Source organism: Armigeres subalbatus, chromosome 3 (assembly GCF_024139115.2).
Source record: "Armigeres subalbatus isolate Guangzhou_Male chromosome 3, GZ_Asu_2, whole genome shotgun sequence".
Lineage (NCBI taxonomy): Eukaryota > Metazoa > Arthropoda > Insecta > Diptera > Culicidae > Armigeres > Armigeres subalbatus.
The window spans coordinates 99,872,518-100,016,696 of NC_085141.1; the positions used below are offsets into that span (position 1 = coordinate 99,872,518).

General features: G+C 41.6%; 5 protein-coding genes across 7 annotated transcripts; 3 read left to right on the top strand and 2 right to left on the bottom strand.

The window, feature by feature from the left end:
• The first annotated feature begins 20,199 nt into the window (after positions 1–20,199).
• LOC134223950 (protein winged eye) lies at positions 20,200–97,483 on the top strand. The gene is made up of 13 exons (XM_062703175.1): positions 20,200–20,325; positions 28,469–28,824; positions 38,657–38,981; positions 39,870–40,043; positions 41,163–41,369; positions 71,782–71,898; positions 72,497–72,699; positions 72,762–75,719; positions 75,781–76,003; positions 76,218–76,816; positions 76,876–77,061; positions 95,332–95,493; positions 95,567–97,483. The coding sequence occupies exons 3-13, from the start codon at positions 38,804–38,806 to the stop codon at positions 95,813–95,815; spliced, it is 5,256 nt and encodes a 1,751-aa protein (XP_062559159.1). The 5' UTR covers positions 20,200–20,325; positions 28,469–28,824; positions 38,657–38,803; the 3' UTR covers positions 95,816–97,483.
• Positions 97,484–106,857: 9,374 nt separating this feature from the next.
• Positions 106,858–112,349, top strand: LOC134220258 (uncharacterized protein K02A2.6-like). Of its 3 annotated transcripts, none has more exons than XR_009981820.1 (3): positions 106,858–107,310; positions 107,519–107,680; positions 111,769–112,349. XR_009981820.1 is itself a non-coding variant. In XM_062699260.1 (3 exons), the coding sequence occupies exons 2-3, from the start codon at positions 108,167–108,169 to the stop codon at positions 111,822–111,824; spliced, it is 684 nt and encodes a 227-aa protein (XP_062555244.1). In that variant the 5' UTR covers positions 106,858–107,310; positions 107,519–108,166; the 3' UTR covers positions 111,825–112,349. The 3 variants fall into 3 exon arrangements, 2 of the variants coding, with proteins under 2 accessions (XP_062555244.1, XP_062555243.1); XM_062699260.1 differs by having other exon boundaries at positions 107,519–108,794; XM_062699259.1 differs by lacking the exon at positions 111,769–112,349 and having other exon boundaries at positions 107,519–110,562.
• A 4,195-nt stretch (positions 112,350–116,544) lies between these two features.
• Positions 116,545–117,442, bottom strand: LOC134225212 (proteasome assembly chaperone 2). Its single transcript, XM_062705086.1, has one exon. It carries the CDS (start codon positions 117,300–117,302, stop codon positions 116,574–116,576), a length of 729 nt encoding a protein of 242 aa, XP_062561070.1. The 5' UTR covers positions 117,303–117,442; the 3' UTR covers positions 116,545–116,573.
• Positions 117,443–117,636: 194 nt separating this feature from the next.
• On the top strand, positions 117,637–134,210 carry LOC134225209 (conserved oligomeric Golgi complex subunit 2). The gene is made up of 3 exons (XM_062705084.1): positions 117,637–117,872; positions 117,933–119,671; positions 133,423–134,210. The coding sequence occupies exons 1-3, from the start codon at positions 117,795–117,797 to the stop codon at positions 133,721–133,723; spliced, it is 2,118 nt and encodes a 705-aa protein (XP_062561068.1). The 5' UTR covers positions 117,637–117,794; the 3' UTR covers positions 133,724–134,210.
• Positions 134,134–135,361, bottom strand: LOC134225210 (dnaJ homolog subfamily C member 17). The gene is made up of 2 exons (XM_062705085.1): positions 135,134–135,361; positions 134,134–135,070 (listed from the first exon to the last, which is right to left on the bottom strand). The coding sequence occupies exons 1-2, from the start codon at positions 135,209–135,211 to the stop codon at positions 134,246–134,248; spliced, it is 903 nt and encodes a 300-aa protein (XP_062561069.1). The 5' UTR covers positions 135,212–135,361; the 3' UTR covers positions 134,134–134,245.
• Between the last annotated feature and the right edge of the window lie 8,818 nt (positions 135,362–144,179).

Sequence of the window (144,179 nt, forward strand, 5' to 3'; positions counted from 1 at the left end):
ATACCCCCAGAGAGAGATAGAGGAGGCCACGCACGGTACGACGTCATTAAAATGCTATTCAGTCGATTGGTGGCGGTTTGTGGACGGCCGGCCCGAACCGGATCGGATCGGGTTCACTGTTTTCGGGTTGCAGGGAAGAAGCAATAAATTTGTACATCAAATTGTAGTTATATATTCAGGAAATTTGTCTCCTCATCACGTCGAGGCGTCCGTGTGTGTTGGACAATTTCCATCACGGTAAACACGGTGCGGCAGCAGTACAAGTGGGGTGACGATCCTCCCTGCCAACTCCCATGACTGGTCGCTTTACCAACTTTTCCCATTAGATGAAATACTTTAAAGCAGTCAGTGTTTCCCGTTTCACGTACTCGGGACGGGGTGGGGTGGTGAGGTTTCAAATTTTCGTACGGGGTTTTCGCCATAAAAGGGGGCAGGGCGTCGCTTAATTAGGTCATTAACTCCCGGGCCGGGTGCGATTGTATCGATCCAGGGCCAGGAAATATGAGCTAAATCAGCACACGTGTCGCCTTATCCGGTGGAGTGGATTGGTGCTCGTGTCTGGCGCGGGCAATCCAGGAAGCGATAGGAATCGAGTTGAATTTTAAAACTTTGGTAATTGATTATTTAGACTTTTATGGTGGTAATTTCCTAGACTCGAGACTAATTAGGTTTATCTTGAAATTAAATACATTTAGATTCTGTTTCAATTAACCTTGTGAGCAAAGATGTTGGGTTGCCGATCTGGAGGTGGCGAGTTCGACTCTCGCTTCGGTTTAGGATGTTTTCGGGTGAGAAACATTCTCGCCTCCCTGGGCATAGTGTATCCATTGTACATGCCACACAGGATGTATATTCATTTGGCCGAATGCCCTTGGCAATATAGCACGTAAGGCTGAAAGGATTATTAGGCCGAAAAACAGTTTGGCTGAAAATGTCATCTGGCCGAACAGAACACACGGTTGACCGAACTACTCATTTGTCCAAAAAAAGCGTTCGACCGAACAGGGCATTTGGCCAAACAAGTCATATACGAAAATGAGATATGAAAGATGAGAAGCGAGTAGTAAGAAATACGAGCCGAGAAATGAGAATGAAGAATAACCAAAGAAATATGGAAGAAGGAAGAACGAAGCAGAAGTATGGAAGAAGGAAGAACGAAAGAAGAAGAAGGGATAGGAAAAGGAAGGAAGAAAAGTAGAAAGAAGGATAAAGGAAGAATGAAGATGGAAGAAGGAAAATGAAAGAGGAACGAAGGAATAAAGAAAAAGGATCACAAAGAATGAAGATGGAAGAAGGAATAAGGAAAAAGAAAGAAGGCGGAAGAAGAGGAAGCATAAAGAAGAGCAAAAATGAAGAGCAATAAGGATGATTTTTTCACTTTTCAATACTCATCTCTCTTTTCTCGCTTCTTATTTCTCACTTTTCATTTCCTATTTCTCACTTCTCATTTCTCACTTTTTATTGCTCAGTTCTCTGTTCCAGTTCTTAGTTCTCAGTTCTCTGTTCTCAGTTTTCAGTTTGCAGTCCTTGACATTTCTCACATCTCACATGTTTCTTCTCACTTTTCATTTCTTTTTTTCACTTGAGAAGTAAAAAAAAGTGAAAAGTAAAAGACGGCTTCCGGGTCTCTTGAAACGAGGCTTCCGGGCCATTTGAAAGGTGGCTTCCGGGCCTCTTGAAAGGAGGCTTCCGACATGTCTCACATCTCACATATTTCTTCTCACTTTTCATTTCTTTTTTTCACTTGAGAAGTAAAAAAAAGTGAAAAGTAAAAGACGGCTTCCGGGTCTCTTGAAACGAGGCTTCCGGGCCATTTGAAAGGTGGCTTCCGGGCCTCTTGAAAGGAGGCTTCCGGGCCTTTTGAAAGGAGGCTTCCGGGCCATTTGAAAGGTGGCTTCCAGGCCTCTTGAAAGGAGGCTTCCGGGCCTTTTGAAAGGAGGCTTCCGGGCCATTTAAAAGGAGGCTTCCGGGTCATTTGAAAGGTGGCTTCCGGGCCTTTTGAAAGAAGGCTTCCGGGCCTTTTGAAAGGAGGCTTCCGAGCCTCTTGAAAGGAGGCTTCCGAGCCTCTTGGAAGAAGGCTTCCGAGCCTCTTGGAAGAAGGCTTTCGAGCCTCTTGGAAGAAGGCTTCCGAGCCTCTTGGAAGAAGGCTTCCGAGCCACTTGGAAGGAGGCTTCTGAGTGAGCCTCTTGAAAGGAGGCTTCCGAGCCTCTTGAAAGGAGGCTTCCGAGCCTCTTGAAAGGAGGCTTCTGAGCCTCTTGAAAGGAGGCTTCCGAGCCTCTTGAAAGGAGGCTTCCGGGCCTCTTGAAAGGAGGCTTCCGGGCCTCTTGAAAGGAGGCTTCCGGGCCTCTTGAAAGGAGGCTTCCGGGCCTCTTGAAAGGAGGCTTCCGGGCCTCTTGAAAGGAGGCTTCCGGGCCTCTTGAAAGGAGGCTTCCGGGCCTCTTGAAAGGAGGCTTCCGGGCCTCTTGAAAGGAGGCTTCCTGGCCTCTTGAAAGGAGGCTTCCGGGCCTCTTGAAAGGAGGCTTCTGAGCCTCTTGGAAGGAGGCTTCCGGGCCTCTTGGAAGGAGGCTTCTGGCCTCTTGAAAGGAGGCTCTGGGCCTCTTGAAAGGAGGCTTCCTGGCCTCTTGAAAGGAGGCTTCCGGCCTCTTGAAAGGAGGCTTCCTGGCCTCTTGAAAGGAGGCTTCCGGGCCTCTTGAAAGGAGGCTTCTGGGCCTCTTGAAAGGAGGCTTCTGGCCTCTTGAAAGGAGGCTTCCGGGCCTCTTGAAAGGAGGCTTCCGGGCCTCTTGAAAGGAGGCTTCTGGCCTCTTGAAAGGAGGAGGCTTCCTGAGCCTCTTGAAAGAGGCTCTGAGCCTCTTGAAAGGAGGCTTCCGGGCCTCTTGAAAGGAGGCTTCCGGGCCTCTTGAAAGGAGGCTTCCGGGCCTCTTGGAAGGAGGCTTCCGGGCCTCTTGGAAGGAGGCTTCCGGGCCTCTTGGAAGGAGGCTTCCGGGCCTCTTGGAAGGAGGCTTCCGGACCTCTTGAAAGGAGGCTTCCGGACCTCTTGAAAGGAGGCTTCCGGGCCTCTTGAAAGGAGGCTTCCGGGCCTCTTGAAAGGAGGCTTTCGGGCCTCTTGAAAGGAGGCTTCCGGGCCTCTTGAAAGAAGGCTTCCGGGCCTCTTGAAAGGAGGCTTCCGGGCCTCTTGAAAGGAGGCTTCCGGGCCTCTTGAAAGGATGCTTCCGGGCCTCTTAAAAACGACGTCCAACCCTTGTGAAAAGAGGCTTCGGAGCCTGTTGAAAGCAGGCTTCCGAACCTCTTGAAAGAGGCTCCCGAGCCTCTTGAAAGTAGGCTTCCAAGCTTCTTGAAAGAAGGCTTCCAATACTCTTGAAAGGTGCTACCGAATCTTTTGACAGGAAAAAGCAACAGGTTGCAACTGAGCTGTTTGAAAAAAAAAGCCTTCATGTCTCTCAAATGGCAGCTTCCTGACCTTTAGACTCAAGATTTTAGTTCAGGAACATATTCTTATCATATTATTCAACTTTTTTTACGATCAGGTTGATTACACTGATTTTTTTTAAATTTGTTCATTCTTGTCTTTTTGATCTGTTGTCCACAGCCCTTCATACACTGAGCGGAATCTAAATAAAATACTCACTGACTGATATTCATTCGGAAATTGACAGTGCTCAGGCGAATTTGAATATGTTACGAAGTGAGGGTGACAAACAAGGCCGATGGGTCTCACGAAAAACAGCAAACGGCAATTTCGGCCAAATAGCCCTCCCTGCCAAACGTCAATTTCGGCCAAATGGCATTTTCGACCAAACAACTTTCGGACAGATGGGCTTCAGCCTACTGGTTTGATCGGTCGAACAACTTTTGGTCTAGACAAACGTTTCCCTGACCTTATGTTTCCCCGGGGTTCGTGCCGAGTACGACCGGCATTGGCCTTCTGTGAACGCCAAATAACAAAGCAAATGCCTCAGCTCATAGACAACCACAACATTGCTTTTTCTCATAAATCAATAATCCGGAATCATATCTAAAACAACTATTCACTTATTAATTCCATCCTTCCACACGGAATGCTTTGTTCTTGCCATTCTCTTGGGGATGAGCGAAAAAACTTGTTGGTTTAATGCAAAATACCGATTCCAGCCATGACCGGAGCTTCACTCTCCTCACTTTACCAGCCTACATATTTACGGCTCTGTAGATAAAGATGCTATCTGTAAAATTTATATCAACAACCACCTCAAGGGCTCAACCTCAGTCGAGATGCTTCAAGACCATTCGAAACCACAATTGTTTGAGATTCATAACCCCCTCGCGCCGCTCGTGTCGGCTGCTGTCCAACTTAAGGATGGCGGTTGCTGTTATCCTTCCATTCCACTTCAGTCCGTATTGTTCCTCTTTCCTCCGCCATCGGTGTCATCCGCATCAGCAGATCAGATCCGAATCGGGGAACGAACAAGAAACAAGTTGTCACACTCACCTATCGTCGCTGAGGAAACGTGCCGGTCAACGTCCGGGTTCCATTTCCCCACACCACCGTCTTATTAAATATCTGAAGACTGTTACTAGCCTATAAGTCGAAGATTGCAAAATAGAAAAAAATGCAACCCGTTCTAAATTTGTAGATTCACACTCAACTTTATTTGGATAATGTCCAGAAAAGGCCAATCTTCTCAACGCGTTATCTTCGCCATAAAATATAGAAGGTTTATTGTTCCCGTTCAGAACGACGCAATCTTCCATTCCTTACGGAAATACTGCCGATATGGGATAAGATAAACAAAGCATTTCGGCCAAACCACCCCTTGTTCGAGCCAGGTTGAGGGGAAAGGGGCATAGAGCCAGAACGAAGACGAATTACAAAGACAAATATACGGAAAGGTAGACAGACATTCATTTCTTGGAAAGGAAAGCTTCAGGACCTATCAAGAAGATCCGGGGCGTTGCGTTCGGTTGTACACGTCTGTCAGAGCTATGGATGACCGGCTCGTATCATTTTCAATTTTATTACACTGTTGTGAGTGTAAACAAAGTCCCTACAGCAGAAACGGGGACCACTTGTAAAGATTTCCATTTCCCTCCACTCTGACGGAATGGTATTCATAATGAACCGGGATTCCCGAGTACCGAGATGTGGGCCGCAAGATAAACAGAATCATGCACTGTGAAAAAATATGTTTTGGTATTTTTCCTTTTTTACTTATTTACGAAAAAAAATCTACCTAATTCTGAGTTATTTTTGCAGTACTTTACTACCCTTGTTGAATAAATGTATACTTGACATAACATTCACATAGAAAAGTTGAAACTGCTATCTTTTTCATGCGTGTGTGATAATGCTGGATTCTTTACATAACCGAGAAAACCGATCCACATTCTGCGTAATATGAGGGTGAGGTAAACAAGAATGCACCCTCATGACTGAAAGAACAAAAAAAAGTCCAATCTTCATTCAGCTCGTATTTGAAGAGGAAGAAAGGCCTGGTGAAATGCATGTCTGATGGTTGCCATAATCACTCGAGAGCTCTCGCTAAAGGGATCAAATTTAATTGGAAAATAACTTTGGCCATAAAGGTCTTTGAGTCCGGCAGAGTCTTAATGAATACGTGTCGTTAGAAATGGTGGATGCGATGTGACAGCTACGACCAACCGGTCTCATAAAAGAAGAACGAAATTTGACACCATCAGCGGATTGCAATATCTATAGAAGAAAATTGCGGGATCGTTAAACACGGCTTTGAAGAACTGGGACTAACAGTTGATTTGTTTGATTATAGAGCATTTAATTATTATTCTATTTCCTCGTAACTCCAGCTTTTAAATTAAATATAGAAATTGATTGAATTTCTTTCTGACTATTTTTTTCGATGAAAACCTCAAACCTTGCAAAAAGCAGTCGCTTTCTGCATAAAACATCAGAAAAATAGAACAAAAGAACCAACAGCATGAAAACCTAAGCTATTTATTACACGAATTCCTCGAAATTCGCTCGTGTGGAAAAATGTGTTCAAGTTTGCAAACAGCAGAAATATGTAAAAGGCCCCACAACCCAAAACAGACCCGTTCTCCAGACGACACTCAGCAACAAATTGACATTGACCACCGACTGACTGGTACTGACATAGGAAAAAAAATAAACTCAAACCTCGCATTCTCCTCTAAACAAAAACCACACAATCACACTCGGTGGACCTGAACGAGATTGCTAATAATGTTCGCTTTACCGCCACATCGCGCGCCTCGCCGCCTCTGTCCGGCTCCGGTTGACCCATTTCCAAACGGGTTCCAGAGTAGCAAAACCCTCCTATACCTTTGCGCTCGGCATAACCTCTTCAACTTCGAATTCGCTCGTTGGTCTGCCAACAACGCCAACGTCTTATCTCCATCTCCGGGCGGCCTCCTCCTGCTTGTTGAGTCGGTTATTTTGCTTTTTGCCCACTTCAGCGTTTTTTCGCTGCCGCTAGATCGTGCCCCTCTCGTACCTACCTTTGATTCGAAAATGTTTAGTCTTTTTCCCCGTCGCCTCCTTCAATAGGAAGCATTTGAGGCTTTGATTTTTATTATTTATATTTTGATTTTTCAATCATGAGAATACTTTTTCGACGACGAATCAGTTCTGTTATTTGAAACAAAAAGCCAAAAACTAATCACAAAAACTGTAACCCATTAAGTTGCTTAAAATAACATTATTTTACATTTTAAATAATTTTATATAATTAAATATAATAATTAAAATAAAATAATTTTGAATAATCTTATAAATGATTTTCTATCATTGATTATGTTTATTCTCTGTTTCTTCCACAGTGACGGAATCGTTGTTCGCAGCAGGCGGGTATAACACACCCCCGGCTAGCTCGCCCTTCCTGTCCTGTTCCCCACTGGAACTGGTCACCAAAAATTTTCACAGTACCGGCGCTGCAGTCACCTTTAGTCAAGTAAGTATTCCCGCTAACTAGGGTTTATCAAATTAAACACAATGGTGAGTTCGATCTCCACGCGGTTTTGGTTATTCGCGCAGACGTTACAAACCACCTCATTATTTGATCATCTATGAGCAAAGATTGTTAGGAGAGCAAATAATCTACTTCAAGGATTGTAGCAATGTTTTCTTCTTTATTACAACACTAGAGCACGGAAAAAGTAGGAAAAGTGAACTGAGAATAGAGAACTTCTTCCTTCTTCCTCCGCTCCTCTTCCTTATTCTTTCTTTCTTCTTATTTCTTCCTTCTTCTTTCTTCCTTCTTTTTGCGTTCTTTCTTTTTTTCCTTCCTCCATCTTCTTTTTCCTTCTTCCTTCTTCCCTCTCCTCTTTTCCTTATTCTTTCTTCCTTATTTCTTCTTCCTTCTTCTTTCTTCCTTCTTCCTTCTTCTTTATTCCTTCTTCTTTCTTCCTTCTTTCTTCTTCCTTCTTCATTCGTCTTTCTTCCTTCTTCTTTCGTTCTTTCTTCTTCTTCTTCTGTATTTCTTCGTCCTTCGTCTTTCTTCCTTCTTCTTCCTTTTTCGTTCTTCTTCTTTTTTTTTTCTTCCTTCTTGCTTCTTCCTTCTTCCTTTTTCGCTCTTCTTTCTTCCCTTTTCATAATTTCATCTTGATTCTTTCTTTCTCTCTTCACACACATCATAAGGAAACGTATTTCAACTATTCGGCCAAATGACCCTACCCGAGTAGCACACTTATCATATACCAGTCTCTGTGACTTATATGCGACCAAATCCAATCACATTGGAGTTGCTGCAACAAAATCGATCGGAATTGTGCTACTAGGGTAAACCACTCAGACAAATCTTTACCGACATTTCACAGATCATTTGAAATCGTTATCTCCAACGACGTACGTGGCGGTTTTCTGATGATTTAATTTTTCGCAACCTCTTAAGTAAATTCTTGGGTAGGGGAAAAATCACAAAAAACTTTTCATTGGTTTGTTTTTGATGTGATGAATATACGAGCTGTATGTAGTCCAGGAGCAATAACCCTATAAAACCCAGTTCATCGTTGCTCTATAGAAAGGGGTCAATAATCTCTTCTAGACTCAACCAAGAAAGTTGTAGGCCAGTATCCAATTGTTGCGGTGATTCAAGTGCTTCTCGGAAACAAGCAAAGTCCAAAGCTCTTTTGGTTGTATGCTGGGGTCCCTATTTACGTCGTTTTTTTTATACGCGGGTCGTATTTTATGCGGTTCTCGGGATTAACGCGGATTTTTCGAAAAAGGTTGTTTTCATGCGATTTTTCTAAAGATAGATAGCTTGAGTCGTTTTTAACATGGTTTTAATGATTCACGCTTTTTTTTATCTACGCAGTTTTTTGCGCGTTTTTTACGCAGTTTATATCCCCCGCGTAAAACGGACTCCAGTGTATTGTGGTTCAGATCGCATCTGGTAAAACATAGATTCCATGTTTTTTTTAAAGAAGTAAGGAAATAATCCTGGTTTGATTGAATATATGACAAAAGACAAAAAGTTTAAAGGACAAAAGGTCGAATAGACATATCGTCGAAAGGGACAAAAGTTCAAGAGGAGGAAAATTACGAAAGGGACAACACGTGGGAAAGGACAAAAGGTAAAATAAGAAGGAACAAGGAAGAATAAAGAAGGAAAAAGACAAGGAAGGATTGTTCATGAAGAAGGAAAAAATGGAATGAGGAAAAAGAAAGAAGAAAAAGAAAATATAAAAAGAGTAGGAGAGATGGATGAAAAACGAAGGAAGAAGAAAAGAGATAGAAGAAACAGCAAACAAGAATGAGAGAAAAGAAATCCTTTTCGACTTTTTATCCCTTTTGATCTTTTGTGCATTTCGACGTTTTGTCCCTAACCCGGCTTGACCGATCTATTCTTGCTAATTTGGGCAGATAATTGGCGTGAGAAGGCGTGGGAAGGAGCTTCTCCAGTGCAGGCCTGGTAGCGAGTCACTTTTTAGTGACTTGGTCTCTATTTCAAGTCTAGTCACTCCAAAGTCAATATTTGCATCCAAAAGTCACTTAGGTCACTATTTTTTGGAAGATGGTCACTAAAGTCACTATTGTTGCACAGCCTGCTGTAAATAAGTTCAACATGAAAATGATTCGTACCTACTTTTATTATTAATCAAATCAAATATAAATCTGGTACCAATATATAAATTTGAAGTAAAATGCTAAAAAAACGCCTAGTGTACACCTCCGAAAATAATTATAAAGCAGTTGCTGATTTTCATACAAAATGGTCATGTTTGAGAATCACAATTTCTAGCGATTAGATTGAGGACCTGTTTTGGCATCCCAGCCTGATTTTTTTTTTGTATGCATGTATACTTAAATAATTATAAAATCACCACTTTTATATGAAGCTCCATACAAGTGGAGTGGCTTTATAATTATTTCCTACTAAACGTGCCTTCTCAGTAAACATACATACAAAAACACTCATTTATTAAAAAATTAGTCAGGCTGTGATGCCAAAAATGTTCCCAATCTAATCGCTAGAAATCGAGATTTCAATCCTAAAATAAGACTATTTTGTATAAAAATCAGCGAATGTTTATAATTATTTCCGGGGGCGTATAATGTGAAAATCGTCCGACTACTTTCCATTCAGGTCAACCATGGTCTTGCTCTTCACGAATGGGGCTTTTTAAATGCAAATTGCAGACCTCGAGTACAGAGTACAGAATTGAGGAGTATTTAAACCAGTTTTGTTTTTTGCCTTGAGCATGAGCATTAGACTGGCCCAGATTACTATGGGGAGAAAAAAATGTTGTCGAATTCCAAGGGGCACCCCCCAGAATTGTGTCTTTGGGTGAGAAAATCAATCTCTGAAAATTTCAGCTCAATCGCTTGTTGCATAAGCTGGCGCATTTGATTTGAAGTTTGTATGGGGATTTCAGCCAAAATGTATAGGAAAATACACCTCCATCACTCATTCGATCTGGAAATTGGTTCTGATTGCTCGATTGACCTCAGAATTGCAAAAACGGCAGTTGGTATGCTACAGAACAATTTCACAGAACATTGCATGATGATTAAATGAACTTTTATATAATTTTCGGTTGATTTATTAGGAGCTGATTTGTGTATTTTTGGGTTTTTTGATCGAATCGCATCAGCCGAAACCTATGTAAAAGTTCATTTAATCATTCAATATTCTGTGAAATTGTTCTATAGCATACCAACTGCCGTTTTTGCAATTCTGAGGTCAATCGAGCAATCAGAAATAATTTCCAGATCGAATGAGTGACGGAGGTGTATTTTTCTATACATTTTGGCTGAAATCCCCATACAAACTTCAAATCAAATGCGCCAGCTTATGCAACAAGCAATTGAGCTGAAATTTTCAGAGATTGATTTTCTCACCCAAAGACACAATCCTGGGGGGTGCCCCGTGGAATTAGACAACTTTTTGTTTCCTGGGCCAGTCTAATGAGCATGAGCATGAGCATGAGCATGAGATGACCGTACAATTCGTAGTTGCTACTCCGTGATTGACCAGAACTAGCGGAATTGCACAGAGAACCAACAGATGGGTCTTGGGATTAACAACCCGGCCTCAATGTGCACGTTCCCAAAGCTAAACTTTCACAGGGTCAATTGTGGCGCCGGCGACGTCCTTACGGTCATCGAGGAAGGGAAGGAATGTTTGTATAACAATCGTTGTTTTAGAGACCGACGAATCGTCTGCATCTCTACGATTGTTACAGGAAGGAGTATTGTAAGTAGGGAGAGGAAGTGTCATTACTTAGATCAGGATTCACCTTGGTAAGTGATGTAATCCAAGCAACTAGCATGTTTATGTTGATGCGAGAACAAAGTATAGATCAGTTACGACGTATTTTGTCATTGTTCACCCAACGTAAGGGCAGACAATCAATTGCTCCGGTAGAGCTATTGTTAATTTATCTTTCAACTGTCCGCGATAATCAGCTAGTGTGATTGTTTTATATTCATCTAACGCGAGGAACAATAATCAATATCTTAGCGATAGACTTTGTTTATTTGTACTTTGGGCTGACCGCCTACGGTGATTATTAATTACATCTTTGTGTTCCAACGAGATTTCAAACTATCATTCGTTCGTGGCGAGTGATTATTTATTAGTGATTCCGTTAAACTGCTGCGATGTTTTTCAGGTACTCGATAGTTATTTTCTCAACTCGAATGCTAACAATCAATCTTTCACAGAAAGCTATTGTCTATGCCTATTCTGAACTAGTCGATTTCTATTCAACAATATAAAGGTAATAATTACGACGATATTACATTCCAAAACTGTTTAGTTCATTGTTACGTCAATATTTTAAAAACATACAACCAATCAGCGGACGGCAGATTTTAACACAGTTCTGCACAAAAATCCGTACAAAACCCCGGCATACACAAATCTAGAAGACTCCAATACAAACGTCGCACCAAAATCTTACATCTCAATACAATACAGTTGTTTTTAGTGTATTTTTGGTTGTTAAATACTGTCGATAGTAGTATCAAAACCAGGGTAGAAATATTTCACAGTCAATGCAGTGAAAAACATGGATCTCAGATAAGAAAATTATTTTGAGCTTTTTAGTGGAATGTCTTCACTTGTCATAAGACGACTTTATACAATCCCATTGAATTCCACCAAATCCTAGAAATCTGGATTTCCCGGAAATCAGAGTGACCTGATCGGTCCATCCCCATAAAAACTTGATAGAAGAAGAAGTTTTAAATCGAGACCAAAATTATGTAGATCGGTTGAAAATTGTCTGAGATATAAGCATTTTAGTTTTGTGGGTACCCGAATACCCTTCCGGCCTGTAAAGGGTGTTTTTTGCCGGCCACACAACGGTTAATTTTACAAATATGACCGATTTAAGTTTAATGTTGATTAGGTACGTTATATCACGAAAAATTTGACGGAAGCAGAACGGAAAAAATGAATGTAATGCAATGCATCCAATAATCCAAATAAGGAGCAATTTCTGGATATCGGCCCAGCCCAGGATATTAAAGCTATAATTGGAAGATCTCACCAAATTCACGATGTTCCACTCTTTCTTGGTAATGGTTGCCGAGCAAGGTTCTGCCAAGGTTTTGCCGAAATGCCTCGTATTTTTTCAGCACATATCATTCAAGTTGCGGACAAACAGAAGAACACTTGTTGACACTAACGATTTGTGAAAGGGCCGAAGAGTGTCCGTCATCGCACACTTGAAATCTAGCGATTTTATGTGTAAAAAAAACTTCACTTAAGTCGAATCACGTTAAACTATCACTATCACCGGCCGAAAGGAAAAAATAGGAACAAAAAATTAGACAGCTAACGAATTCGAGTGATGTCTGTGTGTGTGTGCGCAAAAAGTCTAGCTCATTTTTCAGGCACTTATCCTTAACCGATTTGCTCGCAGCAAGTTGCATTCGACGCAGAATCTTGGCTCATTGTTTCATTGTTTTTGTGATGTCTGTTTGTGTGTATGTACGTATGTGTGTGTATGTGTGTATGTGTACAAAATTTTGTAGACACACTTTTTTGAACTTAGCATTGGCCGAATCACTCGCAACAAAATATGTTGATTTTTCTCAAATTGGCCAGATTGGACTATGGGATCAGAAGTTATGGCCAAAATACTATTTTATATGCGCAAAACACGCTAAAAAGCACTCACTCATATTTTTTGGTATTTTTTTGCACGAAGAAGGCACCAACACCGCTAGGTGGATTAATCAGGGTTTTTGTTTAAAAAAACCGCTATATACACTCCCGGCCAAAAGTTTGGATTCACCCACGGCTTCGTGGCCGTGTGGTTGGCGACGTCAATCGTCTAGACGCATGTGCTATGGAGTGTGGGTTCGATTCCCGCCCCGGTAAGGAAGAAACTTTTCGTGATCGAAAAATTCTCCACTGGTCCACTGGGTGTTATGTGTCCGTTGTCTAATGCTAGGTGTTAAGTGTTCAGTCTGTACGACCTCTGGTCGAAGACGGTGTTCCTGTCTTTTAAAAATATTGGCAAAAGTTTTTGGCCGTATTTTTGCCATCTTACATCGGATTTCGGGTATTGTTAGCTTAGTACAAAGAATCGTAGGTCTTTTAAACTTACAATTTTCATTTTTTATGTTCTAAAATATTATATTAAGATACACATTTTTCTTAAATTTATGTAGTAATAAAATGTTGATTTTTCTCAAAATTGAGCCCACAAAATTTCGAAATAAAAAGTGGAACGGAGCCTAATTTTAATCATCTCATCGAAAAAATCTTGTTTTATTTTTAAAAATCAAAATCAATATTCAAGTGCATGGTATGCATCGGCCAAAAGTTTGGGTTCACCGTTTTTTCAGTTTAAATTTAGGCAAAATATACATTGAAGAAAGTTAGTTTCCAAACAAAACGTCAAGAACTGTACTCCAGACAATATTTGGCGAAAATTCGCTCACTCCGGAGAGTGAACCCAAACTTATGACCGATGCATACCATGTACTTGAATAAACATTTTAAAATTTAAAAATAAAACAAGATTTTTCCTCCGAAATTTCATCAATGCATCTGAGTAATTCTCGCTGAAACCGGGCCACTATTTGCACGAGGTTCTTAAAAATGCCTAAATTTACATTCTTTCGAAAGCTTTCGGCGAGTATATTAAGGATCCGAGTTAAATTCATCAGAAATATGAACCCCTCGTTAGTTATACACGAAATCATTTTTATGGACCCCTCGATTTTTATCAATTCTTGACTCACCAAAACTGTCATGACACCAACATTTCTCAACCGATCATAGAGATCAGCATATCGTTGGAAAGAGGAAGAGTGTATCCTCAATTTGCAATAATAAAAATACAAGCAGCCATATTGAATTTGGCCGCCATCTTGGATTTCTTTTTGAAAACCATTTTTCCGCCAAGTTCGCAACCACCGATTTTGAATATTAATACATCGATGAAAAGCTTAGCTTATATTGTGCATTCTGTCCGAAAATCTCAGGTGTATGTTTTGCCTTTCTCGTACACTAAGTGTACGTAAAGGCTATAATATTGCTTCAAAAACAAAATTTTGATAGGAGGCCCGGAGGGCCGATTTTTATATACCGATCGACTCAGCTCGACGAATTGAGGTGATGTCTGTATGTGTGTATGTATGTATGTGTGTGTGTATGTGTGTATGTGTACAAATTTTGTAGACACACTTTTTGGAACTTAGCATTATCCGATTTACTCGCAACAAGTTGCATTCGACGGGGAATGCGGTCCCATTGTTTGCTATTGAAAATTGGCTCGATCGGACATTGCATTTCGGAATTATTGAAAAATCATTGTTTTTTCCCAAGGGTCCCCCCTTGGAAAAAAAAATCCAAAACCGAAATTTTTTTTCCGAAAATGATGGCAATACATTTTAACTAATGCAAAAACATGCAAAATGATCGAAAAAAAGTGATCTATTCTCCTAAAGAGCTTTTTTGACCTTTTTAATGTGATTCTTTCAATATATTTTATAATGCACGAGAAAGGCATCATCACTGCTAGGTGGATTAATCTGGTTTTTTTTCTATCAAAAGTAATGTATGATTTCCCAAATTATTTTTTGAAGGGCCATCTGACCAACGAATATTATTTTTTATGGTTAAAATGGTAATACGACGTCAGTTCCTTGATTTCATACACTATTCTAAGACAAATATGTTTCAAAAATCAAAAGCATATCTACAAAAGTATTTTATTTCAAGGGCTCAAAAGTTGTGAGCGTAACGGAGCCGTATTTAAGTTATTGTATTAAATAATTCAAGAATTTTTGTATTGGTAAATCGTACATAACTTTTGATAAAAGAAACATACACCTGAGATTTTCGGACACAATGCACAATATAAGCTAAGCTTTCCATCGATGTATTAATATTCAAAATCGGTGGTTGCGAACTTAGCGGAAAAATGGTTTTTGAAAAGAAATCCAAGATGGCGGCCAAATTCAATATGCTGCTTGTATTTTTATTATTGCAAATTGAGGATACCCTCTTCCTCTTTCCAACGATATGCTGATCTCTATGATCGGTTGAGAAATGTTGGAGTCATGACAGTTTTGGTTAGTCAAGAATTGATAAAAATCGAGGGGTCCATAAAAATTATTTCGTGTATAACTAACGAGGGGCTCATATTTCTGATGAATTTAACTCGGATCCTTAATATACTCGCCGAAAGCTTTCGAAAGAATATAAATTTAGGCATTTTTAAGAACCTCGTGCAAATAGTGGCCCGGTTTCAGGGAGAATTACTCATCTAAAAGATGACTCATACTATGCTAAAAATAATCGTTACAGATGCGTACTCGAAAACTATGAATATGGGACTGATATGCGATCATAGGCAGTACAGGCTTCTTTAAAAAAGTCAGATAGTGACAGGATGCCGCTCACTTTTACTAACACGGGTGTTCGCTTAATTCTATTTTACTGTTATTGCGACTGTTATTACTAAAAATACATAGCTTTGGGAGTTCAAATAAGTCTCTGTCTAGGAATCAATTAAATTGTTTTGCAGTTTCACGGAAAACTTCGAGCTTATATTAAACACAATGCTGTAGAACTTGCTTCAAAATCGTTGTTGAAATTATAAACTTGTAACTCACTTCTTGTTTCCGTGACACCGGGTAGATAGGTAGATAAAATCCCCTTACTGCTATGCCGCGTCGCGTGAGCGCAAACCCCACTCCGACTCTGGGAGTAAAGCAATTCATCCCACTCCGACAAAAAAAAGGAGAACGCCGAAAAGAGGACCGGGTAGAGATTTCCTCCCGATAGGAAAAGATACCTGGAAGGCGCTATTTTTGCTGGGGACATGGTTATTAGCAAGGAATGTAAAATAACAACATTGCCAATGACAACGACATTATCCTCTCTTGTAAATGTTGGGACAAACTCAACTCGCAATAAGCGTTTGTCCCAAACTGCAACAGAATAGGACAATTATCGCCTGCCACGCATTTTGAGAAGCAGTCGGTTTCCGATGATGTTTTTGGTTAAATTAGTATCAGTTATCATAGATTAGACATAAACTTAACCATCTGTTGACATGATTTGCGTTTTACTTCTAAAATAAACAAGTTATTGCAGTTTGAAAAGTTCACAACAATTACCTCTCCATGTTTGTTGCAAATAAAATGGAACGCAACAATGTCTTTATCCTCTGCAGATGGGGACAAAGAGTTATCGCTAGTCTCTTTTGTCGCTTGCTTTTGCATTTTTCAGCGACATTTACATTCCTTGGTTATTAGGCAAGCCAGGAATGCCCCTGAGGTGAGTCCTCAAAATAGTTATGGGATATTTTGGGTCATGCAAACTGTCCTTGAGTTCTACAGCAGCAAGAAAACCCTTTTCCGTCACTCAAAATTCCGAAATGTATTCTACGTAATAAATTAAATTATACACCTACAAGGAGACCAATTGACAGAATTTCAGAATAAGCGATCAACAGTTGTGGCAGTAGCTTTTATCGTTACTACATTAGATCTCCTGGAAGTCTAGAGATATCCAAACTGTCCTTGAGATCAAATCTTTAACTAATAGCAATAACAATTTGAATGACCCAGAATAACTAAAATATTCTTCGATGTCTATTGAATCTATTGTTCCAGGAGATGTAAATGGAATGATTGAATACGTAACAAAATCGATTGCAGCTTCTAAACTCAAGAACAGTTTGGATGACCCAGAATATCCCGGAACTATCCAGCGGTATTTTTTACCTTTCAAGAAAAACGCTACCTTGACAGCTAAGAATTTCAAGATCTTAGCCCAGTTTGGCGATAAAATACTCATAGTTCAAGTATCAAAACTTTGCGAGACGAAAAATGCTACTACTACAACTGAGTTCTGATCTCAGGACCAGTGTTGTAAAATGTCATTTGCATTCGTCTGCATATTTTTCCCAGAACTTTTTTCAGGCGATAGCTATCAACTCCTGAGGTATGGCGAACTTATAGCGCTTAAATGTACCTACAACTTTGTCCAACAAGACATTGCTGTAAATATGTAATCTGAGGCGTGGGAGGCAAAATGTCATTCAAATGACATTATGTCAAATGACACGTGACATTTTGGAGAGTTTTGACTTTCCAGCCGCAGATGTTATATTTAGAGTAATGTACCCTTGGACAAAAATATAGCCCTACTCAAGCGTTATTAGTACATCTAAAATTATGAAGAAAATTTGGCTTCTGAAGGAAGTTATGAACAAATTAGTCAAATGACATGCAGATGACATTTTACAAGCCTGCTCAGGACAGTTTGGATGACTTAAAATATATGAAAAAATCAATTTATAGTAGGTCAATAACATCCTGTAGATGTATGGGTTATGATTTGAGACGTATCGAAACTATGAAAACGATACAGCAACTCTCGAACTCAAGAATAGTTTGGATGAGCCAGGATTTTCAAAAATTATCTTACGATGTCTGTTGACGATATAATGCACATGGTTGAATATCGGCGCCGGTCCCCGTTCGTAGAAGCCGATCTCCTTGCACAATGAGAGCGATCCGGTATCCTCCGGATATCACGGAAGCGTCTCGGGGCGTTTCTTCTGCATATGGCTGGTAGAGAGGAGAAGTCCGGATGCGCAGATACTTATTGAATACTAGGGAAATGATGTTGACGAGTTATCTGCGTGCTGGGCATTTAAGTTCTAATCCATGAATCAGCCGGCTATCGATCATCGCATCTTCGATTTGGTCCTATGCGATTTTGAAAGGGTTTTATTTAGATTAATCACTGACCCGCAACCGGGGACCTCAAGGATTTGTATAAGATTCCGGTAGGGAATGAGTTGATCATTTAACTGGCGGCTGGAGCCAGAAAGATGGTGTTGTCTATTGCTTATATACCGCAGACATATTTGCCGGCTGACATATTAAAGCGAACAGAAGAGACCCAACAATAGACGGTGCCAAATACTGCTTGGGTTCAAATTTGTGTTCTGACCGGAGTATCTCCGTCGATTACAAACAAAGTGTTGTCAGCGAAAACAACAATAAAAATTACTTTTGTGGGATCATTAAAGACCCCATTCATGGTGACTAAAAATAGGATCACCGCCGTAACCTTGTGGGATCCCAATTTCCGAACGCAGAGTTGCCGATTGAAAAGACCGGATGGAGAGAAAGTTGTAGATGAATGCTAGAATATTCCTAGAGAATCCTCAATTCAGCAACTGTGAACGGGGGGTTCAAATACGATAAAACGACTTCGAAATATCCAATGAGACTATGTCGACGTTCTTCCCTTTATCGACGGCATTCTGGATAACGGCCCCTTAACTAGCATATGCTTGAAATCCGAATCTTCCGTCATTCGCCAACTTCTGTCGAATATGCCTGTTGACAGGCGTCTTTCTACTACCTTGAAGGCGCAGTAGGTAAAGGGATGGGTATGAAGCTGAAGAGATCCCGGTCTGGAACCAGCTCGTCGCTAGTTTTTCGGTATCAGGTTAACTATTAGGAGTTGGGAGTTCAGGTCCCTGTTGGCTGCGGTGACATCAGTGGAAGTAGCAGAATGTCCCTTGAAATAAGTGGTGGAGCCATGTTTAAGAACGACCAGATCTCTTTTCTCAAAGGCTTCGAGAAAGGCAACGCCGCGAGGATCAATCCTAGAACCACCATACAGGATGATGTGCGTTCAAGTTTTGGAGGAAAAGAAGATGGGACGAGGAACTACTGACGATATTAATCTGGACTGGACTAGGGCATTTTCGGGTTGGAAAGTTTCTCGACTTCCCAGGGGCCTAATAGTTTCCATCGTGTTAGTCTCATGCTATACGAATACAAAAATGGTAACTTGGCTTAGAATCCTCGCAATTAATAACTGTGGAAGAGCTGAATGACACCTCACCGATACTGCCTGAAAAATGTTTAAATTAAAGTTCCAAATTCAACAATTTTGCTGTGAATACTGGAGAATTCTTGTTACTGGTAACTCTTTCAACGTAGACAAACCTCGAAGATATCGATGACCCCCATCGGGGACGCCTACTCGCTCCACTTAACTCAACTTCATTAAAGCTTGAGATTGCATATTGTGAAATATCGCTTCCTTCCTTCGAACATCAATCCCACCGAAAGGCACCCCTCGACTTCGGCACCACCAACCCAACCAACGGAAGCACCAAAACCTATCATTAATCACCTGTTCGTGAAAAGGTAGCTCCTCTCTCGCTGCTGCTGGTCCGCGCCGCACCACAATCGCAATAAGAAACGATGACGGACTGGAATGGGCTGAGAGCAGCAGCAGCAGCATAAAAGCCAAACTCCTGGCGATTATTGATGAGCTGAAAAGTTCGCATCACCCCTGCTGAGGCTGCCTTTTCCCGGGGATATTGGGACTGGTCGTTAGCATCGATCAATCGATTTCAGCAAAAGTGTGTTCGCGCGCCCCCTTTAGAACTAGAATCGATTGCGAGGACATGTGTGCTGTACGGGGACTGCAGTTCGACTTGCGAACCATCACAAATCTAGCGCACTGAAAGACGAAACATCAGTCTTTGTTTATTTAGGAATATCGTCCGTCGTGCTACCAACCAGCCAGCCCAGCGTGAGGTCTGTTCACGGAGTCCCGAAGACTTGTGGAACGAAGGCAAAAGTCAGCTTCTTCGCCAAAGACGAACGAAGATTCCTCGCAGGTGATTAAAAATAGATTATCCCTCCTCGGAGCTCATCGGATGGATGCGAAGAGATAGACGAAGAGAGCGAACATTAATCTTACTTTTTGCGCACTTTGCCGTAACCTTCGGGAGAAAAAAAGTTTAAGGTTATGTGGCCGAAAAAAACAACAACAGAACGGAGAATTACTTCGAATCCGAAGTCAAAACGAGTTGGAAGGAAACTAAATAATAAATTACAGCACAGTAGCGTAAATAATGCATACACCAATTTTCTAGCCAGTTTGACTTGAATACATTAGCGCCGCACTTGGAGGCTTTTCGACTCTCCCAATATGTAATGCGAAAACTTATAGGAGAGATGACTTTTGTATCGAAGCGCGCGCGCGCACATCCATCATTGATCACCGCTGCTGTACTGAACAACATGACTCATGACTTCATTTTTCTCTCGTTCGGTACAAACGAAAATGATAATTGTTCGCCAATTGCACATCATGCTAAATAGCGTCTAATAGTATTGTAATTGTCCGCTCTCCGCGCGCGCACGCCGCGCCCCCATCGTTCGTGATTGCCCAAAATTAATGAGCGCTCGTTTCTCGCTTTCCGGTTCTCAACTTTCAGGCCAACAGCAGCATATTCGTGCAGTCGCAGACGGACTTTATCAATGGAACCACGGCGGTTGCCAAAAAGACGGAAACCTGCATCGGCAGGTGGGAGCACGGCACACTAGAGCCGCTCCAGATACAGGTGAGTGCTTTCCAAATTGTGGTTCTGTTTGTTCTGTTTTTCTGCGATCCGATTTTGTTTATTTTTCTAAGCGTATGAAAGACAGCATCTTCCCAATAGCTTGCACTATTTTTTATTTTTTTGAGAGATCTTCACATGAGTTAGTTATATTCACAGTTTAAAAACAAGATAAAACATTGGAAATTTTGCTTTAAATGCACGCAAATATAATGTTAAAGTAATATTTGAAATACTCCACAAAGTAGTTTTTATTATAAGTTAACTGTAAATCGAAATTTCCTATGTGTGTGTACAAGCAAAGTTTCCACTGATTATTTATAATATAAGATACAGTGTTGTTAAATGTCATCTCCATGTCACTAATTTGTCCAAAACTTTTTTCAATAGCCTAATTATCTTCCAAATTTTAACGCTTAGGTGTACATTTTTTCTAATAGTACATTGCTTTTAATGTAAAAACTGAGACTAGATAGTGCAATCTTTCCCAAACGGCATTTGAATGACGTTTTGCCTCTCACGCCATACCACATGAATTAATATCTAACTTCGGTAAAAACAGTTCTCGAAAAATTATAAAAATGGAAGCAAATGACATTTTACAACACTGTCTATAAGTGTGTTAGATGCTATGATAAACCTGCGGAAGCATTAACAGAAAAGTTTTAGTGCTTAATTTGATGGCGTTAAAATAACATGTTTGAAGCTAGATGAAAAGTTAATTTGAACAGCGTCATTCGATAAATAACGCTATCAACCTTGATGTCGTTTTTAATTATTTTGTACCAATGTCCCATGAAAATAAAAAAAATCTTAGGGTAAAACGTCCTATCGTTGTGGTATGTCCTTATGTTGCGGTAGTGTTAAAATAGTCCATTCTGGATATAATAGCATTAAAAACAAATGGATACGCTAAAACTAATCGAATTAACGACTAGAACAGCTTTTTGTTTGAAAAAATTCCGTTCAAATTATGAAAAATAAACATTTTTCATTAAAAAATTGAATCCTTTGAGCCTATTATTGCGGTACTGCTAAGGTCCTATTGTTGTGGTATCGATTTCCAAAAGAATTGCATGCAATACCGCAACAATAGGACTGACTTTGAAAAAATGTCGCAACGATAGGCAACTGCGCCCTATTATTGCGGTAGTTTGTTTTTATTGTGATAAAAACAAAACAACATAAGTTTTGCACAATTGACGTAATATTTACGAAACTATAGTTAACGAGCAACCTATTCGACTACTGCAATGGGAACAAAGACCAACAGGTAATTATTAAAAAAAATTAAATCAATTTTGTTTTGACACGGTGCTTAACCCCTCCATAATAGGTCGTTTTACCCTACAATACAGAAGCTCTATTTTCTGAAGGTAGTTGATATGAAATTTTCATGAATGTTTTGAGAATCGTCACAAACAAACCAATCAATTTTCCCTAAATTGAGTAGACATTGGATTTTTTTCCAATGAGAATAAAAATATTCTGTGAATAAAATACAAAACTTCTCCAAAACTCGATAAATGGAGTTTCCTTTGTCACGGCTTAAGGGATGAGAATTTTAGTTTTTTTAACAAAACTGGTAAGAGTTAGCGACATTTTGTAAAAAAAATCAGATTTTTTACTCTTACCAGTTCTGTAAAATTGAAAAGCCAAAATTTGGACAAAAATTACCGTTCGTTTTGTAATCAGTAGTGTTCAGGGGGGCCTCCTTAGCCGTGCGGTAAGACGCGCGGCTACAAAGCAAGACCATGCTGAGGGTGGCTGGGTTCGATTCCCGGTGCCGGTCTAGGCAATTTTCGGATTGGAAATTGTCTCGACTTCCCTGGGCATTATTAGGTATCATCGTGTTAGCCTCATGATATACGAATGCAAAAATGGTAACTTGGCTAAGAAACCTCGCAGTTAATAACTGTGGAAGTGCTTAATGAACACTAAGCTGCGAGGCGGCTCTGTCCCAGTGTGGGGATGTAATGCCAATAAGAAGAAGAAGAAGTGTTCAGGTTCTTTATCTCATAGCTCTCTTATTTATCCTAAGAAATATCGAGAAATGGGAAGGAATATCATTTGTTTCATGGTTTTGTGATTTTTGTCAGCAGTGAGTATGTAAGCACGTATGTTGTCAAAAAGAACACGACGAAGTTGATTTCCATCGCACTGTTACAAATTCATCTCATCTGAGAACAGAAACATAAAGCTTTGTTTTCAGATAAGATGATCTTGTTATCAGTGAGCATGACCATGAGCATGATTGACCGCCCACTTTCACAGAGAACAGAAAGATGAAGTTTGGAACTAACATCATATTCAATGTGTAAGAATCAAAAATAAGCAATACCAGCGCCGGCCATGTCCGAATGCAGGGCAGTTAAGAAATAGTTAGGAGAATTTTGACATGATACTCGCTTTGATAGATGCCGACGCACTTCCACGAAAAATCACTGGGATATTGGATATATGGGGTAGGAAGTGTGGCAGGGTTCGTTTTGGTAAACGGTATAGCGTATAGTTTGATTAATTCGATTAACCGGCAAATCGTTCTGCTTTTTGAAGAAAACACGACCTGACTCGATAAAAATATTTACTTTCTGATTAATTTACTCACCCGCACAATGGCAGAACAAAATTACGATGACCGGCCGATCGTTCTGCTTACTGAAGAAAACACGACCAGACGCGATACAAATTTTCACTTTCTGAATAATTCACTCACCCACACAAAGCAGAACAAAATTTCACGACCGGACGCGATACAAATCTTTACTTTCTGATTAATTCCTTCACCCTCACCCACATAAAGCAGAAAAAACTTTGATGGCCGGCCGATCGTTCTGCTTATTAAAGATAATACGACCGGACTCGATAAAAAATTATTTTGCTCAACCTCAAAGTAGGCCGATCGTTCTGCTTACTGGAGAAAACACGACCAGACGCGATACAAATTTTCACTTTCTAATTCATTTACTTACCCATACAATGCAGAACAAAATTTCGATGACCGGCTGATCGTTCTGCTTACTGAAAAAAACACGGCCGGACGCGATACAATTTTTCACTTTCTGATTAATTTACTCACCCACACAAAGCAGAAAAAACTTTGATGGCCGGCCGATCGTTCTGCTTATTAAAGAAAATACGACCGGACTCGATAAAAAATTTAACTTTCTGATTATTTGCTAAACCTCAAAGTAGGCCGATCGTTCTGCTTACTGAAGAAAACACGACCAGACGCGATACAAATTTTCACTTTCTAATTCATTTACTCACCCACACAAAGCAGAACAAAATTTCAATGACCGGCCGATCGTTCTGCTTACTGAAGAAAACACGACCGGACGCGTCAAAAATTTTCACTTTCTGTTTAATTTACTCACCAACACTAAACAGAACAAAATTTCGATGACCGGCCGATCGTTCTGCTTACTGAAGAAAACACGACCGCACTCGATACAATTTTTTACTTTCTCCAGATGAGATGAATTTGTTATCGGTTCGATAAAAAGTAAAACAATTCCCCTATACAAAGAAAACATTTCACTGGGGAAGTTGATGTTTTGGTGAGTTCTGGAGAAAATTAAAAAGCTCACACTGAAGTCGATCTAGAGTGCGGCGCTGAAATCAACTCAACAGTTGACAGTTCAATAAAAAAACGGCCAAGATCGGGTACGTCTTGTAAATATTTCGAATTGGAATATTTTCCGGGCTGGTGATCAAAGACAGCCAAGCTAAATTTACGATGTTTTGTTTATATTTACATATTTTTGACATTTCCACATTTAATTCAACTTGAATAAAAAACAATGAAGTGAGTGATTTTAACAAATAGTGCATAACCACATCCTCCCACATCCTGGCAACTACCCAGTGCAGCGCTCCAGCCTTTGCCGTATTTAAATAGTTCCTCTGGTAGTTGGTAAACACCAGGGGCTTTGTCGTTTTCCAGTTGGCCAATCTCCTACGGAATTTCCGGGAGATTTGAAGCTGGAAAACGTATATCCAAAACATGTGCTCCCAGACTCGTCACCAGAGTCTTCGTAATGCTGCCGCCACCTCTGCGTGAAGCGTGTCTGAAAGACTGCTGGAAATGGTTGTTGTTTGGAAAATCATAAAGCGCGTCAGGAAGACCGCTGGAAAAAGGTTTGTGGTTCAGAAAAATAACGAAGCTTGTCTGGAAGACCACTGGAAAATGATTTGTGGTTTAGAAAATCAAAAAGCGTGTCTGGAAGACCGCTGGAAAATGGTTTGTGGTTTGGAAAAACACGAAGCGTGTTCGGAAGACCGCTGAAAAATTGATTGTGGTTCAGAAAATAACGAAGCGTGTGTGTAAGACCGCTGGAAATGGTTTGTGGTTTGGAAAATCATAAAGCGCGTCTGGAAGACCGCTGGAAAATGGTTTGTGATTTGGAAAAAAAAACACGATGACTGGAAATTGTTTGTTGTCATGAAGGGCGTCTGAAAGACCGCTGGAAAATGGTTTGTGATTTGGAAAAAACACGAAGCGTGTCTGGTTTATGATTTGAAAAAAAAACACGAAGCGCGTCTGGAAGACCTCTGGAAATGGTTTGTTGTTTGAAAAATCATAAAGGGCGTTTGGAAGACCTATGGAAAATGGTTTGTGGTTTGGAAAACCATAAAGAGCGTCTGGAAGACCGCTGGAAAACGGTTTGTGATTTGGAAAATCACGAAGCGTGTCTGGAAAACCGCTGTAAAATTTATTGTGATTCTGAAAATAACGAAGTGTGTGTGGAAGACCTCTGGAAATGGTTTGTGATTTGGAAAAACACGAAGCGTGTCTGGTTTGTGATTTGAAAAAAAAAATACGAATCGTATCTGGAAGACCGCGGAAAATGGTTTTGAAGTCTGGAAAATCATAAAGCGCGTCTGGATGAACGCTGGAAAATTGGTAGGAAACCCACAAGGCGCGTCTGGAAGGCCGCTGGAAAACGATTTGTGATTTGTAAAATCACGAAGCGTGTCTGGAAGACCGCTGGAAAATTGATTGTGGTGCAGAAAATAACAAAGCGTGTGTGGAAGACCGCTGGCAATGGTTTGTGGCTTGCAAAACCATAAAGAGGGTCTGGAAGCCCGCTGGAAAATGGTTTGTGGTTTGGAAAAAACACGTAGCATGTCTGGAAAACAGCTGGAAATGGTTTGTTGTTTGGAAAATAATAAATCGCGTCTGAAAGACAGCTAGAAAATGGTTTGTGATTTGGGCAAAAAAACACAAAGCGTGTTCGGAAGACCTATGGAAAATGGTTTGTTGTTTGAAAAACCATAGCTGTCTGGAAGACCGCTGGAAAATTGGTTGGAAACCCACAAGGCGCGTCTAAAAGGTCGCTGGAAAACGGTTTGTGATATGGAAAATCACAAAGCGTGTCTGGGAGACCGCTAGAAATTTATTAGGGTTCAGAAAATAACGAAGCGTGTGTGGAAGACGGCTGGAAATAGTTTATGGTTTGGAACATCATAAAGCGCGTCTAGTAGATATCTGGAAAATGGTTTGTGATTTGGAAAAAAACGAAGCGTGTCTGGAAGACCGATGGAAAATGGTTTGTTGTTTGGAAAATCATAAAGAGCGTCTGGAAGACCGCTGGAAAATGGTTTGTGGGTTGAAAACCTTAAAGCACGGCTGGAAGACCGCTGGAAAATGGTTTGTTGTTTGGAAAATCATAAAGAGCGTCTAAAAGGCCGCTGGAAAATGGTTTGTTGTTTGGAAAATCATAAAGCGCGTCTGGAAGACCGCTGGAAAATGTGTGACCTCAAATGGTCGGAGCGAATTATGATGACAGCAGCTCTCCGTGGATGCGTGAATGCAAGCCTCGTTTGCTTTTCGTAATTGCTGTGTACCTTTCACCAAACTCTAGTATTGAGTTATCCGTTGCTCATGCGAATACTTTACCTTGTTCTGCGTCGTATCAGCAGATGGTCATTTGGTCTGCCTTACAAACATCAGTCAGTCATCGAGATTCAGATATCCATTTATCTACAACATACATGGAAAAACTGATTATGGTCACTCCTGACGGAATCCAAGTTTTAAAGTGCTCGCGTTTTCGGGGGCACACCACTCGATTCGGAAGCAACGCACAACTGTCATTTTTATTTTTTCACGCATGCTGCGACGCAGCAAAACTAAATCAACAAAAATGACAGTTGTGCGTTGCTTCTTTATCGAGTGGTGTGCCCCCGAAAACGCGAGCACTTTGAAACTTGGATTCCGTCAGGAGTGACCTTATAGTAATTCAGTGGAGTAAGAAAGTTCAATCAGCTGCGGAAGAAACGAATACGCCTGAGCAAACGAACACGAATCTACAGAATTAACTAAAGATTAGGTACCGATGGGGAAATACCCTCCATTCTATTATTATTTTTTGGCTCAAGCTCAAAAGCCAAAGATATCAATGATATTTTGCCAATTACTTCATCGTAGTCGGCGTTGGAACATTTCGTTGAATGTCATTTAGTCGAATGACGTTTTTTCATATGACATTTCGTCGAGAGGAAGTTTAGTCGAGATATTTGTTCGAATGGACATATAACCGAAAGTAAAGTGCAGCATAGGTTTTTTTTATTCACATAAATTCTACCAAATCTCTTTTAGATCTAGTGTCATTCAACGAAACTTCATTCGACTAGAAATCACAAAAATAAGAAACAAATCAAATTGCTTTCCATTGCTTTGCTGTTGATGGGATGAATAGCGAAGCCATGAGATGAATTCCAGGAGCAGTTCCCCTAGATATTAAAATTTCCACTTTATGTCTTACTCTTTTTTGTAAAGGCTATAATCACTCTAAAAACGAATCTTTGATAGGTGACCTATAGTCCCAAAGTGTTATGTACCAGCGACGACTTGATTTGATGTCTGTCTGTATGTGTGTATTAGAATGCAATTACTGAATCTATGAAGGAAAATGTTGATTAAGTCATTTCAGATTTGAATAACATTCGAATATTTGTCAAAAATCAAAGTAACGTATCTTCATGAAAATGGATAATTGAATAATCGATATAGAGATATAGAAAGTAATTTTTTTTAGAATCCTAAGAGACTGAGATATCGACACAGGAGAAATTTAGAGATGTGGAATATCGACATGTTATACGACTGTAATTAAAAATCAATTCTCGATTGTGCTACTCATCGTTGCACAATATTATCAATTATTTGTATCGGAAACTAAATTAAATTGCGCCATTCAAATCACCCACCGAAGCTTCAAACAAGTTACGCAGGTTTATCCAGCAATACACACACAGTACCACAATAGATTTTAAACCCAGGGGAAAATATGATGCATCACTCCAAATTATCCAACGCTCCGAAAGTTCGGAACAGTCTGAATAGAGCTGTCAAAATTATTCTTTTCGATCCAAATTACCACTTGAGTTTGCTCTTCTGTTCGCACCAAAGAAAAAGATTGGTCTAATCCGTTATGATGCAGTGACTTTTAATGACAATGATGAGGTATAATTATTCGATTACATGTTGACGGGCGCATCACAATTTCGTCTTGGAACAACAAAGATTCACTCACATTTACAACACACACACACCAGACCTGAAAGCGGGATGAAGAGATGAAGAATGAGTACATGAATAAGAAAACGAATAGCGAGTGTGCTCCATTGAGTGATGAGTTTTTCATTCCACGTTCTTTCATACGGCACGTCTCTTTCACTTTTTACACATTTCCTCCAACCCCTTTCAATTTCCTATTGCATTCGTAGAGTTACATTCAGTGCTTCTCTTTGCCTCCAGTAATAACGTGTGGACGATAATTTTCTTATCATTATTGTGTTATTTTCACTCAGGTACCTCCCGTACCATCCGTAACTAATTTAACCATAAAGACCGAAAACATTAGTTCCGGCAGTCAGATTACTTACAATAGCAATAATCTTAACAATCATAACAATACTAGCAATAAATCAGACGGATTAGATCAGCGTCGTTTTTGTTATCAACAACTTCAACATCAACACTATGTTCAGCAAGAACAACATCAACAGCAACTCCCAGTACAAAACAACAACCATCATCATCAAAGACAACAATCACTTATAACTAGTAATTCTGCTCGTACCGCACTTCTGCGACTGTCGGAACAACAACGTGAACGCGACCAATCGTTGGCACTAGGCATCAACGATAACGATTCGAGTACGCTTGACCTGGTGGTAACGCCGACGACTGCAACCAAGACGGTTACCACGGCGACGGTAGCACCGTCCTGTCTGTCTTCACCGTCGTTCGCGCTGTGCACCATCAATCAACAGCAGCAGCAGCAGCAACGCACCACCACCGCTCAGCAGCAGCGTTCTTCTGATTGCAGTGTCATTGTAACGGCACGCAGCAATCGACAGCATCAACACTACGTACATCGGCCAACGCCGCCACCGCCGCCGCCACCGCACAATACCGGCGCGGCCTGGACTTCTTCCACGGTTGAATCCAACAGAAGCAGCTCTCTCGACGCGGCATGCTCGGTTATTCACGTAAGTGTTCGTACACACATACACGCACAAACACACTTGCAACCGTATCGTAGCAACCTGCTCTTCAATTGTTGCTTTCTGTATCATACACCGTTTCCAACTTCATTGACTAAAAGCAATCATATTATTAAAAATGTACGTTTATGTCGCCCATTCCGCCGCCGCCGGTCGCGACGGCAACGCGAACGCGCCCCCCGAGCTCAATGCAAATGTCATTCGGCCGCGGCTTTATCTTTTATCATCCATTTATCGCTGATGGGGCGCAGTCAGTGGCCCGGGCATGCATTAATACGGCGACATCGAATCGGGAGTCGGGCGCCACCATGTGACATAACTTCCGCGCGGCGCGAGGCGAAAAGAACGAAAATGTGACACTTGAATCGAACTCGGACTTGTTGTTGGCTTTGGCTGATCGAAGCAATCGCGTTTGTGCGCCGCCCGCCCGTCCGCGTCGTTTGTGGTGGTGCCTCCGTACTCCGTGCGTTGTCTTGGCGAACCGTGGGATCAAAATCGCTGGATTTAATTGTTGCAGCTGGATTCTGGCGGTCGGTTTTGGTTCCACGTTTTAGCCGCGTAGAAGACATTTGTTGTGCTTTTTTATATTTTCGGTCGCTAATCCGCGTGCGCAGTGCCTCTTTGCTGATGCGTTGTTCGTTGCTTGGAGTGTTTGTGTGTATTAACCAAGCAATAAGTTAAGATTAATAGTTGTCTAAGTTTCGTTTTATTTATTTATAATATTTATTTGAGTGCTTATTATTAAGTTGATTAGATTAATCTAGTTTTATGTCATTCATTTGATCAACGAATGGTAATTGTTCTTTTAACATCTAATACAGATAGGTCAAACGTTTTGCCTTGCAGTGATGTCGTGTTCACTAGAAATGGAATCTCCTCATATTAAATTACACTGATTAACATTTGGGCAACCAAATTTTGATGATATTTCTGCTCTAACTCGTTCAATTTTTGACCGATTTGCTTGAAATTTTAAGACATAAACCAGAAATTATCATAGTTTTAGAGAATTAATTGATTGGACATGGCGGTTCAGCGCTTCCGGATTTCTACGGAATCTCAGGGGGTCTGTCGGGTGGTCATTTAAGACATTGATGACTTTTTTGCTTGCTATTCTTACCAACATCGACTTTTCATAACCGTATCGTGGAGATAACTTATTTGTGGTGCCTCAGAACATATTTGATGGTCAGCTTTGGACACGCTGGAAAATGTTCCACTCCTGGCCACTTCCGGAAAAATCTGGAACATGAAGGAAGTTACTCTGCAGTTCGCTTTATAATATCCAACATATTGCATCCAACGTCACCAAAGCTATTAATTGTATACCCACTTCGAATTTCCAAAATCAGATCGAAAAAAAAACAATAATCATACGTTTGCCTCTGAAATAATTTTGAACCAGTTTTGGGTACCTGGTACCGGTTCTAGCTGGGGACATATTCATATCAGGATACGTTCAATCCATCCCGATCTATAAAGAGATTTTTTAGGATAAACATAAAAAGGAACAATCGTTTGGCGAAAAGCTATTTGGCTGAATAACACGATAGGTCGAAAGTAATCTCGCCGAATTCCATTTTGCTGAATTGAACGACTTTTAGGCTAAAATCTAGTTGGCCGACTATTTCGATCGGCAAAATAAGAGCTTTGGCCGAAGACGCCATTTAGCCAATAAAGTCGTTTGGCAGTAAGAGAGGTTTGCGTAACAAATCATTCGGCCGAAAATGTCGTTTGGTCGGAAATGACTTCAGGCCAAACGGGTCATTCGGCCCAAAATTTCGTTTCGCTGAACAAGTCATGTTACACCCTCTGGGTGCAAGAAAACGATCTCAAGTGGGTTGGTGAACGAACTCAACTAAAAATATATTTTCTTGAATAAAAACATAAAAAAATAAAATACTATAAACATACAATCTAGTTTTCTTCCTTAACAAACCTTTTCCTGCTCTTTGTCTTCAGACTAGCGGACGATTCTAAACAAACAAATAATTTAGTTACAAATCTAAATACGAATAAACTTTCGAGGATCAAACTTACGGTAAACAACGGTAGCACAATTCTCAAAGACGATGACTCAATTGAGAGACAAACAAGGCGATGAACCGTGCCGTAATAATTGTATAGCAAAATTCTAACAATTCTCAATCATACAATTACGGACATTATCATTCAACATGAAGGATTCAACTTTGTAGCAAATCTCATCAACATCTGCGATGGCCGTTCTGTTTTCTCTCGTTTCTGCATCAATTAATTCGCTAATGTTTGTGTGTCGACGGTAAGCAAACAACAAAACGGAACGCGTTCGCAACATCATGCGCGTTCCCGCTATTAACCCTTTCGGGCCCGTCGGGATTACCCACGGCAACATTCCCCCACCCGTAAACCCTGTAGCAGCTCCAAGCTGCGCATGGTTTACTCCTAACTTCTAACACTAGCCTTCAGCTCGTCGTAGCTCCGCTACGCACCGATGCGGTACTGGGCATTTGCCATCCACATACCTTTCTCCTTCTCCAGACTTCATCCGCTGCTTCGCCAGGCGTCATCCCCATACAGGCTGAAGACCCTGCCGCACGATGAATTGGACTTTCTGCGACTCCTCCGCGATCTTCTGTTCTTTGAGCTCTACCTTTCAATGGGACTCCGCCGCAATCTTTTGCTCTCCTAGCAGTCTCACTTTTGCTACGCTCTTACTGCTTCGGATGGAGGTCATGTACCGTCCATCCTAGTTGACACCGAACCGCTACGGGTTCTCCAGGTTCTCCTATTCTGGACTCGAGCGGAGCGATCAGGTGTAAATTATCGATTCCTATTAACAACAGCGGTGCTGCTTTTCAGTAGCTAGGAATTTCCACCTCCTCCAAGTAAGGAAAATCTGAATAATCTTTTGCATGTACCTGTTGGGAAGAGAGATACAACTTCTTCACTGTTCGAGCTATCCGATGAGCCTTGGCTGCAAACCTGGATCTTGACGACTTTCGACTGTATTTCATTTTTATGTGCTCCGTTCGTCCAGCACATTTGGTTGTGGTTGAATTGGTCCATCAGCCTTCAACAGTTTGGCCAGCTTGTTATGTACTAGCGTCACTTCCGAGCCTTCATCGATCATAGCTAGAGTTTTCACTCTCCTGCTTCCGTTCGTTCATGTGACAGGCACCATCCTAAATAGTAATATAGAATGTAGCTGCCGGTGACTGTTGCATTGAACTTCCAGTGGTGTATTTTCATGAACAGTTCCGCTATGCAACAGTGAATTGTGGAACTCTGGACACCCTTCTATCAAGCAGCGCTTCCTTATTCGACAAGGTAGATCTCTATGGTCGCACATGCAGCACGGACACAAATGTAACCGCTCCACAGTTTTCCACCGATCTTCTACACCTTGCTTCAAGAAAACTTGGCAGTGTCGCCCAAAGTGACCTAACCTGACCGTGACCATGTCACGTCCGTTGCTTGTACGAATACGTTCTCGGTTGCTCTCGTTTCTTGCTCTTCTCGCTTGATTCCGCCTTCTCGAAGGTTGCCCAGAGCCTTTTCGACGAGACTTTCCATAAAGGCACCGAATGTTTCCAAGTCGATCGACCGGGCGCGTTGCTTGTACTCCATCCATTCCATAGCATAGTGTTAAGGCAGCTTTTGAACTAAGTTCTGCATCAGAATCGGGGTTTTCAAATGGTCAGTCATTCCTGCCGCTTTAAGGTGCTGCGTGAACTCTTCTACTGCGCTTCCGAACTCTATTACAGACTCCAAGCTTTCCGCATTGGATCCTTCCAATTCTTGGATCCGGTTTGCCGACCTCGTTGCCAGGATTTCTGGATTCCCGAATCTTCTCCGCAACTTCTAAACGCAATTTCGAACCGTATCTAAATCTCTGCCCGTCAAAGCTTCTTGCAGTCACACTAAATCCTCAGCATTAGTGAAGCCGCATGACTTGTTCGCCTGCTCGTACGCGCTGATGAAAATTGGCCACTCCTCGGCGGCACTGTTGAACTTTGGCAAATTCCTCGGAAACACCTTCCTCGACGCAATCTGTAGACGAGATGGTCCTGTCTCCGCCGCTTTCACTTTTGTAGAGACTCTCTCCGGAGCGACATCGATCTAATCTTCCGGAGAATGGGCAATAATTTTCCTCTCTAACGATGGCCGGGGAAGACTGACCTCGGGTAATTCAGCATAATAGCTGTCCGTACCCCGCTTCACTTCCGGCTTGCATGGTTTCGGTGGCTTCACGTTACTCCGATGCTTTCTCGGAAACATCTTCCAGCGTGCCTTCTTCCACATAAGCCTTTGCGGCATCCCCTAGTTCCGGAAAATCGTCAGCTTCGAGCACAAAATCCCCATCGCTCGCTTCCAGATCGATGATTTTCTTCAGAGCTGATCTTCCGCTCTAGTTCCAAGATCTTTCGCTGATTCTCCTCTTCAAGTTCCTCCAGTCGGTTCCACTCTTCGAGTTCCCTCAAAGTGCGGGACCACGTCGACTACGCCGACGGCACACTAACTTCTTTCTTTAAACACCCACGAACGCTACTGGTATTCTTGACCGGAACAGACTCGGCACGTTTCACTCGGTTACAATACCGACCGATCATGTCCGACAATGCATGCAACAAATCTTAGTGATCATCCTCCGCGACGACTTCGCTTCCACTTACGCGCTTCTTGCCTATCTCTGCCTGTCCCTGATCTCCTACTTCTGTCGAATCTTCAACGTCATCGACATTTTCTATATCATTATTCTGCGCTAGTTCCCTCGTCATATGTCCTTTAGTCAACTTCATCTTTCCCGACTTACCAATCTCCGTCTTACTACCTTTATACCGGCCAGAAAGTTTGAAAACCACTGAAGAGATGACTGTGTTGCCTTACTCGGTCAAATGTCTTATTCGGCCAAATGTCATTTTAGACCAAATGACCTAATCGGCCAAATGTCATATTCGGACAAATCACCTATTCGGACGAATTACCAGTTCGGCCGAATGGGGAATGGCCATTTGGCCGAAGCCACTATGCCGAATATACCATTTGGCCGACCAGACCATTAGGCCGAACGTTATTTGGCCGAAAGGATCATATAGCCGGATAGGTCGTTTGACCGAATAGGCCATTTGGCCGAACAGGTCATTTGGTCGGAAAAGTCATTTGGCCGAATAGCCATTTTGCCGAAAAGATCATTCGGCTGAATAGGTTATTTGATCAAATAGATTATTTGGCGAACAGGTCATTTGGCCGAATAGGTCATATGGTGAATAGGTCACTCAGCCGAATGTGTCATTTGATGTCTCACATCTCACTTATCACTGTGAAAAGTGGGAAATAAGAAGTTAGAAGTGATGAGGGAGAAGAGAGGCGTCTCCTTTCTCACTTCGCTTTACTCACTTTTCACAGTGAGAAGTGGGAAATAAGTAGTGAGACGTCTCACTTTTTACACCTCATTTATCACTTTTCAAATGACCCATTCAGTCGAATGTCCTATTCGGCCAAATGAACTATTCGACCGGATGACCCGTTCGGCCACATGGGTTTCTGCCTAATGGTTTGTTCGGCCTAGTGGCATTAGGCCAAATGGCTTTTGGGCCAAACGACCCTTTTCCCACTTATCAATACACACTTAGGGTCGATTTCTTCACGTCCGCTTAGGCCTTAAACCATGTTCATGCGTATGGGTAAACACCGCTTAACAGTTAAGCGAGGGTGAAGAAATTGGCCCTTAGTCGAACGGCCGAGCACGAAAATGTTATAAGACCGAATATGTTATTTGGCCGAGAATGTTATTTTGCTGAAAAAGTAATTCCGGAATTGTTCTACAGTCAGAAAGGTTGTTTGGTCGAACAGGTCATACTGCTGAAAATGTTATTTGACCGTAGTTGTCAGTTGACCGATGGCCGAAAATGTTGCCCTTGGCCGAAAAACTGGCCCTATCCTTCTTGAACCATGTTATTGAAAGTTATACAGTGTTGACAATTTTGTCTACTCTCGATTTTATCGCGTTCTCAATCTGATTTTATCACGTTTTTGACCCGATTTTGTTACCCCAACTTTTTTTTTATTTTGGTTTTTCTTTTTATATTCGTCAATAATGCCGCAAATAACATTGAATCGCCAGTGATTGATGATGAATCACTTCTACACGTTTTGTTCGGCACGCTGCGGTACGATACACATTCCAAGGCATAATGAATTAAAACTGAAAGCAACAAATTAGAGGCTTTGTATATTGAAAAGACGCTTCTGAGCCTATTGAGAGCACGCTTGCAAGCATCTTGAAGGTAGAATTCCGAGCTTCTTGAAGGGAGGCTTCTGCTCCTCTTGAAAGAAGCTATCCTAGCCTTTTGAAAGGAACCTTCGAGCCGCTTGAAAGGCTTCATCCAAGCTTATTAGAGGAGGCTTCCGAGCCTTTTAAAGGTTGGCTTGCGGGCCTCTTAAAACGATGCTTCCGGATCTCTTGAAAGGAGGCTTCCGGGCCTCTTGAAAGAAGACTTCCGGACTTCTTAAAAGAGACTTTCAAACCACTTGAAAGGAGGCTTTCAAGCCTTTTGTAAAGAGCTTTCTGGGCCGTTTGAAAAGAACCTTCCGAATCTCTTGAATCTCATGAAAGGAGCCTTCTGAGCTTTTTAAAAGAAGGCTTTCGACCCTCTTTAAATGAGCCTTCTGAACCTCTTGGGAGGAGGCTTTCAGGCCTGTTAAAACGAGGGTTCCGGGCTTCTTGAAAGAAGGCTTCCGAGTGTCTTGAAAGGAGGCTTCCGGGCCTCTTGAAAGCAGGCTTCCAGGCCTCTTGATAAGAGCCTTCTGAACCTCTTGTAGCGAGGCTTCCTAACCTTTTCATTTTCATTTTAGTTTTAATAACTTCAATGGCGGCACTCGAGGCTTCCTTTACATCTTGAAAGAACGCTTCTGAGCCTCTTGAAAATACGCTACCAAGCTTCTTGAAAGTAGAATTCCGAGCTTTTTGAAGCGAGGCTGGTAAGACGACTAGATCCATGCCCCAACAAAAAAATGCCCGCCAATTGTATGAATATTTATCTTGTGTGGCGAGTACAATCACATCTGTCTTCCATCTGCTAACTTCTTTTTGCTTATTGCTCATCTTTCACTTCTTGTCTACCAACCAACTATTCGACGAAACAGCATTCGGTCAAATGCCCTTCAACCACATAAACAAATCGATGCCAACAATAAACGTTAATTTGTGATAAACATTAGCGCTAAAGGTAAAATAAAAATAGGATAAATTTTTGCCGTCTTTTTCAGCACATTAGCAACGCGTCATAGAGATAAAAAAACGAATGGTGAGATGAATAAGCTCGAATCAAAATGGACTATTCTGTCAATGGACTTATTTGGTCATACTTTTTTTTCGTATGTAACGTATATCGTATATGACGTCGTATAAGATGCTAAAACGGAGGCGATATAGGCACTGCACCATACAAAATGTATATATATTGCCTCTACTTTAGTATCTCATGTTGCATCATATACGATTTTGTGTTGACTGTTTTTTTTTGTCCAAATCATCCGTTTGGGACAACATTATCAGCTATATGAATTGTTCGGCCAAATGGCCCTCTCGGGATATGAATGGTTCGACCTTGTGACCAGTTCGGCCGAATGAGCTGTCGGCAAAGTGACCTATTCGGCCAAACGATCTTTTCGACTATAGGACCCGTTCGGCCAAATGACATGTACAGTTAAGGGCCATGTTTGGCCAAATGATCAGTTCGGCAACAGGACTTTTTCAGCCGTATGACCCGTTTGGCCAGAAGTCATTTTCGACCAAACGACATTTTTTTTTCAGATTATTCGGGTAAGATCCACCAAATCTCTCTTTCGGGTAAATGACTTAGTTTCTTCGGCCAAACCTCTTATTTGGGTGATAGAAATATTCAGCCAACTACATTTTAGCCTATCAATTGTTTCAATCCAACGTTCAATTCGGCGAGAACTTTCGACATTACGTGTTATTCGGCCAAACGACTTTCGGTCAAACGGTCCATCCTTTTTATGTATTTTGTAAAAACAACTAGTGCCTCAGAACCGATTCAGGGTATCCAAAACTGATCAGCAAGGCAAACGTATGATTGTTTTATTTCTTCATGTGATTTTGAAAATTTGAAGTTACGTACAACTAACAGCTGATGTTGAGTCTAAGTCTGATGGAACGAGCTTCAGAGTAACTTTCTTTAAAACTGTGAACAAGTTAGAGCAAAAACATCATCAATTTGGCTGCACAAAAAGAGGTTGGGAATGCAAAGGTTAAATAAAATATTAAACCAAGTGTTCACCATATTTAAAACTTATAGCAATACAGTGTAAAACCTTCCCATCTCAAATAACTAGACGCGACTCGCTTACTCACTCGTTTATTATCAAATCAAATTCCTCGTAAATTACAACCTTCCTCTTGTGTCCAAAGCATCGGCGCAGAACAACGACTCCTCGACAACAGTGCATTGCATTGTTCCACACCCCGTCATCTTCTTCCGCACTCACTACTAGAAGCGCTATGGCGTTGGACCAACTCACTGCTGGCTGGCAGGATTCCCGATCGACCTCCCGTGTGATTGCTAGTGCCGACGACGACGACGACGGCTGCCATTAACAAACGTTTTCGTCTTCTCGGTGTTGAGTTGTAAATTGTCCACCTTAACCGTCATTGTCCACTTTCCAAGTCGTCGTTGTCGTCGTCATCGTCGTAGGTCGTCATTACGTTTAATTACCATCATTGGCACATTGCATTCTCGTCCCGGGACCGGGACTGGCCCTCTGCAGCGATGCCGTGACAGGTCGAGATTGCATTCGTTTTCTTTTTCCTGTATAGAGCTGCTTCTTTTCGTATTCATTGGTTTCATAGTTTGGTGTTTTGTTGTTGAATTCTTTGTTTTCCGCACACGAACTTTTGTAAATACACATTTAACGAGAAAAAAAACGTTTTCACAAAACGTAATGCAATTTTATAAAGATATTCATTTAAAAAATTTCTTTTTAAATAAATAAAAATGACAATGCTTCAAATGTGAATATTTTGCATTCTAAATTATTAAACGTCGTGATTTAATGGAACGCCCTAACACGAACTCCAAACACAGACAAACAGTGGCCATTGTCTTGCACGTCTCCCGCGATAACAATATTAACGATGATCAGCTGCTTGCTTATTGCAATTGCAAATTCACGTGCACCGAATGCATTGTTTTCAATTTCGCGATGCACTTGGACGCGCCTATTTCAACCGGGGAAACGAAGACGAGGGGTTATGGGCACCACGCGATGAAATGGGGTAGCCCCCCGGCATTGTCGTCGTTGTCGTGCTGAAATCGCGCGCTCGCGCAGCCGCATGATAATTGCATTTAACGAGCAAAAACAGTTTACTTTTTGCGAAATTGAAGAATTTAGCAGTTGCCTATCTACGCGATTAACGTTGATTAATTATTTATAAGACCCTCGCCCGAACTCTTCATTCGAATCGAATTGAATGGCAAGGCGGATAACGACGACGTAAAAAGCCGATGCGCGAAAGCCTGGGATGGCCATAAACCGGTGAGTTCATTAGCCTAAACGTTTAGGTTAAATTTTTATGGTCAAGCTTTATGGCCGGCCCAGATGGATCGGGTCGACTACCCCCCGGCAAGACGATGGCCCTTTTTGTTCGGTTTCGCACATTCGAGCTCTTGTCTGGTGGCCTCTTAAAGTGCTATCTGACTCAGTGGGTGAACCCTGAGTGCTCGTAATTTCGGTCCCTTTTCGTACCTCCATACTTTCGAAATCATTGCCATATTGACCATCCGTGATTTTTCTTCTCCCCTCCTCCGAACAGATTAAACGAGAACCGTGCCAAGTGTCCGAAGTAACCACATCGAACAACTTTGAGACCAGCAGTACGACGACGGCACTGACGGCCGTTGTCAAATTGGAAGCCCCCTCACCGAAGACTGTCGCGCCCGTTGTCAATCTCGGTACCGCCATGGACCACATTGGAATCAACAGCACGCAGAACAACGCTGCGATTCCGGTCGGCATCGCCGTCGCACGCCAACGGTTGCAGGACTCGACCGGTGGTGTCGGGGGTCCGGCGCAGCTCCACCAAGCCAAAGAACTGAACCGGTTCGGAATCGCAGCTACCGGATCTACCGCTGATTTAGGTAATTTTTGTTAATTTATTTTTATGCTGGCATTCGGTTTTCGATCGCCAAGAACCAGTTCCTTCACTATCACAGCAGTTAGCAGTAGTAATACACAGCAGTTGACATAGACATGTCTTTGGCCATCGCTTTTCCACTTTTATCACCGCTTATCATGATTCTTGCTTGACACTGACGTGTGTAGGGCTTTTTTTAATTTTTTAAACTTGTCATTTTTTGTCTCATTTAATTAAAAACCTTTTTTTCTCCAAAGTCCATGAAATAATATTTCAATTAAAAAAATTTTGAATCAATTTCAATTCACTAAATTTAATGAATAACGGGTCACAAGATGCAAATTTGACTTGTTTTAAATTTCACAAAATTTTCAATTATGCCTCAGTTTGTAGATTTTAAATATTTTAACTACATGTAAAAACAAAATTACCATTTAATTTTAAGAGACGTGTAAACATAGAATCATAGAAGATCGATTGCTTTACACTTTAAACCCTTTACACGCCTCAGTGCGAGTTTCTATCTAAGCATTCCGTCGCCGACCGAAAACCACACGATCGTATGTACAACACCCGCAGCTCCTGCCTTCCTCCAGCCATCGTCATCCTTTTTTACAGCTGCTTTAATTTATTAAACTTGTTTAGCATAATTATCACATATATTTTTTTCTCTCTCTTTTTCCCATCTCCGCTTCGCCATTCCATGTTGCCTCACTCGCGTGCATACCACACGATCCATCAACAAATGTTTCGTGCTCACGCGGGGCCACGTACCAACGCCTCACCTTCGCGACCTCGCCACCCACCGCACTTCATTCTCATCGCATCGCATCTTTTTGCCATTCGTTCAACACTCAAACACCAACGAACCGACCGACCCACCGCCATTCAGGTTGCACCACGCCGAGCCTGAGCCAGAACATGTTTTTCGCAGGCACCAACTCCACCATGATACCCCTTTCATCGGAGGCGGTCACGATGGGCGTGACTAATGCTGCGGCAGCCGCCGCCGCTGCCGCCGTCCAAAATGCCGTTAGGACACCTCCCGCCCTCTGGCAGTACCCCGGTAAGTTAATCATTCATGTTTTATTCTCCGAAACCTTTTTCTCATCGTATCAAATTTTGTTTCGTTCCTATGATTGAAGAGACCCCCCGTACTTGTTCTCGGTAACCTAAACCACGCCCCCTTTAAGGATCCACTTATTTCTTCTTCAATGGTTCCCCTTTTATTATCCCGCGAGTTTCGTCATGGCCGGAACGAAGAATGTAAAGGGGGAAACTATACAGAGAAGCAAAAAGAAAAAGCTGGCTGATTCTTTTCCAGAATCGAGTCCGCAATTAAAACCGAGAAGCGTTCCAAGAATCCTATGAATATGTTAATGCATCTCAGGGAACTGAAATAAAACGGGAAGTTGTTCCCCGTCTCCCACTTAGACGTTGAAGAGTCTTGAGTTTGCGGGGGACCAATACTTCACAAAGCTCCCGAGCATCTCGACATGACATTAACATATTATTTAACACAGCATTTGATTTAAGGGCAGCAATTAATTACATCATCAGCACAACAGCAGTCAGTTGCTGGCCGTAGTTGGCAAGCCTGCCGGCCTGCCTCTGCTAAGTCATATTACATACAAGTGCGCCTTGACTCAAACTCATGGCCAACTCGGCGGTGCCATAAATTAATAAAAACCACACCAACCGAGCAAGCCATGGTGGTATGATTATTCTATTTAAAATTTAAATGGCATTTTGCTGTTTGTTCCCGGGAAAAATATTGCCAACGACTTATGGGAATTGCACGAGTTTTGCGTCTTCCAGTTAGACCCCGCAGCTCCGATTCGAAGCCCTCACTAACACTAATTACTCTTCCGATTCTCGAGGTTTACCCGTACTCGTTTTCCTCCTTACCCAAAATTGCTACTTTTCTCCCCGTATAAATTATTCACATTAAGTTGCACCAAACCACTCCACATAATTATCACCTGAAGTTGGCGTTCGTTCGTGATTTCCATGTTTAAAAATTCACCACTCGCCTTTTTCTCTATTGTTTTCCACTGCTTTCCCCTCCGCCAATCGCGTCCGTCGACGACAACGCAACGCGTACCTACTCGATAATTGACACAAACACACCTGCTGTCCGTGCGTCCTCTGCTGCTGGTCATGATGGTTCGGTGCTCCGGTGCAGGATGTCAACAACCGATGCCGGGGCCGCAACCGGTGGTGCCACAGCTGGCCCTGATGGGTTCATCTGCCGGCGCTCCTGCCGGTGGTGGTACCGGCTGTGGTGGTTCGGGCTTGCCGGATAAAAAATTCCTAGGCTATCTGGTGCTGGATCGGATTGTGCCATCCCCACCGGAAGAGGACCCCATTGGCTCGGCTTCGATGAAGAAAGGTAAACCCTCCGGAACTGGACGTGATTTTGTTGTTGTGATTGATGTTTCAATTCTCCTGTTTTTTACTACACATGTATTTGCGTGTTTTTGCCGTTGCGTTCTCTCGTTGTTGTTCTTCTGTGTTGTTGCTTGTTTTTTCAAAAAATTTGTATTGTTGTTGATTTTTTTACGATAGACAGTGTTTGTGAACTACTGTAGAGTATTCCATGTTTCAATTATTATCCTTCCTCTGGTAGCGAATTCTCAATAATTGCTGAAAGTTTCTTATGTGTTTCTTGTTCGGTACGTTAATCAGTTGTCAGTTATTCGAAGGTCACGCCATTTTACCAATATCATTTTTTCTCAAAATAAAACCCAGATGTAAAAATTGTTTACAATTTATTACAACCAGGCATTGTAGTTTGCAATGATCGATCTTTCGATCATTCGATCTTCTGAGCAAAGATACTAATAGAATGATGGGATATTGATTTATGTTAGGTATTCCACAGTTTTTGTTGTAGCCTTCGCAACGTGTGCAAACCCAGACTGGCTATCCGGATCATCATTTAATGCTCAAATAATAATATTTTTCCAGATTGCTCTTTGATTAGGGATAATATCTTTGCACTTAAGCAAAGATAATATTATCCTGTTCTCAGATGATATTGCAATGCCTGATTACATCGCTTTACACTTACTCTGAAGTCTTTTGAATTACTGCTTTACTTTTTGGTTTGGTTCAATTTTCCAACAGTTTGAAAACTATAGTCTGGGATGTCTTGAAACGAACTCTCGCAATCTATTTACAGAACTAACTCTCTCCTCTCATGTATTGTTTGTACAATGCCAACCAAGTAGGATGAGTATTTAGTATTGTCTGGCTCCTACACACGTGCTTCATCAGTAACTGCGCTTGATGGAGTAGGGTTGTGTAAGGTTGTACCCGTTGGTCGTCAGATCTTAACCCGACCACATAAGCGAAGAGAGACTGCCCCTCGAGCAGTTCATTCAGAGTTTTGGTTTAAAATGCTTTTACTGTGTACACATGTTTGATTATTTGAAATTGTTTTTATTAATTAGGTAAATTGTGCCATGGCTATGCGAAATTTTTAAAAGACTTCTCTGAAGCACAAAATACAAATCATACCCAACACTGAAGTTAAAATATCAAAATGAGCAGGGATCGTAATGCTCACTCAATCTCAGGAGCACAGGATGCTCCCTCACGAAAATTTTTGGGGAGAAATCGCTTTTCGTGGAAGGAAAACAGCCTGTAGAGTGATAACCATTTTTCGCTCACTTCGATTGCCGCCAATCATTGGTTTACTATTTTTCTTTCATATTCGAGTCTTTTCGTGGCATCATAAATGCAAATAGTAATAGCTTATGTGGAACAAATAACTTAACGCTTTCATGCAGATAGCGTGGTGGTGTGGCTAAAGTAAGCGCATCCGCACAGCTATTATTGCTACTATTCCGGGTTCGAATCCCGGCGCGACTATACAATTTTGTAATTGTTCTGCGATAATTATCGCGAAAAGTGAGTGAGTTGTAAAAGTGATGGAACGAAAAAGGTTTTTCATCTAACACGCAAGATTTTCATTTATCTTCCAAGGTTAATTCTAGAGAAAAGATTGATGGGTGAAAGATGATCCTCAACAAAAACAACGAAAAAAGATTTTCGCTTGGCCCGAAAAACTTTGGTTCTCATTGAAACGAAAAGTCGAAACCCTGAAAATGAGTATTTGAATCCAGTATAGGGCACTGCTTAGCCGTGCGGTAAGACGCGCGGCTACAAAACAAGACCATGCTGAGGGTGGCTGGGTTCGATTCCCGGTGCCGGTCAAGGCCATTTTCGGATTGGAAATTGTCTCGACTTCCTTGGGCATAAAAGTATCATCGTGCTAGCCTCATGATATACGAATGCAAAAATGGTAACCAGGCTTAGAAACTTCGCAGTTAATTACTGTGGAAGTGCTCAATGAACACTAAGCTGCGAGGCGGCTCTGTCCCAGTGTGGGGATGTAATGCCAATAAGAAGAAGAAGATAGGGCACTGCACGGAAACATCTCTTTCTCTTTCGTTCCTCATAAATTTTGACGTTTACTGGCCTTGTTGTTTTCAAATTTCTATGCAGCGAGAAATGGGCCAAACACAATTGGTACGTTTGCGTGCGTTTTGACAGTTTTCCCATGGGAAAACTGTCAAAACGCACGCAAACGTACCAATTGTGTTTGGCCCAAAAGAGACAAAGCAGTCCGTGCAGTGCCCTATTCCTATTTTTTTTTGTTCATTAATCTATGACACTGAAAAATTTGTGTGATAATTCTCATTATCACCCATTTGGCTCAGCGTTAACAATATGGATTCAATTGTTACAGATAATCTAGTCTATGAAAATATGCTATCCGTTTCTGTTTCACCTTTTTAATCCAGCTTTTTATCCTGTCCAGCTATAATTTTTGAATCACTCCTTTTGACATTAGCGTTGTCCGCTATAAATTTGCCTAGCATACACTGTAAACGCGACAATACCCATTAAAGAGTTGAAAAGACCCATTTTTTCATGATATATGGAGCTGTCAAAATAATGGGTACTTTGAAATTTTTGATAATGTGTATTTTTACCTCATTTGGAAGTTACAATATTTTACCCATTAATGGGTGAAAATTTACTTGAGGATTTTTGTGACAACCAATCGAGTGGAAAACCGGAGAAGTTGAACGCGCTGACGAGATTTCGTGTGAATTAAATGTAAGTTTTATTTTTGCTCAATTTAGTTTGTTGCGTTATTAATCATCAATTAAATCATTTGGTATTGCAGCTAACGGCGTTTCAATTTGTTTCGCTGAATGATAGAAACCATCACCGGACAGGATGGGATTCCGCCTCTACAAATGAGGAGGCCACACAGGTTCGGTTTCGCGATGAAGTCCGTATCTACCGCACACCCATGAACCGCTGGATCCGGTGATGAAAAAGGAGCCTGTTTGGTGGGATTTTTGCTCCCCGGAAAGTATATGATTGGAAATAGTGAACGTGCTACACCGGTCAACAAACAGTATCGCCAGTCAGGACGAATATCCGCCTCTATTGGATCTACAGACAGAAAATGAACTGCCTCATGTATATTATAACGCAATTTAGACTTTTAATAAACGTTACGATTATATTCCTCATAAATAATTTCTTTTACTATGCGATTGATGGTTTGAATATTAATTTCTGAATTCTGCTGTTTCTGAAAACAATAAGGGGTAAATTTTACACATTGTCCAAGAAAGCTGTCGTTCAATAGTGGGTAAAAATCACGCGTTAATTTGACGTACAGGCGGTTTACTCATTAATGAGTAAACGACGTTTACTCTTTTAATGAGTTGAACTATTTTACTTCATAATGGGTACTTTTTTACCCATTAAAGAGTACTTTGGTGGCACAGTGTAGATCAAAGTATGCTGTACTATGATGAAAAATGTTTGTTTACAATGAATCTTCAAAAGTTTCCATTATCGCTCAAAAGATCCGACATTCAATTTTCAAACTGTTCCTCTCAATTCATTTTTTTTCTATACCTTAAATTTTCTAATCATTTTAGGTTCGGTGGAAATGGTCCTTCAAGAAAGCTTCAATCCTACGCCTAATGTGGGACGGAATATGTGAGACACAACCGTACGGCGGAATTCAAATTTTATTCGTCCACATTCGAAGCATATGAAAAGAGCACGATGCTTCCGGCATTCTGTATATCCCTCACAACGTTCTATATTTCAATGAATTCCGGGGCTCGAGAAATTTGTTTGGGAATATGATTTTTGATGAAGTAGGACAAAGTATTCGTAAAATTGGTGTAGTCCACTGGATATTTTCGTGGTGTCAATCGAAAAGCCAAAGACTCTCCCTTATATCAGATTCAGAATTTTCGAAATTATCAGCAGAGCATTACGGTGGAGCGCAATATTCACGAGTAGTTTACAGTCAATGATACATATATTTGAGGGACTGTTTGCATGGCTAATATAGGCCTATAATATATGACGTGATATGACTATCTTCATTGACGCACTGATTGATCCAGCAGATGCACTGACGAAGATTCGTGGAGAGTTGGAGTAATATAAAACCTCCATTCGTAGGCTTCCAAATAATGACAAATTCATCACAATCGTTGACAGCAAAGAACATAGTCCTTGCAGATTAAATTAAGGAACCGTAGAGCACAAAAGACTTGGGTTCCTGCCGCACCAAAGTAAATCATTATGAACATCAAATTCGTTCAATTTTCCTTTCTCGTATCGCCAGACTCGCTAGAATGGAAAAAATATAATAGGGGTATTCACTTAACAGCGTAAGCAGCTGCGTATCTGATTATTGAAATGTTTCATACGCAATCACATGGGACATATTTCAAATCACCTGTGAAACATTTCTATAAACAGATACGCAGCAACCTACGGCGTCAAGTGAATCCCCCTAATAATAGTTGTAGACCCAAATTACGTTACCGTGATTTGTAAACATTCACCCATAGACCAGTGCATGATGACGTAGGTTGACAGTTCACCGAGCTTTTTCACCGGGACTTCCGATAAAATTGTTTCGTCATTTTATTCGCATGTAGATGTCCTTTGCGATTGATTTCATGATGAATGCAAAGAATATCATTGAAATATTCGGATCGCAGCAATTTTAAACTAAAAATATGAATTTTAATTTTCTCCTCATCGATTTTTCTTCTAACACCTTGTAAACAAGCTCTGTGAACTGTCAAATAAGTGAGGTTAGATCAAGATCTTGCATTGGTCTATTAGTGAAAATTTATGACGGATAACAAAACAATCCAAAATCAAAGTCTACTGCGATGCTCCTACAAACTTCTGTACACAGCATCTGTCAGTTTATGGCTAGCGTAAAAAGCTGGATAATCTTAATGTCTCGATGAATCGGGTAATAACGTTTGCATTAAAAGAATGGACTCTTTTAGATTGTGATAATAAAAGCTAGGACTAACAGATAATTTCCCATTAATTTCATGTTCGACAGGTACTTTTTCACCGACCTCTCAGCCGAGCGCACGCAGCGGTGTAACCACTTTTCCCTCAGTTTTCCTCTTCAGCTTCCTTTGGAACTTCTTGTCGCTCAGGGTCATCGGTCTTACTTTCTATCGATGCTCTGAACGGAATTGCTTCACTGTTTTTGCTTGTTTTTCACTGTTTATGTTAGAGTTCGAGTTGTTCGACCAGTTCGACTGATCATAGAGCTGTCAAATTTTGTCTGCTGACTCATGGGTTACTATGATTGATGCTGCATGAGTAGTTTCGCCAGTGCGGATGAAGGTAAAACCATGAAAAATCTGCATTTTTTGTCTTTTTTTTAAAATGCAAACGTTACCCACTAAATTTTCGTAATTTTCGAGAAAAAAAAAATACTCCCAGAATTTCTTTAGAAATTTCTCCGTTCGTTCATCCGGAATTTCTACTGAAAGTTCGCTGCAACCTATCCAAAAAAAATGCTGGGCATTTCGTTAGGGATTCCTCTGAAACATCTCCAGGAATTCCACTAAATATTTCTACAAACATTACCACCCGGAGTTCCCCTAGGATTCGCTCCAGGCATTCTTCTTCCGAAAAATTGCAGAAGTTTCTTCAGGTAGTCCGCTGGCATTTTCTCCATTAATTTCTGTGGAATTTTTTTTAAGAATTCCGCAGGGAATTTTGTCAAGAATTTCACTGGGAATTTCGCTAGGAGCTCCTCTGGGAGTTGCTTCTGCATTACTGTAAGTAAACCCATCTGAAATTCTGTATATCTTCTTTCTCCTATTTATAAAAATAAGTTTGCATTATTTCCTTTGAGGTAATAATAGTTGCCAAAGTTGATGGATAAAGTTGAAAAAATATTGAAATACAATAATAAGGGGAATTGTAAGGAAACACAATGCCATAGCACCAACATTGATTTAGATAATTCAGCAACAACCCGAGAAACGCAGGGTAGGTTCTGCTAGTTCTCCATAAATTATCATTTCTTCAAGAACTCCACAGGGACTGAGGAGTCCCAGAAATTTCGCTGAGAAACATTCCTTGAAATCCACCGAAAAAAAATCGTGGCATTCCGCTGCAAATTATTCAGAGAATTCCACTGGGAGATCCTTCAAAAATTCCGCTAAGAAATCCTGCAAGAATTCCATTGGAAAATCTTCCTGGAGTTCGGCTGAGAATTCCTCCAAGAAATTTGCTGATAATTCATCTAGAAATTTTGCCAGGGGATAACGAGAGTTGTTCCTGGATTTTCCCTGGGATTTGGAAATTGTCTGATGGAAATTTCTCCAGGATATCCACAGGAAATTTTCTCAATGTATTCCACAAAAAAATCCTTCAATAATTCTACAAGAATTCCGTTCAGAAGCTCTTCTGAGAAAAACTCCAGAAATTCCTCTGGTGATACTTCTAAAAGTTTTCCCCGATTTTAATTTCACCAGGAAATTCTTTGTGAATTCGTAGAACAATTTCTACTCATTTTGGATATCCTTCTGGAATTCCTCCAAAATCGTTTCTACGAGTCTCCAGGGAAATATTTCCGGAAGAATTCTTAAATGAATATCTGGAGGAACTCAAAGAACAAATCTTTGAAGAATTCTCACTGCTCGCTGCTATAAAAGAATTTTCAGAGGAAATAATGGAGGAATTCTAAGGGGAACTGCTGGAGGAATTTGAGGTTTACGGAGAGAGGCTTTAGGAGAAGTTCTAACAGAAATACTCTGAAGGATTATCAGAGGAATTGTTGGACGGTTTATCAGAGTTATATTGAGAGGAAGCAAATCTCAGCAGATTTCCTAAAACAGTTTCAAGAATCAAAGTTGACTGAAGGATACATAGAGAGAGGCTACGCCGAACCCATGCAAAAATAATCTTTCATTAACTTCTGGAGAAGTATTTGAAGGAATTTTTGGAAAATTATTGATGATTGTCCAGAAAATTATTATTACTATCTTCATTATAGAGATTTTCAGCCCAATACGTCTCGAAACGAGCAAACTATATAATCAACTGCCAACGAAATGGGTGTTTTAATGAACATTGTCAATGAACAAAATCCACTATAACAATCATGTGGGTGCTATAATGAAAAACCAACATCAGAACAGTAGTTAGGGAGCATCCATATATTACGTAACACTTACAGGGGGAGGGGGTGTCCCATACAAAAATTTTAAATGATTTATACAAAAAGTGTGTCATAGGGAGGAGGGGGTTTAAAATAGACAATTTTTGCGTTACATAATTGATGGATCTTCTCTTATCGCCATCGGGGGTGACAATGGGTCATCGCTCTCACCGGCAGCCTGAAGGTCGTAGAGCAAAATCGTTCAAAAAGGTCTCTTATATTTTAGTCTTCTTGCCCTCAGATACATTCAATCCATTCTACAAGCATTCTAAGTAGTTGAAATAGTGACCTATTCTCACCCCCATTTGACCCATTGTCAATCCCGACGACGGTACATTAACATTTGGCTGAATTAGCCTGGGCATTATCTGCGTTGCGTAATAAATTAAATAGATTGATGTACGTTATATAAAAAATCAAAGGCATGTTTATCTATCGCTTCATGGCTTGTCGAGCTTTGAAAAATGGCACTATAACATGGAATCTGATTATTTTCTGCAGCAAAACCATTTTTTTTGGCAAGAATAATCATGTGGAGTAAATTCGACTGCACAATTTTGGTAAAGATTTATCATATTAAAGCCCATTTTTTGTCATTGCAAAAAATAGTGTTTGCAATTCGGTGCAAAACTCGATTTTTCAGCACTCGTAGTATTTATCCAACTCGGCACTAGTGCTGAAAAAACATCTTTTTGCATCAAGTGTTTTTTTATCACAGATTGAAGAAATTGCGATTTTACGAAATTACGATGAATACGCATCAACCTATCCTCTTCAGTACCATACTACCCATAATGGTCCCATGTTAGTCTTTGTAGTTTTTTACTTTTTATCTCAGAGCAGGTTATTTTGGTGTATTTTTTTTATTCCAAAAGACAGCGAGTTTTGTTCGAAAAATTGTTGCTGAATAAATGAATATTTACGATTTCCACAGATTATATTATTTTATAAAACGACCTACTAGGAAACGACGCTTTTTTTTAATCTTTCCTTTATTTTGGAGGCTCAATGGCCGTGAAGCGTTACGGAGCCGAAACCAGGTTTAACAATTGGGTCCTAAAATGAAGAATCGATATTCGATTTTCTATCAGGGAACGATGAAGGTAATCATTCTAAACGTGTCAGTTTTTCTTTAGACTCAAAAATCGAAAAGAACATTGTTTAATTTGAAATTGAAAAATAGATGAAAAATGCTTCCTCGACATTTTCGGTCTTGTTTGACGTACGGATTCAAACGCACTAGCAAAACACCGCAGGGCACTTGACTCAACCTTTGACAGTTAATATATGGGGCGAACGTTTTGGGCTGATGGTTCATTCGTTCTGAAATGTTGCACAACCCAAAATTTGCCTTAAAATGTCTTAAACACAAAAATATTATTTTTACTGATTTAGAATTTACCAGAATTTTTATAACAACGGTACAAGTATTATTGACCGATGCACTATCGTTTGCAACCATAAACGAGGTAGGGCTTTAGGACCCAATTCATTTCTAAGTTCTTATATATAGTGTTAGTTTTGGGGAACCGAAAGATTCGCGATTTGGTCGAGGTTAGGGAATACAATAATACAGTAGGATAGGAAGGGAATTTAGGGTGCTTAAGTAATTACGATGCTGATGTTCACATAGTTGATATTCTTGGCGATGTTTCATATCTGTAACGGGACAAACAAACATTTTCTTGGGAGACAACAATGAGAGGAAGACATACGAAAGGGGTTAACGACAGACATTGAACATTGACATTGAAATGGACAACTAGAGGAAGACATTCGATATGGGATACGACAGACAAAGGGATGGACAAACTAAGATCACAGTCTTACATCAGCAACTTTTAAAAATTGGTAGACGAGGGACATGTATTCGAGTTTAAAAAACGACGCTTTTATTAGTATTGTATTTCATGATTAGATCTTCCAAACCAAGCCAAAGTCAATAGAGGCAACACAGACAGTTTTCATTCTAAGCAATTGCATTTTAGCTCAACCACTTCAACCACGTAAACAGTTCAATTTAAAAATGATGTAACTATCGTTATCGCATTAGTCATTACCGAAATCAAGCACATAGCGGGACTGATATGCGTAAAAACACCAAGCAAATATTGTATTTCTCGACAGTACAGTCCCGCTAAACTAGTTGAATGGTCATGGTTGCAAATTCTATTTTCGTTTCTACTGTAACTCTCTACATTTCGATGCAGAGCCGTAGCGTGGACTCCCAGTGCCCCTCTTCTACTAAGAGAAGTCAAATGCTTAAATTTTACATTTGAAAAGCAATTTGAATTTCATACCAACAAAAAAAGTCTAATGATTTAAACATGCTTTAAATAGTCAGGCCTGCTAGCGGGTCCCTTTTTAGTGACTTGGTCACTTTTTTCGGGGTAGTCACTAAAAAGTCTCTTTTTTCGACCTCAAGTCACTAAAGTTTCCTTTTCTCACAAAAAGTTACTATTTTCAACTATTTTGAAACTATTGACCAAGATTTTTTTATAAAGTTCTATGTATTCATCGGATGATGCTTTGTTCTTAGCGGAAATGAAATGTTTTACGTCACAATTTAAAAATTGGTATATAGTCATGCAAGTCCTGTCCTGCAAGGAGACCTGTCGATCACAAGTTTTTTTTTTTCAAACTCAATCTTTATACAGTAGGGGAAGGGAGAAATGATTCTCCCCTGTTTTACCATGAACTAAAATAGTATTGTTATAGCGTATTTTTATAATAGATTCTCTAGATCGTTATGTGGCGAGTTTTTTTTTTCTGATTGACAACCTTATTTACTCTATTATTTACTGTGTTTTGTTCCTCCTAAGATGTTTTTAGTGGCCACGCAAAACTTGAACAACTTCTCCCAATAATGACCAAATGTTATAATTTTTTCACAGCACAAATCCATAAATAAGCTTAATGATCTTCATTGATAAAAATGCCAACATTCCACCACAATTTCAGGATTTTTGGATTTTGAGTTGTTGCCTCTTTTCAATGGTACTGAATCGAAAAAACAACCTGAAATAAAATATTATTTTGTTGTCATCATCATCATTTTCATCAACAAACCATTTTGTTATTATTTTTCTGCAAAGATTTGTTTCTCTTTTTTTGATTTTCGCTTGATTTCGTCTTATCGAACTTGAAACTGAAATTGGAAGTCACTATTTGGTCACTTTTTCTGCAACTGAAAGTCCCTTTTTTCGTGAGCTTTGGCCACTAAAGTCACTATTTTGAGTGGCTTCGGTCGCTACCAGCCCTGAAATGGCGTTCAATATTCAGAGATGTAGTGGAACCTGATTCCTGAAATACACGTAGAAGGATTGAGCAAAATGACGCAAATAAATTTCCGGGTGGATTATCATAAGAATATCCAAGGATGTTTTTATAGAAATGTTCGGAAGAATTTTTGTAACAATTTCTGTAGGAATAACCCCCTAAATTTCTGAAGGAACTATTTTAGGATTTTGTAGAATAAATCCTTAAGGAGCTTTTTAAGGATTTCTAAACGGTTTTAAGTAGAGTTCTTGGAAAATTTGTGGAGGAAATACCTGGAGGATAAAAAAATTCTAAGTAAGTGAATTTCGAAAGGAATATCAGGAGAATTCTCGAAGTAATTTATTAAAAGTTCTTGTATCTGTGAAATAATCTAATGAAATTCTCATGTGAATTTCTGGAATAACTCCTAGTGAAACTCCTGGCGGAGCTTCTGAAAGCTTTCCCGAAGGAAATTCTGCAAAAATATTGGACGATCTTCCGGAGGAATTGGGGGATAAACTTTAGGAAATTATTTCTGAATTTCTTGATGAAATCCTGCAATAAATTCCGGAGGAATTCCTTAAGAACATATTTTTAAGAATTCGTGAAGAAATTTTCAGATATATTTCTGGATGAACTTCCGGAAGAATTCCTGAGGAGCTTTTGGAAAAATTCCTGGAGGAACTTCCTGATGAATTGCTAATGGAACTTCCGGAGGAATATCTTGAAAAAAATCCGAATGAATTCCTGGAGAAACTTCTGGAGAAATTCTTCCAGAAATTTTCAAAGAAATGCTTGGAGGAACTTTCGAAGAAATTCCTGTAGGAACTTCTGGAGGAACTTACGAAAGAATTCTTGGAGGAACTACCGGAGGAAATTCCAAAGGGATTCCTGGAAGAATTGCTGGAGGAACTGTAAGAAGAACTCCTAGAGAAAATTCCTGGAGGAAATTCCAAAAGAATTCCCGGATGAACTTCCGGAGGAACGCGTGGAGGAACTTCCAGGGGTATCCCTCAAGGAACTTCCGGAGGAATTCTTGGTGGAACTGCCGGAGGAGCTCCTGTAAAAACTTTCGGAAGCTTCTGAATAAATGTGCAGATTTTTATAAAATTATTTAAATTTATTTAAAATTAGCCCACGCCGCTGCCGCTGGCTGAAAATGATCTATCACACCGCCGAAAAAGAAGTAAATTGTACTACCTTCAATTCTAACAAAGCAATTTAGGAGTTATCCACTACTTCCTGGTATCAATCATAGGAGAAAAAGGGCCCTCGAAATTTGGCCAATCGCTTATTTGTGGACGTATTCATTTGAAGGAACCCACATGGAAAAACTGAATCATTTCTTCGCTTCTTCATTCCTCAATGCTGCAACATTACGATTCCGACTCTCGGTGGCCATAATAGTGACCAAAAATTTTACCAATCGTAATGTGGGTATCAAACATAATGATTTTCAAATAACTTAATAAGATACTTTCAGATTTTTTCTTATTCAATTGGCTCTTTCAACCCGGTCCCAGAGGTCCCTGAGAATCCTGAATAGCAGTCATAACTAAAACCAATCCATAACATGTAGATGTGAAATAATGGAAAATATTCTTTGTTTGCTCTATCTAGATTACGCATCTACCATATACCCATAGATCTTTGAACCAACCGATAGTCGGTTTGGTTATTACATGACTTTTAAGTAATAAAACTGTTCTATTTATTGTAGAGCAAACATTGATTTTGGCGCCCCCTGAAAGCTGGCGCCCTTGGCGGGAGCCAACCTGGCCAACCGCACGCTACGGCGCTGTTTCGATGTTCTATATCTCGATATCTCTTCCTATGTCAATGGTTTTCTGAGTCCCTTCAATCTACATACATTTGGGCTTTCTACATCTCGATAACCTCCCTATATCGATATCACTCTATCTCGATGTGTTCTGATCATATTTTGTTCAGGGCTCACTCTCCTTATGTCGATATGTTAAAATTTTTAGGCTACCTGAACATTTTTGGACAACAACAAACACATCAACAGAATGAAACAACATTTGTTTTGTTGTACTTTTTCATAGCAAAGAGCGTTTTTGGATCTAGTACCCATTTCAATTTTCCTTCTATTCTCCGATCTCTCCCTATCTCGAAGGTCCCTTCAATAACGAAATGTGGAAAGGCTACTGTAGCTGCATTCTTATTATCCTTGGTTTTTGATCATGTGCCGTTCCTATTCTAACAATGGTAAAAAAATACCAAAACCCAAAGCTTCAGAGAAGGTAAAAAATCTGCCTTCAAACTTTTCACAGTTACGCGTTTTATCGGGGAGGGAGGGGGTACAAAAATGTTACTTTATGAGGAGGAGGGAGGGGTTCAAAAACTCAGATGTTTGCCTTACGTAATTTGTAAACGGTCTAAAACTCGCAAATTTCCATCACTGCGTGTAAGATAACTTGAGGAGTCGAGTCAAGTACACTGTTGACACTGAGGCCGAAATGCGTATCCGTCAAAAGTACAATAAAGTAGTGGAATTAAATGGAATAGTACAAACTCGTCTTATGACAAGTAGGGTAAGACGGTATAATGCGCCCCACCTGGCTAAAACGCCCCTCTTTGATTTCTAGAAAACTATAACTAACTAAGGGTCAATATTAGTTGGTACCTATGAATATTTGTAGAACTATCATACTATGTGAATGTGGAAGTATTTTTGTATTACATAATAAAAATTTGCAAATTACAAAAAGTTACAGTTTTGATGTAACTTTTAATGTTTATTTGCTCAACATTCTGGAGCGACTCTAGCTTACTGTCCGCAAAACTTGAAGTGGAACACTCAGTTGGGCAACAAAATAACCTTTCTCAGTGGTTAATATGATATAAAATTGCTTTCATCTTCAAAAATGTAACGTTTTTCAAAAACATGTTTCACTGGTCAATACGCCCTAGTGTAGGCAGGACAATATGCTCTTACCAACTGGACACTAGCGCGGCGTGCTTGCAGCAGTTGCTTCCAAATTATATGGAAAGTATTGAAATGTAATTCAAACATGCTTAAATTGACTTACGTTGGTTTTTCAATGTCAAGCACATAAGGATTTGTAACCTTTTTATTATGAGATTGATAAAATACTAATGAAGGGCTATAAAACGTCTTTTGTTAAGGTGGGGCGTATTGCCCAGGCACTTTTTGAAATCTATTTTCTCACGACTTTTCAAAAAAGCTTTATTACGTGTTATCTGTAATATTTTTATATGACTACTCACAGGCAATGCATTTGCGACTTCATGGACTACCAAATAACACAAAGTTTGCATAAATTCCGTTGAAAAGAAAAAAAACAAGAATTTGCCTTAGTGGGGGCATATTATACCATCTTACCCTAAATACATTCCACTTAAAGCTTAAAATAATTTTCTTATCAATTTGAGGAGTATCCATTCCAAGAGTAGAAACGACTCTTGAATTTAATTCTTAACAGTTATAGCCCAGCCAGAATGTTGAACGCAGTTGCGCATTTTGACTGAAAATGCATATGTTAACGCTCATTATTCTTATAGGTGCTTGTTCCTTGCGAGGCAAGATGTTCCTGTGATGGCCTGTTACAGCAGCAAACTCCGCAGAAATCAACAAAGCTACATACGCCGCAATCGGTATAGATCACCTATAATCTGTCATTACTGATAGTGATAATTAAAGATTTTCGGACAAACCGACGCAATGAAGTGGTGACAAAGTGCTTCCATTCTCTTGACCAGTTATTAAAGGGTAAAACTAGTTGGTTTTTAACATGTTATATTCACATTTCAGAGTATTTTTATGAAGAATCCCCCCAATCAGACATTCTCTTCCCTTCCGTTGATGCGCGATGAAGCAGAACCAATCTCGAACAGTCAACCATAACTTTGTTGAAACTCGGATGGTCATTAGCGCGATGCAAGCAATAATACTAGAAGTACAACAATCTCGAGGGAGGACCCTCGGAAAAAAAAATGTGCACAAAGGGCAGCCACGTGCACGCTCCTTCCGGATTGTGAAACCAATTTTCACCAACGTCGTTGTCGTCGTCGTCCCGCAACTGCCCGAAACTCCCGCGGACTAGTCAGATCTCTGTTTGGGCTATTATGATTACTACTATTATGAATGGCACTCGGAGATTGAATATTTGTTCACCCTCGCGCGTGTCGCGAACGAACGAACAACGGTGCTTCCGAGAGTGCAGCAACAGAGGGTTTTATCCGTGATTTGAATCTGATAGTAAGACGACAACGACGAACAACAAGAAGACACCGAATGGAGGATGCGGATGCATCTAATCAAGGGCCTCGCCTGCCGACCCTTATTCCTGTTTTCCGCGAATCATCACCATCGCCGGTACACGCCGCGTGGTTATAAAATAATTGCCTTTGTTAAGGGCGTGTTGCGCCTTTCGTCTGGGATATGATTCATGTATGCGTCCGTTATTGATTGGTAACTCGGTATTGGTCACGTGGCGAGCATGATGTGCGTATTGATGAGTCTGTTGGCTGTCCTCATCATAAGCAAACAAACAGCATAAAAGGCCCAGTATGTAGGAATCGAACCAGTTTAGGTGGTGACGTTCGATTGGACTCAAATTACCGATCAAATATTGGGGCAGTGTGACCGACGTTTAATAAGGGATACTTCGAGCTGGAACGGTATTGATGACCGTTCGAAAATTATGTGTGTTTTATGATCATGGCTTGGGAAACAATTTTCATAAGCGTGAATATTTTAAAAGCAGACAGTTATCAATCTATAAAAGTCAGTCCTTGACTCAGCCTTTATCGGGGATGTCAGTTAGATTTTTCGGTTAAAATGATTGCACCACCTAGATCTATTTCAACGCGTACAATTTGATTTTCTTCACAACTAACCAACATTCGGGTTTTCAATCATGAAAAAATACTGAAGTCAAACATGTAGGTTTCAAGATAGCTTTCACTCTCACTTAACTTAAAACTTACTTTTTTAATTTATTTAGTTTTCTTTGTTGTTCTTCAAATACCTGCCACTTTTTTTTAATTGTCAAAGTGTGTCAAATCCTTAGAGATTTTTATTGCAGTTTTGTAAACTTTGTGAGATATCAATATGTAATTCCCACAATCAGTATGGTCACAAAATCGCTTTTTTCAAATGCGTTGGTCACCATCAGCCCTGATGAAACCGGCATGCAATCTACGAAGTACCACGAAGTACTCTGTTATATGGTAATGAAAAGTAATTGTAGCAGTTTGTTATTTTCAGATGTGTGAACACTTATTATAATCATTCAATTGGCAAACACGATGAAATTGAGAAAATTTTCTAGTGGATCCATACATCCCAATCCGGTTTGTATTGTTGAAAATATCAAAGCAAAGTAAGATAACAATGCAGAAGAAGCATCAATACACATGTGAATAACAAAACTGAAACTTAAATGTGACCTTACGAAAAAGATAAGATTATGCTCAATAAACTTGGCATTTCACAAACATTAACGATTTTATTTGTTATTTATTCCTCGTCAATAAGTGAAAGTTGTGATTTTTATGACTGAACAGAATATGAAAACAACGTTCAAATATATTTTCAATAACCTCGTTTTCACCTTCCCATTATGCATCACATTCAGTCAATGTTCATCCAAGCTCTGTGAGTATACATGTGAGTGAGCACCATAAATCAGTTGTTGAACACCGTGTGCTGAGTCAGTAAACCACAAACCTGAAACAACAACAACAAAAAACGAACGAATGGACGGATGTTCTTTCATGCAGCACAACTTCAATCTATTGCTGGCTGAATTTATTGCTTCTCCTTGATGCTGACTGCGCGATTGCTTCATGAATATGCTAATAGATTATTTAACAACGTAAATCTATCCGCAATTTATGAAGGCACCCAGCGCGGATACTAATGGAACTTTTTTCTTTAATCATTTCCAGTTCGGGTTGGTAGTCACATGTGTGTACTAACGAACCTTGCATTGCATATTTTAGCGCGATCACGGCCTGCGAAGTAACGCAACCACTTGTGGGCCAGCCGAGTGCTGAATCGGCGCATTAAATAAACTAAGTAAACACAAACAACCTATCGAAAGCTGAAACCTACGGCGCGTCGCCGATAAACCCGTACTGTAAATTAACGCTTACTAAATTACTATGCAAGCGAGAAAAAAAACGGACGACCAGCGAGGGGCTTCAACGCAAATTACAATAATAAAAATTCACATTATCAAAATTCATCGCCTTTCCACCTCGTCCACGTTCAGCCGAGAACCGCTTCGCGACCATCAACAAAAGCGGCTGAGCAAGCAAGAGAGCGCAAGAGAGGAGTCATGTGAAACCAAACACGCCACAGCAGCAGCAGCCCCGGGGCGAAAAGCCGCAGTAAATTTCCCGCTCCCGACCGGCTCTAATGGCATTAGTCACGGCAGTGGGCGTGGCCCTCGTCGAGTGTTCGCTCTCGCCGAGCTCAACGATGGAAGCGTCTGTCGGTCGGTCCCGCCTCCCTCCAGCCATTGCTGCCGCCAATCACGGTGCCAGTTCGACCGACAGCCAATCAGCGCCTCCGCTCGGTTGTGCAGCTTCGTGCGGTGAGCTTTCGTCGGGTTTTGCCGTTCGGCTCGGTTCGCTCCACCTCCCGCACGCCATCAGCTGCCGGGTTGGGACTTCGTCGTCGTGTCGAGCACGTTGTTTTGTTTACGGTTTATCGCGACTGTGTGAGTGTGAAGCCGGCCGTATGGTGGGACTTCTTGCATGAGCATGAGTGCAATCGCAGCTTCCCGTGGTGGTGGAAATGTATGCGTGGCGTTGCATGGACAGGGTCGGGCCGGGACGGGACGGAGGATTGTTTTGAAATAAGTTCAGATAATTTATGGCCCTGGTTCTTTTTTCATTAATGGGCTTTCGCGTCGTGCCTATTCGTCTTCCTGTGTTTCGTTTGCGACGTAGTAAACAGTTTCTGGGCAAATGGAACTTCTTACTTCTGGTGCTGTTTGCCTCACGCGGTTTCGACTTGATGCCCCCCTTGTAGCATAATGCAACGTTGGTGTAATCTAGATGTAAGTTTCAAAATATCTAGTTTAGTCTACACATATTAGATGTTAGTTCAAAAATATCTATAAAAAAATTGGGATTGATATTACCAGCATGATCTGGATTGAAATTAGACACCTTCTTCTTTTCAATGGCTCTACATTTCAACCGAAACTTGGCCTTCCTTTGAACTTAGTATTTCATTAGCGTTCTATGCCCGTCAATGCATGCGTCTGCATCTTGCACAAACAAACATCTTGTGTGGCAAGCACAATTGATATATTTCGCGCTTAGTATCATAGGGGCGTAACTGCATTGATCGATCTCTCTTCATCGATGTTCTATTCTCATCAATGTAGCGAATTTCAATAGTTTACCTTAGATTTTATGGATCGGGGATAAAGGATAGTTGCAGCTCGCACCAGAAGCAACAATCATGGTTGTAAATTTTAATTTAGTTGAGTTAATAACGGAAGAAAACATCTATGAAGAGAAATCGATCAAGTTACGCCCCTATAATACTAAGCGCAAGATATGTACTATGATCAGGGAGTCAAGAATATTTCCAAACCGAAAGAATCCTTGACTGAACCGAGAAGCGAACTCGCTATCTCCTAATTGGCAATCCTATGCCTATGCTCGCAAGGGTTACTGGAATCAGACATACAACGTTCAAAACCAGGGAGCAACAAATCAATCAACACCAACGAATTAATATTCAATGAACGCCTAGTCTTCAACTGAGCTTTTTACTAACAAACGCACATCACAAATCGTAAATGTCAATCGTTTGTCAGAAAATAAATACAATATCTCGTACGATATGGCACTTCGATATAAACTTCTGATGCCCAATAAATTCCATTTGATTCTGCTAGAAGAGAGTGTTTTGAAAGGCTATTGTCGTGAAACGTTTTCTAGTAAATCAAAGCGTTTCCAACAATTTTCTCGTTTGTTCGACAGTTCAACTGATAATTAGCCAAATCCAAAATATAATAACTTTGTCATCTAAAGCCGATCAGCCAGGTTTATGAAAGTCTTCTGCTCCTTCCCCTCAAGACCTAATCATCCACGCTCAGAGCCGTAGCGTGGACTCCCAGCGCCCTTGGCGAAACCTTTATTAGGCGCCCCTTACTCAGATGTTAAAAAAACGTGCTATGAGCAGGGAGATTTAATTTTTTTTGCTAGGAGGGTCTAATGAATTTTTGCTTTATGAATTCCTAAAGCCTCTATAACCTGCATATGTTCCAATAGGTAGAAAGTAAGGGTTATTAAAATACCAGAACATTTCTAGAAATCCGCTGACGTTTAACGATTTTCTGAAAGATTTAGTAAACTAACGCAAGTATGAGGTGAACCGGTCAAGGGCCGAAAACCTCATTAATAAAGACAATAAAAAAACTAACGCAAGTAAAAAAAAATAGATCCAGTAGTTTATGGATTCACGACAAAAAAGGATTTAATTAGGTAAATAAAATAACTCAATTTTTGCTTGCTATTCAATTTTGATTGCTATCGAACCTAGTCACATCAAGAAGAACCCTTATATGAAGTGGATGACCATCGGAATCGTCATTAGCCCTTTCGATGACGAAAAATTCAATTTCGGAGTGGCTTGGTTTGCAAAACTACTGATCTTTCAATGAACTTCAACTTTGGAGTGAATTGGTTGATTGTGAGAATAGCGATTGGTCCAAGTCGTATCAAAAACAAACCAACTCCGGAGTGGGTTGATTGATGGCCAGAATAACCAGAATATTCAGATCAAGGTATATGAGTTTTCGGAGTGGGTCTGACGGTAGTTTGGTGGCACTGTTTGTTTTGGTTGAACCAATAAATTTCTACTTTAAAGAAAGTCAGTTACTGATCTCCCTCCCTCTCCCTAATCTGATTTAGCCATCGTTACTGAAATCCCTCGATGCATATTCTCATATTCAGCATACCATCCTTTCAAATACTTTTTCCCGCTATAAGCTTTACCAGTTTATAAAGATTACACTGGATCAAATACGATCGCATAGCTTGCCGGCATTAAATGAGGGAATTTATCTCAAATTCACACAAATTTATTATCAGTACTTCCGTACATCTATTATTAGATAACGGTTTGCATTTTAAAGTCGCGAACAAAAATTATATGTAGATTTACGCTTCGCCTTTGGCTTATGGAAGTCCTTATCTGGGGCTTCTTCCCCAGAAGCTTGTTTCATGCTCCTTTCCATTTGCATTTCCTGTTCCTTCCTTTTACTTCCACTTTCTTTTCCATAAAGTTAATAATGAAAAAGACATTCCTAAATTAGGGAAGCATGTCGACGTTTTGATACATTGAAATGTTATGACCCCGGGAGTTCCCAGAAAGGGACTAGCCTAGACCCCAAGCTGCTGGTCTGACCAACGGCAGCTTCCGGGGTGGGCGCAAAATGCCTCCTTTCTCCCAGGTCCCAAGGACTTTATTCTTTACCTTTATGGTTTATTCAGTGGTATGGACGGCGATGAGATACAGTGGCAATGGCTTGGTCAGTTAGCAGTAACACTATCGCAGATGGCGTTAGGTACTGGCGCGACGTGTAGCTTGATGGTCTTTGATACGATGGTCGTCGAACCGCCCGTCGGTCTGGGCGAGAAAGTACCTTCAGGAATACGAGAAGTCCTGTCACCACTGGGCAGAATGTTAGCAACCTCGGTGATTCTCACTTGGCAGGTCTTGCCAAGCTCGGGGACGATCGTCTTCTTCACTACGCACCGCTCACTGGAAGTCGTCTGCCGACCGGATAGCTTTGGTCCACGGAAGTCGTCTCGCAAAACTGGGGCCAATAGTTGTCAACCCCGGAAACGAATAACGAAACATTGGCCAGCCAAATGGTAATTCCTTGCTCCGGAGGTGCACTTAGGCACGCGGAAAACTACCAGCAACAGGACGCCGATTTGCAAGATGGCGTTCTCGTGTTAATAACATCTAGTCGTCGAAAAGGCGCAATCACCACACACGCACGTAGCGGGATTCCCACTTAGTTCGTTCCCGAACGTTAAACTATCGGACTGATTTACCACTTATCATCAAATTCCGAGTTTCACGAGGAATGGAATAAACTTCAAAGATGCGAGTTGGCTGTAGGTTCTTAGTATCTCGTACCTCGACTGATCGCTTTATTCCTTTCTTCATCGAAGACTCTGGAGCACATATTTTTGATAACCGTATTCATTTGCCATTGTATTATAGTCCCCGAGAGAATCGTAATAGAAGGTTAGATTTGTATCACTTTGAACCAGTGAATTTTTTAATAATTTGTCATCATTGTGTAGCGGAATTCTGGATTTTGGCGCCCCCCTAAGGCCAGGCGCCCTTGGCGGGGGCCAACCCGGCCAACCACACGCTACGGCGCTGCACGCTGTATCACCGTCGTTTATCTCGCCCAGTGTTGGGAAAAGTACAGTCAAACACTGTAATACTCTGCATATTTACATTTAATCCGGTTTAATGCGACATCTCAAACTTCATGATTTTGCGAAAAAAAAATCAATGGGGCTTATTTTGAGGGATTGTAGACAAGTTGGACATGTTCCGGAATCTTATGGAATCTGGCTTCTCCTTTGATCAATCATAAAACGTTGCTTGCGACATGTCAAACTTCATGATTTTGTAAAATAAGATCAATTGAGCTTATTTTGAATAAGTTGGACACATTTTGTAAAACAAGATTGATGGTGCCCCGGGGAAAATGGCTATTTTTGGTCATACACAAAAACTTGTTTGCGAAATCTCAAATTTCTTGTTTTTGTAAAACAAGATTGATGGAGCTCATTTTGGGGTATTTAGAATAAGTTGGACATGTTTCGTAATCTTCCGGAATGGAGGTTCTCCGAGGAGAATGGCCGTTTTTGATCAGTTATAAAACCGTTCTTACGACATCTTAAACTTCATGATTTTGCAACACAAGACAGGGTGGAGATTATGTTGCAAAGAGAGGATTCAGCTCTATATGTAAAGATGAATTTGAATTTCCTTTGCGGTCTCACGAACGGATGGACTGATTTGCATGATTTTTTTAAATAATCAATTCGATTTGAGATCAGCTCTACACCGCTCTACACAAACAGTTTATTCGACGGGGAAAGTTGAAAAGTCATTAAATATGCAATACTAGTCGACCCGGCAGACGTTGTCCTGCATAGTAGGCGAAAATGCGCATTGTGAACTTCCCATGCGAAATTCCCATACAAATCTTCATTTTAGCTTTTCACGATTTAATCAACTTTACTAATGATTTCCGAATGAGGAAATATCTCGCTTAACTTTTCAAAAGGTCCTAAGTAACATTATTTTCATGAATTAATTTGAATACTGCAATCAATAGCTTTCATGTTGTTCTGTTGATTGCGTTATTCAAATTAATTCATGAAAAATTTGTTACTTAGGTCCTTTTGAAAAGTTAAGCGAGATATCATATAAACCCGTCGGAATCGAAAACGAACATATCTGCTGAAGAAGTGAAGAAAATCCATCCAGCCGATTTCGAGTTATGCGGATACGAACACAGACCATTTCATTTATATATAAATAGATAATAGAGTGAGTTATGAGGAAATCCAGTAAGATTGCACAAGAAAATTAGGAATCCGATGCTGTTCCACCACGCCTTTTCAAGGGCTCCACTTGCAATACCGAAGCAACGAGAGCATCTTTTTATTCTACGCTTGCTGCGACGCAGCAAAGTTAAAATAAATAGATGACAGTTATTCGATGCTTCTTTTTTGAAATTGTTGCCTCCGAAAATGCAACTTGAATATTATTTGGATTCTGCACCGTTTCACCAAAGACTAATCAACCAAACCTAGAAGTGTATCGCAACCTTATCCATGCAAAGTTCCTATGCTTTTGAAAGAATAGCGTAAGAACCATGTTTGGTGAATAAAATCAGGATGGAAATATGCCATTTTTTCAAGAATCTCAAAATAACTTTTACTGATAGAAAATATTATTATTTTCATTATAATGGGCTAGTTTACACCATATTCTATGCATTCAAACGAAAAACTGCAATGCTTACAATTTGGCTGTTCCGCCCTTTTCAAATGTTGGTCTAGATTGATTCTTCATCAGCCTTGCGTCGCAGCATGCGTGAAATAATTAAAATGACAGTTGTGCGTTGCTTCCGTTTCGAATGGTGTACCCTTGAAAACGCTAGTGCATTTGGTTTTGGATTCCGGGAGGCTTCTCCTTATGACTCTAACTTAGAATAATGAATCGCCTGCTTTAAGCGTGTTTACAGCGACACACTAGGAGTTAACTTTCTGAAATCAGTATGGCGAAAGGCATCTGGCTCGTTTTCTCAAAATAAGGCACTTTCTTCGAAAAAATATTTGGTAGGCGTAGTAGCGGACACCATCCTTCATAACCGGTACCAAATAGTTCCTAAAAAGTTCCTAATTTTAAGAAAACCCGCGTTAGATGTGTTTCGCCATACAAATTTTTAGCGGTTAACTCATGCTGGCTATTGGCGCATATACGATAGCGCTTGGATGTGGAAGCGCCGGGTAGAAAACCAGCCACTGCCAATAATTCTCGATTAACTTTCAAAAGGACCTAAGTAACATTTTTTTCATGATTTAATTTGAATAGCGCAATCAACATAAAAACATGAAAGCTTTCGATTGCAGTACTCAAATTAATTCACGAAAAAAATGTTACTTAGGTCCTTTTGAAAAGTTAAGCGAGAATTCATTCCACCAAATTTCAATGAAGGTGTGACTGAAAATCTGAAACATTAGCATTAGCATAAGCATTGAGTAATTCGCACAAATTCGTAGGTGATACAAGCCAAGGCTATTGTATGATGGCTATTGTACTTTCATCCGTTACCACAGATATTGATTTGGGACTAATCACTATCTCTTAGATGGAAGCAATGCACTCTCCAATAGTCGAGATCTGTCCTGGCCACGTTCTTGCGAATGCTGAGGAAGAGGAAGGATGGTTAGTTGGACACCTACTTAAGAAAGATGCAAAGAACTCTACGACCTCTCATAGGTGCCATGGGAGCTTTTGGGATTGTATGGAAGGTTATAACAGTAGGAATCGTTTTGGTAGAACGTGAAACACAGCAAGAACTAAGATAGAAATACAAAGTAGGAAAGGGACGAGCCTGGAATTGAACCCACGACCTCCTGCTTATAAGGAAAAAGCGGTAGTCACTTGATCACCGAGCTTGTCATGTGACTGAAAATCTGAAACATGTACACATTTTTGCATTTCCCGTACACTAAGTACGAGTAAACACACTTAGAAATTTTTGCAGTACATATACGGTAATTTTTTACCGAACTTTCAACAGCTGAACGTTTAGTAATCTGTTCGGTAATGTAAACAACTACCAAAAGTTCGGTTCTTGATATTTTTAATAATCTGTCATAAATTACCGTACGGTTAAGTAATGGAATTTTTGTCAATTATTAAAACTACCGTACTCTTCGGTAATTGGAGTAGTATAGGAACTGTTCCTATTCAGTATTTTGTTTTTAATAACCTCATTTTTTCGGATTTTTTTTTTCGTTATAAAGTTTGTTGATTTATTTATTTTCAAACTTTTTTGCCGAAAAATCTGTAATTTTCCATGTATACCGAAGTAATTCGTCATTTTTTTTTACCGAACAGCGAAATTGAATCTAAGTGTGTAAGTCACCAAAAATCGTTGAAACTAATCCAGATATATTAATAGAATTAATAAGCTCAAAAAACGATGAAATTCCGACATTCAGGAATAATGAGTTTTGAAAACCTGCCGTTGTTTTCATCATATTTACAAAGATGATATTATCGAACCATTTTTACCAACCTGTGGGATGTGCATGCCAAGACCATGCTGGAGATGGTTGAGTTGTATCCCGGTTTGGTTTAAGAAAATTTTTGGTTAGATATTTTCTTGGCATTCATTTGTTTTATGAACTTTTAACAAACATTAGATGGGCTTATTCGTTCGTTAAGTTTTTTGAAATTACGCTGCTGATCATTGTTCATCTAGATTCTTTACTCTAGATAGATGACCGAATGTGAAGCTCATCGATCACTTCAAGGTCTGCTGGTTGTACCAAGAATCATGACAATAAGTGCATGGTGTCCACTTAACTCCCTTTATAAAATTCCCACATTTTTCCCGACTTTTTACGGATATTTTTTAAAATTCCCGATTAGATCTTAAATAAAAATATATATTCAAGTTTCTAAAAAAAAAATCGTAAATGATCATATTTTATTTTAAAAATTCTTCTTCAAAAATAGCATCTCGTTTAATTATCTCAGCCAAAGTCAACTTTTCCAAGGAACTTAATTTTTGAAGCCTCTAATTATTTTAAAAATCGAAAGTTGACCTTAAATAAATGAAAGAATCGATAAGGCGAATACAAATTTTAACGTCATTTTTTTATTAGCACTGCATTACGTTGTGCATCTGTCCATTATTGATCCTATTTTTTTTCTCAATCCATTTCAAGATAATGGGACTCATCGTACCATAGCCAATTGTTTCGGGTGTAGGGGAATTGTTCCATTTTCCATCTCACTGAACATATATTCATCTCATCGCAAAACAGCTCACTGCTAAAAAAAAATACAAAAATACAAAACAAATCAAATTCCTTTTCATTGCTTTGTTTTGATGAAGTGCCGAACCGTTCCCCTATTTAATTGTAATTGATTAGTTTTTTCTCCTATTGTTATATTGTTGCATTTTAGTTTATTTATTATTTAGTCGATTCAAGTACGAGACACTGAAGACGGCCTTACTGTTGAGGTCGAAATACGTATCTGTCAAGATTCAATTAAGTGGTGAAATTCAATGGGATTGTATAAACTCGTCTTTATGACAAGTTATTATTTATGCCAATATTTCATTCATCCTTATGCTGATTTATAACTAAACACTGTTCAATAATCTAAAACACTTCTCCAGTTCAGCGTGATAGTACCAGGACCATGTTATAGAATCAAGATGTTAGCAACGAATAATCAGAAATTGTTGAGTTGTCTGCCTGGAATTGTCGACTACGGTCGTCAAAAGTCTGCAGACAAAAGTTAAGTCGCTTTCAAGAGAATATCGATCATTAGGAATCCACAAGCTGGTTTCAGAAACCTTCCGAAGCGTAGGTGGCATGTTGCTTTCCATCATAAGTTCCTAGAAGATGTCTAGACTTGACATTAAAGAAATCTGGTTCCAATACCATTTTTATGCCATTTGGTCATTCGCGTAAAAATGGCTCTACGAATGCCGCCGTTGTTACAAAAAAGTCAGTTGAATACTTTTGAACTCAATTGAATTGAAATAAACTGATATCAGGAAAAGTGTGCATTACAATGATAATATTTTTGACTTTTTCGCTCCTCTATGCTTAAACGGTGGCATTTGCTATTAAAATAATCTTCTCAAATTTTTAGCTAATTTCGTTGTAATTTATAGTTTGAAGTTTGTATGGAAATTATTATGAAAGCGTTGTCCGTAAGCTCTAAGATACAATACTTTTCCAATATAGAAAATTGAGCAAGAAAACAGATCGTTTATTATAAGACTTGGTCTAAAGCCAACGGCAGTCTTTTGAGTTGGTGCTCAGGACCTCTTTTGTGGTTCCGGGTCTCAGGGCGTACGGACGTAGGAGAGTTTTCGGATCACGGGAACCTAACTTACGCAAATTACTCACTGTCAGTCGGCACCTTATTGGGCTGCTCCGCTTCATACACTGGTTCTTCCTGGGTTTCCGCCGGTTGACAACGGGCAGATCGGCGTCGATGTAAGCGGCGGGAATGGGCGTTTTGGCGATCGTCGAATGTGGCCGTCGGGGAGAACTCCCAGGGTTCATAATGCTCACTCAATCTCAGGAGCACATGATTTTCCCTAACGAATGTTTTCGGGGAGAAATCGCTTTTCGGGAAAGAAAAACAGCCTGGAGAGTGATAACAATTTTTCGCTCACTTCGATTGCCACTAAACGTTGGTTTGCTCTTTTTCTTTCATATTCGAGTCTTTTCGTGGCATCATCAATGCAAATGGTAGTAGCTTATGTTGAACAAATAACTTAACGCTTTCATACAGATAGCGTGGTGGTGTGGCTAAAGTAAGCGCATCTCCACAGCTATTATTGTTACTATTCTGGGTTCGAATCCCGGCGCGGCCATACAATTTTGTAATTGTTCTGCGATAATTCTCGCGAAAAGTGAGTGAGAGGTGAAAGTAATGAAACGAAAAAGGATTTTCATCTAATAGGCAAGATTTTCGTTCATCTTCCAATGCTAATTTTAGAGAAAAGATTTATGGGTGAAAGATGATCCTCAACATAAACAACGAAACAAGATTTTCCCTTGGCCCGAAAAACGCTTGCTTTGGTCTCATTGAAACGAAAAGTCGAAACCCTGAGAACTCCGGGAACTTGCGGGACTTGACGGTTTTCGGGTGTTTTCCACCGGAGCTAGCAGGTATGCAAGGCTTGGACGGGGTCGCGTCACGGCGATTGACTTGACTTTTTTGGCGGTATTCCGGAGAGGCCTGGGTGGGGTCACGTTTCCTGGACGCCGAAGATGGGCGGCGGCGATGCTGCCCGGAGACTGTTGATTCCCAATGAAATTGGTGGAAGCCGGGAAAAACTGCGATGGCGTCTTTTTACAAAAAGAATGGCGGCCGAGCTTGACGGGGTCAAAATCCGCGTGATTCAGTCGCAGAACGCCGGCAGCGGGCGTGGTGATCTCGAAGGGTTATCGCAACGGTATCGGTTCCGTGGAATGGCCCTGGTGTATCACCCAGAGGTTACGAAAGGGTTACGGAGTGATTAACTCACAGTCCACTCATCACGGGAACCAGAACTGTTTATACAGAAACGGCGAAGACTCTCTCCGGATCAGGTTGGCCACGATGGTTCCATGGTGTTTCGCTCTTTAGCAAAACGTGCTAAAACGTGTTTACTCGGGGAGGAATTGGTCACTTTCCTTTTTGATGCCACTCGCTTTATCGCTTCACATCAAAAACTGCTTCTCGGTGAGGTCAATAGCATCTTTTTTCACCCAAAAACCATCAATCGCTCTCTTCTTCCTTTCTCGCATTCCACTGCCCCATTTCAATGGAACTCAACACCCACTCGTCACCCAGATAAATAATCACACTCACACTCCCGCATGCATCCGGCTGCCCAGAGCCCATGCGCATCCAATACATGACAGTTAGAGATCCAAAATTAAATTTACAAAGTTTGTCCCTATTTTTCCGTAATCGTGATTCGGATTAAATATCAATGAATCGCCTGCTTTGAGCGTGCTTTCAAATTGATATGTGTTTAAAATTTCAAACTCTCGCAAGTCGTCCGAAATCTAACTTGGTAACAGTTGACGATAGCTGGATATTACTCAGGAAGGAGATTTTTCAAATCGGCTCGTTCCATTATTCGGGGTGTTATGTGTTTTTATGAAATTTCATTAAAAATTATTAGTATCATCATTTGATACGACTCCAGATTGTGACGACCAATGAGTCCCATTTAGAAGCTGTCTTCCGGTTATTTAATCTTTTTTTCTATGTTTAGCTGATGTCTAATATTGATTGATTTTGATTATTCGTAAAAAAGCATTATGTGATGTCTCTTTTTTTAACTCAAACATTAATTTATTATTGTTCTTGATGCTAAATTGTTTTTGATTCATATTCATCAGGAGTAAAAAGCAAAACAAACCGTTCACAATCATCGGAGTATGAACGAAAGCGTGCGCGGTGCGCACTTTTTGGTGACACGTCGTTGATTGTTCTAGCAGAGCGTCCAACGGGTTGGACTCCTGCGCAACATTTAGAATATGCATCTAAACATGACTGCTTTGCATATATACGAAAAAGGGTGTTAGGCCATTAGGCCGAATGGCCATTAGCCCGAATGAGAAGTGGGAAGTCAGCTCTTCCTTTTTCCTCCTCCATTCTTCTTTCTTCCTCCTTCGTTTATTTTACTTTCTTCATCCCTTTTCCTTCTTTCTTCTTGCTGTTTTTTTCTTATTTCTTCTTTTTTTGTCTTTCTTTCTTCCTTCTTTTTTCTTTCTTTCATTCTTCTCTCTTCCTTCCTTCTTCATTCTTTTTTGCTTCTTTCTTCATTCTTTTTTGCTTCTTTTTTCCTTCTTTTATTCTTCTTTCGTCCTTCTTTCTCCCTTTTTCCTTCTTTCTTTTTTCCTTTTTTCTCCCTTCGTTCTTCCTTCTTTCTTCTTTCTTCCCTCTTTCTTTCTTTCTTCTTTCTTTTTTTCTTCCTTCTTTAGTCCTTCTTTCTTCTCTTTTGCTTCCTTGTTTCTTCTTTCTCTCTTATTTTTTGTCTTTTCTTCTTCCTTTTCTCTTCCTTCTTTTTCCTTGATTCTTCCTTCTTTCTTCCTTCGTTCTTCCTTCTTTCTTCCTTTTTTCTTCCTTCTTTCTCCTTACTTCTCCCTCTTTCTTCTTTCTTTCTTCTTTTTCATTCGTTCTTCCTTCTTTCTTCTTCCTTCCTTCTTTCTTTCTTCCTTTTTCTTCTTTCTTTCTTTTTTCTTCTTTCTTTCTTCTCTTTTTGTCTTTCTTTCATCATTTTTTCTTTCCTTCTTTCTTCCTTTTTTCTTCTTTTTTTGTTTTTCTTTCTTCCTTCTTTCTTTCTTTTTTCCTTTCTACTCTCTTTCTTAATTTTATCTTCTTTCTTTTTCTTCATTCTTTTTTCTTCCTTCTCTCTTCTTTCTTTCTTCCGTCTATTTTTCTTCTTTTCTCATCTTTCTTCCTTCTTTCTTTTCATTACTCACCTCTCACTTCTCACTTCTCACTCCTCACTGCTCACTTCTCACTCTCACTTCTCACATCTAAGTTCTCACTTCTTACTTCTCACCTCTCACTTCTCACATCTCACTTCCCATGTTCACTTTTACGTCTCACTTCTTTTTAATTCTCACTACTCCCTTCGCACGTCTCACTTGTCATTTCTCACTTCGTACTTCTAATTCGGTCAAATGGCCATTCGGCTTAATGATCCCGCATCGCAAAAAAAAGATGGTGTGAGGAAACGGAGAAAGCTGGCAACGCTCACGCTGGTTCTTCGCTTCTCACTTCGTTAGTTGACAGGGTAGGTCGTGATTTAATAAAGATTTAAAAAAAAATAGGTCGTGATTGGTATCCAGATTTTTACCAACAAACAGAAATGTTTGTTTAGTCCGAGCAAGTTTTTTTTTTCGAGAGTATGAAGTGGTACGAAGCTAACACATGTTATCTATGCCAGGAAGACTTTGCTAGATTCAAAAATGGATTTCTGTTTCGACCCTTATAGGCTCGAAAACTACTGAACCATCGGCATGAAGATGTGTACCATCGTGCGGGGCTTCTTTTGACAAATCGGGGGCTACTTTGGTCATTTTGAAACAAGAATTACAAAGTAAATAACTACCAAAGATGGCAAGTATCTTATAGGATGGCAACTTTCTGTTTCAAATTTGGTATTTTTTTATTTTTTTTTTTTGGAAAATCAAAATCCAAATTAGCCCCAAGAGTCAAAAGCAGCCCCGCACGACGGTATGCAGGTGTTTTTGGGACCGGGAAAGGTTCTTAAGATGGTAGACCCCTTCTTCTCAGGAAGGGCGGGCTCCCATACAAATGAAATACATTTTTTAATTGGAAATCTAATCAAACAAATATGTTTGGCATGTGAAGGTTTATGAAAGCAAGGAATGTTTCTGTGGTGGTTCGAGACCCCTCCTCCTGAGGCGTAGCAAAGCGCGCCGGAAAAAGGCTAGTAATGAAATAAAAATGAATATCGAACTATAATTTATTTATTCTTTTGCTGAACTGATTTCTTATTTCCTTCTGAAATAGAGATTTAATATATCCTTCCAATTGAAGTGTAGCGCATGTTTCGGCTCCTTCCCAAATTGGTATATCTGTTTTCCGGAAATATGTTGATGTCTTAAAAATGTGATATTGAAGTATAATGTTCGTGTTTCTGTTTCCAATTATTTTTTACAGCCCCTATTCCGATGGAATCAATGCTACCGATGCCGCCGATGCCTCCCGTCGGTTTCCAGCTTGTTCGAGATCCCAGCACCGGACAAATCCTGTTCCTTCCAACGACGACCACAATAGGTGAGTGATGCGTGACTTGAGTGCAGTTCCTTGTAGTGCCGATAGATTCCAACCTAGCATCTAGTTTAGATAGCAATGATCACAATGTTTTCGCTGTTCACCATAAGCGATGGACTTCAAAGTTCAAAATACATCACATAGATCGATTACAGTTCTGTTACACCAATCAGTAGTAATTATTTGCTCTTCTTCTACTTTACTAGAATTGTGTTCCTTTCATAAATATAGCAAAATATTTTTTATACAAAACGCCAGTAGCAATCAAAATAGTTTCCTATCAAAAACTTTTTTTCTTTTGAGTACTTTGTCCTTAGTTAGTTCGTACAATTTCCGGTGTTTGGGTTCAGCATTAGTTTAGTTATTTTCAAATAATTGGACAGATTCAGATTAGTTGCTTGCTTGTATTGCTTAACTTTTAACAAATAATTTTCTTTTTCTCTTTTCTTTCATCCTTGTTTCTATGCATTGACATCTTTTTATTACAACCGCCTTAATTTGATTTAATCGTACGCTGCTTTAAAAACGAAACCATTCATCCCCATATACACAACTCCGTTCGCTTCACAATGTCTTAACTTGTCGGTTGGCCGCCGTATAGATAAAGTCTACATTTCTTGTATAGAACCTTTTCCGCAAACGGTAGTATGGCCGTCGTATCCTCAGTCAACGGCTGCCATCCAGCCGCCGCATCTGCTGTTGCCTCAAATACCGCAACAGCAGCTGCAACCGCCACCACTGGCACCGCTCCAGATGCTCAGTTCCGATTATTTGGCGACCGCCAGCAGCACCACCTTACATCAGGTTAGTCTCCTTTTGATCGTTCATTTCTCTTGATACTAATTTGGGCTCGTCCTCCACTGCAGCAACAACATACCCAAACACATCACAGTACAAGATACGTAGCCCTAACCTCGGACAGCAGCAAACGAACGAATAGCAACAAACAAATGACGAACAACATGTCGATGTCCTGCCAGCCGACTATCCCCATGCCGATTCCTTCACACACTTTTATAAAAATTGAAGACTGTGGCAACTCGGCCCCTCCAAGCTGCAACAGCTCCACCCAAATCTTCCAAGAACAGGAGAAAACCATTCAAACGGCAACGATTGCAACATCTCCCGATATTGCCCCTCAGTTATTGTTCCAGCAGGGCAATCTCATTCAGATCACACCTTCCGCCAAGACTACGGCTACGCTCCTGGAACAATCGGCGATTATGCCAGCAATGACGACAACCGCCGCACACCCAATGACTCCTCCCCCCTCTACAATATCCGCTTCGATAGCCCCGAGTCCTCTTCAACCAGAACTCCCAGCAGCCACTTGTCTAACGCCTCCTCCAGACCATTCCATTTGTCAAACAGAAGACACCGAGCCAGCCTCCTCAAGCTGTATAGTCCCCGAAGTTCAGGATGCCAACATCCAAACTGATACCCCCATCATGAGCGAAGACGACAACACGATTGGTACCGATGATGTTCCCCATCAACACGATGCCTCTACGCTTACTATTCCTGCTATCTCATCGGACGAGGCGATCGGACACTTCCCCGAAACATTCATGCCTCAACCTACCGTCATACCAACTGAAATGTTGTGCCATAGCATCATTAACAACAGTGGTGATTCCGCTATCGAACCGGACATGTCCGCCCACTCAATGTCCGGCACTAGCCTAAACATTAGCAACACCAGCAGTAGTACAAACTGTGATCAAACGGAAACAGAGCAAGAAGACAACGTTTCCACTCCCGCTGTTTTGGCAGTACCGCCCGAGACTCAACCACTCACCGTTAACGCCAACTGTGGCGGCCTACGGATACCGAAACTAGAAATGCTCTCCCCGGTAGAGCCTCATATGCCCCAGGAAAACGAGGAATACGTTTCCGAACCTACCGCTTCCAACCCGCAGGATCAACCCGTGGATCTCAGCGGGCTCGAACTACTCTCCCGCAGTATAGAAGTCTTCCAGAAAAAAGCTTCCATGATCAAAAAAGAACCCATCTCCCCGCAACTCCCTCCGGAGCCTCCGCAGCTCCTTCCTCTCCCCCTCCTTGTCACTACTCCACAAGAACCCACGCCTCAACCTCCCATTACGCCCCCCTCAGAACCAACGCATCCTACCTACCCTACCACCGCGGAGGAGCTGCCGGTAGCAGACTCGTACATCCGAAACGACGAACCGATGGTAGGTCTGAATCTCCTTTGCGCCCTGGCCGAGCAACGCTTCCAGGAGGAAGGCATGTTCAAAAAAGACTCGCCCGCCACCGCCCGTTTCTCGCCATCCATATCACCGGCAGACGGAAAACTCGGTCGGTCAATCGAGTCCTCATCGCCACCACAGGCCCCGCTAGTGGCGGTCAGCCCGGAAATACCGTCACGCAAACGCAAGCACAAACATTCCAAAGATTCTCGTAGATCCAGCAAAAAGTCCAAACACGACAAGGAGCAACGTCGCGAACGCAAACGGAAGCACAGCTCTGACGCGGCGAACGAAGACGATGAAATCAATGGCGAACTGAAGCAGAGCTTCTCGCGAATGAAAGCAAAGCTGGAAAAATGTAGCTGCGCGGATGCGGATGAGAAGGATCACCGTTGTTCTACTAAACCCACGTGGCCGTCATCGGCTAACGAATTGTTCAGTGTGATCGAGAGTGACATGAAGGAGAGGCTAGTGAACATCACGAGGCAGTGCGAGGAGAAGAAACGCGAACTGGAGCAGATGAGTACGACGTCAGTTGCTAAAGTGAAACCGCTGACGGCTATGGTTCGAATACCGGACATAGGCAAGTCGTACTTTGGCGGATTCAGTTCTTGTGCCAGTGGGTTGATGAATGGAAGCTCTGGCATTGCCAGCAATGGAGTGCAACCACCAACGATATCAGCGCCAAAGTTGAGTACTATTCCGGCGTTGTCGCCGAATTTCTCGTCGTCATCCAACTCGACGACTTTCGTTGAGCTACCGAAGCTCAGTTCGGATACTGATTCCAGCAAGCTGGAAGACTTGGAATCCAGTTCAATCGAGAGGCTATCCTTTTCAAAACGAAAGGGGAGTATTCCTAAGAAGCACGATGATATTGCTCTGACGGAGACAATTGTTGCGAAGAAACCGAAGAGCTTGGTTGGGTACATCTTGGCGTCGAAGAATCGTCTTGGAGACAGTAACGTCAAGGAATCGGCTAATCATAAATCGTCACACCATCATCACCACCACCATCATCGTTCGAGCTCCGGGACTGCAACCGCTACAACCAGTAAGCATCAGCAGGGTGAGATCAAACAGAAAAAGTCTCCAATTCATTCGTCCAAGTTCGAGAGCACGACAAGCGACGACACGAGCAACTTATCCGATAGCTCTACCAAGGCACAGGTCAAGATCAAATCGCCAGCCTTCAGTTTCGAGGACGAGAACAGCAAGCCTTCGGATGCAGCGTTTTCGATCTTCGGAGGTAAACCATCGATCTTCGACAAGGTGAAAATGTCGCCGATGAGCAGCGCGACCATGAATGTACTGAAAATGTCCCCGGTACAGGCGGTAGTAACCCCACTGAAGCACCACCACTCCAAACACAAGAAATCACGCAGCAAGGAACGCAAGCGGCGCAGCTCCGAGAAAAAACGAATCGATCAGAAGTGTCTACTAACGAGTGACTATCTGAATCAGAATAAAACGAGGGTGCTGACCGCCATGGGAGGACTTTTCTACGCTGGATGCTTGAGTGCAGTTCAGCCACCAGACATCTACGCTGTGACGCTTGATGGGGAACGCGGAAACAGACCGCACATCATGTCGCGGGAGGAGGTCTTACGTGATGCGGTATTTTCTTAGACATAATTGCTATTGGAACATGTAGCTTGATGTTTGTATTTTTTTTTAGATTTTGGAAGTAGCCCCGAAATCAGTGGACGAGATCATGCCTGGAACTCGATTGTGCGCATACTGGAGCCAACAATATCGGTGTCTCTACCCAGGGGTAGCAGCGGAACCAACGTCTCCGGATCCAGAAAAACGTTATGTCAATGTAGAGTTCGACGACGGAGACAGTGGAAGAATTGCACTGGAGGACATCCGATTCCTGTTGAGTGATTATCCGATTGTCGGTAAGTTGGGCAAATTCATATTTTCGCACTGAATAAATTCGCTAACATAATTTAGTTTGTAAGTCTCTAGTCTTAAGTTAAATTTAAGTTGATCCAGCGACCACCTTTCGGTTGATTTGTGGAACTTGTTTTCTTTCTTTTTTGCGCTCCATTTAACACATTCAACACACCGACGCTAAACCAGAATACGATCCAAATCCTCTTCTATCGCTAGGCAAGAGAAAGCGCCAGCCAAGTGTTTCGGAAGTGGGTACCACTGGTACGACCACTGCCGGAACGGCGACTAGCGCTCCATTGGCAGCAACGGCCACCACCAGTAGTACAACGACGATAACCACGACCAACTGCTTTGCCATGGTCAGTGATCGATCGAACAAGCGAATACACGACGATGCGTACCGAGAAGAACGCCGACGGTCAAAGAAGATCCGTAAGGACAAACTTCGCCGATTGGCAGCGAACAATGCTGAGCTATCGTCGCACAAGCATAAGAAGAAATCGAAGTGCTACGACGATTATTGCAAACACCGGAAGCACAAGAAACGGAGAAAGCACAAGAAGCACCACCGGGAGCACGATATTCCTTCTTCGCCGGATCAGGCCGCCGCCGGTTCGATGGATGATGACATATCGCAAGGCGACAGCGCATCCCAGACGGCAGGGCCTTTCAGTCCGGCGTCCGTTACGGATGTTCCTTTACCGGAAGAGAAGCCCGAAGAGAAGGAAATATTCAATCCCACTTTGAAGGAAGACACGATGACCGAAAATGAGGAGGCGAGCTCTTCCATTACGGAGAGCTCCGGATCGTACTATGTAAGAGCTGTAATGATTAAAGTTATAATTCTATAAAGAATAACCCTTCATCTTTCCAGCAACCGAAAAAGTCCACGGCGGAGAAATCCGACAAGCGGCAGTCAACGGAGAACAATAGCAAGATAGCAGCGTTCCTACCGGCACGACAGTTGTGGGCATGGTGCGGAAAAGGTTACCGTCGCTCGACTGGTCGCGTCAAGAAGCAGTTCTACAAGTCGATCCAGCGCGGCAAGGAAACGATTTCGGTGAGTGCCAACATCTTTCAAACTTATTTCAAAAGTCAGTTCTCGATAAGAACGACCCCTTTCCGTGGGGGCTGTTGTTTTCCAATTTGACTGAACTGTGCAGGATTTGTCCATAATGCGAAAGAAAACGTTTTGTTTCCAATAATTGCATATTATTCGACAACTCGGCCGTACGAAAATCTTTTTTTTTTGTTGAATATCTTGGCTGTGCATATGCACAGCACATGTTTCGAAATGGAAAAATTGATATGAAATTTGCAAAAAAAAAATCAACGTGTCTTGAAGGGACTTGAACCCACAACCTCCTACTCTCTAGATAAACGTGATAACCTCTACACAACAAGACCACTTAAAAGTCCCGTTTGTGAAAAAGTACCAACCTCCTTCGCGGTTAGCTCTTTTCTGCAAATTGAATATCTTTCGGAGGTTGGTACTCGGATTCTGACGGATTCCGGACTTTTAAGTGGTCTTTTAGCATAGCTTAGCTTAGTACACGTCAATGTTTGCTACTCCATGATTGACCAGCACTGGTGTAAATTACACTACGATCCAAATGAATAGAGCTTGGGATTTATCACCTATTCTCGAAGTACACGTACATGAAGTACACAAATGTATACAGTTTTCCGCGAGTGGTAATCTGCCGTAATCTGGAAAAGTGGCGTATACGCCATTTTCCAAAAATGGTGTTAACGAGTACTACACTCTGAAAAATCTTCACGTCATGTTTACCTGAAAACAAATGTGGTTCTCATCCACCACACTTTTCACGTAAGAGTGACCTGAATGGCATGTAACCTGAACAAAACTTAGATTAGGTGAGTTACGTGATTTATCAAGTGAATCTGAGTGGATTTTCCAGTACTAATGACGTGAAGTTTGAAAGTAGTTACGTGTTTGATCAGGTGAACCTTACGTGAATTCTACGTACCGGTTACGTGAACTTTTAATGAAAGCTACATGATATCAGGTATGCTTTGAAATATATTACAAAATTGTTTTGTTTTAAATGAATGCAAAATAAGTTAGTAACTGCCAGCAGCCGTGAAACCTCTTCGCGTTGCTGATGCGCTTGATGCGTTGAAATGCATTTGATGCAAAATGATGTATTTAATATTAGACAAGGAATGCTGTCATTCGGCAATTGCGCTTCGTAGTTATTGCTAAAACACTGTTGGAGAACAAATCAACGAATGTCGATTAAAATTTATCAGATTTGGACAGAAATTTTGAAACTAGATTCTTTCTCAAAAATTGCTGCTATTTCCGATGTTGAACCAATCAAAAAGTAGTCCATCCTTGGACGTTAAAATCTGAAATAAAAATTTTATGCTAACGCTACCGAAAAACTGTAGACTTCATGTAGCTTAAACTTCTTCCAAATCACTTTTCTACGAATCTTCTAAATTTCATGAGACGTTTCCGTTGATATTTTTTCCAAGGAGGGAACTGCAGGTTCGGAAAATTCTCGCCTAGTTGCACCTAAAATATCCCTTACCTCTGCGAAGCCTAACTATGTTTAGGTTATGTATCATTCATTCTTACGTGATTGTCAAGTCACTTCCACGTGAAAAGTATATAAACACGTTTGTTTTCAGGTAAATCTGACGTGAAGATTGTTTACAATGCTGGTTTTCCGTAAATGCCGAAGCTGCAATCACACTAACACAATCTCACTTAAGTTGTTTACGAGTACATACAAACATATTCACCAAGATTTTTAATAAAAGTTACGTGAATTTCAGGTGAGCATTACTAACGTCACGTAACAATCGTCGTTTGTTCAAGACAGTTCAGTTACGTGATTTTTCACGTGAATATGACGTGATGATTATTTAGAGTGTACTCGTCGAGCTCTTTAACAAAAAACGAACAGTGGGTAATGTCTTTGACACAACCGCGAAGTGGACGTAGGACTTGACTTGAACATGCCTTCAAATATACATAATATGTATGTCCTAATCTCTTAGGGTAAAATCAGCAGTGATTCAAATCGTTCGGGGCTGTCAGTTTGAATATGAATTTGAATCATGCACTTTCCCAGCAGTGGCTCAAGATTCATTTTTTATAACAGTCGAGATTCAAAAGCTTAAAACTGTTATACCGCTCAGTTCTATTTTCTGCAGATTTGAACCACGAATGAATCACGAGATTCAAATATTTTTCAATTGTTTTGGTGTATGAATGCGTCATTTTATGTACGGATCAATCCACTTTGCATTTACCGCACCTTCCTCAGCAGCAACATAATCATTTCATTTAATGGAAAAAAAATCAAACATGAATAGAACACTGCTGTGGAAGCCTGTTAGTTTGTTCTATTTTGGCTCATATTCAAACTAGAATAGTATTCGAAAATTTGCAACCAAACTGAATCACTACTGATTTCACTCTTACATCAACTAATTTGTACAAAATATCAACGATAACAGCCCAAACAATAATATAATATTTTTCGTGAGCCATTCAGAAAAAATATCTCAAATACAAAATACATTATATTCCCTTCTTTGGCAAGACCTGTTCATCAAAAAACTACTTCGAACGTGAATATTCAAAAACTTTCCAGGAAGTATCTATCCGGTCACGGACGGGAAGCGGTGGAACTGCCTGTAATGAGCCACCAGTTGGCTCAGCAGGGATGTAGACTGTATCTGCCTTTCGACTCAAGGGTTTCCAAGTCCGTACGATAGCGACAGAAGGAGAAAATTATTTAACTCTTATAGCATTGAAAAAAAGCTGTTTGTTTCGGTTCAAATAAGTAAGCGGTATTTTCAAATAATGATGTATTTCGCGAGATGGTATAAAAAAGACTGAATCCTCTGCGAGCGAATGCACTTTTATTTTACACTTAATTTTGAATTGTCTCTGCTTCCCGATAGGTCGAACAATCAGTGAACGTTTTGTTTTCCCTTCATTATCGATGCGTTCGTGATGGGTTTCTTCTTTTTTACTCTTGTCACTTGCTGATGGCGTCTATTTAGTACATCATCGTACAACATCCTTAGTAGTAGGGGACCGAAATACCCGCAGTCAACTCGGGATTTGATGAAATGGTATTGATAATATTTGGCGTGTTATCTCCGATTTTTATATTTCAAAACGTATTTCATTATATGAGAGACTTGGACACATAAGGTATCTTTGAGCCCCTTTCCCACTGTTCGTTTTGAAATTATTTATAAAAAAAATATTGATAATCTGCTCTTCGCGTATAAAATATTATCTTTAGAATATTGGATTTGGCACCCAAGTACAATTTCTAACGCGAAGAGTATTGAAAACTTTGACATTGAACTCTCTAGTAAGTCTATTTTAAGTCAGTGATTCTCAGAAGAATCGTTTGCTTTGAAAACATACACTATCTAACTATGAAAACATACACATATGTTGTCTATTGTTGTATTGGACTGTAAAACTTGTACTGGGTGCTACGGGCTGGAGCACAAAAGGAAAGCAGCCTTCATGAGGCATATCCGCCGATGTGTGCTAATTCTCTGTATGCAGCCAGCAGGACGCGAACTGCCTTAATGCAGCGACCGACGAACCAGTGACGAATTGCAAAAAATTGAGAAAATTATCATTACCTCTCTTGACCCTGATAAGGGCCGAAAATAACCTTATCGAGGTACAATTGGTTGACCGAGTGAGTTTCTTGCTCGAAACCAAACCCATACAATTTCTATTATAGCACATTGCAATTCCTTCTCTTGCTTCTCTTCAGCCTGTCTCGGCTCGATGTCAATGCCGGCCGGCCTCGGCTCGACTCTGCGACTGCTGCCGGTCGGGTCTACAGGGTGAGCTGCTTCTGCATCTTCTTCTGCTGCTGTACTGGTTTATGCTTCGGCTGATGCTGGCCCCGACGCTGCCGATCCGAAAAAGCGGATGATGGGTACGATGCTACCTGGCTAAAAGGCTCGAGTGCCAATCTGCTGTCGAATCGATGCTGCTTGCTCCGCTTGTCCCAGTCAGAATGAAAGAAAAAAGAATAGCGTTGCGCTATTTTATGCCTTTTCGGCACACCCAGCGGCAGCTCATTCGCTGGAGTCTATACCAATCAGAAGATGCTAAAAGAATGATGCGGTACCCATATTTATAGGTTCCCTTGAACTCAATGTTTTGCATTGAAAACAGTTTTAGGTCTATTGAAACAATGTTTTCGGATCTTATCAAGTATGGACATGAAAGGCATACTCATAATCTGTCGATTTAGAGGCTTACCGTATAAACGCGTTCACTGAGACGAACGATATTAACGATTAAAATCTTTCAATCTATTGAGAAGAAATGAAGTAATCGTTTTTTATTCAGATATTTTCTCAGCTTAATGTAAGGCCTCTTTAGATTAAGGTATCGCTATTTATACCCTTCGAGAAATGGCTTATACCAACTCTCAAAGGCGCGCCCCTCAATTAGTTTCGGCTCAACAATAAGTGGGATAATACTGATTTTGACCATGCATCGGATTCGGTACTGAAGTTCAAACATATTTTTGCTTCTTCTTATGAGTTACGGATTCGTTTTTGTACAGAGGTCTGATTTCATTGCGTTTTGACATTTCTGAATCTCACCTTTACACAGAGCTCTAATCAGTCAGAGGGTTCAGCAGATCCTGAGATGAGATGTGCCAACTGGCTTCTTATTTTTCTTCTTCATTCTCGCTTTGTTCCCTGTTGTGTTTTTCAGCCACTACCATCACCATCCCGGCAAGTGTTGTCAGAAATATTGATTATTTGTTGAAATCATTAAATTTTATTTTTATTGAACCATATGTAAACAGAGTGACTTCAATATACATTAAATGACATTGTTGAATTGTCATTTAACTAGTGTACTGCAATAGGCGATGTGAAATGACGGAAATTTATCCAAGAAAATATATTATTTCAAATTGAAACGCTCATCGCCACTTTGAAACTAATCATCAAACAAGAAAATTTAGTTTTCTCTTAATTTAAGATGGAATAAAACCGTAACGAACTATTTGTGATTTAATATCTAACAAGTCACTTAAAAACTGGGCTTCGTAGAAGAAGATTTCGATGTGCCACTAATTCCAAGGATTTACAATCGTTCCATTGGCAATTTTAATGATTTGCACAAGTTCTCACAATTATCCTAAATAAAGGTACTGCTCAAAAGAAGTTGAGGGCTGAGGAGTGAAACAATATATATTTGAACTTTTGTAAATAAGTTTCTCCCAAATTTCCATCGTGCAGAAACTATAATCATTCTTGACAACACTGCCGATAAAAGAAACAGCTTCCCTTCCGAGCTTCGATAAACAAACGGGTACGTACGCAGTTGTCAAAATCAACCTATCAGCAACTGGTTCAAAAATGGTCCCATTTCAAGACAAAATTGTCAAAACGACTTATATGCTTTTGTAAACAAAGATTCAAACGACGATTTGATAAATCTGAAAGCTCTCCCACGCAAACCAACACCACAAATAGGTATCTGAAGGCTTTCGAGTCCGGTAGGTGCTGATGAGGTGAATTCAAGCCTTCTTATATACCACATTGATCAAAATGCTCGAACGGTGAGTGCAAGTGACCTCCACAAACGTCAAATCAGAGACTAACTCTCAGGCAAGCTGGCGGCCATTACCGCCCGCGGAAAACTGGATATGTAGGATATCTGTTCCACTTTGTGTTCTGTTGCTACATTACGATCAATCCACGGAAGAGTGGAAACTTTTATGGTTCTAAGAAATCTTACGCTGTTATGCCATTCGTTTTCCCATTGAAGACGGATGGCTTTTTTGCAGTACACCCGATTCTGTTTTTACACGGATTTTTTTTAAGCGGCCGTGTAAAAAAAATCCTATACAAAATTTTTGCAAAGTTGCTCCATTTTGCATGATTCGTCGAGAAATTCTAAAACTTTTTTACACGGATTTTCAAATTTTGAACTGAAAACTTTTTTTACACGGAACGCATCCCCCGTGTAAAAAAGAATCGGGTGTATCGTAGCACAACTTCTACGGGAATCCAGTTTTCCGCGAGCGGTAATGGCCGCCAGCTTGCATGCGGGCTAGTCTCTGATTTGACGTTTGTGGAGGTCAACTGCACCCACCGCTCCGAGCATTCTGACCAATGTATAAGAAGGTGCTGATTCAGTGAACTCAAGCCTTCTTATATACCACATTGATCAAAATGCTCGAATAGTGGGTGCAGTTGACCTCCAGAAACGTCAAATCAGAGACTAATCCGCAGCTGGGTGCTGCGGATAGAGCCGCTTTTCGGCTTTCAAGTGAGTAGAGAGATGTTTTGAAATAACTCCCACAAGCAAAATTATTTTGCAGTTACTTGGCTGTCAAACATTTCCCGCTCTTCGATTTTCTCTTTCCATGCTGCATGAGGGTGCAGAAATGCGCGAGACTCTACATGACTTTACGATAGTTTACATTCAGTACTGCTCCAATCAGCTGCTGAATCTCGTGAAATGGCATAACGAGTGCTTTTTAGTTGCATTTCTACTAATTTTCCACTTGAAATTCAATGTGGAAATATTTGTTACAAAGAATACGAAGCTCAAACTGAGTTTATTTTAATTTTTTTCTTTAAATAATAACAATACTTCTCAATATAAGATCTGAAACGAACATAACCACAATCTTCAATGTTTGACTCCGGCACAATAGAAAATTTTGGCTTCAGTTTGACAACCAAATCGATTCTATTCGCACCACCCAGATCCGCAGGCAAGGTGGCGGCCATTAACGCTCGCGGAAAACTGGATAGTAACCTCCGTTTTTGCCGCCGTTGTTCCTTGTTTTCCTAATATATCTGCCTTACCATTACCTTCTATACCGACAAGCCCTGGAATCCAGCACAACACCACTAGTTTTGTTCTCAGTTCATTTTCTAGTTGCTGAATCCAGGGGTGTTTATAGTTACCAAGGTCACTCCTGATCAAGATTAAAAGTGCTCGCGTTTCAGGGGCACACCACTGTTCAGAGGCGGCGCACAGCTGTCATTTTGTTGATTTAGCTTTGCTGCGTCGCGCATGCGTGGAATAATAAAATGACGGTTGTGCGTTCTTCCTTATCAGTGGTGGCCTGAAAACCTATCTTATTCTCAAGAATGTTCTCACTTTATCAATGCACTTCTGAGTCCGAGAAATCACGGTTTGTCCATTTTCTTCGACGAGATGTTCAACCGCGTACAGGACGACCATTGGTTCTGCGGAAAATTTCAGCTTTCTGTAGTCTTCTCCAGTTCTTTTGGAGTACGACCCGAAGCCACAATGATGTCGTCGTCGGCGTACACGAAAATTTCGATTCTTTGCGGTATGCTCTCGAAAATTGTCTCCATAAGTACGAGAAACAGAATGACAGACAGATAGTGTTGAACCTCGAGAGACTTCGTTTTGTTAAACTCGTTTTGATGAGAACGTGTTTCCAATCGCTACACGAAATGTTCGGTTGGTCTAAAGCTTTGTACAAATTGGAGCATTCTTCCTAAATTCTTCATATGTTTATATATAATTTTATTTCTATCGGCCGTGTCGTATGCTTTGGCTATATCTTCATACGGATTTCGCAGTGAGCATTATTGTCCACAGTTTTCCTAGAGCTAGTATGGAATTCCGCGCCTTTGCGAAAACCAAACTGGTATTTGTTTAGTCGTTGTTGTTTTCGAGTTCTTCGTAAGTCGCTTAATCATTCGCTCGACTGTTTTGCGTAAGCAACAGCGCGTATAGGTCTTGTGATCTTTGCTCGCTTTGGAATCGGCATAACTATTCCTTCTTTCCAACTCGTGATATTTAACCCGTTCTTTAATTACCGTTGGTCGTGTCTAATGGTGCATTTAACCCTTATAGGAAGGTGACTTAGCATGGGTATTAATCTCGTCAACTCCTATGGATTTGCTCCCAGCTTTATCCAACGCCCATTCTAACTCTTTGATTGTTAAGTCTTCGTTGGTGGTTGGGATTTCGACGTTTTCCATAACAAGCATTAAATCTTAGCCACATTTCGCTGCTGGTTGTTTGGGGGTTGGAACTTGTTGTAAACGCTTCCAGTTTTCTTCTTCGTGTCTTAACTGCTGCCTCCACATTCTTTAGCTGCACTCTTCTACGGTTAACATATTATTCCTTGGTACACGCTCTGGAACTATATCCTCAAAATCGGTCCAGTTGGCGTTTTTGTGTGGCCATTTTTGCGTTGATGCAATGTTTGTGTTGACAGATTTGTGTTCATGAGTATGGGAAAATGATCACTTGTCCAGGTGTCAATGTCTGATCTTCCATTTGAGTTTGTTTACAATTTCCGGGGAAGCTATTCATAGGTCCATAGCTGATGTTCCGCCATTACAGGGATCTAGTCAAGTCTGTTCTCCGGTATTCAGCAACACTAACCCATGGTTTGTAATAAAATTTTCCAAGACATCGCCCCACATTGGACTATGGCTATTGAAATCGCCTAGCAGCAATATTGGTTGTGGCAATTCACTTATAAGCTTATCTACTTCTTCTTTTAGGGTTTGGGGTTAAGTGTGCAGCAATTATTGAATGCATAACCTGTGCTGCTACAACTTGCAGTGATGTTTTCAGTTTTAATAACTTGTAGGAAGTATTTCTGTGCACAGCGAGTCCGACTCCATTTTGCGAGACAGACCGGACCGGGAAAAATAGTCCAATCATATTCTCCATGGTGATATTTCTGCAAAATATTTGTCCTGGACAAACGAGTTTCTTTTAGCGCTGTAACGGTTGGTTGATAGTTGTTCGCAAGCAACTGAAGTTCATTGTACCGCCCCTGTACTCCGTTAAAGTTTCATTGCAGGGCAACGGACATGTTGTCTTCTTGTCTTTGTCGTCTACCGTCGTTGTTTTGACTCGATGAGTGGGTTGGAGGCACTTCTGAAACGTGGTGTGCATCGGTTGTCTGTTGCGTTTTGTTAGGTAATCTTGTACTTGCCTGACTATGGTACAGACGCCCGTCGCCGACTGCCGCCGGAGAAACGACAATTGAACCTGGATCATCTCCGGGCAGGGTCAGCGTCGGGTTAGGCCTGGTTGATGATTTTGATCCGTCCGTGTTCCATGTGATGATATGTCGTTCGGTGTTGGCAGACCGCGTCAACAGGCTGGGGTATGACGTCCCGGATAGATCCTCCTCCCAGCTGCACTCTCTTATGCGAGAGTGAGGAGGGTACTGCCCTTTCCCCTCCCTCAATCCTACAGTTGTCAAATTCGGTATTGTTGTCGAAATTTGCAGATATTGCATCGAAATTGGTTATACTGCTAGGAATGATTTTAAAGTTATTATTTTCCATGCTGGCCGAGATTAGCCGGGAAATTACTCAGCGCTGCTTCATCGGTGTCGGATTCATACATCGGGAACGGTTGGTTACATAATATTGAACGTTTAGGTTTAGGACTGTGCTTCGTGCTTCGAGTGCGTCTGTTGCGTTCTTTGATTTTCTGGAGCTGTATCTTGTTTGTTGTTCTTATTACGTCGTTTCGAATCGGAAGCGAACATCATCTTTGCGGGGTTGCTGTCCGGAATTGTTGCAACATGCCCTGCCCATCGTACCCTTCCGGCTTTAGCTACCTTCTGGATACTGGATTCGCCGTAGAGCTGGGCGAGCTCGTAGTTTATTCTTCGTCGCCACACACCGTCTTCTTGCACGCCGCCAATGATGGTCCTAAGCACCCGTCTCTTGAATACTACGAGTGCTTGCAAGTCTACCATTGGAACAACTCAGGAAAAAGACGGTCAAAACCTCATTGTGGCGTTTAATGCAGATTTAGATCCATGATTTTTTCATAGAATTTGTTTAAAAAGCTGCCCGACAAAATCTAGAGCGTGAAATCCACTATTATGTTTTAATGCGACACCCGAGCAAAAAAACATTTTTTTTCTACAATGTTTTTTTCTGTTCGGGTTTTTGACACGTTTTAGAATATAAGGGATGCTGACGTTCAATCACCTTTCTCTTTCAAGCACATAGAAAGGATGTGGTTTGTTTTCATCGGGAAACGTTTCCCGATGAAAACAAACCCTATCCTTCGTAGGCGCTTGAAAGAGAGAGGTGATTGAACGTCAACAACTTTATTATGTTTTGAGAAATTTTGCTAAAGACACTGTATGTTTTCTTCCTAATTTTAAAGGTTGAATCGTTGTTTTTCGATACTGCTGTCCAAAACTCATATAAAAATCGATTTTCAGATATACAACATATCAACACGTTTTATATCACAAAATAAAAAATGGCACTAATATACGATCGTTTTCAGATAATATGGTATTTTTGATTGGAATTTCAGTCAAATAAAACGGTTTTATTGAAAAAATAGGTCAATTTCTTGATTAAATATCAACCTTATAGGCACATTTTGGCAGCTAGATTTCCGTTATTCTAAAAGCTGATTTTGTATATAAGAAGCCAGTGGCTAAAGCTCAGTTGGGTCTGATGAGGCTCACTGATTTTTGTTCCAATTTTTATAGTGTAGTTTTCGATAAATATTTCTCTTTCTCATCATATCCAGCATTTTACGTGCGGTAATGGCCGCCACAATTTGACTCACTTTTTGCTAGGATGCATTCGATTTGACGTTTGGCTTGTGTTGTATGACTCCGCAGGGATCATCATCATCATGAATTTATCATTATGATGATGACAACTTATCGTTTTTGTGTCATACGACTCAAGCCAAACTTCAAACTGTTTCCACCCTACCAAAAACTGAGTTGAATTGTGGCGGCCATTAGCGCTCGTAAAATGCTGGATACTCATTTCTTCGGCCTTATTGTGGATCTATTTTTTATTTCCATAAGTAGGGTGAGTGTACCCTTTGCTTATAATTCAGTGCCTAATTTAGCCAACTTTTGAAAAACATTGTTTTCAACAAAAACGATTGGTTTTAAAAGTAAATTTGGCCATATAATAAGTGTATCTTTATGAGAGCTCTTAATAAATGCTTGAACATGGAGATATGGCCAAAAATCGGTACTGTACCCGTATAATACCTTATTGGTTAAGATACTTGCACCTTACCGTTAATCAATAATGCGGAAATAGCTGCTTAATAATCAATTAAAGGCAAATGCAATTGAAACAAGAAAATCAGTATACTTTATATTTTCTTACTTATCATGTTTGAGCGCATTTGTCTACCTTCCATATCTTCAGGAAGGAGAATGCTCTTTGTGTGCAGGGAGCTACACCATTTTTAGTACTATTTTTAGTACAGACTGGATAAGGTGAAACAAAACCTTATTTTTTTGGAAAATAACACTTTAAAAAATTGGAACAAAAATCAATGAGCCTCATCAGATCCAACTGAGCTTTAGCCACTGGCTTCTTCTATATAAAATTAGCTTTCTGAATCACGTAAATCTAGCTGCCAAAATGTGCCAATAAGGGTGATATTTTTTCATGAAATTGACATATTTTTCCGATAAATGTGTTCCAATTGATAGAAATGTCAATAAAAAAGGCCATATTATCTTCAGATTAGCGTATGTCAGTGCTATTCAATGTTTCGTGATACAAAACGGGTCAAAACATTGTATTTTTGTATTAGTTTAAGACTGGAATATCGAAAAACAACGATTCAGCACTTAAAATTAGGAGAAAAACATACAGTATCTTCAACAAAATTTCTCAAAACACAATATTCTAAAACATTGTCAAAAACCCGAACAAAAAAAAATTGTAGAAAAAAAATTTTTTTGCTCGGGTATCGCATTAAAACATAATAGTGGATTTCACGCTCTAGATTTTGTCGGGCAGCTTTTTGAACACATTCTATGAACAAATCATGGATCTAAATCTGTATTAAACGCCACAATGAGGTTTTGACTGTCTCTTTTCTGAGTTGTTCCAATGTGTACCGGTCTTATCAGCATCTTGTACATGACACATTTTGTGCGGGGGCCGGAGACGAGCCAGCCTCGGGCTGAAAGTCTCCTTAATAAAGACATAAAAAATCATAAGGGTTGTGTACAAGACACGACCGCCCGACGTAAACTACGTAAAACAGTTTGGTGAAATGAAAAATCTAGTGCCAGTGCAAGAATACATATTTGCAGCAGCTCTCTACAATACGCGCTCGTTATTCTGCTACGAACGGCAACGTAATTCTGCTACGACGTCGTACTTTGAACAAATTCGTCTCGCCTCAATTTTCCTATGTTTAAAATGGTGTCCATGAGAAGAATCGATTAATTCCTAATAATGCATATTTCGAATCACTAACGACCACACGACCCACGCCATAGGCTTGAATAACAAAACCAAATAAGAATCATCCATGCGAATACATATTTGTAGCATCTCCTCCGACGCGCTCGTGATTCTGCTACGGACGCCAGGCAACTTTATGGCGTCTCCAAGCGGTTAATTTGCACTTTGAAAAAGTTCGCCTCTGCCTCAATCTTCGCTTTGTATAGAAATGGAGGTCCTGAAAAGAACCGATTTTCCAATATCTCATATGTATTTGGAATAAAATTTGCTCAGCAACTCCGCCGATGCTTAGAGATGTCGTAAAATCTCGATTAATCGATTAGTAACTAATCGATTACTCTCAATTCTTGACAATTATTGAATCGATTCATCGTTGAGTAGTAATCGAATCAAAATTAATCGATTATCATAACGATGAATCGATTAATTGAAGTAATCGAAATCTAATAGTATTGAATCGATTAATCGTTGGGAAATAATCGATTAAAAATTAATCGATTATCACAACAAATAATCGATTAATCGAAGTAATCGATTAATTTGCGGCATCTCTACCGATGCTGGGACCGCTCTCCGCGATATTTCAAATGAAACGCCACGCGCGCGGGAAAGCAGTTTTCTTATAATCACTAAAGATGGCTCATTAGTCCCGCCTCTTTGTTATCCGGTATGACTGCAAATATTGTGTACCCGTCTCACACTTACTAAAGGGGCGTGACTACAGGTTTAACTTTATTGATTACAAGAAAGCAGCTCTTCCGCGCGCGCATTTCGTTCGAGATGTCGCGAAAAGCAGATCGTAGTCCCACCATCGGCTTCGGCGGAGCTGCTACCGGAAATTTCATTCTCATCGATGGTGTGGTTCATGCGGTCGTTCGCGCTCAGATTAAATTTTCTTGTCTGAAGTACTAATGATTGGCTACCATCAGAAAAAGTAGCTCTTAAGTCACAACTTGAGGCGAGATGAATTTTGTTCAAAGTAAAACTTAATTGCTTGGTGATGGCAGATTGTTTTCCATCGGTAGCAGAATTACAAGCGCGCGTTATAAAAAGACGCTGCCGATAATTATTCGCGTGGATAGCAGTAACATTCAAGTGAAATTTCCCCTCAAGATTATAATTCTAGTAGGTAGCCTGCTACTTATACCAAACAATTATGCTTTGTTCTATCAAAAAAGTTCGTTCTATATCAACTTTCTCAATCCTTTATCAATCACTGAATCATTGTTTAAAATTAAATCCACAGCAAGAAGAGTAGTTAAGTGCTAGACAAACATCATATAATTGAGCTCAGAATCACGCTAGAATGTTTCACTGAAAAATTTTCTAGTTCCTAGCGGTTGCACTATAGACAAATTATTTCAACTTAACCTTCCTCCCAAACATAATGGTGGTTCTGGAAAGATCCGATTCATTCCCAATTATGTGCCTCACCAACAACAACTACTGGACTGCGCGACAGCCATCTGATGATTCGGCTCTATGCACGCCGTTAATTGCCAGATCCAAAATTCTGCTTGTAACACGGATGTAAAGATGTACTGCTGTTCCCACGACCGCCACAACTATCAAACAAAAAATTTTCATCCGCACCACCACAGCCGTTGTCGCTAGGACCGCTTCTGGACGCCTTGGTCCGCTTTCCATGAAATCCAGAATAAAAATGACGCGCGCACGCGAAACACGGGGCTTTTTATACACAGGAAAAACGAAGCAGTGGATCAAAAGGCCGGTACCTTACTGCAATCTGATGTCCGTGTTGGGGATTTATGAACGGGATTGATAATTTCTGAATTTTCACCCGATTTGGAAAGAAATAGCATTTTCAATAGTTTGCCGTTGATAATGAATAGTTTTAATACAATTAGCAAATTGGTGGAAAGTTTCCAAATCTATTAATAACAAAATCTCGAAAATCCGTCGAAAGGTAAAGTCGCTATTACCGTTTGAAATCTTACATGATTTCGTGACGGTTCCCAATTTGGAAATTGTCATTTTGCACCCTGTATCCGAGGCTTTCTTTTAGACGTAGTTAACGTCAAAATGCGCGAACAAAAAACACGTCCGTACGTGCTGCTGTCTCGAACTGGAATGGGCCACGTGCGCGCGGGAGAGCAGTTTTCTTATAATCAATAAAGATGGCTCATTAGTCCCGCCTCTTTGTTGTCCGGTATGACTGCAAATATTGTGTAACCGTCACACACCCCCCAAAGGGGCGTGGCTACAGGTTCAACTTTATTGATTACAAGAAAGCAGCTTTTCCGCGCGCGCGAGCCATTTCGTTCGAGGTGTCGCGGAGAGCAGACCGTGGTACCACCTTCGGCATCGGCGGAGCTCCTACCGGAAATTTTATTCCCGGCGATGGTGTGGGTCGCGCGGTCGTCGTTATCAACATTAGCAGCGTTCAGATTAAATTTTCTTGTCCGAAAAAGGGGGAATGACGGCTTTGGCAGGTTTTGTTCTATTATTGTCAGGGGGTTTGTTGACCAAATTCCATGTAATTTGGCCACAATATTCTTTGATATGCTATGATATGATATGATATTTGAAATGAGGTACTAACGATCGACTACCATCAATGAAAGTGGCTCATGGGAGCGTCCACAAATTACGTAACGCTTAGAGGGGGGGGGGGGTTGGGCGAAGTGTGACGACCCATACATAATTTTAGATGCTTCATACAAAAAGTGTGACATAAGTGGGGGGTTAAAATGCCCAATTTTTGCGTTACGTAGGTAAAGGATCTTCCTTAAGGTGACTCGGGAGGCACTACACACCGTGCTGTTTTTCCTATCTTTTGTCTGTTGCTAGCATTGTTACCTCGTAACTTAGGAATGGCGTATTTCGGTTTTTAGTTGTCTGATGTAACTGTAAATGTATCAGCATGTAGATTGCGAGTAAGCACGCGCCGGTGATACTTTTTTAAAATCATATTTGTTGTAGAAAAAAAATTAAGCATTAATGATAATCAATAGTATCAATAGAATTGGCAAATTGCTGAAGGGTTTCCGAATCGATTGATAAGCAAATGTCGAAAATAAGATAAAGACGCTATTAGCGTTTGAAATCTATCCTAATTTTTGTGACAGTCTCGAATTTGGAAATTTCCGTTTTAAACCCTGTATCTGAGTCTTCCCCTTAGACGTAGTTTACGTCAAAAAATCTGTAGCAAGCATCAATACTGACGCCATACAATTTTCTTCAGTCATAATGCGAATCAATTGTTTGCATGGTCTTCTTCCGATACTTGCTTGGGATTCAACTACCGACGTTAGCGTTGCGCGTTGAATAAAGTTCATCTCGGAACCGATTTCTTTTTCAATCATCAAAAGGAAAAATACAAAATTAGAGTCTCGCGGAAGAATTTCATGTTGTGCCGACAACATCCAAATCATTGCAAACGCCACATTAGTGAATAAATTGCTGTAGCAATCTTCCGATGACAGCCTATGCTCGGACGGGCACTAATGCTACGATTCCGCTACCGATGCCAAACAATTATGCTTTGTTCTATGAAGAAAGTTCGTCTAATACCAACATTCTCAATCACTAAATTCATATAACTCCGAATTACGCTAGAAAATTCACCGAAGAATTTCACTTGCACTTTAGGAAAATTATTTCAACTTAACCTTCCTCCCAAATATAATGATGGTCCTGAAAAGAACCGATTAATTGCCACTTTTGTGCCTTATTAACAGCAGCCACTGGGCTGCGCGACCGCCATCCGATGATTCGACTCAACGAACGCTGTCGATTGCCAGATCCGCCGAAGATGGGACACGGATGAAAATGATGTGCTGCTTCCACGACCGCCACCACCACCGACCGAAAAAATTTCGTCCGCACCACCACTCCGCTGAGACAGCCGTTGTCACTGGGACCGCTTCTGGACGCCCTGGTCCGCTCGCTGTGACATCCAGAATGAAAATGACGCGCGCACGCGAAACACGGGGCTTTTTATACACAGGGAAAACGAAGCAGTGGATCAAAAGGCCCGTACCTTACTGCAATCTGATGTCCGTGTTGGGGATTTATGAACGGAATTAAATTTTTCACCCGGTTTGGAAAGAAACAACATTTTCAATAGTTTAACGTTGATAATCAATAGTATCAATATAATAGGCAAATTGCTGGAGAGTTTCTGAATCGATTGATAAGCAAATGTCGAAAATCCATCGAAAGATAAAGACGCTATTAGCGTTTGAAATCTATCCTAATTTCGTGACGGTCTCGAATTTGGAAATTTCGGTTTTACACCCTGAGTCTTCCCCTTAGACGTAGTTTACGTCAAAAAAAATTGTGCGGTGATGAATCGTAGTAGGCCCGACTTCCACAGATGATGCGCCTTCGTATTTCACGACTAACATTGTTATCACCCAGGATAGACGAATTCCTCGACCACCTCAAAGTTATCCTCGTCTATCGTAACACTGCTTCCCAGGCGGGCCCTGTCGCGCTCGGTTCCGTCCACAAGCATGTACTTTGTCTTTGACGCATTCACCACCAGTCCAACTTTTGTTGCTTCGCGTTTCAGGCGGGTGTACAGTTCTGCCACCTTTGCAAATGTTCGGCCGACAATGTCCATGTCATCCGCGAAACATATATCACTTTGTAGGCGGCATTAAGGAATTGATCGCTCGAAAGTTCTCACACTCCAGCTTGTCGCCTTTCTTGTAGATCGGGCATATAACCCCTTCCTTCCACTCCTCCGGTAGCTGTTCAGTTTCCCAGATTCTGACTATCAATTTGTGCAGGCATGTGGCAAGTTTTTCCGGGCCCATCTTGATGAGCTCAGCACCGATACCATCCTTACCAGTTGCTTTATTGGTCTTTAGCTGTTGAATGGCATCCTTAACTTCCCTCAAGGTGGGGGCTGGTTGGCTTCCATCGTCCGCTGAACTGACGTAGTCATCTCCGCTTCCTTGACTTTCACTGCCTGTACTCTCAGCGCCATTCAAATGTTCCTTTCGATCACCACACGTTCGTCCGTCAAGATGCACCCATCCTTATCCCGGCACATTTCGGCTCGCGGCACGAAGCCTTTTCGGGATGCGTTAAGCTTCTGATAGAACTTGCGTGTTTCTTGAGAACGGCACAGCTGTTCCATCTCTTCGCACTCCGCTTCTTCCAGGCGCCGTTTCTTCTTCTGAAAAAGGCGGTTTTGCTGTCTCCGCTTCCGTCTATAACATTTCACGTTCTGTCGGATACCTTGCTGCAGCGCGACCGCCCGCGCTACGTCCTTCTCCTCCAGAATATGTCTGCACTCTTCGTCGAACCAATCGTTCCGTCGACTTCGTCTCACAAACCTGACGTTGTTCTCCGCTGCGTCGTTAATGTTTTGGGCGCAGTTTAACCATCACCAGATAGTGGTCAGAGTCGATGTTAGCGCCACGATATGTCCTGACGTCGATAATGTCGGAGAAGTGCCGTCCATCAATCAGAACGTGGTCGATTTGTGATTCTGTCTGCAGTAGTGATCTCCAGATGTACCGTTACGGAAGGCTGTGTTTGAAGTAGTTGCTTCGAATGGCCATATTCTTGGAGGCAGCTAAATCAATTAGTCGTAGGCCGTTTTCGTTCGTCAGCCGGTGAGCGCTGAACTTCCCAATAGTCGGTCTAAACTCTTCCTCTTGGCCAACCTGAGCGTTCAAATCTCCTATGATGATTTTGATGTCGTGGCTTGGGCAGCTGTCGTACTCACGTTCCAGCTGCGCGTAGAATGCGTCCTTATCATCATCAGTGCTTCCGGAGTGTGGGCTATGGACGTTGATTATGCTGAAGTTGAAGAACCGGCCTTTGATCCTCAACCTGCACATTCTTTCATTGATCGGCCACCACCCGATCACGCGCCTTTGCATATCGCCCATCATTATGAAAGCTGTTCCCAGCTCGTGTGTGTTGCCGCAGCTCTGGTAGATGTTATGATTACCTCTAAACGTTCGCACCATTGATCCCTTCCAACAAACCTCCTGCAGCGCTACGATGCCGAATCCACGGTCCTTGAGCAATATTGCCCCATCCTACCCTAACTAATTTTAATCATTCTTATTTAAATTCTGCTTTTCAGGTCGGTGATAGTGCCGTGTTCCTCTCTACCGGTCGCCCCGATCGGCCCTACATCGGGCACATCGAGTCCATGTGGGAAACTTCCACCAACAATATGGTGGTTCGCGTCAAATGGTTCTACCATCCGGAAGAAACCGAAGGCTGTCCCAATTTAAAATACCCGGTAGGTCAATCAAAGTCTGACGATCGAACATTCGATCTAAATTACTAACTATTTTTCCTATCCATCCATGTAGGGCGCCCTCTTCCAGTCGCCGCACGAGGACGAAAACGATGTACAAACGATTTCGCACAAGTGCGAAGTGCTGGCGCTCAAGGAGTACACCGCCAAGTTCGGTGCCGACCCGAAGCAGTACAGTGCCATCTATGACAACAACGATACGTACTATCTGGCCGGGTACTACGACCCGACGGTGATCACCATCAAGATGCAGCCGGATATCGAGGTTCTGCCCGGCGAGGAGAAATGGGTCAAGGCGGAGTGAACGCAAGCAGTGGAGGTGCGTGGTGTGCAATGTTATAAAGGTACTCCTGCGTGAGACAGCAATATTTAGAATGGGAAGTCGGCAGTGCCGACTGTTACTGTGAATAAGATTAACAAAAAGACTACTGCACAGTTGTTGAACTTTTTTAAGAATAATTTGAATTTAATGTTGCCGCAAAATGCGACAATTATTCTCAACGGAAAGAAATCCAGGATACCTGGATTAGCTATACTGAATCATGTGAACTAGTGTCACTTTATAAAAGTGTTTTAGAATAAGAAACTGTACAGATAAATCTTTGAGATTCTTCGTAGGCTTGTAGTTAAGTGTAAATAGACATGTGAAGTGTAAAATGATTGAATTATCGATGTTAATATTCTCCTAAAGCATCTGAAATACAATATCAATAGCAGTAAGCAAAAATATATTTTTCTACGTGAAGAGATTTTTATGCTTATCGTGGATATATATCTAGCGAGTCAGGCGAATTCAAAAAAGAGCTTTTTGGAACGAAATTTGATATACCTCTGCTATACATTGTATGCATCCGTGAACAAAACAACATTTTGGAGTGATATTAGAACAACAAAAATAAGCTATAAAACCATTTGAACTTGTCTAAAACAACGTCCAGATCTGTCTTATTTATTTAAATACGTTTGAATGTACAGCAGGGGTGCCAACCAAATTCAAAATTCAACTTTAGGGATGTACCTAACAGATTTGCTGCAACACGCAACCGTTACTGGAATTAACTTACTTAAGCGAAGTTCTTTCAACTTGATCTCCTAAACGTTAAAACACATTCAATCGGTACAATTAAATCCGTTTTTGAGCGAATGCTCCTAGTATTAATAATGACAATTTGTTAACGAATCTACATTCATAGCAGGATAGAGAAACAATCGGCACTACACTCAGAGCAAACAATAGCATGGGCTAATTTATTGAAACTAGACTAGAACTACTACAATTATCAAACATAACACACCATAGCGTAACAAAATGCTCTTAAGTAGAAGTTCTGTAACGATATTCTCGATTTGCATTCGATCTTTGCCGGATCATTACTGTTTGAGTCAAATGGCAATCGAAGGCGGCAAACTAGAAACCCAGTGGCAAACGATTACGATTTTTTCGTTGTTTTCTGTTAAAAGTCGGTGTAAATATTAGATTTAACTCTTCGAATCTAAAGTAAAACGCAACGAGCTTCTAAATGCTATGCTACAAGTGTAGCTCCGCCCCCTTACTCCCATTTCCCTTCGGAGGATACAGACGTCACATGCGAATGTTTTGTTGAGTTGACCATGTTCTTAGCGCTAGGTTATTAAGGTGTACAATAATTTATGAAATTGAAGAATTCACTTCGCTGCAAATTGATTATTACCTATGATTATTATCAGCATCCTTATTAAATGTGGACTATTATTAGCTTAGTATGACTTATTCATACGAAAGGAATATCGGAAATCAAAAGCAACATTTGTGTGCTGGGTGAGAGAACCGTGCGAATGACAACGAGAGATAAGCATTTACAAGGATCAGAGTGGTCTTTTAAAAGTATTGAACGATGGACAAGTCAAGCGAACGTTTAATTCATAGACGGTATGATTTCCATGGATGTATGTGTAACTTAAAAATTATAAAAATCATTCTTGAAATTGGAAACTGTTTGTGTTGGTTTATTCTACTGATGACATGCCTCAATTGTTTGAGTTCGGTAATCTGTTGATTCATTGCAACCTGGGCCCTGTCCAAATTCGTACCAAATGCTCGGAGCCTCGATTTAAACATTTTGAAGACATGCTGCGAACGTTGGACAATGGTTGCTGTTTAGGAACGCACCAATAAGTCCCCACACCTTTTTGAGGTCGGTCACTGGCTACGTTACTGGAGGAAAAGACGAAAACAGCAGTACGAATAATCAACAGGAATCCACCATCATTAGTTGGTTGTAGGGGAACTGGGGGTAGGACGCCCACGTTAAGGAAAATGCCATTTTTATCAATGAAAACCACCATTTCAGCCAGTTTTCATCAGCGCATACTAAAGAACAGCATATCTGCGACTGACTACCGATGACAGATATCTAATTGTACATTTTATTGCACAGAAATTTGATTTTTAAAAGCACCCGAAAAATATTGATTTTGAAACCATGCGGGGTGAGATGCGCCAGTGGATGGGTTAAAACGCGCATGTGTTTATCGTACTGATTTTCATTTTAATTGCCTACATTAAGGCAATTAACCGAATGTTTCAGCTGTTTCAGTCATACGAAATGAGCATGGGCGTACTGCCCCACACCGACCTCAGAAGTTTGAAGGCCCATCAAATCGTTTTAAGACCAATTTTGACGACGATTTCGTGTAACATAAAGAACACGAGTAAGCAGCATGGCTCATGGCTCAATTTGAATTAACCAATGAATAACAGCGATAGAAAGACTAAATTTCACCGAGCTAGAATTGCATCAAATCATCATTTTTCGAGTTTTTCATGTGTAACTAGAGAAAAATCATGAAATATATGTATCCAATGGCAATATTTTTCATTGATTCATCGTATAGACTATTTAAAATAATCACAATGGGGATATTTAACCTTATTCAGGGGTGGCGCGTTTTAACCCCTATGGGCGTGTTACCCCCACTTCCCCTAAAAGGATCACCATACCGAATAGCCAAACTTGTAATGTCTAGTCTGTAAGAATGTAATAAATGTTAAGAGTTAAATGTCTAAAATGTGTAGTGTAATGTAGAAAAATAAATGTGGTGTATTGCGAGCAAATAAATGTAGTTTTGGCAGTGTAAAAGTGCGTTCGGATTATTTGGTAAAGGCGAGAAAACCGAAGAAGGAACCCCAAAGTATCCAAGGAACCCAACACCCCACCAACCGAAAACCAAAAATTACCCGGAACCAGTGCCAATCGAAGGTAACGGTCCAACATCCCTACATTTGGTCCTTCGAACCGGATGTCTGAAGACATTCAGCAGCCAAAAAACCCGCACTTGGAGGATTCAATCATCGCCATTGAGAATCGCACTTATCCGAAGCACTAAAACGCCATAACCTTTCCACTCGAAAACAAATAATCGCCATCGCGAAAACCCGCAGCCGATCGCAAATTGGATCATCATCACCACCCTGTGTGAGAACCCATCACGACCGTCGTCATCAATCAGCTGTTCACTTACTGCTGTAAGCACCCAGATTCCGACGTTCTTCATCACCAACCAATGGGCAAGGTGTCCTGGTCTGTTCAGGTAAATATATTTGAACGGAATATGTCCTGTCGAAGCTAGGATTCTGGATCTCTACTACAAAAAATCTTCATTTTCACACGCGAAAATTCGACGATCAATGTGCGACACATGTGCGAATCGAGTGGACACGCACACAACCGAGACACTACACTGGCATCCATCCCGAACCGAATCCAACAACAACAAGGCGCTGAATGCAATCGAAAACCATGATGATTATCCCGAAAGAGATGAAAGCTGTAGCAAGGAGCATGCAGAGTATGGTAACCGCTATTACGAGTACAAGGCGAGGATTTTGGATCGACTGAAGCAGCTAGAGCAATCTAGACAGGCCACTTCCGATCGAGCACAGGGCTCTGGGATGCATGATGTGGAGGAACACAGGCGTCTACCGCAGATCAAGCTGCAAACCTTTGATGGAAACATCGATGAATGGCTAAGTTTTCGTGACCTGTACACTTCGTCGATTCACCTGAAAGCGGACTTACCTGATGTCGAAAAGTTCCATTATCTGAAGGGCTGCTTGGCGGGGAAAGCCAAGTCGTTGATAGATCCACTAGCCATCACCAATATCAACTACAAAGTAGTCTGGAAGACGCTTATGAACCAGTACAACGACAACAAGTTGCTGAAAAGACGTCAGGTGCAAACCTTGTTCAAACTACCGTCTCTTGGAAAGGAATCTGTCCAACCAGCAGATTACAAGGACTTGATACTTACTTGATACTTGATGGGCTACAGCTCTACGGTGAACCTACGCCGAATGGAGTATCCTTCTCCACTGGACTCGATCCTGGGCCAATCGCTTCCAGTCGCCCTGAACATTGAGCGCCCTCAGGTCCTCTTCAACTGCAAAAAGCCATCGTGTACGCGGCCTTCCACGAAGCCTGCGGCCTCTTCCGGGTTCTCTACTAAATATTATCTTCGCTTGACGTTCTTCCGGCACACGAACAACGTGACCAGCCCACCGTAGTCTGCCGTGTTGTATAAGCTTAATAATATCCAGCCCTTTATACACCTGGTTCAATTCGTGATTCATGCGACGCCGCCAGATACCGTTCTCCTGTTTACCGCCGAGTATTGTCCGCAGCCCCTTACGCTCAAACACTCCGAAAGCTCTCCGTTCAGCCTCCTTCAACATCCATGTGTCATAGCCAAATAAAGCCACCGGAAGAATCAGAGTAGTATACAGCGCGAGTTTTGTTTTCTTTTGCAGACTACGGGACTTAAGCTGGCTACGAAGTCCGTAATAAGCCCTATTTGCAGCTGCAATACGCCTTTTCACCTCGCGGGTAACATCATTATCGCACGTCACTAATGTTCCAAGATACACAAATTCTTCTACCACTTCAAATTTTTCACCATCCAGCACCATTTCGCTACCACCACCACCACTAATGAACCCACGTTGATTGCCAGCGACCATGTACTTCGTTTTGCTGGTATTGATCGTGAGTCCAATCCTCGCTGTCTCCCTCTTAAAAGGCACAAAAGCCTCTTCCACGGCACGTCGATCAATTCCGATAATATCGATATCGTCCGCAAATCCCAGGAGCATATGCGATTTTGTGATAATGGTACCGCTTCTTTGCACACCAGCTCTCCTAATCGCTCCCTCGAGCGCTATATTGAACAGTAGATTCGAGAGTGCATCACCCTGCTTTAATCCATCTAAGATATCAAATGACGTCGATATTTCATCCGCACTTGATTTCGATCCGTCCAACGTTTCACGAATCAGCCGTATCTGTTTCGCCGGAAAATCATGTTCAAGCCATAATTTGCCATAATTCATTCCGTTTCACTGAATCGTACGCCGCCTTGAAATCAATAAACAGATGATGTGTCTGCAAGTTGTACTCCCGGAATTTATCAAGGATTTGTCTCAGTGTAAACATTTGATCCGTCGTTGATCGGCCCTCACGAAAACCTGCTTGGTATTCGCCGACGAAGGACTCTTCAAGCGGTATCAATCTGTTGAACAGAATACGGGACATAATTTTGTACGCCGAATTAAGGAGGGTTATTCCTCGGTAATTGGCGCACTCCAGTCTGTGCCCTTTTCTTAAAGAGAGGGCAAATGAGGCCGTCCAACCAGCTAGCAGGCATTTCCTCGTCTTCCCATATTTTCGACATAATATGGTGCAGAACTCCATATAGCTGCTCACTGCCATGTTTGAGAAGTTCAGCCGGGAGCTGGTCCTTCCCCGCAGCCTTATTGTTTTTCAGCTCTTTGACAGCTTTTTTAACCTCATCTAGTGTAGGTGACTCCACAGCTTGTCCATCGTCGCTAATATTTATTCTGTTCACCGATGCACCGTCACTTCCTCCATTCAACAAAGTCTCGAAGTGTTGCTTCCACCTGGTAGCCACTTCAGTTTTATCTGTCAGCAAATTCCCTTGATGGTCGTTGCACATGACGGGAGATGGCGCTGTCTTTCTCCGCATGCCATTGACAGACTCATAAAACCTCCGCATATCGTTCTGCTCCATTTTTTCCTGCGCCTCACTAATAACTTGTTCTTCGTACTCTTTTTCTTCCTGCGGTGGGTTCGTTTTCGGCTGCTCTTGCTTCCTTGTACCGATCTCTATTCGATCGGGTACCTGACACCAACATCCGGCTTCTGGCAACGTTCTTCTCGTCTGTCACTCTCTTACACTCCACATCGAACCAACCCGTCTTGGGTCGCCTCTGTGCAGTGCCTACCACTTCTCGTGCTGTTGTGCTCACCGCTCCATGGATCGACTCCCATAGATCATTGATGTTGTCGCTAACGTTGATTGCACTTATCCGTTCGTCGAGCTTCTGGCGGTACTCAGGCGATACTCCTTCCGCCGACAATCGCTGGATATTGTAACGCATCGTTCGCTGTGATCTCTCGTTCGATACAGTTGACAACCGTGATCGAATTTTACTGACAACGAGGTAGTGATCAGAGTCAATGTTCAATTACAAGGACTTGCTGTTGGTGGAAATCATGTGCTCCCGATTGGACCCAACCACAAGGCGCTGTTGGGAGAAGAATTCTGCTACAAAGGAGCAGGATAAGGTGAAGGATTTGATCGACTTTCTGCAGACCAGGATCAAGAATCTTGGAACCCTTCCGCTGAAACCTTCCGAGAAAAGAGAATCATCGAAGAAACCATCGCTCACCCGATCGAGTCACAATGCAGTTTACAACACTGGGTTACGCTGCATAGCCTGTTCAGAATCACACCTACTCACACCTACTCTAATCACACCTTCCAGAATCACACCTACTTTTGTTCATTATGTACATTAATGACATGCGACGGGTCTTACGTTATTGTGATATTAATTTGTTTGCTGATGATACTGTAATATTCATTGCAGCTCAAAATCTGGAGGAAGCGATTGAGCACTTGAATGAAGATTTGCATTCTTTAAGTAGATGGTTGAAGTACAAACAGTTAAAATTGAATATTAGTAAAACAAAGTATATGGTTATTTCGCGAAATCGTTCAATTGATAATGTCTCTGTGAAAATTGATGACGAGACACTTGATCGCGTACGGAAATTAAATATTTTGGCGTGATTATTGATGATAAATTGAAATTTGACCAACATATTGACAATGTCATCAAGAAAATAGCCAAGAAGTATGGCATCCTATGTCGACTGAAAAACGAATTAAATACAGCTAGTAAAATACAGTTGTACAAATCAATCTTCTCACCTCACTTGCCCTTCCATTTTGTTTTTAGCAAATCAAACACAAATATCGAGATTGCAGCGCTTGCAGAATAAGATTATGCGTTTGATTTTAAGATGTAACAGATTCACTTCCTCAACTTTTTTGTTGGATGCATTGCAGCGGCTCTCGTTGAAGCAAAGATTTGTGTATTTAACAATGGTGTTCATTTTTAAAGTAGTAAATAGTTTACTGCCTCGATATTTGTGTGATCGAATTGACATTCATAGATATAACACTAGAAACGCGGAAGATGCAAGAACACATAACTTTTTGCATGGAGCTTCACAAAATTCTTTGTTTTGCCTTTCTCGTATACTAAGTATAAGTAAAGGCTATATGATCGCACCAAAAACAAACTTTTTATAGAAGGCCCGGAGACCCATAGTGTTATATACCGATCGACTCAGCTCGACGAATTGAGGTGATGTCTGTGTGTGTATGTGTGGGTGTGTGTGTGTTTTTTTACAAGGGTTTAAGGCTTTGGAAAAATCTGCGCGACAGACACCTCGAGCATCCACACTATGCTCGAAGGCGAACAGGGATGGGATCCTCCCGACCTGACCTGATGTGTCTCCCCGGATAAACCGGGTCCCTTATCCTCCTTGCCTCGATCCCCCCGGGACCAAGGGATGCTGCGACAAGGGGGGGGGGTGGTTGGAGGTCTGTGCTCATGCACTTCTTCTAAAAATCCGGCCCCTAGCTTAGGCTAGTTCGCCGACTGGCTTGCTGAGATCCACTGCTACGTTGTCTCAATCCCTCGGCGGTTGTGCCACAAACTTCCTCACTCGAATCCTCCTGTCTTCCCCCGGCGTCGAGAGTGGTCCACCAGTCCCGGTGAAGGAAACTTCCGCACTGATGACTACCGGCGACTATCGCAGGGGACGCTTTCGCGCATTGCACCGACTTCGTCTTCGGGTTGCAGAGGTGATCCGACAGTTCCGGTGGTGGATGACGTCCGCACTGGCGATGCCCTACATACCCGAGACACTTCCTTCTTCTTTCTTCAGCAGGTTTGTGTTTCAAGTGCCGAGGTCGGTCCGACGATTCCGGTTGGCAGAAGACTTCCGGTTCGCTGGCGCCCCGACGACTCGAGACCAAACACTGCTCACTGTGCTGGATTTCCCTCCGAACCGACGTTTATTTGCTGGTCCCTTCTCCATCTACGCTGTAGCTCAGACAGTATTTGCGTCACGACTCAACTTACCCCATTCCACGTACCTTCATCGTGACACATTCGCTCTGCGATGTTGTCCGCCCTTAGGGCAGGCATTCCTCTACGTGCTTCCGCAAACCTCGGGCAATCGAATACCAAGTGCTCTGGAGTCTCCTGTATGTTAATACACGCCGGACAGAATGGCGATGACGCATGGCCACACCGGTGAAGATAGTGGCGGAAACAACCGTGTCCGGACAGGAACTGTGTAAGTCACCATAAAGTCCAGTCTCACCGCCTTCCTCACATTTCTGATATCCCTCCGTTGGTACCACTCGATATCCTCTGCTAGGGTTATGCAGATTGGAATCATCCCTGCGATAACGCAAACTGCCTCCGACGTAATGGTTCGGTACGCACTTGCGTCTCGAACGGCCATTAGGCGAAACACGCTGTTCAACTTTCTGCGGTTACGTTTCGTCTTGAGCCCTAGGCTGGAGCTCCGTACCTCAGTATCGAGGATGATACTGATACTGAGACGTCTACTGCTGCTTTTAGGAACACCCACGTTCGGCGTGATCCTGGCAAACGCACTGACCATTTTAGCCGCCTTTTCGCAGGAATAGTCCACATGGGTGTTGAAATTCAACCGGTCGTCGATCATTACTCCTAGATGCCTCAAAGCCCGCACGGACGGTATGTTGTGCCCTCCTACGGTAATCTGCATCCGCTGGATCTCTCGGCAGTTGCTAACCAGCATCACTTCTGTTTTGTGGTGAGCTAGCTGCAGATTGACTCCGTTCATCCAGTTTTCAACTGCGTCGGTCGTTTCCGCCACCAGCATTTCTACTTCTTCCAACGACTCTCCGGTTATTGTAAGGACGACATCGTCCGCGAATCCGAAGATCTTCCGCCTTTGGGCAACTTCAGTTTTAGAACTCCATTGTACATAATGTTCCACAGCGTTGGGCCTAGTATGGAACCTAGTAGTTCTCAAAATTTACCGGAATTTTTTTTTGTTGCCCCTCAAATTGGTATTTTTGAGCAAAACAATCCGAAGGGGAGGGGAGACATAGGGGAACGGTTCGACACTTCATCCCATAGCTCCTATTTCCATCCCATCAAAAACAAAGCATTGAGAAGGAATTTGGTTTGTTTCTTATTTTTGTGATTTTTTACAACAGTAAGCACGCGTGTTAGCAAAAAGAAGCGACGAGATTGGTGCTGTATTTCTTTGTTTTGCGATGAGATGAATATATGTTCAGTATGATGGAAAATGGAACAGTTCCCTTATTTAAAAAAATATTTATATCGGCCTAATAATATTTTGTCCGAATAAATGCGCGACTGAATCAGAAAGATTTAACTTTGATTCAGGAAGTGTGAATGCACTTAAGATATTTTTATAATACGTGGGTACGTGGGTACATGCGGTACTTATTGTACACGACAAAAGCTTCGGAACGCATACGTTCTTGAAACGGGCTATATGAGTTACAATAGAGATATCACCTTCTTGCTCCCTGATTCAAAAGTCTTGCAATGATATTAATAAAATGGTTGCACGAATATTTTATCCATGGTGACTTTCAGTGTTGGTAGAATTATACTTAAATCTGAAGCTAACTCGCCTGCGATTCTGTAGGGGGAGCATCGCGCTTGAGTTTCTCGGCCAGAATCGCATCGCTTCGCTTACTCCCCGAAAAATTATTTCGTAAAAAGCGTCAAAACGCAATCGAGGCGTATGTTTTGTTTATATATGCAATTATTAGCCATTGTTTTAGACGAAAATCAGTTAATTCAATGCATTCAACAATGAAGAACCCGTAAATTTCATGCAATGATGCAAATTGCGATTCGTATCATTAGCAAATCTCTTGGCCATGATTCTGATGGAATTTGACTTGGTTTTGGTACATGATTGACGTTTTATGATTTCTAGTGATGCACGAAAAACAAGATATGCCAATGATTGGAATATTTCTGAATAACAAATGTTGCAAACGGAAAAGAGGATGCTTCCCTAGAGCTTCTTCTATTGAAATATTTCATCAAATGCTTCAAAACCCAAATGTAGGCAATTCGGATCCAAGAAAGGCATTCACTGAGGAATAAATTTGGGTTTTCATAGTAAATTTTAAAAACAATTGTCGTATCCAACAATTTTCATATCTTAAGATACGCTAGTTTTGTTCGAAACCAGTGACATAAGTAATCAAATAAATTTTCTAAAAATATTCATTCATGATGGCACAACAATCCTTAATGAACAAAACTGCCTTACGTAGTTTACGTTGGGCGGTTGTGTCTTGTACATAACCCTTCTGATTTTTTACTCAGGAAACAGAATAGCTCGACTGTCAGCCCATATACGCCTAGTCCTATCCATAACCGAGAATCGTCCAATGTCGTTTGCCGTGACCAGTATAGGCCTTTTCATGTGACACTGCCGAGACTGCACTTGTTTACAACCGCTGAACAGGCCTGCAAGTCCGAAGCTGTCACTTTCATAGAAGAACTGTCAATTGACGATGAAATCAGCTGTTTTTAAACGTCTCGTGAAAAGGCCTATACCATAATCAGGATCTTACTGGTATGAATCCTGATGTGCCGGTTGGCACACCTGTTGGGCTTGTGTGCTTTGAGCGGCGCACGGTCGCTGTGATAGGGCCTGCTTGCAGACACATGCAGCTTTTTATAGAGGTTCAACAGAGCCCACTGTCAAACCCCACCACATCCTAGACAGGCCCCCTAACTCGCAGTGGCCATGGGGAGGGGTCGTCAAGTCCTTGCTGTCCCCTGTGTGTGTGTGTTTTTTTTTCTTCCTAAACAATGGAGGGGGAATCTGCTCAACAGACTGTGGAGTATACCTTTAGCGTGTAAGTGAACGGGCGAAAACCCGAAGATGTCGTTAAACGACAAGTTAATGTATGGGTCGTGAGTCGGTCGTTCGGAGATAAATACAGGTGTAATAAAACCATGGATTTAGTCTAATCGAAAACTTCAAGCAGTACGTTACTCCGATCCGACGAAATATCACGGTGTCTCACCAAGTCTTACGGTAGTTTCAATACTCAAAAAGTGGCGACGAGAGATAAAGTGACTTGAGTGGCATACAGTGCTTTGAAAGAAGGTTATAAGTGTTAGCTGAGAGTAAAATCTTGTTCTGGTGAACACTGTACAATTGTATAACCCGTTGCAAGCCAAAGTGCGATAAAGGAATAAAGACGAAATAAAACATTGTGCGGCTATCTACAGGAGACAATTGGACAGCAGCGCGACTCCTCCAGCGAATTTAATTGACCATCGTTGACGCGCGGTGGAGCCAATATCGAGGAGAAAAGAATCGGTTGCACTAGGTAGATCACAGAGTTCCTCATTTTGTTTAGTAAAAGTGATCTCTTCTAGCGCCATTTTGGACGCTAATGTGATCTATTGTTTGTTTCTCTTCCTTAAACAGACAAAGAACTGGAATTATTCAATAGGATAAAAACCTGAAAAGAAAAGTGGATTACATAATTGAATTTTTCTATACGTTTATTAAAAGTTTTTTCTTTTTTTCCAAAGGTGTCGAAGGGCATTATCGTGAAGATCGCTTTTACCTTTCCGGATTGGTCCAGTTGTTCCGTGTCCGCATCTGGGTAATTACCCCACGACTCGCGTGGTTGCTAACGGGCATAATCACGAGCAACTATTGAAGTCGGCGAATGCTGAGAAGTTTTTTTTCTGGTGAGTCAATTCATTTTATTACTAAGACGCAACTGCTATCGTAGATTGGAGTGGATTATTGATCAAGTTATTGGTTGAAGTTAGAAGAAAATCTATACATATTTTTGACATGGCACAATCTAATATAACGACTACATTAGAACCCTACCGGAGAGGTACTTCCTTCAGTGACTGGGTTGACAGACTTAGGTTTTTCTTTAACATAAATAAACTTCCTGAGGACGCTAAAAGAGACCATTTTGTTACCTTGAGTGGTCCAACTATTTTTAAGGAGCTGAAGCTACTGTACCCTAATACTGATCTAGCAGGAGTTTCTTATGATGAAATGGTAAAAAATTGAAAGCACGACTGGATAAAACAGAGTCTGATTTAGTACAACGCCTTAAATTCAATATTAGAGTACAGCAGCCGGATGAATCTCTGGAGGACTTCGTCCTATCTGTCAAACTTCAGGCTGAATTTTGCAATTTTGAGACTTTCAAAGATATGGCCATAAGAGACCGTATTGTAGCGGGAATTCGTGATAAGGTACTGCAACAAAGACTTTTGAATGAAGAAAAACTTACTTTAGATAGCGCAGAGAAAATGATTGCGACTTGGGAAATAGCCAGAAATAATGCGAAAAATATGAATTGTGCCAATAAAACTTGTATGGAGCATATAGCAGCCATAAATGCTAGGGGGGGTTCGTCTGGATCAAGATTCAAAAAATTAGCGGCCACGTTGGAGTTAGCATCTAAACCAACGGTGGGTGGCGGAGGAGCCGAACGTAATAGAGGTTCTGTTAAGAATAGGTTAGGGTATTCACCATATCAAAATGATCAATGGCGGAGCAGACAATGGCGAGGCAGATCGGACCAAGAAAGGCCAAATCGTGGTCAGGCCAACGTAGAAGGGAATCGCTTCCGGAATCGACCAGATTACTCGCAGTTCATTTGCGATTTCTGTGGAGTAAAGGGTCACATAAAACGGAAGTGTTTCAAGCTGAAAAACATGCAGAGGGACGCAGTGAACATGGTGGATACGAATGTTTCGGGCCAAAACAATGACGAGTACCTGAGCGATCTGGTCAACAGGATGCGGACGGATTCGAATAGCGAAAGCGAGGAAGAGGGTGAGCAAACTGTTCTTGAATGTATGCACGTGTTATCTATTGGAAAAATAAGTGAGCCCTGTATCGTAAATGTTGAAATTGACAATATAGCGTTTGATATGGAAGTGGATTGTGGTTCGTCGGTGACAGTAATAGGGAGGAAACAATATTTTGAATACTTTACCAAAGATTTAATGAAATGTCAGAAAAGATTAATTGTTGTAAATGGTTCTAGCCTCATTGTTGAAGGAGAAGTCGACGTTTTGGTTAAATTTAAAGGAATTGAACGAAAACTGACTCTTCTTGTACTTAATTGTAATAACAATTTCATTCCACTCTTAGGAAGAACTTGGATTGACGTTTTTTTTCCAAACTGGAGGAATTTTTTTGTTAATTCAATTTCTACTAGTATTGTGACGAATCATGAAATAGTTGATGAAATTAAGAGTAAATACTCAAATGTTTTTCATAAAAATTTTACCACACCGATCCGGGGCTATGAAGCGGATTTGGTTTTAAAATCCGAGGTACCAGTATTTAAAAAGGCTTATGACGTCCCTTATCGTTTAAGGGATAAAGTATTAGAATATTTGACGAAACTAGAAAGTGAAAATGTTATCACACCGATTAAAACTAGCGAATGGGCATCTCCGGTGATCGTGGTTATGAAAAAGAATAATGAGATTAGATTGGTTATAGACTGTAAGGTTTCAGTAAACAAATTCATAGTACCTAATACATACCCATTGCCAACTGCCCAGGATGTTTTCGCCGGATTAGCGAATTGCTCTGTGTTTTGTTCTTTAGATCTTGAAGGTGCTTATACGCAATTGTCCTTATCAGACAGATCCAGGCAATTTATGGTAGTAAATACACTAAAAGGACTCTTCACATACAATAGATTGCCCCAAGGTGCATCCTCAAGCGCCTCAATATTTCAGCAAGTTATGGAACAAGTTTTGAATGGTATTGAAAATGTAACTGTTTATTTGGATGACGTTTTGATAGCGGGCATAAGTTTTAACGATTGTAAGGTTAAATTGATGGCGGTTTTAGAGAGATTGGACGCCGCTAACATAAAAGTGAATTGGGACAAATGTAGGTTTTTTGTAACTGAGCTTGGTTTTTTGGGACATGTTATTAGCGAAAAAGGTTTAAAACCGTGCCCCGACAAAATCTCGACTATAAAACAGGCTAATGCACCACGTAATGTGACGGAATTAAAATCGTTTTTAGGTTTAATTAATTATTATCACAAATTCATACCACGGTTATCGTCGAAAATGTATTTTTTATATCAATTATTGAAGTCGGATGTGAAATTCGTTTGGAATGAGAATTGTAACAAAGCGTTTGAAAGTAGTAAAAATCTGTTAACAGAAACACAATTTTTAGAATTTTACGACCCAAACAAACCAATTGTAATTGTATCTGACGCATCCGGTTATGGGTTGGGAGGTGTAATGGCACATATTATAGACGGAATTGAAAGCCCATATATTTCACATCATTTTCATTGAATTCAGCTCAGAAAAATTATCCAATTTTACACCTGGAAGCGCTTGCTTTAGTATGTACAGTGAAAAAGTTTCATAAATTTCTATTTGGGAAAAAGTTTTCAATCTATACGGATCATAAGCCATTGGTTGGCATTTTTGGGAAGAATGGAAAGCACTCCATTTATGCAACTAGATTGCAAAGATTCGTATTGGAAATGTCAATCTATGAATATGATGTGCAATATAGACCATCGCAGAAAATGGGAAACGCAGATTTTTGTTCGCGTTTTCCATTAGATCGAGCAGTTCCCGATAACTTGGACAATCATTTGGTCAGCAGTATAAATTTCAGCGAAGCGCTTCCTATGAATCACTTAGAAGTGGCGAGTAAAACAAAAGATGATGAATTTCTGCAATCAATAATATCGTTCATTCAAAAAGGATGGCCCGCCAAGGTGAATAGACAGTTTATGGATGTTTATGCTAATCAGCAAGATCTAGAGATAGTAGATGATTGTCTGCTGTATCAAAATAGGGTGATGATTCCTGCCTCGATGAAGGGAAAAGTTTTAAAACTTCTGCATGCTAATCATGCCGGCGTAGTGAAGATGAAACGCCTGGCTAGACAAAGCGTCTACTGGTATGGTATTAATTCAGACATAGAAAAGTATGTGACTAAATGCGATGCATGCAACAGCATGATGATCGTTCCAAAAGCCAAAATAGAATCCAAATGGATACCAACCATAAGACCATTCAGCAGGATTCACATTGATTTTTTTTATTTTGCTCATCATACATATCTTCTAACAGTAGATAGTTTTTCAAAATGGGTCGAGCTTGATTGTATGAAAAATGGAACGGATTGTGGAAAAGTCCTTAAGAAATTAGTTGCTATTTTTGCAAGATTCGGGTTGCCTGACGTCTTAGTGTCAGACGGAGGCCCTCCATTTAACTCGTCAGCTTTTACCAATTTTTTAAAAAAACAGGGAATTAATGTCTTGAAGAGTCCGCCGTACAACCCTTCCAGTAATGGACAAGCGGAACGATTAGTTAGAACTGTTAAGGATGTTCTAAAGAAATTTCTGTTAGATCCTGAGTTTTCTCATCTTGACTTGGAAAGCCAAGTTAGTTTGTTCCTTATGAATTATAGAAATAACTGTTTGAGACTGGATGGTAACTCTCCATCGCAATTGATTTTATCGTACAAACCTAAAACAATTTTGGATTTGCTAAATCCCAGATCGCAGTATAAAGCAAAACTGGATCAAGATGTTTGGTTGGAGTTGAAACGCAAGGAAAGAAATACTAAAAATGAGTGTTTAGCTCCCATGCATGAGGATGCTCGTTCGAATGATACCCAGGTAATCCTGGAGGACGATTTCGAAGATCTGAGGGAAGGTGATGAAATATGGTATAAGAACCATAATCCTCACAATCCTGCGAAATGGCTTAAAGGCAATTACATTAAAAGAAAATCTCGTAATACATTCCAGGTTCTAATTGGAAGCGTGCCAACCCTGGCCCATCGAAGACAGCTTCGTTTGATTAAGGAGCAAGGCGATTCCCTCAGGCCGATCATTCAGTGGGGTCGACAGAGGTCACAACCGGTGTCGAGGTCGACAAGTGAAGAATTCCACGGATTTTCGGAAATCGAAACGATGAGACGAAGGAAGCGTAAACACCCGGTCGAAAATTTGACAAATGAAATGCATACGTCGGGAGAATCAGCTCCACGGCGATCGAAAAGACTGAGAAAGGCTAAAATTGAAGATGATTTTGTTTATTCAAGTTGGGGAAAGCCCAACGATCAGTAATCGTAAGCTACGTTCTGAATTTGTTTTTTTAGTAGCTGAATGATATAATATTGAATGAATTTTTAAGTTTAAGCATTAAAACAAAATTTCTAAGGAAAGAGAACTGTGGAGTATACCTTTAGCGTGTAAGTGAACGGGCGAAAACCCGAAGATGTCGTTAAACGACAAGTTAATGTATGGGTCGTGAGTCGGCCGTTCGGAGATAAATACAGGTGTAATAAAACCATGGATTTAGTCTAATCGAAAACTTCAAGCAGTACGTTACTCCGATCCGACGAAATATCACGGTGTCTCACCAAGTCTTACGGTAGTTTCAATACTCAAAACAGACATCCTGGGTTGTCCAGGAAGTGCGGGGTTAGGGATCACCTCCAACAGCAAACGAGGGAGGCAGGACTACATCCCAGACCCGCTAAATCGTTTCCATTGCCGCCAAGCCCATCGTCCCTTCGGTACAACCAGAAAGTAATGCTTCAAAGGAGGGCCAGTGCACAACGCACCCTCGAGGTTAGCTGCGTGTCCTTGCAGCACCGAAGATCGTAACTCGCTTTTTTAGAAGAACACCATGGTCTCGTGCCAGCGCGTTGCCGGCTTTCCAGGTGGCCTTACCACGCCCTATGTCCTCGGAAGGCGGGCAGGGTCGACTTCGCGCCTGCTTCCCTCTGCACGACTGGTATCAAGAATGATGATGCCGCGTGCACCCCAAATTGACCTTTCTGCGATAGGGCCTATTCGCCAGCACACAGAGGGACTTGCCGACGCGGTGCCTACGCCTGCCCCAACCTTTACGAGGACCCCTTTCCGTCCTCGGGCTCAGAACCCGCCCGGTTGACCGACGCCGTGAAAGCGACGATACCATGTTGTTCTTCGCGCGGTCACTTGTTCGATAAAAGGATCGAGTTCGACCACAGAGCATGACCACCGGTATGACCCATGAAGCCGACTCCGATCCCTTGGACCACCTCTTATTTGCGCCTGAACTAGCCATCCTTGAGTCCACGCGCCACCTTCTGTGTAGTTCCGAGACGATTTGGGCGATAGCCGATAAAACGGCGTTCCAGCCAACTGCATCTTCACACATCCTCCGAACTAGGTTGTCCGGGGTAGTGTCCAGACCACATGTGGCATGCATGTGGTCACGCATTGCGCGAAAACGTGAGCACACGAACAACACGTGTTCCGCCGTTTCCTCTAAACCTGCGTACACCAAACACTCGGGCGAGGCTGAGCAAGCCAGCTGCGTTACCTGCACTGTGATTTTGCAGCACAGCTTTGCTGGACCAAATCAAACAATTGGGAGGGTTCGTGCAGCATTGTGCCTTATGTCCCTGTAATCCGCAGCGTCGGCAGAGATTGCTTCTGTCAGGGCCTTTGCAGTCCCATTGCTTGTGCCCCGGTTCCAGGCACTTGAAGCAAACTTCGGGTTGCTCGTATATGCCCACAGGGCATACCGACCACCCCACCTTGACGCTCCCTAACTTGACTACCTTGGAGGCGTCCGCTGCAGGTAGCCGAACCAATGCTACCTGTGTCCCTGCCGGACCTTTCCGTAGCCGAACGGCTGCGGTGGACGCCTCCACTTCGCACTGTCGCCGCAGTGCCGTGACGAGCTCTTCGACTTCGGTGATCTCGTCCAGATCTTTAACCCTTAGATTCACCTCCGTCGTGAGTGCCCTCACCTTGACCGTCTCGCCTAGGACTTCCTCCGCCAACTTCTTGTAGGCGGCGCCCTTTTGCGAGACGCTCCGCTTTAGCTCGAGGATCATCTCGCCCATCCGAGTACGTCTTATTCGACGTACGTCGGCGCCGAGTTCACCGACCTTGACGTCACTCCTCATCGCCTTCAAAACATCCGAGTACTTAGCTTCGTCCGCCGTGATGACTAGGGCATCGCCCCTGGAGCGATTGGCGCCTACCCTAGACTTCTTGCTACCCTCATTCGCCTAGGCCTTCTTTTCGGCCCTTGACGTCTTCGGTTTCCTCTTGTTCTTGACCAGGGTCCAGGAGGCGTCATCCCCCTCTATTTCCCTGGTCTGGTGCGGCTGAGAACTTTCAGCCTGCCGTAACCTCTTACCACCGTCTTTCCTGAGTGGACGGACCTTTCCAGGTCCTTCCTCCCCCGGTTTTGGAGGTACCTGGCCGGGGTTCAGCTTCCCAGCCCCTGGAGACTGTCTCCCCCGTTTTTGTGTCTGCTCCGTTGGAGCAGTCACCCCCGACGTACTCGCAAATACTTGAGCCTCAGTCTGGGTAGACTTTGGTACCACCGTCTTCGCTGGCACGGCTTCGGTCGATTCGACCTTGCCAGAGTCCGCGAATCCTTGGGCCTCAGTCTGGGTAGACCTCGACTCCATGGATTTCACGGGTTCGCACTTGGCCGTCCCGACCGCCGTTTCCAGCTTGGCGTCCAACATCGACTTTCGAAGTTTCAGCAAGCTCCTCTTGAGGTCCTTACTGATATTATGCTTCGATGACGCAAAGTTGATGATGGCGTCCAGCTGTTCCGTCGCCACCTCGAAGGCCGAAAGCCCATCGCGTTTGCGGTTCATCGCCTCCACAAGCCATGGGCCGTCAATAACGCCTACCGGCGTTTTTCTAGCCGAGAGGAAGGTTGAGTGACCCACGCTGGCGCTGCGCACTGAGCTGCCGACTATTGCCTCTGGCCTCCTAGGCGGAGACCTGAACAACCCACCTCTTGCGAAGGGGTTGTCGCCTACACTACTACCACCAATTGAAGAATTGACTTGGTTTTCCATTTTGGTCCCACGAGTTGCTCGGGAAAAGAGGTCCACCACGCCAGAGCCCAGCATGACGCGGTAAGGGACAATTACTGTGGAGGGTGCCCAGGTACCCCACAGGCTCCGTTAAAGGCCTAGTTTATTATTCACCCCCCTGGCCATGCATCCCCTCGGCACGGGTCGCTTGACGCCTTGGGATTAGGGGTTAGGGACGATGGTCCCGGTCTAACTCGCAGTGGCCATGGGGAGGGGTCGTCAAGCCCTTGGACAAAGTCCCTGCTGCCCCCTGCTTTGATCAGTCTGGTAAGCTTCCCAGGGAAGCTGTCCTCGTCCATAATTTTCCATAGCTCTACGCGGTCTATACTGTGGTATGCCGCTTTGAAATCAATGAACAGATGGTGCGTTGGGACCTGATATTCACGGTATTTTTTGAAGGATTTGCCGTACAGTAAAGATCTGGTCCGTTGTCGAGCGGCCGTCAACGAAGCCGGCTTGATAACTTTCCACGAACTCATTCAGTAATGGTGACAGACGACGGAAGATGATCTGGGATATCACTTTGTAGGCGGCATTAAGGATGGTGATCGCTCGAAAGTTCTCACACTCCAGCTTGTCGCCTTTTTTGTAGATGGGGCATATAACCCCTTCGTTCCACTCCTTTGGTAGCTGTTCAGTTTCCTAGATTTTGACTATCAATTTGTGCAGGCAAGTGGCTAGCATTTCCGGGTCCATCTGGATGAGCTCAGCTCCGATACCATCCTTACCAGCTGTTTTATTGGTCTTTAGCTGTTGGATGGCATCCTTAACTTCCCTCAAGGTGGGGGCTGGTTGGCTTCCATCGTCTGCTGGACTGACGTGGTCATCTCCTCCGCTGCCTTGACTTTCACTGCCTGTACTCTGAGCGCCATTCAAATGTTCCTCGTAGTGCTGCTTCCACCTTTCGATCACCACACGTTCGTCCGTCAAGATGCTCCCATCCTTATCCCGGTACATTTCGGCTCGCGGCACGAAGCCTTTGCGGGATGCGTTGAGCTTCTGATAGAACTTGCGTGTTTCTTGAGAACGGCACAGTTGTTCCATCTCCTCGCACTCCGCTTCTTCCGGGCGTCGTTTCTTCTCCTGAAAAAGGCGGGGCTGCTGTCTCCGCTTCCGTCTATAACGTTCCACGTTCTGCTGGGAGATCGCTATCAAGAAACCAGAGAACCTGCTTCAGATCATAACTCGTACCGTCCAATCGTGATGTTGTCTTGTATACGGAAGCTGTTAGTGAAGATGATTCTCAATCGGCTCGACAGATGGGTCGAATCAAATGGCTTTCTATCAGATACTCACTTTGGATTCCGCAGAGGCAAGGGAACGAACGACTGTCTTGCGTTACTTACTACAGGTATCATCTTTATGGTGCTCATCTTACCCCGTCCTACCCTGGAAATGGAAATCTCTTGAAAATATGAGTCTACTGCAAATAGAGCTTTCGTCGTGAAGGTGTACGCGGACCTTCTAGAAGTTTTCCACTTTTACGCAAACAAAAAAAACATAATAAAATCATCCAAACTCAAAGCCAAAACCCAAAGTTTTTTTTGTGTTTTTATTAAGGAGACTTTCAGCCCTAGGCTGGCTCGTCTCCAGAACCCAAAGTTGTTCAAAACTATCATGTTTGACGATGTATTATCTTTTATTTAAGGCTTCTTCAAATTATTCAAAAAAAAATTGTTTTATAAAATATTATAATTACCGTTTATCTTCCCATTAATACACGTTGACTGGAGCCGCATTTCCGAAAAGATACTTCCATGAGCTCGGAATCGCCAATTTTATCTTCTCGCCATCCTCCTCCCTCGGAAGCAACGGTTTCTTTAGATGATCAACCAAAGACACCAATTGCACGGCGTCGGCCGTGTTGTCACCCTCGGACACGTACATGAACAAAATGAAACCTGCCACTTCCTTTCCGGTGCAAGCACTCAGCAGTTTACCTGCAAAGCCTCCCCCGTGGATCACATTTCCGTCCAACGGTGTCCACTGAAGCTCTTTTAGTGTTTCGGAATACACGGACTGAAATCGTTCGTTTGCCAGATACTTGTACGGGCGCGACCCAACTTGATGATTTTCATGGGCAAAGCTGCTGCTTAGGATGATAACCTCCACCAGTTGTCGATCCCGGATGAAATCGGTTAGCTTGTCCAGGAATTCCGACTGCAGAGCTCCCACCAGGGGAGCCCGGATCTGCAGAACCAATAGTTTGTGCTTCTCGGACACGTACAATTCTGCGGTGGTGGTGGTCTGATCTTTATCGTGATCGTAAGCCGGCGGACCAACAATCGGAATCAGTGCCGGGTGCCATAGAAGACCAATCTTTTCCAGTTTTAGTGTTTCGATGAGCAGATCGGTGGCCAACTGAGCAACATTTCCGACACTGACACTGGGAACCAGTAAGGTGTATCCGGAGAAATCGATGTCCTTGAAGAATTTGAACATTATTCCGGTACTTGTATGTGAACCAACTCGATAAAAATGGTTATTTTCGTTTGAACTTTTCGATTATTCAGAATGATCTGCGGTTTTCGTGAATCTTGATTAATTTTTAGCTTGTGTTTGTTTATGTCAGTTCTGTGAACACTACCAATGCAGTTCTGTGCAAGTGTAACCGTGTCTAAATATTTTTCTTTTCTTATCATGCACGATTTCTGAAAAAGGGTCAAAAATTTAGATTAAACCACGCACTATCCTACCCCTGCAAAAATAGAAGTGTCATTATAAACGATGATGATAGTGATGATGATGCAACTGCATTCCGATGACGGTGATGTGTCAAGTTGTCAAAACAGAAAAGTGCATTCGATTTCCTAAAAAAATCGCCGTTCTGAAATCAGGAAGGAAATTACACGTAATAATGCCAAAATAATTGGAAAATTTATTCAGAAGTGTACGGAAAGTAAGTGAGCAATACATCGTTTGGTAATTGGGAGGATGGCTAGCGCACGGGACCTTTTCAGTCTGCCGGCCGGCCCAGCCGATTTGTGCTTCGATAAGAACGAGTTTATGAAGGTGTGAATCAATGAATAATCATGCATAGTGGATAAGTTTGATTATATTCCTATATTTTAGAAAACGTTCTCGGTGGATGAATTCCTACACGAGAACCGTAACGCGGGAAGCCTGGAGATTATCCGTGATGATTTGGGTGTGTACTTGAAGGTGTTGCGATCGGCTATGATCGAATTGATCAATCAGGACTACGCGGACTTCGTGGATCTGTCGGCGAATTTAATAGGGTTGGACCAGCAGATCAACGGGATCGAAACGCCGCTGGAGAAGCTGCGGGATGAAATAATGGCGGTGAGGGAAGCACTGGAGGGAACGATGCGGGAAATATCGGATTGTTTGGAGCAGAAGAAAGCACTCCGAGGATACAAGAAGAGCTTGCAGAGTTTGGGGAAGGTGCAAGACGCATTGGTTAAATTGGAAAGCTTGTTGAACCCGATAGACGGAAGAGACGAGGTCAATCCGATTTTACTAGAGCGGGCGGCGTTGGAATCGATTCAACTGCAATTCAATATCAAATTTTGTAGAGATTTTTTAAACAATGAGCAACAGCAGCACTCGGAGCAAATGAAGAATAGCTTGCTGGGTCAGTTGAAAAGATATTTTCTGAGAACGCTAAAACAGAATGATGACGATGGGCTGGAAAGATGTTTAAGAATTTACTGCACCTTGGATGAGTGCCGAACAGCAGAGGAAGTATTTAAAACAGAAATTGTTTCGCCTTACATGACTCGAGTTGTATCAGAGAGTAGTTTGCAAAACTCCCCGCAAGGGCTAACCGGAATTTACAACCAAATTCTGGACTTCGTGTCGCTTCACATGAAGAGTTTACTAACGCTGACCAAGAAAAACGGGAAGGTGAAAGGATACAATTTTATCGTGAACAGCTTTTGGACGGAAGTTGAGCGGCGGATGGAAACGAACATGTCCTCAATATTTGCTCCGGGCAATCCAGAAGCCTTCTATCAAAAATATAAGTGCACTCTCGAGTTCTTAGAACGCATTGAGCTCATCATTGAAGACCCGGCGGAAATAACTGGTTTCAAAGCACATTCACAGTATAAAAGTTTCCAAGTTCGGTGGAACCTTCCGGTCTACTTCCAGATTCGTTTCCAGGAAATTGGTTCCAATCTAGAAAAGGCTTGCAGTCGTGAGTTGGATGCAGCCAAATTTTCTACAGAGCAGATCAGCGCAAGTCAGTTTAATCTTGTACAGTTTTCCATCGCTTTGACCTGCATTTCCAATTGCTGGCAGGATGGAATTTATCTGCCCCAATTGTTCCATAGATTTTTCAAATTGACCCTTCAATTGCTATCCCGAACGACTAGCTGGATTGACACAGCCATCGGTTTCAACTTTCCCATTTCATCTGATCCTCAGACCCCATCGTTCAAACTCAAAATGCTGACAACGCTCTTTTCGGACATAAACAACCTATCGAAGAAGATCCCCCAAATTGTGACCCTGGTTCTGGAGAAATCTCCCGCAAGTCTAGCTCTAACGTCGTCGCAACTGGACGAAATATTTTTCGACAACCGATCAATCCTGACCACCAAACTGAACCGCCTGCAGACGTTGATCGTCCAGGAGTTGGTCCAGGCGAGCGTTCCGCACATCAAACAAGCCAGCGACATTCCCCGCCTGTACAGGAAGACCAATCGGGACGTGCCGAGCAGGTGCTGCCAATACATGGAACTGATGGTGCAGCCCAGCCGGGAATTCCGTGAGCAATACCACTCGATGATCGGAGACGAGCGGCTGAAGGAGTTTCTCGCGAACGTGTTCACCAGTTTGACGATGAAGTGAGTATTTACGATTCAGTGGGGCAAACATTTTATGGTTAGTTTTGTTAGTTAGACATGGTGGGACGAAAATGAAAATTTAAACAAAGGCTAGGCGCAATTTAACTTATCATTGTCAGGTCAGTATCAGTTCGACTATTTTACCAATTGCCATTTATTTACCGAATACAATGGCCCATATGAATAGAAAGAAGTGTTCCACGTGGTTCCACAGTTTACTACAAATTATATAGTATTTATTACTTTTGTAGTTAAACGGTATGGATAAAAGCTGCTTTACTTTATTACCAATTTCGACGAGCTTATGCAAAAAATAAAGTGAACGGAACATTTCCTACCTAACATTTCCTAACGAATGAACGGAAAATGCGAACATTGCTCTGCTCCATAGGGAACACTGCGTTTAAGGTTTATTTAATGAAATCCGATAGTCGTTATCTGATATCTAATGTATCAATGACTATAAGGGGTCGTACATTAATTACGTAAGCATTTATGGGGGGAGGGGGTCTGCCATTTTCTTACGCTCCATATAAATAAAAATTATTTGTTTGGGAAAAATCTTACATGGGGAGAGGGCGGTTGAGAAACCCATAAAAATTGCCTACGTAATTAGTGTACGGCCCCTAAGGGTAAAAATTTCCCGTAAAGCTAAATATTATTATGAATAAAATATATACAAATAATTAGGGTTCATAATGCTCACTCAATCTTTGGAGCACAGAGCTCTCCCTCAATATTTTTTTCGGGGAGAAAAACAGCTTGTAGAGTGATAACCATTTTTCGCTCACTTCGATTGCCGCCAAACGTTGGTTTGTTCTTTTTCTTTCATATTCGAGTCCTTTCGTGGTATGACCAATGCAAATGGTAGTAGCATATGTGGAACAAATAACTTCATTACGCATTCCAACCAGAATGACACATAAATAACGAAATAAATTTTCACATGATCGTTTTTAATTGGGATGAAATTTTGCACATATCTTCGGCACAGGCGACTGATCATTTTCCACTAATTTAAAAAAAAATCGACCCCCGAGTAGTTTATAAAAAAACTGGAATGTTTTTTTGAGCAAATTTCATTTTCATTTTCATGATGTATGTACAAGGGGGTCGCTGGGCCTAATCAAAAGTATGAATTTTCAGTTCATACTTTCTGTGCGTTCTGCCGCCATTAGGGAAATCAGCCAAAGCCCGAATCCGCCGAGATGATAGCGCACGTCTTACCTCTTCAACGTTATGGATACGAAAAGCCTTGCTTTGCTCACGGCCCCAGCTCCAGTTTTTTTTAAGTGACGATCGCCCATAGTGGGCTAGTGATTTCCGCGAAGTTTTTCACATGTGGACTGATGAAAGAAGCCAGCCCAAGGAAACTTCGTAGTTCCGAGACAGTCATGGGCCATCGAAGTTCTGGATACTTTTATTTTTTTCTTTGTCGACGTGAAAGCCATCCCGGTCAACTAGGTGCCCTAGGAATTTGATGCTTGTTCTATCAAATTCGCATTTGCTGGTGTTTAGAGTCAAATTATTAGCCTTGAATATTTTCTAGGACACGCTTCACTGTTTCCTGCAGCTCTTCCAGAGTTTCCGCGAAGATTGAGACATCGTCTATAATAACATCGTATACAATAATCTTCTTCTCGTCCGCCAGAATGCGACACATTTCGAGCTGAAAAATTTCAGGCGCGCCATTCACTCCAAACATTAATCTGGTGAAGCGATACATACCGCTTTCGGTAAGGAACGTGGTTAAGTCCCGGGATTCATTACTTAGTTCCAGGTGGTAAAAAGCATTGCTTAGATTAAGTTTTGCGAAATACTTTACCCTGTGGAGTTTTACCTTCATCTCATCCAGAAGGGGAAGGCGAAAGTATTCGCGATTAATTGCTTTATTGGGGGCCCTCATGTTGACTACTAGGCGGAAATCATCTTTCCCATTCGCGACTGCCGGCATTCCGTTTATCCAACTTTGAGCCCACGAAACTTTTTCGATTATTCCACGATCCGCCATCTCTTCCAGTCTTCGCCTAGCTGCCTCACGAAATGCACCTGGCACATTATAGTAGGCGTTTTTTACAGGCGATACTTTTCTGTCTACGCTGAAGTTTTGTGCTGAAGTTCACCTTTTCGCCGGGCATTTTGGAAAATTCATTCGGCTTTGAGGCGGTTTCTAGATTAACAATGGTCCTTCCCACTAGCAATAGGCCCATATCGTTAGCCGTAGACCGGCCGAGAAGTGATCTTCGCCCTTTTGGGATAACGTAGAACGATTCAGTTATGCCTGGCAATTCGGAACCCGTTACGCTGATGTGTGTTTCGAATACGCGTTCGATTATCATTTAGGGCTCTGAACCATATCCATGTAGGCTCTTTGTATCTCATTATTATTATTTATTCAGACTAAGGCCGAAGTGGCCTGTGCGGTATATAAGAGTCTTCTCCATTCGGCTCGGTCCATGGCTACACGTCGCCGGCCACGCAGTCTACGGAGGGTCCGCAAGTCATCTTCCACCTGATCGATCCACCTTGCCCGCTGCGCACCTCGCCTTCTTGGGCCCGTCGGATCGTTGTCGAGAACCATTTTCACCGGTTTATTGTCCGACATTCTGGCTACGTGCCCGGCCCATCGCAGTCGTCCGATTTTCGCGGTGTGAACGCTGGATGGTTCTCCCAACAGCTGATGCAACTCGTGGTTCATTCGCCTCCTCCACGTACCGTCCGCCATCTGCACCCACCATAGATAGTACGCAGCACTTTCCTTTCGAAAACTCCGAGTGCGCGTTGGTCCACCACGAGCATCGTCCAGGTCTCGTGTCCGTAGAGGACTACCGGTCTAATGAGCGTTTTGTAGATTGTCAGTTTGGTACGGCGGCGAACTCTATTCGATCGGAGCGTCTTGCGGAGTCCAAAGTATGTACGATTTCCAGCCACTATACGTCTCCGAATTTCTCTGCTGGTATCATTTTCGGCAGTCACCAGTGAGCCCAGGTACACAAATTCTTCTACCACCTCGATTTCGTCACCACCGATGCAAACTCGCGGTGAATGGCTCACATTGTCTTCTCTTGAACCTCTTCCTATCATGTACTTCGTCTTCGACGTGTTGATGACTAGTCCGATTCGCTTGGCTTCCCTCTTCAGTCTGATGTAGGCTTCCTCCATCTTCTCAAAGTTACGTGCCATAATATCTATGTCGTCGGCGAAGCCAAATAGCTGGACGGACTTATTGAAAATTGTACCACTCGTGTTAATCTCTGCTCTTCGTATTACCCCTTCCAAAGCGATGTTGAATAGCAGACACGAAAGACCATCACCTTGCCGTAACCCTCTGCGGGTTTCGAAGGGGCTCGAGAATGCCCCTGAAACTCGAACTACGCACATCACCCGATCCATCGTCGCTTTGATCAACCGTGTCAGTTTATCCGGAAATCCGTTTTCGTGCATTAGCTGCCATAGCTGGTCCCGATCAATTGTATCATATGCGGCTTTGAAGTCGATGAATAGATGATGTGTGGGCACGTTGTATTCGTGGCACTTCTGCAGTACTTGGCGAATGGTGAACACCTGGTCCGTGGTGGAGCGTTCGCCCATAAAACCCGCCTGGTACTGCCCCACGAAATCCCTTGCAATTGGTGCTAGTCGACGGCATAAAATTTGGGAGAGTACCTTGTAGGCGGCGTTCAGCAATGTGATTGCGCGATAGTTGCTACAATCCAGCTTATCGCCCTTTTGTAGATGGGACACACGACACCTTCCATCCACTCCTGCGGCAAAACTTCCGCCTCCCAAATCTTGGTAATGACCCAGTGCAGCGCTCTAGCCAATGCCTCATCACCGTGTTTAAATAGCTCTCGTGGTAGTTGGTCAACCCCAGGGCCTTTGTTGTTCTTCAGCCGGCCAATCTCCTTCTGGATTTCCTGGAGATCCGGAGCCGGTAGAATTATGTCCTGCGCGCGTTCTCCCAGGTCCATCACCATACCGCCATCTTCGTCTGCCACATCGTCATTCAGGTGCTCTTCGTAGTGCTGCCGCCACCTTTGGATCACCTCACGCTCGTTTGTAAGAAGGTTCCCGTTTATGTCCTTACACATATCAGGCTGTGGCACGTGTCCCTTACGTGAACGGTTCAACTTCTCATAGAACTTTCGTGTGTTATTAGTGCGGTACAGTTCCTCCGTCTCTTCACGGTCTCGATCTTCCTGCTGACGTTTTTTCCTCCGGAAAATCGAGTTTTGTCTGTTCCGTGCCTGTTTATATCGTGCCTCTTTCGCCCTCGTTCGGTGTTGCAGTAATCTCGCCCATGCTGCATTCTTCTCTTTTACTAACTGCTCACATTCGCCGTCATACCAGTCGTTTCTCTGATCCGGAGGCACCGTGCCAAGTGCAGCGTTTGCGGTGCTACCAATGGCGGATCGAATATCTCTCCAGCCATCTTCAAGAGACGCTGCGCCTAGTTGCTTTTCCGTTGGGAGTGCCACTTCCAGCTGCTGCGCGTAGTCTTGAGCTAGTCTACCGTCTTGTAGCCGCGGCATTCGACTTCGACGCGTGTTGTACACCGTCGAGAGTTTTGAGCGCAGGCATACTGCAACGAGGTAGTGGTCGGATTCAATATTCGCACTGCGGTAAGTGCGGACGTTCGTGATGTCGGAGAAGAATTTACCGTCGATAAGAACGTGGTCGATTTGGTTTTCCGTTTCTTGGTTAGGTGATCTCCATGTGGCCTTGTGGATATTTTTGCGGGGAAAGAAGGTGCTTCGGACTACCATTCCGCGGGAAGCTGCAAAGTTTATGCATCGTTGGCCGTTGTCATTCAATACGGTGTGCAGACTATCCGGTCCGATGACCGGTCTATACATTTCCTCTCTTCCTACCTGCGCGTTCATGTCACCGATGACGATTTTGACGTCTCGCAGTGGGCATCCATCGTATGTCTGCTCCAGCTGTGCGTAGAACGCTTCTTTCTCGTCGTCGGGTCTCCCTTCGTGTGGGCAGTGCACGTTGATGATGCTATAGTTGAAGAAACGGCCTTTAATCCTCAGCTTGCACATCCTTGCGTTGATTGGCTGCCAATCACGCGTTGGCGCATCTTTCCCAGCACTATGAAGCTGGTTCCCAGCTCGTTGGTGGTGCCACAGCTTTGGTAGAAGCTAGCCGCCCGATGCCCGCTTTTCCACACCTTCTGTCCTGCCCAGCAAATATCTTGCATCGCCACGACGTCGAAGTTGCGGGGATGTAATTCATCGCAGATCATCCTGTCGCAACCTGCGAAACCTAGCGACTTGCAGTTCCATGTTCCAAGCTTCCAATCGTGATCCTTTATTCGTCGCCTAGGTCTTTGCCGATTATATCGAGTCGCATTATCTCTTATATTGTTCGTAATTATTGGTTTTCCAGGCGGCTTATTAGGCCTGCGCAAACCTCCTGTCTCGCTGGAGGACCGTCGTGTCAGGGCTGTTTAGCGTCCCACCTAACACCAGGACACAACTCGCAGATGGCCTGGGGAGGGATCGTCAAGCCCTTGGACATAGTCCCTGCTGCCCCCGGCTCTTTGTATCTACGTTTTTGATAAATTTCAGTTTGACTAATCCTGATATCAGGTTTCTTTCTAGGCGGATCCAATCTTCGCCACCGATCACATTAACGTCTGCTCCAGAATCTATTAGGAAGTTAATGTTCGTTGAAGTTCCCAGAGAGCAAGTGGCTAGTACGTCTTCAAGCAGCCCCCTGAAACGGCTGTCATCTGCATACAATGCGATTGAAGCCGAAAACTTGGTGCTAGCTGTCAAGTTGTGGCTTTAAGCACGGAACACAGTGACGCATGCGACAATATCGCTCCAGGGCAGATTTAATTCGAATAAAAAAAATAAGCAGTGTTTTTATATTTTAGGCTGTTGTTGAAAGAAAAAGCGAATAATTTAAAATATGTTTTAAAAATTTATAGCAATTATCTCTAGAACTGATTCCTTCATTAGAGATACACCTGGCGCAAAAGTTATCCGCACAGGCTTAGTCACATTAACAAATATTTGTCAAGTCTGCCTGATACCCATACCCATTTCTTTGTAGGCATGTGAAAAATGGGACGTTGAAGTTTATGATATGCATAAGTATGGAAATCAAATTAACTTTCTAAAAATCGCCAAAAATTGCACGAAATTTTTTTCTGTGGTCTTTGGTAGCGACATGCAATTTAATTACGAAACTTCCTGTTCACGGCGTAGTGGTGACAGAATTTTCCAGTGTTTCTGATATTCGGCCATTTAACTCAATGTTACAAAACATCTTAGCAGTTTTCGGGGTTTCTAAAACAAACTTTCAGATTTCATCTAGTCAGCTCAAAGAACTGACAATTTGGAGACGATTCTTAAGATTAACTCATAATCGACAAAAATACAAATGTTACACATTTGCAACACGGGCAATATGGTTAGGTTTCTCTTCAGCTAAAAATAACTTATCTCCGGTGCATGGTAATTGGCAGCTCGATAGTTAATCTTTTTAATCTCCTGACTTTTACGCTAAGTCCATTATGCTTCAAAAACTATTATTCTGTCAACACACAAATGGTCCAGTTTGAAGCAAAATTATATCCACAATGCGATATCCACTTCCAGTTGTATCAGATCAAATGCAGAGAAAAGATTTTCCTTAGAAATAGACGCAGTTCCAACAGTTTTCCAAAAAATAACTGTCGATGACTCGTAAGATCACTAAGGTGAATAATTTATCTTAGTTTCGACGCTCTTCTCTACCCACATTATAGTAAGCTCAAGTTTGTAACCAGAGAGTTTATGCGTCAAGATAATAGAGGTAATAAACTATAGAGGAAGATTGTCGCTGTCGTCACTGGCAAAACATCTTTTGCTGGCGACGATAGGGCACTAAATGTCAATTGAGGAAAAATCAGTACGTTTTGACAGATAGGTACCCAACATGTTTGGGGACGATAACAAAGGGAACAGCAGCGACAATCGTCCTCTATAGTTTATTACCTCTATTGTCAAGATCAAATAGATTAATTCAAGACAAAATTTTCAAAACGACTTATCTGCTTTTGTAAACAAAGATTCAAACGACGATTCGACGAATCTGATAGCTCCCACACGCAAACCAACACCATCAACAGGTAGCGGAATCCTTTATCTACCTATTGATGGTGTTGGTTTGCGTGGGAGAGCTATCAGATTCGTCAAATCGTCGTTTGAATCTTTGTTTACAAAAGCAGATAAGTCGTTTTGAAAATTTTGTCTTGAATTGTGGCTTGTGTCGCTTGATAAGTTTCCAACATCATAATGCTGCATTCATGATGATGGTGGTCGCTGCGATGTCAAACGACACAATCCAAACGTCAAATAGATTGCACCGTACCAGAACAAGAGTTAAATTTTGGCAGCCATTACCGTACGTAAAATGCTAAATAAATGACGAAAACAGAACGATCGAAAATCATTTTGTGATATTGAATACCCGCGCGAAATGTAATCGGTACAATATGAACGGAGCTTTAAACTTTATAAGCAGCACTAGCGCCACGCCAGCAAATGGTGGCTTCAAGAACTAGTGCTTGTTTCACGGGGTTGTCTTCAAGAGACAGGGCGTTGACGAACTATAATGAAGGATATATAATAAAAGAGCTAATGTTTCAATTCAACGAAAGTATATATATTTCAAAATAGTAATTCTCAGCGTATTTTAGACCTGTTCGTTCTGCCTGGGATGATCCTTTGGAGAGTTTTCACGTTTCGCTAGGGCCTGTTGTACCTGGTATTTACGACATGCCGCTGCATAGTTCCCACGGACTTCACATTTATTACATCGTTTCTGCAGAGCTGGGCACGGGTAGTTTTCATGAGGATAACGATTACACCTCGGGCATCGAGTGCGACGTCCTCGGTCCTGTAGCTCTCGTCGCTGATATACTTCCTGGTGTTCCTGTCGGTGCGCTTGCTGATATTCGTGCTGTCGGCTCGCTGCTGATCTTCTTTCTTCGTAACCTTGTCTTGAACGTTGTCGACTTGATGCTGATCTTTCTTCATAAGCATACCTTGAACGTTTTCTGTCGTACTGTCCACTACGGTTTGGGCTTGAACGAGTGATGGCATACACTTCCGGATGGTCCGGAACCGCTCTTTCGGCTTCGAATACTTCGTCGCGTGTTGCGGCCAGTACTACAAATTTTGTATCGTAGACGAACGTCCTAGCTGCCTTCGCCAGCTCCTTATTGCGTAAACCTTTGAGAAATATGGATCGCACAAATCGGTCCTGATCGGTTGGGCTATATTCAGACAATCGAACCTTTCGCATCAGCCGTGCGTGATATGATATTGCGGTTTCGTTTTTCTCCTGTCTCATATTCGAGAACGCCTCGTGCTGGGCCGCTGAGTTGGTCATTGATTGAAGATAAGATTTGACGTTATTTACGAAAGTATGGTAGCAGCTCGCATCCGTCAAACTAGGTCTTAGTTTGGCTGCCCCTATGATGCCCTGTAGCTCTTCTCCTACGGATAGGAATAGAAGTTGACATCTTCGTATTGGATCAGTCTCGTGGTTGAGGGTGGTTGCTATCTCGAAATTTTCGATATAGCGGTTCCACTTCTCCCACATTTTGTTAGCGGGGATTCCGCTAGGAAATGACTTTATATTGTCCCAACGGATGTTGGAAGGTACTGTGGAGGGCATGGGAGTTACGGCAAGCGATGCATCCCATGAATGGTCAGTGTCTCTGGTGGATGCTATAGTTTGGAAAGAGTTCATTGCTCGCGATAGGTCGACCAGCATGTTTTCAACCTTTTGTAGGTGATCGTTCGTACTGCGTTCAGCGCTAGGTTTCCCCGAATGTCCCGCATCACCTGGAGTGTCGTGTTAGTTCTTATCGCCCTTCTGCTGCTCGTTTGTTGGTTCACTGTCCCGTTCGACTTCGGAAAGTGAAAAGTGAAAGTGAAAACCGCTTCTCAATTAATCGTTCCAATAATTAGTAATCGAATTTAATCTATACCGCGGTTTTCTGGAGCTAATTGCATAACTCATCAACAGGCAACATTGCTGCTCGTGGCGCGAAAGATAGCACACATAAATTCAGGCTACTATGTTGCACTGCACATTTCAGTGATGCCCTCAAAGAAGTTTAACGATCATGACTAAAGATTCGCAACCTGTCTTAAAATCGATTACTAATTATTGGGACAATTAATCCACATGCGGTTTTCGTTGGGTGAAAGCTGTTGAGTATCCCTTTTAGCTATGTAGGTTTTCTTTTAACCTGCGCTTAATGGGGAAACGTCATTAACAGTATAATGAAAAAATAAATTTCCCCATACTAATTTGCATGCAAACTTGAAACGGCTTGTGCTAAATCAGTTTTAATCCAAATGAGCTCAAATTCTCAGAGGACAATCAGAACATGGTAAAGAATCAGATGAGCACTGTGGAGCAAAATCGATTTTTTGAACCACCCTAACGTACATATTTGCCATTGCTTGTCATTTTGAGATGTTTCGATTCAGTCTGCAATGTACAATGCTTTGTTACGGTACAATATTGTGTTTCGTAGTCATCGAAAGCGCATACTATTGGAAAGTACTAAGTAGGAGGGTGATAAGTTCGATGCGAAAAAAAACTATAAAGCTAAAATAGTTATTAAAACCAACTTTATTCACCGAGTGGTGATACTACCTTTCTCGTATTTAGCCAAGACACCAACCTTATATGCCGTAATATGGTTCGATGCACCATTTTTTTTATAACCTTCAAACACAACGGTCGATCGATATAAAATTCAATAATGATCAACAAGACTTTTCCCCCTGTCGAATGAAGCTTGTTGCGAGAAAATCGGTTGAGGATTACTATATGAAAAGTTGTCTAATGCTTTTCTTAGCTTTTGTGCACACACCAGAGATGCATCCTGAACAGAACATGAGCCAAGAGCGTGCCTTGGTGTTCTTAGTTTTGAACTCTGAACACTGTTCAGTGTGCACTGGGTTGGTACGCAAGCAAAACGATCATGGTAACTAAGATTCCTTAGATTTGGAACTATGCAAAAATATACGAGCATGCTTGATTTCTGTCCGTTAAATGCCCACGTGTTCCGTTACTAGCGTAGCATGCCGTCGCCTAAATTTGTTTTCCTAGAATACAAGTTGCTAAGTTAGGTCAGTGCTCTTGAACAGTGTGCAGTGTTCAGAACGTTTTGAACACGAACACGCGTTCTCGTGTTCAGATGCATCTCTGGCACACACATACACACGGACAGACAGACATTTCCCATGGCCACTGCGAGTTAGACCGGGACCATCGTCCCTAACCCCTAATCCCAAGGCGTCAAGCGATCCGTGCCGAGGGGATGCATGGCCAGGGGGGGTGAAATAATAAGCTAGGCCTTTAACGGAGCCTGTGGGGTACCTGGGCACCCCCCACAGTAATTGTCCCTTACCGCGTCATGCTGGGCTCTGGCGTGGTGGACCTCTTTTCCCGAGCAACTCGTGGGACCAAAATGGAAAGCCAAGGCAATTCTTGAACTAGTGGCAGTAGTGTAGGCGACAACCCCTTCGCAAGAGGTGGGTTGTTCAGGTCTCCGCCTAGGAGGCCAGAGGCAATAGTCGGCAGCTCAGTGCGCAGTGCCAGCGTGGGTCACTTAACCTTCCTCTCGGCTAAAAAAAACGCCGGTAGAGGTTATTGACGGCCCATGGCTGAACCCCGACCAGGTACCTCCAAAACCGAGGAAGGAAGGACCTGGAAAGGTCCGTCCACCCAGAAAAGACGGTGGTAAGGGGTTACGGCAGGCTGAGAACTCTCAGCCGCCCTAGACCAGGGAAATAGATGGGGATGACGCCTCCTGGACCCTGGTCAAGAACAAGAGGAAACCGAAGACGTCAAGGGCCGAAAAGAAGGCCCAGGCGAATGAGGGTAGCAAGAAGTCTAGGGTAGGCGCCAATCGCTCCAGGGGCGATGCCCTAGTCATCAAAACGGACGAGGCTAAGTACTCGGACGTCTTGAAGGCGATGAGGAGTGACGTCAAGCTCGGTGAACTCGGCGCCGACGTACTTCGAATAAGACGTACCCGGATGGGCGAGATGATCCTCGAGCTGAAACGGGGCGTCTCGCAAAAGGGCGCCGCCTACAAGAAGTTGGCGGCGGAAGTCTTAGGCGAGACGGTCAAGGTGAAAGCACTCACTACGGAGGTGAATCTAAGGGTTAAAGACCTGGACGAGATCACCGAAGTCTAAGAGCTCGTCATGGCACTGCGGCGACAGTGTGAAGTAGAGACGCCCACCGCAGCCGTTCGGCTACGGAAAGGTCCGGCAGGGACGCAGGTAGCATTGGTTCGGCTATCTGCAGCGGACGCCTCCAAGGTAGTCAAGTTAGGGAGAACTAGAATCAATTTCTACTACCGAGCAGCAAGCAGACCTATTCACCAAGTCATTAGACGTTGGGCGATTCCAGTTTCTTCGCAATAAAATTGGAGTCAGGGGGGGGGGGGGGTTGGGGGGGGGTGTTGCGGATCAAGCAATCGTTGGTCACTAAGGGTGACTACCAGTTGTTTATACCAACTTAACTACGGACTATTTTTTTCATTGCAATTCAAACCGTTAATCCTAACCGTTTATAATAAAGAGCTGTTCCAAGTAACAGAAGTTTGGTCTTTTCTTGACTGCAAAGTTCTACGGATGTCAATAGAAACTACCACGGCGCGAGAACACTTGGGCCACTCCTGCCTCTTCCACGGATCAGTTCGAAGTGAATCTGATCGCTTCAATAATCCTCAGATTAACCACCGATTTCGTCACCGAAAATCACGAAGGTAAATTCGCGATACCGACGGTTTCTCTCATGCTCATGACAATCATTTTCGCGCATGTTCGCGTCTCTTCACACGAACAGCCTAAGTTAGCCACCTTTCTGTCCATGTGAGAGGAACTCATATGCAAATTTTGCGGGATCAAGCGATCTTGGGTGGCTTACGCAATTTAATTCCACGGTATCTCACCACCAGGCTTAGATCTCATTAACCATTTTATTGAGGGGAAATGCAGAAAATGAACACAATGAACTATACCGCGGTGAATCTCCGTTTTTCTCATTAGGTTGGTTTATCTTTTTGCCTTTCTCGTACAACAAAGTTGTACCGAAAGGCTATCATTTCACTCCGAAAACGAACTTTTTACAGAAGCTTCGGAGACCTATAGTGTTATATACCATTCGACTCAGCTCGACGAGCTGAACCAATGTCTGTCTGTCCGTGTGTATGTGTGTGCACAAAAGCTAAGAAAACATTAGACAACTTTTCATATAGTAATCCTTAACCGATTTCCTCGCAACAAGTTTCATTCAGGGGATAGGGGGGCAAAGGCTAGTTGATCACTATTGAATTTTAAAACGATCGACCGTTACGTTTGAAAGTTATAAAGAAAATGGTACATCGAACTATATTCTTGGTTCTTGGTTGGTGTCTTGGCTAAATGCGCGAGAAAGGCAGTATCACTACTCGGTGAATTAGGTTTTTAATTCTCGGAATATGTTCAACTTTAATATATTTAATTAATTTTAACGGTAAAAACAAACAAAAACATTTAACAAGAAACTATGAACAATAATAACCAATAAAATATTTACAATAATTGTAACGACCCGAAGGCTCGTTACAATATGCGACCGTGTGATGATAGTGCCGTTCCTCTGTACGCCAGATCTCCTAATAGCGCCTTCGAGTGCAATGTTGAACAATAAATTCTAAAGGGCGTCACCGTGTAAGGTCACAAACGAGGTTGACACTTCGTCTGCAATCCGAATACTTGATTTCGAGCCATCCAGCGTTGCACGTATCAGTCTAATCAGTTTCGCCGGAAAACCATTTTCGGACATTATCTGCCACAGCTCATTTCTCTTCACTGAATCGTACGCTGCTTTGAAATCATTGGTTTAGTTTTAGTTATAGACATCACGCAAGGCAGACGTGCTCAAGCAAGCGGCTGCACGAAGGACGCGACTATTCGGCTGGTCACTCGGCGGGTCGTTACACATACCTGCTCGGTAATCGAGAGGACCTCACCGTACGCACTCAGAAACTCGGAAATTTGCTCGTTCGTGATATCCTCGGACAAATCTGTCAGCTTCACCTCCACAGCTTCGTCTTCGAGCGTGATCCGCAATTTGTAAATTTAGCCTATTTCCGTCTTGGCTTATTGTCGTGTTCAGCTACGATTTTCTGCGCTAGCTCAAGGTCGACGACCTTTACAAATGCGCACCCAAGCGCTTCACTTGGTTGAAGGCGAACAACTTGTTCGCGTTTCAGGCCCAGAGTTGACCCAACAAAGCCGTGAAGCTCTTCGAAAAACGGCTTCTTCGGCACGTTCGCATAATCGAAGCGAAACGTGTTTCCGCGGCGAACTCTCATCACGACAAAGAAACAACCGAGCGAGCGAAAAAATTCTAACCGTCAGAGGGAATTGGAATGTATTATTAATATGTATTAATAAATAAAAATGTGTTGATAAAAAACCACCTAGTTAGAGATAAATGCATGTATTAGATAATTATCAAATAAAATTACTTTGAAAAATCAAATCTATTGGTGGAAGACGATTTTTCAAATCTTTGATGGGGTGATCACCACGGTGTTATTGCCACAGAATTCGGCAAACAGCTCACAGTTTCCGCTCATTTCAAAAGACTTCATTTCACAATATTGTTATTCGTGTGTGTGAATATTTGCTTTGAACGCTGATTTTATAACAAAAAAAAAAATTTTTCAGCTACTACCAAGCGGTCGATGAGGTACTCACATCAGTGCAGAAAACGGAGGAATCGCTTCGACGGTTGAAGAACCTGCGAGATCGTAATGCAAACTCTGGTCCAATAACAACGACGACGGGCACGGATCGCACTACCATGTCGGACGACGACAAAATCCGGCTCCAACTGCAAGTGGATGTCATCCACTATGTGCAGGAAATTGAAAGCATAGGCCTGGCCCGGGGAGAAATCGAAAAACTAGACGAACTGACGCAATTGGTAGAAGAGGCCACCAAAATTAGGATAGGATCCAGGATGTGAAATCCGCCAGGGATGTTCTTTTGTCCGTTCTAGAGGTGAGTTGGATCGTTTTTCCCTTATTTAATCCATGTTGTATAATTTTAACGAACAGATAAACTGCCCATGATCGCATATTTGTAACACTCGCATTTTTGTTCATTTTGTAAAAATCCTGCGAATCGTTCAGAAAGATTAATTTATTAAATCTAATCCCACAACAGTAAAATATGCTTTACTATATTGCTTATCTGTGGTAAGCTGGAAATGATTGAGTTTGTGGGGAGGATTAACAAACGATTTACAAAATCAACCAAAATGCAAATGTTACAAATATGCGATCATGGGCAGTAAATAAGTAGTAAATCCGATCGCCATCGATTCACGATTCAAGTTAACTTAAAATGTTCTAATATATCTACAAAACGCATAACTGAGGCATTTGGATAAATTATTATTATGTAAAATTTATCAACGAAACACGCGAAAATAGCTTACCCCAAACATAAAACATTCACGCTTACCTACGAGAACTCCTCGAAGATATCACTGCCCTGTCTCTTCCTCGGCATCCTCTCGCATCATTTGCTCTATGAGCCGCTTCCGTTCTTCCGCCTGCCGCAACTGCCTCAGAACCAAACTTTCGAAATCCCGCTCCGTTATCGTACTCGATCCACCTGTCCGGGAGTTCTTATTCTTGGGTGCATCCCCAATCCACTCCAAGCTGCAAGGATTGTCCAACCGCCCCTGCTCGTAGTTTACTGCCATCTCCGCTGCATTCTGCGTCTTGAACTCAACCAACGCGCTTCCATTCTTCTTCGGACTCATCACCAGCACATTAATATCGCCATACTTCGACAGAAACTTGGTCAGAATTTCCTGCGTATAGCCACCGTTATCTGGATCTTCCTTTCCTGCTTTCCATTTGATCTTGATTCTGTGTTTTGAAGGATCCCAACTTGAATGCGACTTGTCTTGCAGTGTCTTTTCCTCCCTCAGCTGTTGCCTCATAAATTCTTGTTCCTCTTCAAGCAATTTTGATCCCTCCTTTCGCAGCCTTTCGAATTCTTCCTGGAACAACTCCTCCGGAGTTTTCTGCACCTTAAACACGCCTTTCGCCGTTTCTCTCGCTTTCCTTTCGCGCTCCTCCAAATCTTCTTTCAGTTTCTGTCTTTTGCTGTCCAACTGCTGGGTCCTCAACTGGGCGGCTTTTTTCGCATTCAACAACTTGTCGTAGGCGGACCGTGCCGACGAATCAATTAAGATCTCTAGCGCTTTGGACAGCTCCTGGAACAACTCCGCCGCCTTCGGATTGTCGGGATTCTTGTCCGGATGGCATTGTAGTGCCTTTTTGCGATAGGCTTTACGAACCTGAAAAAAAAACACAATACATTTTAACATTTATAAACGAATTGCAAAGCTTTTTTGATTTACCTCCGCTTCGGTTGCTCCAATTTCGATGCCCAGGAGACCATACAGGTCAATTTCGCTGAATTTCTTTACGTCCAACATTATGAGGACTAAGCTCAAGCAAGGACACTAGAACTTTTAATGCCAAACAATAAATTTTCGGTATTTTGCTCGATTTTTATTGAATTATTTCTTTGAACGATGGGACTTGAGTTTCGTTTCGACGCTCCCTGGAATGAAAACAAACTTTTGACTTGACGTTGACAGGAATACACACATGTGTGTGCACGGAAGCTTGAAAGTATTTACCCATTAAAGGGGTTTCATTTCTCGCGCTTAGTTTCATAGGGGCGTAACTGTATTGATCGATTTCTCTTAATCGATTTTATAATGTGTTACTAACTCAATTGTTTTAAATGCCGTGAAATACGAAGGCGCATCATCTGTGGAAGTCGGGCCTACTACGGGCTCCAGAAGAAACTGCGGTCGAAAAAGATTCGCCACCGCACCAAATGTGTCATGTACAAGACGTTAATAAGACCGGTAGTCCTCTACGGACATGAAACATGGACAATGCTCGAGGAGGACTTGCAAGCACTCGGAGTATTCGAGAGACTGGTGCTTAGGACCATCTTTGGCGGTGTGCAAGAAGACGGTGTGTGGCGGCGAAGAATGAACCATGAGCTCGCCCAACTCTACGGCGAACCCAGTATCCAGAAGGTAGCTAAAGCCGGAAGGGTACGATGGGCAGGACATGTTGCAAGAATGCCGGACAGCAACCCTGCAAAGATGGTGTTCGCTTCCGATCCGGCAGGTACGAGACGGCGTGGAGCGCAGCGAGCGAGATGGGCAGACCAGGTGCAGAACGACTTGGCGAGCGTGGGGCGTATCCGAGGATGGAGAGATGCGGCCTCGAACCGTGCATTGTGGCGTCAAATTGTTGATTCAGTGTTATCTGTTTAGATGTTAACTAAATAAATGAAATGTTTTAAATGCCACAACCGTGATTATTGATTCTGGTGCAAGATACAATCATCCTTTATCACACCAAACCATTACATCATCGACAAACTAGCGCAATTCGGTACAATAATAAAAAGAAAACATCGACGAAGAGAAATCGATCCACACAGTTACGCCCCTATAAAACTAAGCGCGAGATTTATCCATTTTTTATTCTATTTATATAGTACTGAATTGTCAAAAAATGTACGTATGGATTTCCCTATTGGACCCGACCGTTCGAAATAGTCGCTCCTTGAACGGTCGTTGAAATCGCCGTTTTCACCTTCACACCCGTCTTCATAGTAAAATCTGTCAACACTGACAAGTCTGCGGCGAGCTTTTTGCTGTTTCCCTCGGACTTCTCTTTCTTTTTCCGATGTTTTGACATCTGTTTTGATAGACAAGGAGCAAAAAACAAGGTTATCTACCAAACATTTATTTAGTTTAGCAAACCTTGCTGGAAAAGGGAACGTTTGAAATAGGCAAGTGAACCGACCTTCGAATCCATTGGTCAAGTAAATCCACAATAACATAAAAGGAGCAGTTACCTTCGGGACTTTTTGGACATTTATGGCACGAACATACTAAATTTGTAAATAAAACAAGTTTTTTTTCATGACCGGCATAAAACACAAACAAAATATTAAGAAAAAATGGCCGCGTTTCGATGAACACGTACCTTTAATGGGTACTTTCAACACCGACAAACCGACGTGCCTTCCCATATACAGTTCTTCAAATTTCTTGGCAATTACTCTCCTTTCATTACCTAGCTCCATCTGTGCGATGGTTTATACACAACAGCTCTTACAAGTGTGCGGGCAAACTTGGTCATGCACTCTTAATTTATTTCATCAGCTCCCACATAATAATCAATATTCGATATTATAAATATCGAGAACTTTATGATAGGATTCGTTCGCCAAATGAAAAACATTCGACTTTCGAAATGTGTGTAATGATCGTAAAGTCTTCAATGTCGATTTAAGCACCAAAAAAAGATTTTTTATTACTTGGTTATTTTTATCTACATCACTGAACGTGCATATAATGTTGACGTCGAACAGCTAGTGAATTGCGCGCATTTTGCTTTTTCTTCTTCTTGACTTTTTTCGTCAAATGAACGTTAATGTCAGTAATGACAGAACGAGTTACTACACTCGGAGTAAAACGATTGTATTATTTTTTGCCAATTTTGGAATCAGAGAAGCCCGTCGGTTTGTCGGTACTTCCCGGATAAAAATATACTATTGGTTCAATAGTGTAAACAATTGAATTATCATACAATGTACGATATACAATAGGATACAATGTTTCTTGATGGTTGCACAGATTGTATCAACACTGAGGATACAATACATCAACATATTTCTCTAATGTAACAATACTTGCAATTGTTTTTGAAACGTTTTCGTACATAAGATTCATACATTGATAACTTTTGAAACGTTTCTTTACATTGCATATAAACTATATAACAATATTTGCCTCATAGCGCCAAATATGCAATTTTTTCCTTTAAATTGCAATGTTGAACAGTAAAGCTGTCACAACTGAGAAATCAAAAATCGTATTGTTTTACTATACAAATACAATACAATCCATTGTATTTTGAACAGTTTTGTTCGGATATTTCAACAATATATTAACCATACACTCTATTGTGTGACGAAAAAAATGTATGGAAAAATCTCAGACTTTGTATAGTTACGATACTTAACAACCCGTACATTCTATTGCGAAAACTTCGTTTACATTTGAGTAAATGGTTTACAACAATGCATTCTAATGTATTTCTATAGTTTCATTTACAATATAATCTATCCAGCTTTCCACGCTCGGTAATGGCGGCTAGTCGGTGTGCAAAAATCAATCGGTCGCTGTACTGTTTGACACTAGCTGGAGGAAAACTCACTGTCGAAAAGGCCTTTTTTCCCTTCCCTTCACCCAGGAACGCCAGTGGGCTTTCCTCCAGCTAGTGTCAAACAGTACAGTGACCAATTGATTTTTACACACCGATTAGCCGCCATTACCGAGCGTGGAAAGCTGGATTGCCAATTTAATGTTATTAATAGTAGTGTTACAATAAATTTTATTGTTATTCTATTGTGCAGATTCCGCCTTAAGGTTGGTATCGTGTTCAAAAGAAATTTCTTTTTCTATCTCAATCACATGTTAAATTCCGTTCACTGAATCGGAAAAGTAAAGAATCGAAACAAAATTCTTACAGCAGTATCCACATGAAAAGAACAAAAAACAAAATTGGCATTTGTAAGGTTCCCACGCAAAGTAATGGGAGCTGTCACTTTACTTTCGGAAAAATATTCTGCTCGATTATTCCGTAAGTAAAAGTGACAATTTGCTCCATGCAAATCAGTTGTCAAAATTCCTCTTGGTAATATTGAACAAAATTCCGTAACCTCTCTACTTTTTAAGTCGATACTGGCCTTTATTAGACTCCTGCGCGAAAATTATTTGCGTGCATATTTTTCCCGTGTCACACACACAAATGAATTGACATTGTTTATTGTTTATTTGAGTAAACAAAAACATGTGTGTTCGATAAATAACAACAACAAAAAACAATTACGAAGATAGTTTGAATGTATTGGTGTGCACGCTAAAAATTCGAAGCAAAACGAAGTTGCGCCTGAGTCTAAAAATTGATGCAACGGGCAATACTGTATTTTTTATTCGGGTTTCAAGCTTCCGTGCGCACACGCTCGTCTGGGCTCAACTCAAGTATGGGTCAGTTTAAAGCCCCAAACGCAATACAACGGAACGGCGACGGAAACGGCAAATTTGACAGAAAATATATGGGCTAACTGTCAAATTTTCCGTTTCCGTCGCCGTTCCGTTGTATTGCGTTTGGGGCTTAACTCATTATCGCAAAAACTCTGACTCAAAACAAAATTGAGTTAAATGGCCATGGAACTTATTTTTGAATCATGATGGAAGATCAGGGGGAGAATTATTAAGGCCGAGCACTTCATCCCTACCAAGGGCCTCATACGCCTGTCACTGGCGAACAAAGCTCGTGCACTCTGCATCGAAGCTTAGAACCGGTGTTAGGGCGCAATCGTTAATGTGAACATTTTTATATTCGGTTAGTTACTGCAAATAAATTCTTTTTCGAGTCCCTCACGTAAAGAAATTTAATGTTGTTTATTATTAATATTTCTAATACTTTTTTGCCAAAGCAGGCGCTTTATGACATGTATAAGAAAAAAATTATACATCGCATTAGTCACATACATTCGGAAACTTATACTTTTCATTAACTTATGAATGTTATTAGCTTTTTGATATGGGATCATTCATTGGGTGGCATTATGAAGAGTATAAGTATTTTCGAATGGTTTTTTGCCATAACATATAAGGTTATTTTTTTACGTGATAATCAAGCAGGTATCTCAAGCATATCACATCGTTATATTGCTGCATGATTGAGTGTTTAATTTTGATAAAATCTCGAAAATAAAAGTGTGCATAAATATTCCCAAGAAACAATTCAGAGCCATAAATCAACAAGCTTGTTGAACAATTGTTGTATAGAAGCGATGGTAGTTGAACAATAAAGCATGTTTAAGAAGTTGTTTAATAAATGTTATACTGATTGAAATCACCGCATCGAATAAAAGTTTAACAAATGTTGCCCTAAAATTTCCCTGGCAGGGTGAAGTACAGTTGTATTATTCACTGTAAATATACTTTATTCCATCGAAATAAATCCTATTTTGTGTAATCAAGTTGATATTGAATAACATGTTTATGTGATGCTTAATAACATTTGTTAGAATTTGTTATTCAACAGCGCTGCCGAAGTTGTAAAATTCAATGAAGTAATGTGTCTTATATTAGATTGTAAGCCTTTGAACCAAACATGTTGATTAATTGTGAAATAAGTTTACTGTATGATAACTGTTAAAATAACTTACTTATTCATTTATAGTGATGTTCTTTTAAATGTTGTTCAGTACAACATAATTGCTGTTGATTCATCATTGATGATAAAATCAATTATGTCGTATCTGGATGTGCGGATGTCACTGTGCATTGAGTTTGTGTGGAAATTTATAATTTTAAAAAGTTTAAAAAGAGTACTACATATCATATCAGTGGTTAGTGAAAACACCGGTTGTTGTGTACAAGTACAACACATTCGCAGAACTCAAAGCTGTACCAGATCCTACGAATGGTATAAAGCTTGTTTTTGCTTTGCTTAATATTATAAAATCATACCAAAAACCATTATTCAAGACCGAAACACGCGAGACAGTACATCGATACCTTATCAATACGAAGAACCAAATTGTAAACCTTCTCAGATTCAATGGTGGGGGCCCTTTGCAATGACGGATCTCCAGTAGCCTTGCGAGTTGAAAAGCAGGCCAAGTTCCAGTTGGAATGTAAAGCCATTGAAGAAGAAGGCCCTGTGCATTCCAATTTTGCAATTACCTCAAAAAGACTGCCGGCCTCGATTGTCTCCTCAACAAGAAAGAAATCTACAATATATTAAATTGCACTTTAACAATGGATTTTTCACTAGAATATTAAAAATACGTACTTTTGCTCATTTTTTCTGCGAATATTCACCATCACTGCACCGCACTGTTTGTTGTTGCTGTTTTGACAGTGATGGGCAACGGATGCGCGCACGGATTGACTATTGGAAGCAGATTGTTTCAGAATTCATTATTCAACAATTCTTAAACTGCAATCGCCCCAACTACATTCGATGCTCATCTGAATTTGTATAAACGTTGCTGTGCAAACGTTTTCAACAACATTGTTGTCATATACATTCTATTTAATAAACATGATCAAATGTTGTTTATGCAATATTTGTCCAATAAATTGTTCAATTTGGTGTTAAATAATTTATAACTACAATTAACATGGTCGATTTATATGACCTTGCATGGAGCAGCGGAAGAGCAGGCGGATATCAATCGAAGGGTCCTGGGTTCGAGCCTCACATCGTGATAACTGTTGATTTAAAAAAACATGTCACAGTTCTATACATTAATTAGTTGAAAAATCGATAGTTCATAAAAGCCATAAAATAATATCAAGATAAAAATTATCTGTAAGCATTAGTCCTCTTTTTAACATTTTTATTAAAAAATGCGTGTTGTGGAAACTTGTAATAAGCTTTATTTGAGATATTCCTTACAACAATTGAGATGCCACCAAAACCAACGTTATTCAACTTGCATTCGGGACTTTTTCTCAAACTAATGTTGAATAATAGTTTCCTCCAATATTCTATGTTACACAAACAACAGTAAATCAAACAGTCTTATTTGTAAAACATCGAACAAAAGCTTTATTAGTTCGGGTAATAAGCTTTGTAGTAACAAGCGTTGAATTAATGTTGCTTTAGCTCTTTTAATGTTTTTGCAGTTGAACAATCGAGGCAAGGTGATAGCTTAAACATTTATTTCAACATGCTTATAGAACTACTTTTGTTGAATAGATTCTCCATTTTTGGGCGAACAAGGTTGGTATAGTAGTATCAAATGCAATAAATCAATCATAATTAAACATACAGCTGAATAACGTAGCTGTAAGAGACATTTCTTCAAACAACAATTGTTTCTTGGGTTGCCTCGCCATGGCATAACAAAAAGGTTGTAATTAATTGCATATTATTCGGCAACTCGGCCGTACGAAAACCATTTTTTTGTTAAATATCTTGGCTGTGCATATGATTCTGATGGCTTTTCCGCAAACGTGACCTTTAAGTGGTCTTGTTGTGTAGGGGTTATCACGCCTATCTAGAGAGTAGGAGGTTGAGGGTTCGAGTCCCTCCAAGACACGTGGATTCTTTTTCGCAAATTTCATATCAATTTGTCCATTTCGAAACATATGCTGTGCATATGCACAGCCAAGATATTTAACACAAAATTGGTTTCCGTACGGATGAGTTGCCGAATAATATGCACTTAATTGTAATCAAGTGTCGGTCTTACACAGTAATTAGTCGTCTGAGTCCACGCGACCGTTTACGTAAAGGCAATCAAACTCATCAAATGCTTTAGCTGCTAAAGCCTTTGGCACAGCAGAGTGCGATTGAATTCGCATTCTATACCGTCCCGCCCAGTCCGTTGCTGGGGGCATGGAGTGCGATCCTCTCGTTTAATAAACAATGTGCACTCGCTTGGCTGTGGATATACAACAGTAAAGCAAATGTGGAGATTGGGCAAATCAAGCATCCGAAAGATATTCAATTTGCAAAAAAGAGAGCTAACCGCGGAGGAGGTTGGTACTCGGATTCTGATGGCTTTTCCGCAAACGTGACCTTTAAGTGGTCTTGTTGTGTAGGGGTTATCACGCCTATCTAGAGAGTAGGAGGTTGAGGGTTCGAGTCCCTCCAAGACACGTGGATTCTTTTTCGCAAATTTCATATCAATTTGTCCATTTCGAAACATATGCTGTGCATATGCACAGCCAAGATATTTAACAAAAAAAAAGGTTGTAGAGAATTAACAACTGTTGTTTACAGTTTAGAACCAAATCCATATGTCGCGCATGTTGGGGTTATAGACATTATAAACAAAGACAGGAAATGTTCCAATTGGAATTCCAAATTTATTGTCAGTGTCATTCCAATTAGCCTGTGCACGCGGGGATGTCGACCACCTGGGTCGACATGAGATGACATTTCAATCATTTACCTGGGTCTTTGTTTGTAAACATTGGCATTTTTCTTATATGATGTTGAAATAAGATTCTAACAGGCATTCGGCTTCAATAAGAATGCATATTGGAATTATTGGAGAAGCGCGAAACTAAATTCTATTGGACTTGTTGAACATTAAATGTAATTTAACTACATTTAATAGGGCTTTGATAATTTATTGATATTTTTAGCATTGAATGTTGCTTCTGCTTCTTGCAATGGACATACTAACTATATCGAAGCGGCCAAACTTATTCTCATTGAAGTGTTCAAAAAATGCATATATTCCGTTTGAAAAATCCAATAATCATAAAGGTCTTTGTAAGTTTTCACATAAATTCTGATCTTGCACATCGTCGTAACGGATGACCAAAGTCGAACCAGTTTTAAAACAATTACTTATCTATAATGTTTTGATTGAACTTGTCTGTATAACTGAATTTTCAAATTAATATTGATCTTAATTTCTTTCAATGTTGGGCTTTTAAATAGTACCACTTTTGTATCCTTACAAATACTAAGAACAAGACTTCGAAGATGGCCTAACTCTATAGGGAGTAATACTAACTCGTCTTGAGACCTCCAATATTCTATCTAGTTAAGACTACGAGCTATATGATATCATAGTATAGCTTGATGTCTAAGTTCACACATTCGAATTTTACTGGGAATAACACATATGATGTTCAAGATCCTTTTTACCAAGAAATAAAGCTCGTAGTCAGGATGTGATAACATGGGATGCTTTTTGCAAAGAACAATTGTGCACTCAACCTAATTCCGAGCCTAATTCTCTAAAATGTGACTTATTCAAGAAAACGGAATGAAGCCTCAGCCTCTACATAATTATTTACAACGCTAATGATTACACTTGTATATCGTATACATTGAAACTATCATAACTTGTATTCATTATTACGTAGGATAGGATATACTCGATTTAGTTGAAAACCGGAATACGGGACTAGCGAAGTTGGATTTTTCTCGCAATCCGTACGTAAAACCTAACTTTGCTAGTGGCGCGCTAGTTTAGTTAGGGCCTCATTGTTTCAAATTTGGGACCATCAGGGGGTCATTGTTTCCGAGATTGTTTCAAATTTGGGACCGTCAGGAAAAAAGGTCAGGAAGTAAGAGCCAATAACTCAGCCGTTTTTTTATGCATTCTGGAGCTTTTGGTATGAATCGATCAGTCAACTCCCTAGGATTTTAAACAACTATTGTAAACAATTGTTTCAATGCATTTAACTATTGAAAATCCAATTTCGACAGGTAGTGTTCAAATTTCAGTTCAAAATAAATTAAACTTCATTTCGGCTATCTCCATCAGCAATGAACATGCACAAAATAATTGAATTTCACATCCACTATTGAACGATAAGT

Bases quoted from the DNA above. Each gene is read 5' to 3' on its own strand.
- LOC134225210 (XM_062705085.1), bottom strand. From the start codon at position 135,211: ATGTTGGACGTAAAGAAATTCAGCGAAATTGACCTGTATGGTCTCCTG. The intron at 135,071-135,133 runs GTAAATCAAAAA...TTTTTTTTTCAG, and splicing joins TTGGAGCAACCGAAGCGGAG to GTTCGTAAAGCCTATCGCAA.
- LOC134223950 (XM_062703175.1), top strand. From the start codon at position 38,804: ATGGACCACATTGGAATCAACAGCACGCAGAACAACGCTGCGATTCCG. The intron at 72,700-72,761 runs GTTAGTCTCCTT...CCTCCACTGCAG, and splicing joins GCAGCACCACCTTACATCAG to CAACAACATACCCAAACACA. The intron at 76,004-76,217 runs GTAAGTTGGGCA...TTCTATCGCTAG, and splicing joins GAGTGATTATCCGATTGTCG to GCAAGAGAAAGCGCCAGCCA.
- LOC134220258 (XM_062699259.1), top strand. From the start codon at position 108,167: ATGGCCATAAGAGACCGTATTGTAGCGGGAATTCGTGATAAGGTACTG.
- LOC134225212 (XM_062705086.1), bottom strand. From the start codon at position 117,302: ATGTTCAAATTCTTCAAGGACATCGATTTCTCCGGATACACCTTACTG.
- LOC134225209 (XM_062705084.1), top strand. From the start codon at position 117,795: ATGGCTAGCGCACGGGACCTTTTCAGTCTGCCGGCCGGCCCAGCCGAT. The intron at 117,873-117,932 runs GTGTGAATCAAT...CCTATATTTTAG, and splicing joins ATAAGAACGAGTTTATGAAG to AAAACGTTCTCGGTGGATGA. The intron at 119,672-133,422 runs GTGAGTATTTAC...AAAATTTTTCAG, and splicing joins TTCACCAGTTTGACGATGAA to CTACTACCAAGCGGTCGATG.